Source organism: Amblyomma americanum, chromosome 8, assembly GCF_052857255.1.
Source record: "Amblyomma americanum isolate KBUSLIRL-KWMA chromosome 8, ASM5285725v1, whole genome shotgun sequence".
In the NCBI taxonomy this organism is placed as follows: domain Eukaryota; kingdom Metazoa; phylum Arthropoda; class Arachnida; order Ixodida; family Ixodidae; genus Amblyomma; species Amblyomma americanum.
Genome location: NC_135504.1, coordinates 46139510 through 46283688, shown reverse-complemented (window position 1 = coordinate 46283688; position 144179 = coordinate 46139510). Strand labels below are relative to the sequence as shown.

General features: G+C 47.5%; 1 protein-coding gene and 1 long non-coding RNA gene across 2 annotated transcripts; one reads left to right on the top strand and one right to left on the bottom strand.

The window, feature by feature from the left end:
• Positions 1-57519: 57519 nt before the first annotated feature.
• On the bottom strand, positions 57520-116690 carry LOC144100297 (uncharacterized). The gene is made up of 4 exons (XR_013307605.1): positions 116646-116690; positions 75685-75793; positions 72670-72778; positions 57520-57757 (listed from the first exon to the last, which is right to left on the bottom strand). It is a non-coding gene; the product is annotated as an uncharacterized LOC144100297 (long non-coding RNA).
• Positions 65953-66647, top strand: LOC144100296 (uncharacterized). Its single transcript, XM_077633282.1, has one exon. It carries the CDS (start codon positions 66087-66089, stop codon positions 66636-66638), a length of 552 nt encoding a protein of 183 aa, XP_077489408.1. The 5' UTR covers positions 65953-66086; the 3' UTR covers positions 66639-66647.
• Positions 116691-144179: the final 27489 nt, after the last annotated feature.

Genomic DNA, 144179 nt, shown 5'->3' with positions numbered 1-144179 from the left:
GATTGTTTCGGTTGGCAACCTTTCACTGGGGGAAAGAGATGAGGGGGCGCAAAAGAATAAGAAGTAGAGCAATGTGGTCGGTACCTACCACGACAAACAATGACAAGCGCACTGAAAGTGGTAGGCCATCGCTGCAGTAGACTTCACACCTTGAGGGCTGCCGAACACTGCGACCTGAGTAGAAGAGATCTGCAGTCCTCTGTAACTGATACGAGGAAGACAGGCAGCGCAGACGTTGTAGTGTGTGGAAAGGCTGCTTGTCTTTGCGGCAGATAATGTTGATGACAACGTAACACATCCAGACTTCTTTCCAGAACTATCAAGCTGGAGGATATGCTGTGCCAGCTAATGGGCAGCTGCAAGCACTCTATTCAACAAATCCAACATCTGCAGTGCATTCTGTGCAGCTGGCATGTGCACGCTGAAAAGCAGCACACGCATGGCCTTCATGATTGGCTTCAGCATTGCAGTCACTTGCTCGTCTGTGATTTGGGCCGGTTCATGACCTACTCTCCGACCAGCACTAGGCTCAACACACTGAATACGCGTGCGCGGTGACTGTTCTATCACTGAAAGTGTGGAGTGCTTCGGTAGCAATGGCCAAGTCACATGCCTTTCCCGGTCTTGGACCGGAGTTGGGCCTAGTGCTTGATTAGCAATAGGCTCAGAACTCTGGGTGCGGAATACCTGCTTGGTCACTGCGGGTGTGTGTTGCTCAGGCAGGGATGGCCAAGGCTCGTCTGGGACAACCGTGCCTGCTTCGCCAGTCAAAGGGTTCCCGTTTCTTAAAATAAAATGCTGAGAGGGAGAGGAAGCTGCTGAAATTCTTGTACGATCCTTTCCAATGCTCACTACACATTTAGAAGGCCTTTGACGAGGATGACGACGTTGTCGCACCTCATCGGTGGCTTCTCTGTGCCTGGAATTGTCTCTTGACATTTGAGTATCCCTCGTTCCCTTCTCAGGCGAGGGCAATTGTTTGAGGCAGCGGCACACTTAAGGACTCTTACCCGACAAGCATCGCCACTATGCGGCTGAGTACACCTTGGTCACACGATGGAGAAATTGTGCACCCTACTCACGTGTCCTATCTTCATGCATTTCCGACACTGAAGTAGGTTCGCGACGAAAGGCCTAATCAGGTGCCGAAAGTGCACAACAACCTTCACGTACGTTGGTATACAGTCTCCTTGGAAGCTCCACTTAATGTAATTGGTCCTCCCAAGCCGCTGAGCTTGCAGTATGGCTACACCGTCGGTAGCTGATTTGGTCAAAATGGGCCGATCAGAGTCGCGGATGGAAACGTCGACGTCGTAAATTTTGCCAGCCATTGTAGCCCTGCCTAGAAGAACATCGGAACGAACGCTGATGCCGCCGAGCGTTTTGATGGTGCTCAAACTCAAGTGCGTTCCGGTCCATGACATCAAGGGTGACGACATTCCTAAAACAATCCACCCTCACATCTTGGATTGCTCCCGGGACTCGCGCCTTCAGGAACGCAGACGTGGCTTGCCTGTTGATGTGGTTCAGATTGTCCGTGAGAATCTCTGGCACAAACAAGACAGTATTTGCCGGTGCTCCTCGCTTCATAGTGATCGTGGACGTACTCGACGGTTACGGGTACTCGCCCTTGTGCAGTCTTCGTTTGGCCTTCTTGCTTAGTGTTTTGATGAAGCCTTCATCAGCCGAAGAGTCGTCACTGGTGGCCGATTACACTACGGTGGCCTGGCTGCTTGCGTCATTCGTTAGACCAAGACGTTTCCTCTGGTCGCCAGCGGCTGACCCACCGGTCTGAAGTCCAACACCGTCCACTTCCATCACCGTCACCAAAAAAGAGACAGTGGTTTCATTATAATGTCGTAAATCAGGAAAAACCCAAGAGGTGAAGGGACGGCATTCTGGTTTAAAAAGCACTTCATAGAATTTTAGTATTTATTGCTGACTCGCTGCGTTAGTAGTGGTGAATTAAATGCGGCCTAGACTCTCATTATATATTGGTGGAAATATTCTAGCTTAGGGCCTCAACCGAGAAAACATGTTGCAATGTCTCAGTCTTTGTGCAAAGCGGGAATGTGTCTTCGAATATTATTATCAGGGTCTGAACTTCCGTAGTGAATCGAAGTTACAGTACCCCAAGACCGCAAAAGCTGCCTCTGGTGAGACGCTTAGAAAAAATATGCTGCTGAGAGCCAGCTTTTAAGTAAAAAAGTTTTTGTTCTGTACTCAGTCAGTGCTGTTTAAACTGCATCACACACGTTTGAAAGAACTGCTAGAACAGCGTGTCTTCAAAATTTTGGATCATTAATTTCTACTGTATTGTCTCGGAGAATGGCAAGCTGATAGTTTTGAGTATGTATCTTTATTAGGTGATTGAGCACTCAGCAAGAGACTTAATGGGCAGCGATTTTTTATATCTGCGTGCGTCTTCTGTAGAGTCAATATTTCAGGTGATATCATTGCACTGCAAAAGCCAGCAGCGTCCACATACTGATTCGAGCCAATGCCCCGACCTCTGTATTAATTCAGATGGTATTGTTTTGATTATTGATGGGAAACAATCAGCGAAAAGATTGGGTAAAAGAAACGCTTGTTTTGTTATACTTATGTTTGCGAACATCAGTAAGTTTCCTCATCACTTATGGAGATGACGTCAATTTACCAGCGTCATAGAGCTATATGAGTGATCACTATGAGCAGCAGAAGTGATGACGGTGATTCCCCTTGTATTGTATCGAATGTTTTAGACAGCTCTGGTTATTTTACCCTATGGCATGCTGTTACGAAATTACCAAGGAATGTAGGGGGAACGTGGCAAGCATAATAACAACTGTGATTGGAATTATAATTTATTTCACCTAATAAGTAATGAAACTGAATTGACCTACATGAAGCGGCACCTTTACGCGGGCGCGTGCTTAGCTACATTGGCTTATCGGGAAGACGAGAACTCGGTTTGCTTTTTTTGAAGAATTAATATATTGTTAGCAACATAAAGGAATGCTACAGCAACTACGAGAGGATGGCTGATTTCGCAGTTTGGTTTATTGAGAGGTACAAACTGAAGGTAGTACAGGCCTAAGCGCCCACTGTAGACCATAATGACCAGTCCTGGTGAACGTCCCCCGCCCCCCGCCCCTCCAATTCGGATTATGTTTGATTATCTTTCTGATGGTTCAGTGTACTTCACGTGCAATATTTATTTTTTGTTGTAATCTCTCTCGGGTGTTATTTTTCAGGAGATTCATGGTATTAACTCACTTTGTACGTGCTCGTGCCGGTAATTGTAAATTCCTCTATATCGTCTCTTTGTTGCATAAACTTTGTTTTGCTTTTGAACCTTTGGCTCTGACTCCTCTGGCTTGCGACCGGCAAAAGTTGTACACCAAGCGACCGCCACCTTTGCACCTATCGTGTATGTGGCTGCGACTGCTGATGATAGGCGCCTGCCCCCTAGGAAAGAATGAGGAGTAAGAAGGAGTAGCTGAGTGGACGCCATGTTGGCATGAGTGACTGAATACGTTAGACGCGGCTGGCAAGCCTTCATTCTTCGATATTTGCTGTGTCGAATCCCGGAAGGCTATTGTGAGCTCTGTTATTAACCCCTGCTGGAAATACGCCGGAAAAACGCCAACGAACACTCTAGGAAGGCTACCAAGAGCTCCGCCAGAGACCCCTCCAGACGAGGAACGCCCTTCTGGCACCAGCCGCCTGACTCCCGATAGACCGCGTCATTTTCACGCGAACTGCGCAGAAGCCTTTGCACACCCGGCTGGGGATCGAAGCTGTTCAACTCATCGATTCGGCCTCTGGAACTCTCCTCGCGTTCAGGCAATCTCACGAGCGGCTCTAAGTTTGCAACGACGGCTTGCAATCTCTGAAAGAAAAGCTAGAGCCATTTCTTTCGGAAGAAGAGATGGGTGAAAAATTTATATCAGTTTTGAAGTGAAAGACTCTGCCGCCGAAACATTGGCTCTACTCTCGCATCACACCGATGGCCTTAAGGCGCCACCTCCTCTTGTGTATGTTCCTTGCGATGGTACCAACGCTGCTTTTGAGCTCTTCACTGCAGGCAATGAGCCTTCTGCGATCAGTAGTACTGGACGACGAGGACGCCTTGGTTCCTGGCTCACAAAGTTGAACCTGCTCCGCTCTGAGGGCAGCGTGTCCCACTGGAAAGGCTTTTAGGACATGTACAACCACGCCGTTCACTTTAACGTGCACCTAAGAAACATCGATCTCTTCATTATTTGAAGGCTCTGCTCAGAGGAACGGTGGCGCGAGCGATCGAAGCCATTCAAGATTCGGAAACCTTTTACGGCGATGCCATCAGTATATTGACGACCCTCATCGGAAATCAACAGATTATTATTCAGCAGTTTTTGGCTAACCTCCGGACTCTCATGCCCATCAAGTCACCTGGCAGCGTGGTTGCGTTTCGCAGTCCCCTTGACTACGTCAGCACCGCTATCAGAGGGCTGCATGCGCTAGGTGTACGGGAGCTACCTTGCTCTACCATGCTTGTAGAGATTCTGGTGTAAGTAATAACGAATGAACTCGTGATAGACTAATACAGACGGCGAAACGCCGAGCCAAACGCCCTTGAACAGCATTCGGCAGATGCGGAGCTGCAAGGTTTGCTGGGGCACCTCCGCATCGAGGTGGAAGCTCGGGAGAAAGCTGGGTCCATTGATGGCGGGCAATCTAGTGGCGAAGAGGAGGGTCGCGGCTCACTTTTCGTGGCCGCCAGGAGCGGAACAATGAAGCACGCGCCTTTCGTTGCAGCTCCTTGCCTTCGGCTTCTGCTCTACACAGCGCCGCGTCTACCCAAGGCTGCGATTGTTTCTTCTGCTTTTCGATGATGCACTCGACAGAGGCCTGCACTTGAGCACGAGTCTGCCGGAGCGGAGACGTATCTTGACAGTTCTAGCTGATGCTTTAGGTGCACAATTTTAAGGCATCGATCTACACTGCCGTCGTAATGTTCGCTGTTTGGAGTGCGAAGCCAAAAGTGCGACCTCCATCTGCAACTATGCTGACCGCTCACGTGAATGCGCCACCACTGTGCAAAGCATAAACTTTGACGCTGCGGCTAATGGTGTGACGACAAGTTACATAGATAGACAAGTACAGCTGCTACCATTTTGGGCATGGTTGCTGACTGACAGCCAGTCAATGTACATCAGAGGTATCTAGGAAAACGGTAGCCTACAAACTTTCATCGAACCGCCATCTCGTGGATGTTGGGACTGCTACCCGTGAAGACTTTAGATTTGACAATCAAAGCTTTGTGGGCAGCTACAGGACCGGCGCCAAGCTAGCTTAGTTTGGCGCGCTTCCATCTGCAAAACCAATAGACAAGATCAAGCCCGAAACCGAAGCCGTCGAGGTTTCGTTCATTCGCGACGCGCTGGCTGAAGCTCCTATTTCACACGTGCTCGTTAAACAGTTCATTGATGGAAAGAAATTATTTCTGATACTAAGGTTTTGCCAGGAATGAATGGCGGCAAAGAAATCGATTTGCTCATCGGGCGGGGCAAATTTCCGAGTTTTCTTTTAGTGAAGACTGCTGCCACGAGCAGACAAACAGCCTCGCAGCCATTTATACAAGGCTTGAATGGACTTTTCAAGGCCCTGTCCAATAAATTTGAAATATTTTGTAGCAAGTTATGACAGTGTGCGCGCTTCAAACGAACTGTGTTGATGCGCACGTGTCGACCACACTGCAGTGTTTCCGGAAGCTGGGCAACATTGGTATACGTGACCCTCCAACAAACGCTTGCGAAGACAGCGCAGTTTCTGAAAACGTCGCCGAGAAGATCAAAATTCCAAATAAGCGGTGTGAAGTCGCGCTTCCTGGAACAATGTGAATGTTAACATCGCGAACAACCGTTCGGTGGCGCTCAGATGACTACACTGTCTGGTTCAACGACTTGGTGGCAGTTGTGACTTGCTTCAGTAGTACGACGCAGCAGTGAGGCAATATAAATTGAATAGGCATGCGGAAAACTTCCGCGCGAGCAACCCCTCCATGGGAAGATTTATTCCATGCCTCAAAAAGCTGTAAATTGGGAATCCTGTGCCACAACAGGGCGGCGCATCGTTGTCGACGGGTAGTCAAACGCATATGGTTTCTGATCGCTGACTGACCACCTGGCGAAAAACGGCCCAACCTCAATAACGACATGGTGACGCTGCTCGTCAGCTTCCGACTGCATCCGATAGGCCTCACCGGGGATGTGCAAGAAGCCTTTCTTCAGATCGCCATTCAACGCCTTGACAGAGATGCTCTATGCTTCCTATGGTTTCAGCACACGCCACTGCCCGGCAGTTCGTTACTTGTAATTCTGGAGTATACAGAATGACGCGGGCTCCTTCCGGGTCGACTGCAAGGCCGTTTCGGTTAAGTGATACTTTACAGCATCATTTTAAGGCGAAATCCTTTCTTGGGCTATGAGTGGCATGGAAGGAAGTTTTAGACGGAAGCTGTAGACGCAGGTAATATAGATGAGAGCTGTCCGCTTGGAATGTCAATCATAAGTTGTGTGATAAATGAAACAAAAATGGAAAAGTTGATTAAGCAACAGTTCTTAAGTAAGCAATCTGTAATGAAATAAACCAGAAATTAAAAATAAAAACAGGAACTAAAAATAAATAAATAAATATAAAAAGTAAAAAACAAAGATTATAAAAAATGGAGGACGCTTAAGCTTTCTTTAAGAGTGGGACGCGACAGCTTGATGCAGCGTTGCCAAGGAGTCCCATGGAATGTCATCACCCGTTCGGCGTGACACGTTGCCCGTTGGACAATTTAAGGAAACGAAATGACACCCGTCTCTCTTATCTCGGTGGACACCTGAACCGCCCCGTAAGGGAAGGAAAATATTCCGGGAGGGGGGGGGGCATTTTTATTGACCTAAAGTGTGGTGAGGCGAAAGCCTTTAACGCGGTGTCGGTGCTTAGGTCGCTTTCGTTCGTTAGCGCGTGCACGCTTGGTTGCTGAAGACACAGGACAGCGTTTAGGTGGCATCTTTTCTGATCGGCGTTCAGGAGCCGTTTGGCAAGATTGCCTGGGGAGCGCTCCTTTCGAACAATAGAGGCGCGATTCAGTGACGTCGTATGCATGCGCAGTAGGCTGAAGTGTAGATGAATTAGTCTGCTTACGTGGAGGAATGAAAAGCATGTGTTTTCAAGAAAGGAAAGCACGCAGTAGCTCTCAGATCTCGACATGAATGTGGACACTTCAACCGCGCCTTAAAGCATGCAACTGAAGGTGCATATGTCATTGGTCCGAACCATTACCGCAAGGTAGCCTCGAACTTGACCAAAACATATAAGGTACATACAAAAAGAAATGCTAAGACTCAGAATGCAGTGCGACGAACGGTTACTCAAGATTTTGGTGCCGGATAGAATAGGAATAACCCAGGCAGCACAGGGCATGGACCCGATATTGGGAATCTCATTGCAAAGGTAGGTCCTACAAAGGACCAACGTCGCCACTGTGATCCAAATATAGGCAGTGCCACTGTCCCACAAGTTCAATGATGACCCTACCTGTCCTATGTGTCCCCAACATAGGCAATTCCACTATCTGACGGTACGAATAATGGCCATACTTCACCTCTGTTCCCCCAATACCGGCTGTGCCGCTGTGTTACAATGCCAACAATGGCCTCTGCTGACCACTACTTCCCCCATGTTGGGCGTGCTACTCAGTTACATTTCCAATATTGGCCCTAGTTATCCACTGTGTCACCAATATTATGACTGCTGCTCCGTTACACAGTAAACAATGTTCCTTGTTTTGCAATGTTTCTCCATGATTGGCAAGGCCATTTTAACAAGCTGGAGAAAATCGGCCATTGTTTTCCTCTAATCCTCCAACATATAGGTTGTTTGACGTAACATTAACCATGGTTTTTAAAATTAAGTATCGAATCTAAGCTACCTGAAAACAACGACCTACTATTTCTCGTCATTTGTGTCTGCTCACAGAAGTTTTTAAGTTCCGGTGAATAGGTTAGTTAGCTGAGGTGATTTATGCAAAATCTAAAATTTTCTCTTCAGTGTGACGTGCTTTCCGTCAAGTTGTACACGTGGTTAAGAAAGACGGAATCATTTTTTTTTTGTAGCAACGCCCCCTATGTGTCATTTTTCAGTTTCTTAAAATAAGCAAAATATAAAACAGTCACGTGACTGTGGTCATGCATTACCATATTGAACGAACGGGCGTAATTTGAACAAACCCTACGTGCGCTTCAACCACGCTCAACTGAGCGGCCGCTGCTCAGTTCGCCGGGCTGCAAAATGACAAAAGCAAAAAAGGACGCTACTTTGAAATGTGCGACCTGACTGCTTTCTTTACATTTTTTGTTTTGTCTCTGTGATGTCTCAGTAAAAGCCCCGTCTGAAATGGCTGTCTGTGACCTGCCTATCACATATACAGCAGATCACGCCACGAGCATTCGATGTTCAAGAAGAATGTGCTAATTAGGCTATTTTAGGACTATGTTGAGAGCGGCGCCACCACTTCGAGGCGGTGATCGTGCGCGGATCTTTCATTCAGAACGCGCTTGGCAGTGCTACAGTACGGTAACCTAAATGCAAAATGGCGTGTTTTTTTTTCATATTTAGCGGGCTTTAGATAAATAGATAAAGAGGAGGAGGGAAAGGCAGGGATGTTAACTAGAAAGGGGTTCCGGTTGGCTACCCTGCACTGGGGAAGAGGGATTAGGGGACTAAAAGGAGGAAGAGAGAAGGGAAAAAAGGCATAACACACACACACGCACAACTCTGTCACAATTTGTCACTCAATCCAGTCGCTCTCAAGTAGGCAAAGAGTGCCTTGTATGCCTTGAGGGCAGTAGACTGCTGTGGCCACGGACCGAGGATCTTTTGCTCTGTGAGTGGGCGAGGATCGAGGCGGTCCAGGGCACACAGTGTATGTCTAGCACTCGCAAATGCAGGGTACTCAGAGAGAAGATGAGCGATGGTCTTCTCACAACCACAGCTCTCACAGGCAGGGCTGTCGGCCATCCCCATCCAGAAAGCATAGTAATTGGTAAATGCAACACCGATCCATAAACGGCATAACAGTGTTGCGTCGCGACATTCTAAGTTACGTGGAAGACGAAGGCGCAGTTCAGGGCCCAGTGCCTTGAGACGGAGGTTGCAAAACTCTACCGTGTTCCACGCTTAAAGTGTGAGCTCCAGCGCCAAAGGGCGAAGCCCACACGCAGCGCCAGGTCTCGATATTGGGATCCTCACTGGAAGTCCGTCGTTGTGAGCAGAACGCGCAGCCGCATCGGCCTGGTGATTACCTTTAATACCACAGTGTCCTGGCAGCCATTGAAAAATGATGTCATGACCTTTGGAAACGGTGCCGTGGTACAGTAGACGGATCTCAGCAACAAGTTGCTCCTGCGACCCGCGGCGTAGCGCAGCTTGCAGGGCTTGAAGGGCTGCTTTAGAGTCGGTAAAAATCGTCCAATCATGTGGAGGTTCTTGACTGATGAACTCTACCGCAGCCCGTAAGGCTGCGAGTTCCGCACCAGTTGAAGATGTTGGATAGGTCGTCTTCACTTTCATTAAGATGGATCTGGCCGGTATCACCACCGACCCCACAGAACTGGTCGAGTGAACTGATCCACCTGTGTAAATATGTATGCGGTGACTGTGGTAAGAATGCAGGTGATTCAATGTCAGTTGTTTGAGAGCGGGCAGTGATACACCAGCTTTCTTTGTAATGCCAGGAATATAGCGGTGAACCCGAGGTTCATGAAGACTCCATAAGGGTGAGCTCGGTCTTGACGCAGGGGTGAACTCGATGTAAGATATACGCGATGGGCTTCAATGACTTTGGCGAATGCAGTAAGCGGCCTAATTATTGGGAGTGTTGCGAGGTGATGACAGGGAACCCGTGTGAGGTGCCGAATATGTGTTCTCATGGTGTCAACATCAATGTATGTAGTAACAGAATGTACCCGGGCAACAAGAACAGTTGCTGCTGTTGATGCACATTTAGGCAGTCCAAGGTAGATACGGAGAGCTTGCGCTTGCACAATTTGATGAGTCCTGATATTTGTTTTTCTAATGGCACTGAATATCGGAAGACTGTACCGCATGTAGCCCAGAAATAGGGAACGGTACAGTTGTAGCATCGAGCGCACTGATGCGCCCCAGGACTTTCCCCCGAGGAAGGAGAGGACGTGGACAATTGAAATTAGTCTCTCAAGTCGTAGATATGTGGACTCCACGAGAGGTTCCTGTCGATGACAACACCAAGGAATCTGTGGCTTCTCTCATAGGGAATGGCTTCACCATTGATGCGAATGGTGTAACATGACATTATTTTGCACGTGAACGCCACAAGTGAACACTTTTCGGTCGAAATGTTTAGGCCATGCAAGCAAAGATAAGATGTCAATATTGATGCCGCTTTTTGAAGTCTTGCACGAACTTGAGGACGGGTCACCCCTGATGCCCAATTACAGATGTCGTCTGCATATACCGAGATCTGAGCAGATTGTGGCAATACGTCGACCAGGCCGATAAGAGCAAGGTTCAAGAGAACTGGGCTCAGCATTCCACCCTGAGGAACTCCGCGCGAATCTCGGTGTAAGGACGTTGGTCCGTCCGCAGTCAGGACAAAAAACGACCTCTCTGATAAATAGCTGCGTATCCAGCTGAAAGTGCGGCCTCCGATCTCAGCAGCTTCCATTGCGTCTAAAATGGCCTGATGCGTTACGTTGTCGTACGCCCCCTTGATATCCAAAAACAATGCTATGGTCAATCTTTTCAAACTTTTGCTGTGGTGCATCCACGCTACAAGGTCAACCACGTTGTCGATAGAAGAGCGGCCCCGTCGGAACCCAGACATGAAGGTTGGATAAATCTGATATCGCTCCAAGTACTTTTCCACGCGTGAGGGCAGCATTCTTTCCATGACTTTGCAGACGACTCGTCTTCCAATCATGAGGAAGTATGCCAGCAGTCCATGACTTGTTATAAGTGTCCAAAAGAGCCCGTCGAGCTTCTTGGCCATGGTTGGTAAGTGCGGAGTACGTCACACCATCGGGAACTGGTGATGATGACCTTCTACAACAAGCCAGCGCAGCATCAAGTTCTTCCTTGGAGAAGAGTGCATCCATCCGAGAATCCCGTGAGGGTGGAACAGTGTTGCAGTGCAGCGTTGCGCCTGGATTCGGAGGGCCTGTTATTCTTGCGCAGAAATCTTTGGCTACCTCAACCACACTGCGCTTTTGGTGGAGCGCTATGGATTTGAATGGGTAGCGCTGTTGAGGGTACGTGCGAAGACCCCGAATTACACTCCAAACGCGTAACAAAGGCTTCCCTGGATCAAGTGTTTGGCAAAATGTCCTCCACCCTTGTGTTTGCAGTGCCTGAATTCTGCGCTGAATCTTCTTCTGTATGCGCCTAGCATCTTTTAGGTCTAGGCGCGACTTTGTGCGTCGGTATCTGGGCTCTGCCCTGCGCCGTTGTGATCGATATCGCTGCAATTCGAAGTCAAAATTGTCGTAGTTAGCGACAGGGTTAAAGGGGCAGGTGGCGTGTTCCATGGCCTCCTTAATTTTTTGTCCAAGACCAGTAGAGAAGCCGTCTGCGCAAGCAGCCTACACAAGTAATTTAAAAACTGTCTAGTCAATGCGCTGCCTACACGTGGTTGGGGAAAATGTGGAAGGACCGGTAATAATCAGATAGGTTGGGATATGGTCGCTGCCATGGGTTTCTATATCCGAAAACCACCGGACGCTGTTGTTAACGCACTTTGAAACGAAAGTCAAGTCCAAGCAGCTGCTATCAGTCACCCCTCGTATATAGGTCGGGCTTCCGTCATTCAGGCACTGGAGGTCATGGTCAGAGGCGAAGGACACAAGCTGTCTTCGCCTAACGTCCATCCTAACGCCTCCCCACATGGTCTGATGAGCATTGAAGTCACCCATAATAGCCCACAGAGCAGGTGTAGCTGCCATCAAGCCACTCAACCTTCTGGCGTCGAAACGACTTGATAGCGCCAAGTACACCGCCAGTAGCGTAAACATCAGGTCTCGGCTCTTCACTGTCAGGCAAACGTACTGATTGTCTTCGTTCGGAGGAATCGAATGTTGCACATATGTAAGTTCACGTCGAATGTAGACGATGACTTTGCTGGATTTGTTGCACGTGGGTGATGAAAATGATTCGTAACCGGATATTCGCAAAATTGCCGGGGTCTTCGGTTCACAAATCACAATGGGGAAGTGATTCTCGTAGGCGTAGTGCCGTAAATCGGAAATCCGGGACTGGAGCCCACGAGCATTCGATTGGAAAATGAAAGCTTGCTTGAGTTTCTTTTGAAAGAGACAGGTCCGAAGGAGCCATGATGCCGTCTACTGTAGAGCCGTAAGAACTGGATGTAGCGCGTTCAGCACTTGGAGTGCGCTTTTTGCTGCTGGCGTGCGTAGGCTGGAAAGTAGAACACGCATGGCATTCATTAGTGACGTTATCACTGCAATCACTTGCATATCTGGGCCATGGCCTTGATCGTGCCTGTGGGCTGGATCAGTCGTAGGCGCTGCACACTGCCCTGAGTGCGCCAACATCCCTGACGCAGTAGGCGTAGAAGGCTTTGGCAGTGGTGGCCAAGTTGCATCTGAAGCAGCAGCTCCAGCTTCACCAAGCGCCAGGCTCCCTTGATTTTGTACGGTTTTTGGTGGAGGCGGACAAGCTGCAGTTGGGTTTGGGGCATTATTGTCAAATGTGACTGCTTTTTTGACGACCTTCGGCGGCGCGAACGACGTCGCCGCACCTTTGCGGCGGCTTGTTTGTGCGTAGAATGGTCTCGCACCATTTGCTTTAGTACCGCCCGCTCGGTATTTAGACGGGGGCAGTCTTTCGAGGAAGAGTCATGAGGGCAGTGGCAGTTGGCGCACTTCAAGGTAGTCCCGCGGCAAACATCACCGCTGTGTGACTCGGAGTATCACAGGCACACGATGGAGTTAATGCAGACGCCGCTCACGTGGCCGATCCTCATGCACTTCTTGCATTGAAGTGGCTTAGGTACAAAAGGTCGAACTGGATGACGAAAGTGCCCAACCTTCACGTATGATGGTATGCAGTCTCCCTTGAAGGTCAGCTTGATGCATGTAGATCTTCCTAACCGCTGAACTTGAATGATGGAAATGCTGTCGGTTTTCGGCTTGATCAACATGGGTAAATCTGCGTCACTGATGGTGACGTCGACGTTGTAGATTACGCCAGCCGTAGTGCCGCTGTCCTGGAGAATAAGGGGGCGTACACTGACGTTGCCGAGTTTTGTGATTGCGGTTAAGTTCTCTAGTGAACTTCGCTCCACCACATCAATGACAATGACGTTTATGAACGGGTTCATTCTGACATCTTTTATGCCTCCCGATACAAGGCTCTTCAGATAAATAGAGATGGCTTGCCTGTTCAGTAGGTTCAAGTTTTCCGTTGAGTTCAACGGCACAAACAAGGCTGTATGCGCTGAGGAACTTCGCGCCGTGATGATCGTTGGCGCTCTTGATGAGGACACCGCTGACGTGCTCGATGAGGACGATTCGGCGTGTTCCGCAGTCTGCGCTTGGCCTTCTTGCCAACGACCGGTATGAAACCGTTGTCTGCCGAGGACGAGGAGTCTTCACTTGGCACCGAGTACACAACAGCGTCCTGGCTGCTCGAGTCACTCTGGCGGTGCAGGCGCTTCCTCTGGGCGGCTGCTGCCGACCGACCGGGTTCCAATAAAGGCACAGCAGCCTCCACTTCCATCGCCGCGGCAAAAAGGTAGCGGCGCCACTCTGATTATAGCACAAATTACCAAAAAAACTGCACAGACGTGAAGGCAGCGTTCTGAAACCGAACAACTTCATCTTCTTCGTCTTCTTCGCGGGGTTTAAATGCTGGAGAAAGGACCACGTCGAACATACCTTGCTACAAAATACCGGATTGGTTCTTCCTCTATACAACTTAAGAAAACGCATGTGGCCCTAAATTGAATATTAAGTTTTTTATAATTAATCTAAGCTAATTATTTAGGTTTAATTTAAAAAGTTCTCTGAGCAGTACCACACGGCGGACAACAATACGTCGTTGGTTTGGCCTGCCTACTGCACATTTATGAATGCTCTTTTATTATAACGTGAAGCACCCATTCCGATAAAATAGATGGTGTGTTTAAAGCGAGATTTAGGTTTTATCAAAAATGAACAGTGGTCATGATCACTTGCTGTACATAAACTGCGTGAAAAGGCAGGTGACGAGAAAGAAAAGAGGTATAAATTACATTGAAAAAACAAAAACAGAAAACGCATCTGCCTTCTCAAGCCGTAAAGCTAATGTGGCTAGCTTTTTATAGTTAAAAATTGTTTTTGTCATCTTACTCTGCGTTCGAGTATTTTGTACTTATGGCTCTTGCATACGTTTTTGCTTATAAACATCGCCTTTATTTAATAAAAGCATCGAAAGATGTTACCACTCGCAACTGCACTCGTTTCTGTTTGGCTTTTCTTGGCTACCTCAAACGCGTGCGGGCAGGCCGCATGGCCGTTGCTGAGACCGACCTGTCTACCTTGTGCATAAAATGTAAACGATTCTTCTCTCTGCTGCAAATCATATTATTGATAAATTGTGTTGCTTGGACGTGTGTTATCCTACATTGATTGTCTCATGTGTCATATATGAAACACTCGCGCACATATTGTGCATGCTATTTTCAGTTATTGTTGCACATTTTTTGTATTTTCATAGAAACACTTTTATCAACATCTTGAACCAAAGAGGCTACAGCACACAAGCACAAACATTACGCTAGTATTTGGAGCCTTTTTTGCTGAAATCAATCACCAAGCTCTAAGTATTTTGCTTCAAAAATTTCCGGCGCCGAACTTGAGACTCGTTCTTCATTCTTGCTGTTCCTTTTGCACTCAGGCAGTAGTAGACACCTTCACGTCATCTCTGTTTCCCTCTTATCGTCTCGTCAACTGCCTATGACGCATCCCCAAAGCATTCCGGAATCCTGTCGCTCGTTTCCTCTCCTCCCCGTTCCTTTAAATCTCATAGTGGCCTTTTGTCCGGACCCAGCGCTTCTCTACACCTGTACATGCCGATATCCGTGCCTGCTCACGGGCGGTCGCGCGCTCGTCGAAAGCGGGGTCCGGTTTGCAACAATCGGTGGACTGCGGCGCTCTCGGGGAAGTATTTTTTCATGGCTTGAAGCTCTTTGAAGCCCCCCCCCCCTTGTTTTCTTCGCGGTTTAAGTTGTCCTTTCAGCGCCCCTCCCCCGCCTCCCTAAGTTTCTTTTTTTCACGCTTGAAATTATTTCCTTGGGCACGAGAAGGGAAACGAGCCAGCACCAAAGAGCATGAAGGTGCATGTTCTTTTTAGACGCCCGACGCTGCCGTTTCTCATGCTGCAACAGAATTCTTCAAAAAAAAAAGAAGAGAATGAGCCTCTCTCCTCGCTGTTTCCTCTTCTCTCCGGCACCCACTATGGCGAAGCGCGATCCACTGCAATGCCGCAGCTACGACTAGACTTGCTTGGCCTGTGGAGGGCGTGGCTGCGAATATAGCCACACAACTAGTGCGCCGAGAAAGCATGCAGAGCGTACTCGAGGTGATGCTGTTCATGCTCTGCGCAAGCGAAACTCGACACCTGATACGTTATGAGAACTCTGACGTAACTCAGTGGCCTGGCCTGCAAGATCATATTTGTGAGTATTACTATCCTTTTGTCTATAAATTCGCTCGAAAAAGAATGTTTCTGGGTGTAATTCCTGCTTTGAATATGCGCCGAATATCTTTTTTCCCGGCAGCAAAAGACATTGCGACCAAGCGCTAGATAGACTTCTAGCTGTGTGCCAATTCTGCGAACTGTCTACCTTGACGGCATGCGCAAACGAATGCAACCGCAATGGTGACAACTATTTTTAATCGTTTGGGGAATGGACTCACCGAACGCTGACCACCTTTTCAATCAGCGGGTTGAGGTGTCATATGTGGCCCGACACATGCGGTGTTCATGAAGACGTCGTTGTTGTTGTCCACACACTATGGCACATGCCCACATATGGGGATTGGCCAAGAATTGGGGGCACAGAGAGTTTTTGAGGTAAATAATTCCTGGACGAAAATAAAATGAATGGTAAGGACGGAAGAAGTAAACAGAAAGGAACAACGAAATGAGATCGGGACTGATGTTTATGGCCAAGTAGTTAAATGATAATTGTAAGAATAGAAATAGTATTGAAAAAATTAAAAAAAATTAACAAGGTAGTTGTCTTGATTTCATTTAAAAAATTTGCATGGCAGTAAAAACAGACTTGTGCCTCTACCCATGTATGGTGCCTCCAAACGACAATACGACTGGGCTGCTCAAACAAAGGCCAAGCTGTTGTAGAGGTTTCTCCAAAAACCGTCTTCGCATCATGGTGTACAGGTGACAAAACAACAAAAAATGGTCTATGGTTTCGTGCTCACCACAAAACACGCAGACGGGATTAAGCGCCAACCAAGACTTGTGCAAATAAAAATTTAAGGGTGGGATCCGGCAGCGGAGCCTTGATAGGGATACCTCAACTTGCCGTGAATGACATGATTGACTGCTCCACGAATACCTCAGGTGCAGGTAATCATCAGATCCTAAAAGAGATGCAGTTGTCATTCTTAACAAATTTTGTCGCCGGAACATCACTGCTGTAACCTACGCTGTAGCCGGAACGATAGGTAGCATGGGGCCATTGAGGGACACCTTTGCCAGGCAGTCCGCAACTTCACTGGCTGTCACACCGCTATGATCTGGCACCCATATCATGTGAACAAGGCTCAAATGCGGGGGGAGTAAGGAATGGAAGGTGTTTAGAATTGGTGAATCTACAGCCGAAGCAAGGAACGAACACAAAGAGAGTCTGTAATGACAGCCACTGAAGAGAAAGCTGACTCTAGTTTGCGAAGAGCAAGCACCACCACCAGAAACTACGCTTGGAAATTTGGGGTGTCGTCGGGAAGCCGCACAGAAAAAGACCAATCTAGAAGCGGGCAATATATTCCCACCCCTGCCTTTTCATTACATTGGGAGGCGTCAGTAGCTATCGTTAAGCTAATAGGTAGGCTTTGTAAATGGTCTTCTAATAATCCATTTAAAATGCGGCGTGGCAAATGCTTAGCGTTTTTCGGGAAAATGTCAGCACAGACAATTTCTACAGAGTATATCCACTGTTTTTTGTCGGAAGGATGTTATACAAAAGAAAATTTAAGGGTTCAAGCAAATTTTGTACCATAACTACATGCGGGATATGAAATCTAGGCCAGTGGACTCCAAGAAAGGAAGTCGGCTGGAAACAAAAAATAGACAAGGAGTGATTTAAATCTTATTCATATATCCTTAGGTATGTCTGAACAGTTAGGAATTGAAATCTAGATGATAAAGGAGGAATACGGGCTTCAAGATAAATCACGGTATTGACCACACAATTGGGGAGGCCAAGGCACAACCGAAGCGCTTCCCGCTCCAAAAGAACGAGCGGGCGAATTTTGTAAGCAGCCGTACGAGGAAACAGCACAGATCCAAATTCTAAAATTGGTCGGTCATACAAAACATATACCAGCAAAAGTGCAACCCTCCGCATTCCAGACCGGGGATTACTTAATCTACGAACATGCCCACAGCACGAGCCCCTTTCGCTGCGACATGGTCAATGTGGGAGCGCAGCGCCATGTGAGGCTGTCATCATAAATGACACCAAAATACTTTAATGTCTTAACTTGAGGAATATTTTGTCGCTGGTAACTGACAGATAGATGAACAAGATCTTTCGTTTGAAAAACAAGTACAGCGCACTTGTCTACATTAAAGGTGAGACGTAAGTCACACAACCAACTTTCAAGCAAATTCAGGTACGATTGCAGGCGCACATAGAGAGATTGAATGTCAGCTGCAGCAGTGAAAAGTGCAATGTCGTCCTCATAGACTGACGTGCGAATGTCTTGATGGCTGGGAATGAAGCTAATTAGAATATTAAAGAGCACAGGCGACAATACTGCCCCTTGTGGAACATCTCTAGATTGTTTATATCTTCCAGAATTCACACCATTTCGTATACAAAAAAACTGCCTCTTTTCAAGGAACGCAGATATCCACGCAAGTAAGTATTTAGGAAACTGCAGAGTATATAATCTTTGCAAAAGTATGTAGTGTTTTACGCTATCATAAGCTTTGGCTACATCTAATGTTACCAACGCAGCATGCATTTTTTGGTGCCGTGCAAGACGAAGGCGACTCTCAAGATCGGTGTGAGCATTACATATGCAACATTTTTGACGGAAATCAATTTGACAGGGACTAAGGTTATTATTACGGTCTACAAACTTCGAAACACGTAGGAGTATTGGTTGGTAACAACTTTATTCAAAAGTCCTGCAGAGCTGTCGCCGACGGGGCCTTAGGTCCCCCACGTGGGGACGTCGAGGTGTTGCCTCGCCGTCGCCTCGCTGGCCTGCTGGACGGCCCAGAGTTTGTCACCGAGACTGGGGCGGCCCACCGCGGCGGGAGGGTTCCGGAGTTAGCACCATCAGGGTTTTTGCTACAGTCCCAGAGCATGTGTGGTAAAGTTTCTATAGCAGTGTGGCAGACCTTGATTATATTTGTCGGGTATGTTCCTGAGCAGAGTCTGTGGTATTGTGCCGGGTTGGGGTACGTGAGCGTCTGCAGTTGTCTGAGGGCCACCGCGGGCGCCCTGTCCAGCTTGTCGTTGGGCGGAGGGAAGGTTCGGCGGGCCAGACAGAGGGCCTTGGTAATTTCGTGGTAGGTAGTCAAACAGTCTTTGGTGTTGTCCCATGGACGACGGTGCCGGCGCGGTTCGCGAACTCGCGCGCCTTGGCCTGCGCCGTCTCGTTTAGGTTGCGATATGTGTCCGATACTTCTCCCATGTGCGCCGGGAAGCACTGGATTCTGGTTTGAAAAGCTTCCTCCCACTGGACTTTTCGATTGCTCAGGATTCGGGCCGCTGTCTTTGAGATCCATCCTTTGGCGAAGTTTTTGACCGTTTGTCGCGAGTCGCAGAGAACTGTGGTGCACGTCGGGTCCGTGAGGGCGAGGGCCACCGCCGCTTCCTCCGCTTCATCTGCGCGTTCGCACGCTACACTTGCCGTTATGCGCGTTTCGCCACTCGAATCGACGACCGCAACCGCGAATTGCGAGCGTTCTGCGTATTCCGCGGCGCCAACGTACCTTGTCCCCGTTTCGTCTCCGTGGCTGTGTAGGAGAGCTCTGGCCCTGGCCACTCTTCTTCCCCGGTTGTGTTCTGTGTGGACGTTCTTTGGAATAGGGCCGACTCTTAGGGTTTGTCTGATTGCGTCCGGAACAGCAACTTTCTCGCCTTGTTGTGCATGGTAACGGATGCCGACACTTTCAATGATGTGGCGTCCTGCTCTCGTGCCCGCTAATCTTTCTAGTTGTGAAATGCGCTTCGCCTCGGCGATTTCGGTAAGCGTGTTGTGAAGCCCGAGCTGGAGCAAGCGTTGCGTGCTGGTGGACTGGGGTAGACCCAGTGCTATCTTGTACACCCTGCAGTTGAGGACGTTGATCTTGACTTCTTCTCTCTTGTACCAGTTGTGGAATGCCGCGACGTGCGCAATATGGCTCATGACTAAAGAGTGTATGAGTCGTGTGATACTCGCCTCCCTCATTCCGTTTTTTCTGCTGGTGACCCTCTTGAGGATTCGCTTGGCGTTAGCTGTCTTGTGCTGTAATTTAGTGATCGTTTCGCCGTTGACGCCGTTGGCTTCGATTATCATGCCAAGGACCCTAATTCTGTGCACTATCTGGATGGTTGCTCCGTTGCTCGTGAGTATTCTGATCTCTTCGTATTCCCGTCGGGTCATTGCCGCATTCCGACCACACCCGGATGGTCTGACACTCTGCGTAGGGCGGTACAGTAGGAGTTCCGACTTTGTAGGCAAACATCGTAATCCCGTACCCACAAGGTATTCCTCTATTTCTCGATTGCTAGTTGCAGTGCCGTTTCGATGTGACCGTCGCTGCCTTCGTGCACCCAGAGTGTTATGTCGTCGGCGTATATGGTGTGCCGGACGTCTTCGAGTTATTGTAGCTTTTCTGCTAGCCCGATCATGACGAGGTTGAAGAGCATGGGCGAGATGACGGAGCCCTGCGGGGTGCCGGTGCTTCCCGGCGTTTGCTCTTCTAGCTGAATATCTCCTGCCACTAAGAAAGCTCTCATGTCCGTCAAAAAATCTACGTAGGAGTATGACCCTTCCAATTAACTTAACCACGTTTGATGTCATTGAAATGGGTCTAATATTATCCAGAGAATAGCCACCCCCATTGATTTTCGGAAAAGAGATCACTTTTGCGATTTTCCACTCAGGAGGAATCCATGCATGTTTGATTGAAAAACTAACCAGCTGCAATAAGGATGTAGGGGACTCCTCAAAGAGGGTTCTTAACATTTTTGATGTTACCCTATCAGGGCAAGGAACAGCAGTTGGTAACCTTAGCACTTTCGAGGAAAGCTCGGGAAGGGTAATAGGGGGGCATGCTGAAACTGGTCAACTGACGCCACAAACTCGGAGCGCAAAGGAAGTAGAGAGGCGAAACGCTGCTCTAATCCTTTGGCAATTGTCTCGACTGTTTTTTTTTTGCTTCTTGCGGGGTCAAAACACATGAGGGTGAAGACGTCGGTCGTTTATCGTTTGTGCAAGGTGGAACTTCTTCTTCTTGTTCGTCTTCGTCCTCTTAAGGCACCGCACATGCGCACACGGGGGGATTGGCCAAGATGTAGTGGCATAAACAAGAAAATTTCCATAGAAGATTACGACCAACTTTTAGCACCAAGCGTAAATATTGAAAAATGTATCAATAAAAATGACAGAATATTTAAAGTGTAATAACAGACAACATTTTGGTGAAAATTGAAGCGCCCGAAAAATTTCTAAAGAATTGGCAAATAAACCTACCAGTTGCAATTATGTAATCATGAAGAATCCCACAAATTGAACCCAATGCAAATCCTTTGGCGCTTGCACCCATCGATAATAACACTGGCAGAGATAACGGGAGAGCTAACCTGGAGAGAGGAACCACCAGGTGAATGTTCCTCTGAAGTGTGTACTGTGGACAGTAGAGGAGAAAATGGTCTACAGATTCAACTTCCCCGCACGGGTCACATAGGTTTGTTGGAGTCAACCCACACGTGCATAGATACAAATTCCAACTGGGAATCCTACACCGCAACGGCGTCATTGACACATCACGTAGCCTGGTTTTACACGAACGGACGTTCCAATTATAGGCTAAGTGCTGATAATCAGTGGCATTTAGTAACGAATAACGTAACCTGGCTGATATGTGTTGGAACCACTGATACCGGGCAATCGCCAGGAGGCTGAAATTCGGGACAGGATGTGTCACTGACCCATCAAGAGCCGACCTTGCTAAGTAATCAGCCACCACATTTGAATAATTACCTGCATGGCCAGGGACCCAGACAAAACGGACCTCCTTCAAAGTGCATGGACGAAAAAATCGCTGGAAACGGTTCAGAAAATATTTTTGTGATGTTTCAAAAGAGACTAAAACTGACAATCAGCAAGAATAATAACGTGAGACACATGACATGGAATTTTGTGCAGGGCCAATCGAAGAGCCAAAAATTCTACAAAGAATATAGGAATATAATCAGGGGTGCAGACAGAAATGCTCCATGCCAGATCCTGCAAAAAAATGCCAACTGCAGCTTTTTGGAAGCTGACGGAGGCATCGGCAGAAAGCACCGTATGACAGGTGTATTCATGTATGTGACCATAGAAAAGGCCGTTTAAAATGTTTGCCAGCATGTGTTTCGCATGAGATGGGAAGATGTGGTCAAAATGGAATTTCACTGCTGCCGGCGTGTCAACAACCCACTGCAAAGTACTGAGATTAACGCCAATCGGTGTTAAAAGGTTCTCCGTTAACATAATTTGTGGCATTTGATACCGTGGCCAATGATGAGAGAAGAATAAGGCCGACTGAGACACAAAAATAGGGGTACTGACATTAGTAACCGGGTCCAACAACCTGAGGAAACTTCGCACCGTGGGTACTTGAAAGCGGGAAATTAGATCAGGGATACGGGCTTCCAGATAAAGCAGGGCGTTTGAAACTGAATTTTGGAGACCAAAGCAGAAACGTAGAGCGCGCCTTTCCAGTAACATTAAGGGTTTAATCGTGTAATTTGCACTGCTCCATACAAAAATGTCCTATGACCGGCTATAGAATTTTGGCCCAAATAGCTATAGACCTTTGCTATTTCTGTCTATAGCTGTATATACAGGCTGATATATTTTTCTATAGAGAGCTAAAAACTTTTGTATGGTGCCAAAGCTATAGCTTTAGTGGCATAGATTTTTCAATAGCTAGCAATAAGCACCTCTGTAGGTGCTTATAGACGTTCATAAAAGGCCATAGACGGACATAGCTTTTTCCACAGACGCCCATAGGACGTTTTTGTATGGGGCCAGAGAACAGAATGCAACCAAAATCAAGTATAGGTCTTACATAGGCTTTGTATAGTAACAATAATGTAGCACGACGCATCCCAAACATTTTATTGGCGATTCTTGTCAGCCGTCCTAGAGCGCGTTCTCCTTTAGGCACATTGTTCTTTATTTTAAGGCTCCAGTCTGTCTGAATGACAAGTAACACCTAGATATTTAACGGATTCCACTTGTGGAATCTGGTTAGAGCTATGGACTAATGAAATGGGCAAAGGCGTATCTGGAGGAAATACCAAAACGCCGCATTTGACAACATTCAGGGTTATATTAATACCATGCAACCATACTCCAAGAGCATCCAATTATTCCTGCAGAATCTGCTAAACAGTGGACTTGGCAGCACTTCCAAAAACAGTCACGTCAAAATGACTTGCCTTTGCTTCATGCAGCTGCTCTTCATTGCCTGTTTATGGTCGCCCGGCTCCTACGCATGCCGCGCTACTGTCCCGAAGGCTGGAACTTTGCGGTCCAGGAATCCTGCCGCCATCGCAGAAGCACAGTGCCAGCCACGCCGCCCCGCACCGGCCCAGGATCTACCGAACGACCAACGTTCCTGCCCCGCAGCGCCACTCCCAGAATCACCGAACAGCTTGTCTTTCGTGCTCCCAGGAATATCAGCATCCCGATATACATCGCCATCACCATGTATAAAGCCCCCCGGAATCAACGCGCCCTTCAGTGGACTCGGCTGCACTTCCAAAGACAGTCACGTCAAAATGACTTGTCGTTACTTCATGAAGCTGCTCTTCCTTGCCTGTTCATGGTCGCCCGGTTCCTACGCATGCCGCGCTACTGTCCCGGAGGCTGGAACTTTACGGTCCTGGAATCCTGCCGCCATCGCAGAAGCACAGTGCCAGCCACGCCGCCCCGCACCGGCCCAGGATCTACCGAACGACCAACGTTCCTGTCCCGCAGCGCCACCCCCGGAATCACCGAACAGCTTGCCTTTCGTGCTGCCAGGACTATCAACAACCCAATCTACATCGCCATCACCTTGTATAAAGCCCCCCTGAATCAACGTCCCCTTCAGTTGACTTGGCAGCACTTCCAAAGGCAGACACGTAAAAATGACTTTCCTTTACTTCATGCAACTGCTCTTCCTTGCCTGTTCATGGTCGCCCAGTTCCTACGCATGCCGCGGTGCTGTCCCGAAAGCTGAAACTTCGCGGTCCTTTAATCCTGCCGCCGTCGCGGAAGCACAGTGCCAGCCACGCTGCCCCGCACCGGCCCAGGATCTACCGAACGACCAACGTTCCTGTCTCGCAGGGCCACCCCCTTAAATCACCGAACAGCTTGCCTTTCGTGCTCCCAGGACTATCAACATCCCAGTCTACATCGCCATCGCCATGTATAAAGCCCCCCTGAATCAACGTCCCCTTCAGTGGAGTCGGCAGCACTTCAAAAGACAGTCACGTCAAAATGACTTGCCTTTACTTCATGCAGGTAAACAATCCTTACCCTCTTTTTGCTCAGCGTACACGTTACGCTGGTTTGATAGTGCTGCCGAGTCCGCTTTGTTGTATTGCCATTGCAAGTGACTGCGCACATGTCATTTTCCACCTTCTATTGCTATGTGGGGACATCGGAACTAAATCCTGGACCTAGACCTAACACCCGCTAAGGCAACACAGATTCGCACAATGAATTGCTTAAGACATTGAACGAGTTAAAAATTGGGCAAACAACCCTTCTAAACGAGATGAAATCACTTCATGCAAGACTGGCTCAGCAAGAGAAAGCGTTTAAGGGGATAAAATCAAGACTAACAAAAATTGAAGAAAAACCCGCCTCACTTGACCCCCTTCAAGCCCAAGTTAACGACGTCCGGTGTCGCGCCCAAGAAAGCGCAAACAAACTGTCAGACCTTGTTCATAGGCTAGACGACAGTGAGGACAGGACCCGTCGTTCCAATTTAGTATTCTTTGGTGTGAAAAATACTGACCGCGAAGCCTGGGCCGAATCCGAGAAACTCATAATCGATATTTGCAAATCCGAGCTAAATCTCGCAATCCAACCTATGGGCATAGAACGTGCCTACAGGCTTGGTAATTTCAGTTCTGACAAGAACAGGCCCATTATTAAGTTCGCACACTTCAAAACCAAGGAACTCGTTCTTTCAAACGCCAAACACTTTAGGGGTACTAGTCACAGCGTTTCAGAAGACTACTCCCGTAACACTCGTATTGCCCGTACAAATCTCATAGTTTACGCTACATGTCAACAAAAAAATGACCATCCGACACGACAGGATGGTAATCGGAACCACCACGTACACATTCGATCGCGCATCGCAATCAGTGTTACCTCGAACACCATAGCTATCGTCTAAACACACCAAAAAAGGCACTCCCAACTCGCTCTCAGTCCTTTACACTAACATTAGAAGCCTCCTGCCTAAACGCGATGCTCTATCTAGCCTAATCAATACCACAGAAAGCAACGTAGTCGTACTAACAGAAACATGGTTGAATGAGAACATAACGGATAGCGAAGTATAGACCGCATTCCACAACTGTCATGTCTTCAGCTGCGACCGCGTAGGTAAACGAGGCGGTGACGTCCTAATTGCAACGTACAGCAGCCTGAAATTTCATGTTAAGCCACTTGACTCTCCCATTGGAATATTATTCATCCGTTCTAAAGCCTCATTTCCGCCGACACTAATCTGCGCTTGCTATCGTGCTCCAGACAGTGATGCTTCGTTCATTCCTTCCTTCCACAACGCCCTTCATATGATAACTTCTTAACTTCCACACACTTGCCGTTTTGTCCTAGGTGACTTGAACTTTCCCGAAATTAATTGCAAGAACCCATATGACACGACTAATTCTTGTGCGCGCGATTTGTTGAATACTTGTCACACTTTTGGTCTGACCCAACTGGTCACCAGCCCAACAAGGCAGAACGCTCAATCATTTAACATATTAGACCTTATACTAACGTCCAATACAGAAAACTTGATATCACTCTAGAATCTGCCGGGTATCAGCGACCTCTCATTAATACATACTCCGTTTCTTAACCGCTTACCGCACCCCAATGAAATAACTAAAGAAATCACACTTTATGACAAAGGAGACTAGGAAAGCATCAACAGTGAAATTGATGCGTTACAAACCTAGTTTTTACCGATTTTCATGATCGCACTCCTGAAAATATTTGGCTACTGTTCAAAAACAAAATGCATGCTCTGATTAAAAAAATTATACCTACCATCACCGTAACTGAACGCCATGGATCACCTTGAAGTTTCAATTCCGTGCTAAAATGCATGAATAACAAAAAGAAAAGACTTTTCCGAACCGCCAAAAAAACCAACAAATTAAAACGTGGCAAAATTATTACGAAGCAGAAAGGTCCTATAATCTACAAGTATACAAAACTAAACACTCATTTTTTTCTTCTTCTCTACCCGACATGATTCGTACAAACCCACGTCAATTCTGGAAGTGTATCAATCCTAACCCCATCAGAAATGTAACACCGTGTGAAGATGATAATAATCCAATTGAATATCATGACGTTGCGGAAGTTTTGAATTTATCATTCAGCTCAGATTTCACTCACGAACCGGATAACAAATTACCCGATTCCCCTTCCTTTAACTTTCCACCTATGGCGGACTTGAGCTTCGAACCTGATGGTATTGTCCAATTAATCGACTCTTTGAAATGAACCTCTTCAGCTGATGATGACGGAATTAATACTAAAGTGTTAACAAATACAAAACATGCCACTAGCACCATATTGTCTCAAATCTTTCAGCAATTCCTTTCATCAGCCATCATACCCCATGACTGGAAAGTAGTCAAGGTCATGCCAGTCCCCAAAATAGGGCCTTCATCTTCTCGCCATAATAATAGACCAATATCTATCACATGTATCGCTTCTAATCTAAAGGAACATGTAATTTTCCCTCAAATTATAAAATTTCTATTGTCCGTCAACTTTTTCCATCCTAACCAGCGTGGTTTTCTAAAAGGTTTATCTTGTGAAACACAATTAGCCCTGTTTATTAAATACCTTAGCTCTAGCATTGACCTTAACATTCCTATTGGCGCCCTTTTCCTCGATTTTGAAAAAGCTTTTGACAAAGCTCCTCACAAGCGACTATTCCTAATGCTTTCACGTCTCAATCTTAACGAACATGTTTTTAATTGGATATATGCAGCTTTCTCACTAATCGACCGCAGTTTGTTTTTGTTAATAAATGTTCATCTTCTTATTCCTCTGTTATATCTGGGGTACCTCAGGGCACCATCTTGGGCCCCCTTCTTTTTCTCATATATATTAATGATTTGCCTAGTAACATATGTTCTAACATTCGCATATTCGCTGAAGATTGCTTTATCTACCGGACTATTACTGACAGCAATGACATTTTGCTTCTGCAGTCTTACATTCAGCACGTACTTACCTGGTGTAATACTGGCTAATGTCCTTAAATGTGAAAAAAACATCTCTGCTATCATTCCACCAACGTCTTTCACAACCATATTCAAGATATCTAATCGGGAATGCCGAAATCGCTTCAGTATTAACTTACAAGTATTTAGGCATCCATTTGACACCTTATCTAAATTGGTCTCTTCATGTATCTCAGATTACTAACGAGGCAAACCTCGTCGTTGGTTACTTTCGACGAACTTGCTTACTTGCTTACTTAACGCTTATCCGTCCCAAATTTGAATATGCATGCGAGATCTGGGACCCTCACCAAATTAACCTTTCCACTACTCTCGAATCTGTACATAATCGCTCAGCTCGTTTCATTTTCTCAGCCTATTCTTATCATGTAAATGTAACTGAACTAAAACGCAATGCTCATCTCACATCTTTAGCGAATCGCCGAAAATTTCCATATTGTGTCTGTTTCATAAATTCTATCATCATCTACATCTCAACTCCATTATCAGCAACACACATCGCATTTTCAATCGCACAAAACCACGGGAAGGCAGTCTACCCTCCCCCTGCCTGCATTTCTGCGCATCTGTCATCATTTCTCGTTCATAAAGCAAGGGACTGGAATGACCTACAAAACGCCATCGTCGATCAAATCGACTCATCGTCATTCAGATCGTCCATAGAAGAAATGTACTGCTGAAATTCCACCCTCTCATGTAATACCCCTTCAATGGGGCTTTGAGGTACTAATAAATAAAATAAAATAAATAATAAAGGGAATGGGTATCCCTGGCCGAGGCGAAAAAGCTATGTCATCTGCACACACAAAAACTGTTTTATCAGGACGATAGCGGATGCCACTAACCAAAATATTAGAAAGCAGCGGGGATAACACCGATCCTTGCGGCACACATCTTGATTGATATGTATTAGCACATAGGGTTTCCTCTGTGCAGTAAAAGTATCTGTCCTTCAGAAATTCAGATGTCAACTCATAAATGTAGGTTGGAGGATGTAACTGAGCATATCTGTCAAGTAGTAAGAGTATGTTCGACACTGTCATAGGCCTTTGCTACATCAAGAGTCACCAAGGCTGAAACTTCCCTTCTGCGTAGCGAAAGCCGAATTCTGCTCTCTAGATGTTCATGCGTGGATCATATAAAGCATCCACGACGAAAACCAATCTGGCGCTGAGCTGAGACCTTTGACGTCATGAACATATTTTGTGAGGCGACCGTGTACTATTCTTTCTATTTATCTGACTAAATTGGAAGTTAGCGCAATTGGCTGAATATTATCTAAGGCGTATACTTTACCTGCATCTTTCATCAGTAACATAATTTTCGCTGTGTTCCAAACGCTTGGTATCCATGCATTTTGCAACGAAGCATTGTCGATATCTAAAAGGTCGTTAGTAAAATCCTGGGCTGAAATTTTTGATCATACCAACAGTGACACCATCTTCTCCAGGAGCTGCAGGATGCAACATTGCGAGTTCTGAGAAAAGTTTTGATGCGTCAACATCGGAGTAATCCGAAGAGGGTGATATTGTGCACAAAGGGATGTTTCCCTGCGTCTGGAAACGTAACGCAAATTCCTGACCAATATGCTCCTGGGTTTCCTGAGCCTTTTGTGTTGATAACACTGTTGAACTAGTGAGGAGGGGGACTGAAGAACGCTTGTTACGTTCCATGATTCTGTACAGGGCCTCCCGATTACGAGGATTTGAAAGATATGTGTTTAAATTTTGGTTATACTCCTCCTGGGCTTTTGCAATTGTTCTTTTGAAAGATGCAGAGAAGAATTTGTAATTTAAGCAATTAGCTGGCCTCTGGTTGCAGGGTAGCCTTTTTCAGGCCGCTTTTCTGCGACGATAGGCCTTCTCACATTCTTCTGTCCACCAAGGAGACGGCTTTTGATTAGAGGCTGCTGAGGGCACAGTGAATATTGAGTGTTCTACTGCATTTCGCAAAAATAAAACCGTCTGTTGCGCTCTGTCATCCCGGATTGTGCTAACTATAGAGGGAATTGAGGCGGACAACAGGTTTTTATAAATATTGTGGTTGACAATTTTATGGGTTACAAAACTAGTTTTGAGAGGAGATAACCGGATATTGAAAGTTATAGGAAAGTGGTCACTAGATGTTCCCGAATCCTATGTAGGCCTATCAGTCACCTCTAGCCTACCTGCTGATAAAGTTCAGTCAACGGCTCAGCGAGAAACCCTTCGCATTAAGGTTATTTCTCTGGAATTGCAGCAGCGTACAGCATTTGCATACAGCCACGACTAGAGAAGCTGGCCGCAGGAATCACTACGAGTTCCCCACTACGGTAAGAGTTAAAATCTCCTGCGATGACTGTACAGCTTGTGCCAGTCACCATGCTGTCTAAACAGTCTGTCCTTCGTACACCTAAAGGAAAATAGACAGTAGCAATTGTAATATTGGCACAATGCGGAAATGAAATCTTTATCGCTAAAAGCTTGCAGTCAGAGAGAAGTTTCTTAGAGATAGATGCCCGATGACATAAATGTTTAGAAAGCATGGTTACCAATCCACCTCCGCTGCCAAAATTTCGATCTGACCTAAAAACTCGAAAGTTTCTTATTGCAAATGATTTATTAGGTGGTAACCACGTTTCTTGTAAAAGCACAATATCAGATTTATGTTTGTGAATAAGAATTTCTGGATCTGGAAGAGAAGACAATACGCAGCGGAAATTCCATTGCAACACTGGTACCTGCGATTACTTACCAATTGAAGGGACAGAAACCGCGTCTTTTAGGATATCAACATGGCGAAAAAGTTTGGGTGGGCCTTTTTTAGCTTTCACCTGTGGAGAACTAGGTTTAGATGGTGACGAGGAAGCACGGCGCTGCTGCGTAGGGCACGACATTTCGGCATCTGTTGTGCAGACATCAGTGCGACATGCACTGCTAGGAACAGAGATTTTAGCTGGGACCTGGGGAGCATCAGGAGGTAACGTTGAGCGGATAGCACTAGCTGCATAAGCTGAAACAGATGCAGACGTTGCTGCCAGAGCGGATGTTGATGGCAACACAGATTTAACCGCTAAAATTGAGCCAATGCCTCAGAAAAAGTGTTTAGCATTCGTTCAACCACATTATTAGGAGCTTTTTCTACTGTGGTCACAAATGAGGCAGTAAAGTTGGATTCGATGTCCCCAACAGAAGCGCGCACACGACTAGCATATGAGCCTTTTCCTGTTAAGAACAGCTTAAGCATCGGCTCTTGAGCACCGCTTCTCTTTGATTATTTCTAACAAACTACGCTCTTCACTAAGTTTTGCGCAGTCGGCACCATCAGCTGAGTGGATCTTGCTGCAGAGGCAACATTGAGGCTGCTCTCAGGTGCAGGTATCAGCAGAATGATTTTCTCCACATAAACGGCGGCGGGTCTCCGACTTGCATGCTTTGCCGCTATACCCGAACCGCCAGCAGTTGGTGCATTGAAGAGAACGGGGTTCCAGAGTGTCCACACGGTATACAATCGGCCAGATTTTTAATTCAGCAGGGCAGGAAGAGCTAGAAAAAGTTGTTATTACTGACTCAGTTGCAACACGTGAGCCATTTACCTGTCTACTACAGCGGTAGACTTAAACGACCTCAACTCAACTTCTGCATCCTGAAATTCTTATAGAATTTCTTGCGGGGACGATGCTGGGTCAACACCACTTACGATACCCTTGACACATGCATGCTGTTCAGGAATGAATGCTTTCACCGGCAGTGAGCTGAAAATTTTGCACTGAAGCAAGTCTGCAACACAAGCGTTGTCTGAGAACTTGCACACAATGCCTCTACGGCCAAATTGACGCACTTCAGAGATCTGCAGATAGAGTTCTGTCAATGATCTTAGCTCCGGCTGTATTAGTTTGGTGGTCTTCGTTTTGATCGCACCCTCACGAATTGGGAAGAGAGCCACGGGAATTGCATCAATGCCATTTTTTCGAAGGACTCAAGAGGCAGGCTTTGGGCTGCCAAACCTCCACCTGGGAAGGTCGACGACATCTCTCAGTAAAACGCACCCTCAGGTTCATATGAACTGTGTCTTAACCTACGCCTTGTCCAAAACTCCCCAACGTAGTACGGGCTCACCAATGGTGAACGAGCCGGAACCACCAGGAGAAGCAGAGAGCAGCAGCAGCCAGCAAGGACACGTCACCGAACACCCACAGGACGCACGAAGATGGGAGTCAGACGTATAATTCTTCTTTCACTGCAACAAGCCTTGCCAGAATATGTGCAACAGTTCCAGACGACTGTAACGTTGAGTTGATGTTTTGGTCACGTGATCCACTAAAAAAGTGTAATATAAACGCTGACTTAGTTTTAATTCACTACGATATTTAATCCAGCCTCGTTCATGACCTAGAATGACAAGAAATGATTTTGTCGGTGATTATATTGCAGTTTTGCTAGTAGATCGCGTGATCGAAACATCAACTTGATGTCACAGTCTTTGATCGGTCGACGAAACCAAAACAGCGTAAAGGAGATCTTCAGTTGTATAATATTTAGCGGTTGTATACGAATCCAACAGAGTGTTTCATATATATATATATATATATATATATATATATATATATATATATATATATATATATATATATATATATATATATATATATATATATATATATATATATATATATATGATTGTCTAACGCATCGTTTGAAAGAAGAAAACATGCAAGCAAAAATTTGGTATCTGTAGTATTTTAAGATTAGAAATCGGCCATTCAGTGCAAGGCAAATAAGTTCGATTTCAGAATTTGCTATTAATGTGGCGATAGTTCTTAAGCATCATTAACAAATAATTTTATAGAAATGTTTTGCGACTATCTTCTCGCGTACTGTGTGCCGAAAAATTCAATGTGTTAATAATATTCACCTTTTCCTGCTATGATAAATCTTATGCTGATAATGACAGTGTAAATCTCTTTACAGCTTCGACGTATTGCGAGGACATCGTGCAAAAGCTGGATGAGGATTGTGCTTCAGGACATTGAAAAGTTCTTTTGCAATATAAGTGTCATGTACAGTTCCGATACGACTGAGCAGTACAATGGAGGACAGCGCCACGAATCATTTTATGGGTGTCTTAGCCATGCCACATCAGCCTGCCAAGATGCGTAGCCAAACCTGAATAATCAGAACAGAAGCAAACTTTATAATTAATGGTGCTTCAATAAAATAATTTCGGTAGATTTGCTTGAATCACTTAATTGTTGTCAAGTGATACACTGAATCAAAACAGATTCCAGTATTACACGAAAGTTTAAAGAGTTACAACAAATCCCACATTACAATGCAAAAAGTCCCATGGTATTAAGAAACGCAAACAGGACATCTAATTGCATGCGATAATTCGCCACTGGTGTTGTTTAATTTGCCATGTTGGAAATGCCTGCAAGCAACCACGTTTTGCCAATTACTGCAAAGCCACTATTCGTGCATACTGGGCCATGCACTGGCAGTGGAAGTGACATTGTTGACAATGGGAGTGGCTGAAAATCAGCCCAATCTTGGCGGGAATGATGGGCCAGGGTTTATGACGTTGGCTAGGGTTTATGCCCTACTCTGCGCTACCGCAGTTCCACCCATTTGTGGTGAGTCGTGAGGCTTGTGCTTTTCGAGTGAACCACGGGTCTGCTGGACGGGCCATAGTTGAGTGTCTTTGCCTGGAGACTGCACTGCTCTTTGAAGTTTAGACGGGTATGCACCTGAGGCAGCTTTGATCGGGAACCTGGCATAGTCCCACATGATGTGCCATTTATCCGCCGGACCCGCTGCAGGAGCACTGTCCACACCACTCGGATAGAGTTCTGGTTGAAGCAAGTGTAGCACTGCCGGGGCGAGGAGTTGCCCGGTCTGTATCTGCCTTAAGATGAAGGGCTCCTCCCGTATGAGTGCCGGGTGGGGAGGCGGCATTGTTCGTCGGCCTAGGCGGTAACACTTTGTAACTTCGCCATAACTGGTCCACACTCGGTCTCTGCTTTCGAACCAGCACACGGAACGATCACTCCCGGCGGCGCGGAAGGTAAGCACTCGCGTCGCCGAATGGGCCGACTCGTTGTGGTTTGGTGAGGATGCACACTCTCCCGCGTGCGCCGGAAACCACTTGATGCGGATGGTGCTGACGCGGTATTAGAGCGGGAGCTTGCCGATGAGGGCGGCCGTCGGCACGCACACTCGCTCCTTGGGAAAGTTGCGCACGGCGTTCCTCGAGTTGCTGAGCACGGTACGACAGTCGGCCTTGGAGATCACCAGAGCAATGGCAACCTCCTCGGTGTCTGTGGTGTCCGTGCACCGCACGCTCGCTGCCGTTGCTTTGGTGCCGGTAGCCGCCGCAACGACCACTGCCGCGAAGCCTTCTCGCGTGTATTCCGCTGCGTCCACGTTCCGGGCGTGCGGGTCTTGGGCGTGTTGCTCGTTGAGGGCCTTGGCCCGCGCCTGCCACCGTTCTTGGTTGTACTTGTGTTGCACATTCTTAGGGATGAGGTCCACGTAGATATGCGCCCGCGCCTCTGCGCTGATCTCCGCGCTGACGGTTGCCGACTGGGACCTCGGGGGTTGTGACCCAAGGACGTCAGTATAATGCGGCCCATCTTTGTGGTAGGGAGGAGCTCCATCTTGACTTGACGAGTGTATTCGGGAATACTGCAACCACATTGATGTCAAGCAGTTTCGACATCGCTTGGATTTCATGTGCACTTCTAATATTTGTTTCTCAAGCCAGCGTCGCCACTTCAGCTGACGTGGTTTTGCGCCACTCCTGTGGTTCCATCATTCAACTTATGAGAAGGATTTTTTTCTTATCGAGTAATTTTAGTAATCGGTGTGACAAGTCTTGAGACCGGGAATGACCTAATACCGGGCAAGGTCATGGCCGTAAGAATGAGTCATTAAAAATTTTCGTCTTAATGTTTCCGACGAGTTGTGCCCACAACTACTTCAACTACTGTCAGTACTACGACGCCGACACCTTTTGGACCGAGCGAGCTGTATACGCTGGCGCGTAATTAGAAGCAAAATCAAGCAAAATGTACTGAAAATTAAAAATGAAAGTAAAATATGGACAGGAAAAGGCTTTCGCATTTTCGCTCTTAAGCAGACTTAGTCTAATCCTCTAATTGTTCAACATGTTAGAGCTTCTTTACAAAAGTCAGTGGCTCTGCTCTTCTACGTTGATCACGTCGTCGCTAGTGTTTCGACTTCAAAGGAAGCCTTTAAATACGAAGAAGAAAACAGTATCCGCAGTAGTGTTGTTATTAAGCTTCAAAAGTGGGCTACGAATTATCCTGCACTGCAACAGCAAGTCAACAAAGGTGTGTGACTACATTCATTATCGCCACGTACGACGGTGCTCGGCCTTCTCTGGAACACCGCTTCGGACCGGCTTCAGCTAAATACTGACACAGTGGTACAGTTGCACAATTACAAGGTAAACACGATGTAGTACGTTTTACAGATTACAGCACGCCTTTTTGACCCCTTGGGGTGCTTATTCCTATTCTTAATTAGGATAAAGAGGAGCTTATGTCTGTAGCATCACGAGAAGTTTGGGATAAATGGTGCACAGTTTTTAAGAATTGCACACGTTCTGGCGCCTTAGAGGCGAATTGACACCGGTTTTGGGCCACACTCTCATCTACCTGATGCATCTCTTTGCCGACGCAAGTTCCAGTGCATATGATGCTGTCGCATTCCTTCGGACAGTAGAGGCGTGTGGTGCTGTGTGCATCCAGCTTCTGCTATCGAAGAGTAGGGTCACCCCAATCAAATGGCCGGCCCTACCAAGTTTACAACTGGTTGCTTCAGTAGCGGCAGCTCATCTAGAGAAGTTATTATGGGAGACGCTGGAGAGAAGGTGCGGGCACCTCGAAGAATATTTATGAACCGACTTTTCATGGCGCTTTGTTGAATAAGGGGTGCTGCTGCCAAGTGTAAACATCTTGTAGGCAACTGAATCACCGAAATACAGAGTAAGTGCGACAGATGATTGGAGCTACTCTCCTGGTCATCAAAGCCAAGCGGATCTTTTAAGCAGAGCAACATGCTCCAAGGATCTCCTAGATAAATAATTCTGGCGGAAAGGCCCTGAATGGCTGTCACGTTCTCCCGGCACTTGGTCAGGAAAAGGTGCCTAGGATGCCCTGATGACATCGCCATTATGTCTCAGCTGAAGCGCGACATGATGACTCTCGTGAGCATGACGAGGGACCCAATTTTTCTACCTAATCAGTTGAGCACTTGGAGCAGAACTATTCGAGTAACAGCGTTGATAGCGCGCTACATCCATAACTGCCGTTCAATGGGCACTCGGCGTACCGGTGCCCTTGCTGCGCAAAAACTATGAGAGGCCGTGATCGTCTGGGTACAAGCACGTGCAGACCGACGTTTTTGCTGCGGAGCTGTTCAAGCTGACGAAGGGAAGAACTCTTCTCTCGTCTTCGAGAATACGCGACCTTCACCCTTTAATAAATAGCGGCGGTGTGCTCAAGATGAGGACCCGGCTTCAAAATTCTGCAGCGACGTCCAGAGAAAAGCCGCCTGTGTTGCTTCCTGGTGCTCTCATGTCAAGATGGCTTGTGCTGTTGCAGGCCCATCGCAACGTTTTGCATGGCGGGGTCAGCGACACTGAACCGCACTGCAAGCTAGGTTTGGGGCGACGCGAGCCCATCGGTGTGATAAAAGAGTTCTTGCAAAGTACGTGCTGTCTGCGCGGTGATGTCTGAAAGCAGGTACTGCACCGCCGCGGTGGGTCAGTGGCTAGCGTGCTCGGCTAGTGATCCGGAGTACCCAGAGTACCGGAAAACGAGTTTTTTTTTCCTGCAGCACCTCTTCATGTGAAAGGCTGCATAACACTACCTTTCGAAGACCCGGGTGTTGATTTTGCTGTACCAATTTTCGCGAAAGGCAGGCGTAGGGGGAAAGTGTACGTCACCTTGTTCACTTGTGCCGCCGTGAGAGCTATTCATCTTCAGCTTGTCCTCGACCGTACCTGCGAGTCCGTCCTCTTGGCGTTCACGAGAATTTGTTCTTGGCGGGGCAACCCCGCATATCGTCTGTTCCGATAACACGGCGACGTTAAAAATGCTAAGGACCGAGCAACGCTTCACAGTTCTGTTAGACAGCAACAGGTGAAACACTAATGTTCTAGTCATAGTATAACATGGAAGTTCATTGCCGAGAGAGCTCCCTGGGGGAAAAAGTGTGGTGAACGACTGCTCAGAATCATTAAGATTTGCCTGCGGAAGTCTCTTCGGCAAGGATAGTTTGATATGCGGCAGCTTGGCGCAATATTATCTGAAACTGAAGCTGTTGTTAATTCAAAGCCAATCACATTCATTTACTCCTGTCATAATGAGCCAGGGGTGTTAACTACATCACATTTCTCTCTGGAATGCCGTCACCAGGCCACACCAGCAATAATGAGCCGAAACAAGCTGATTTTCTAAATCTGTGGGCTCACAGGCAGCGGCAAATGGCTAATTTCTGAAAACGGTGGCAACACGTGTACCTTCTTTCTTTTCACAGTTTGCATGTTCGCAAAGTGCACAACGACCACTACCTCAAGGCTGACGATGTTGTGATTCTTCATAACGAGGATGCGCCAAACCTTTTTTAGCGGAGCGATGTTATCTCGGAGTTCTTCAAGAGTAAGTGTTTGACAGTGCGCAAATATCCCGATTTCGCCAATCGCAAAGATTGGAGCTAGTTATGCCTTTGCAACGCCTATAGCCACTACATGTTGTCACCTCGGGTTCCGGAGTGTATTGAAGGTTGACCCCTGGCGATTAGGAAAGAAAGAAAGAAGAGGAAGACGGAGTGGTTTAATGGACATCATATTGGCATGAGTGATTAAATCAGACGCGGCTTGCGTGTCTTCTTTCTATAGTTCCTACGCTAAGTCCAGGACATCGCCTTTGAGACCGAGACCGCTGCCCCAACATGCTCTAAGGGTCTTTGCGAGTGCAACAGACAAGTGCGGGAAACGGTGACATATTCTGGCGTCCGCGGCAGGACGTTTGGGGCTATTTTTTGTCCGAGATGTTTGCCGTTAGGCATATTGTGTAAGGATAGAGGGGATATGGAAGCGAGATAGAAGAAGGATTGTAAACAAGCCTCTCTTAAAAAAAGGCAAAAGTTTTCAGTAAAACGATTATCAAGTGTCCACTTGAGATAGTAGCCTTCAAAATCTCAACGCAGGCCTACCTTCCTTAGCGAGCGTCCTCTCACGGAGGCTGTAGCCGGGCAAGTCCACAACAAGCATTTTGCGTCCAACAGTTCAGGCGCAGCACCTCAACGGGAACACTTGTCAGTCACTATTAAATGCTTGTCACTCCACCGATGACACACAGAGGGAGTAACAGCCGCTCCTGCCCGATTCCGGCACGCGGATACCTCGTCCTCCCTGGTGATACTACGGGAGAGAGGACACGAACACGGTGGATTAGAGAGCGTGTTCGCTGGCGCAAAGCTTGTTTCTCGGAAACATCGAACAGGAACGAACCTTGGGGGAGAGGTGAAGATGGCATAATGTCTGATGTGTCAAAATGTGTCATTGTACCTACATGAATATTATGCGGGTCGTGAGCATGACCGCAAATCCAGAGTATACACACAGGACAAGGGTATTTTGTGCACATTTGGTGAATGAATTGTGTAATTTGGAATGCGCGCCTGAAAGCCTGAAGCTGGTTCAAATCGGCAAAAAGTCAATGTAAATATGAACAAAATCGAAAGTGGGTACGAGTGGAAGGGAAGCATTTGCATTTGCATTATGCATCACTTGAAGGTCCAAGGCAAAAGGGATGTAAGTATCCGCGCTATAAACAGCGCGGGAGTTAAGATGAGGATGGGAGGGACTGTAGACTTCGGCAACTCTCTGTAGTACTGTTTGCCATGCATCGGTGTGTATTTTCCACCCTGCAGGTAGATGCGCGGCTGATATCGAAGCAGAGGAGCGATTGTCTGTGAGTTGGCAGTATGACCATGTATGAAGATTATGTAAGCGATGAAGGTGAAGCGATATCTTGCGCGCTCTGTTTGCGTCACGCTGGTCGATGAGTTCAGTGAACGCATTAAGTTGAGCGCACTCTTGCATAATAGGAATATGTACGACGACAGATACGTTATGGCGCGCATAGCCTCCCGATTGATTGTTTCAAGGGGAGTCCCACTGTCACAAGGATGTGGCTATGAAATTGGGTCTGGTACCCTATCCGCGGCTGGAGGATGGAGCGCACAAACTGACGAGAAGTATTAGGACTCGCTCCGCCACAGCGCATAGCTCTGCGACGAAGCAGACCAAGAGAAGCTTGAGCCGATTTACGGGTCGCGTTCGACACATGGCCCCAGTTTAAGATGTATGATGTAGAAGACCTAGACCACGTGCACTTTCTAGTTGAGGAATTTAACATTTATCTACCGTGAAGGTGCTTTGTAAGTACAGAGAATGGAAAAAGAGTCTGGAGGAGTTTACGAACAGGTCGCGACTAGTGCTTAGCAACAAACCGATATTGTGTGGTGCCACGCTGAAGCAGTTGGAGAGGTTCGAGAGAAGGTACGGTTTGCTTTGAAGAGCTCGGTCTCCAAATATGAGCTTGAAGGAGCTATTGATATTGGCACCCAGAAGGGATGACCGCAGTCGAACTGCGAATATGACTGGACGAGTACACAGGGGCACACGAAGAAAGAGAGAGAGAAAGGCAGCGTGGCTAGAGAAGCTGCTGAGAGAAAAAGACAGAATGCAAAAGAAGCCAATGAGAGAGACAGAACAAACGAGAAGAGAGAACGTTAAAAAGATGAGACGACAAGAAGCAGCGAAGCTAGCCTTGAAGCGAGAAGAAGTCGAAGGAGAGAAAGCATCCTAATGACGAAGCTTGCTGAAGTTTGGTGCGTGAGGAACGTCTGTGAGCCAGTGGAGTTTCGATCTGCGGAGGACGGGTGGAAGAGTAAAGAGATTGATTCTCTAGCAACCACAGTAGGGGCCGTAGCTTCTTCGTAGTAGTTTGGTTGCGGAACAGCCAATTCCTGCAACTGAAATTACAAAGAGAGAAGACCAGACCGGAGTGACGCTTCCTCAGGCATATGAAAGTATAGCTATTACCAAGGTAGTGGGCACACGGGAATGCCAAAGTCACATTTCACTCAGAGTGTACTTTAAGGGAGTCGCCTGAAGATGACAAAAGAAGTTGGAGCTCCAGCGTCAAATTAGTCTGGTGCACGCTTCAATTCTGGAGTAGTGACCGTGAGAAGGAGCGATTTAACGTCACAGAGCATGCAATCTTTGACGCACCTGTAGCTGAGGAGAACATGCTCAATGAAATATCGGAAGATTTTCGCGAGAACCCTCGAGCAGCGAGGAGGATATTTCCGCTAAGCAAGGCTACTGTGCAATGGAAGGAAAAGAAGCTGGTTGAAAAAAGTCTTTTCTACGACTGCACTAGAAGTGCCCCAACTGAAGGAAGGAATTCAGGAAGGAGTAATGAGCAGAAGTGAGAATGTATCTCCAGCCTGTACTGAGCCGTGCTATCTGCAAGATATGTGAGGAAAGGTTCGAGAGGAGAAAGGGGAAAGGAAGAAAACAGCAGACCAAGGATGATGCTCAGCCCACGAAGACCGGAAAGGCACTGAACTATTGGCTTCATCGTGAGAACCCACCTCGGATGATGCATGTGGAAGCAAGGCGAACTCCACCGATGCAGGTGAAGTCTGCCAGAGCACGCCTCGGAGAAGGGTCGGAAAGAAAGTAGGAGGAAAGAGAACCAACATTGAAGACATATAATTCGTTTGCTGCTCGCTAACGGATGCTTCAGGCCGCCCTGCATCTATGCGCAGCCAGCAAAATGTATCAGTACTTGATTATAAGCGTTTTGATGAAAGAATTGCAATGTATGATTGGGGTTCTCATATTGACAGTGCGTCCCCGCGGACTTATATGACAGTTTTGTCGAGGTGTTTTGTTCACACAAAGCCGATTCTTCACGCATGGTGATAGGCAACGAAATTTAGAGAATAAGTGGATGTCACCCGTAATACTGGAAGCCATTAAAGAGAAAGATCTGCTCTGGGCTCGACCAAGACGTGCCCCAAACTGTTCTGAACTACGACTTCAGTATAAACGTGAACGAAACCGTGTTAATGCCATGACCCGTCTGGCCAAGTGCCACCACTTTAGGTCTCAGTTTAACGACGCTTGTTTTAACAGCAAGAAAACATGGTTATTAGTAAATAATCTGAAAGAAGTGAAAGCTGCTATTTATAAAGTTACATATTTTATCTCTCAATTCCGTAAAGATGGACAGAGCATTGCGAATGAATTTAACAGACTTTTTTCTCTGGTCTCTGTTGCATTTCGAACCCCGCTTACGGACTCTCCTATGCCTCCCAGTATTATGGAATCTGCTTTGCTTCCTGATGTTACCGAAAATGATTTAAGGTGTATACTTTTGATTCTTAAACGTAGCGAATCTCCTGGTCATGACAGCCTCACGGTTCCTGAAATGTGCAGAAATTTCGAAGCGATTAATGGCGGCCTACTAGTTATCCTTAACAGTATCATTTCCAGTGGTATAATACCAACTTCAATGAAAACTGCTAAAGTTATATCTTTGTACAAGGGTGGCTCCAGAAACATCAGGAGTAATTAGCGACCTATCTCGATTCTGCCATGCATTGGCCAAATTTTCGAAAAGCATCTACTACTTACCATGACGAATTTTTTGAATACGCACAGTGTTCTATGACCTTGTCAGTATGGCTACATACCAGGCAAGAGGAACAACAGATCTTCTTGAAGAATTCTTTGACGTACTACATTCAGCTTTTGATCAAAATAAACTCATGCGCTCTCTTTTTTTTTGACGTAAGCACTGCTTTCGATAGCATCTGCCGGGTTATTTTGCTTGACAAGCTTTCTGCAGTAGGATTTCAATGTTCGTTTTTACAATTCCTTACTAACTTTTTACACGATAGGTGCCAATATGTGTCGATTTCAAGCTTCCATGGCGATTTCACGGCAAGTACCTCCGGAGTCCCACAAGGTTCTATATTGAGTCCTTTGTTATTCAATCTATACGTTCATTATCTTGCTAACAATGCGCCTGTTCAATTGTTCTAGTATGTTGACGACACTGTTATTGTTGCACGCGCAAAGAAATACACTGATGCTGTAACAGCATTACAGATGGCAGCTATTAAAGCAATGCACTGGCTTATGTCTAACCTTATCAATGCTAATACCTCTAAAACGCAACTAATATGTTGTCATAACCCATTAAAACAGTTTGAGTTAAGTCATTCTGTTTATTTGCATAATTCCTCTTGTTTCATTGTAACCGTGTATCAGTAAAATATGCGCATTCGGTCAAATATTTTGGCCTGATCTTCGATAGTAATCTCTATTGGAACTCGCACCTTTCTGTTGTTTTCCAAAGACTTCGAGCTGTATCATGTGTCCTGTATAATATTAGACATTTTATGCCTTTTCCGGCCGTAAATGTGTACTTAATGTACTTAGATACGAAATCACTGTTTATGGTCATTGCACGGTTCGCTGGCAGCATAGGGTGAAATCGCTTCTGCGTTCACTTCCAAAGGATATCGCCTACGACCTGCTCATTGGTAATAACATTGACATTTTTAGGAGGCTAAAGCTTCCAAGTTTTAACGCTTTGTTAACAGAAACTATTGTGCTTAAACACTTCTGGTACAGTCAGTTGACCATTCCATATGTTCCTGCACGTGATTTAAAACCTAAATACTGTTACTGCATTCCTCGCTCCTCAACCTCGTACGGAAAGTGCACTCGTCAATACTATTTTCTTGCCTGTTTAAATAGCTTGCCACCTAGTGTGTTCCGCATGAAAACAAAATACACCCTTTAAAAAATTTGCGCTATGTCTCCGCGTTGCTTCCTGCCCCATAATTATTTCATCTAATGTTACTGTCTTAATTTCACATTACTGTCATCCCTTTTGATGTTGTAATAGTTATGCCTCTTTATTTGGCTCTCTGTGTTGTTAACGTTTTTTGCCGAGTTCGTTGCAAGATCGCTATTTTGCTTTGTTTTGCCAAAGCTCGCTGTCTGCCAGGCGCTGCCACTCAAGCCCTTTGAGGCTTTGGTAGGCCTGCTCTTCGGTGTACAAGAATTGACAAAAATAAATGTACTATCTATCTGTCTATCTGTCTATTTGTGTAACCTCTACAACATTATTTGTTTGCTGTTATTTAACATCTCTGTACATGCCATTTATCAAGTGTGCTGTGTGATCAAGCCTTGACGTGATCGTTGCGATCGCGCTATTTTTGTTTCTTTGTGGACAATGCATTTTTTGATTGCGAAAATACAGAAAACGAAAACTGCCATTTTTTTGTGTGCGTGTTGATCGCACAAAAATTTCCTTTCCTGCCAGGCTGTGTCATCTTCACCAGGAAGCCTGAAGGACAGCAGCACTGCACAAGTTCTCACTGGACAGGTTAGCACTGTGACCAGTTTTCACGCATTCATAGCTTATAAGCTGTGCTAAACACAGTGCACTATATGCTGCATAAGATGACTGTATTGCTGGAGCATAAGATATCACACTTAGGAAAACAACTGTTTGTCTTTATGTTGTGCTTTCACGCCGCTATACGTCGAGACTTCACTTGGATGTGCCGGAAGTGGTCTGGATGCAGTAGCTCTACCGAGATAGGCGAGTATATTTTCGAAGTTAAAACAACAGTTCTTTAAAGTAGTTTCTTTTGGCCTGTGAATAATGCAAGGTACATAATGCGCACTGCCACATCAAGAAAAGAAAACCTCAGAAAATATGCCAAAGTAGTAGCTGCATTAACACGCAGACATAAATTTCAATGTAAGTTGCTGTATTGGCAAATGAAACAGCAGTCTGTTGTCCCTGATTGTTGATGTTTGTTGTTTGTGCTGCTAATATGCCTTTGAATACCGACATGAGTGTTTTATTGTGAATGTCATTTACACACGGAGGATACTAGGGGCGCGAGAAAGAAATTGACGACAGTTTTCTGTGTGCAAATCTTTCAGCAAGATTAGAGTGGTCACACTTTCCAGTTCACTCTCTAGAGTACCTGACACCAGAAGAATGAAAAATAATATGTAGTGTTCAATATTTTTATGACCATCCTTATCAAGGAAGCAGCACAAGCATGCCTAGCAGCTGCTGGCAGTAATAGTGTGGCAACACAGACAACATGGTAACCTCAGTCAGTTGGTAAGTGGTCAATGAGAAAGCTAAAGTGTTGCAAAAATGTATTTTGCATTTAAAATACAACTTACAATGAAAGAAAGGTTAGAACCTGCTTAAAACGATAAGTGGATTTGTCCCCTGCTAACTATAAGTAATTTTGTCAGCTACACAGGTGAGCCTTGGGGTGAACTCTCTGGTTTCTGCAAAAGTGCAGACAGAGAAGGCTACCACAATAGAAGCCGGAATACAGGCCAACCAAGGAGCTAAGGCGCCTATAGTTCAGAGAGCAAACCCAGCCGCAGCCGCATCTGATCCGCTACCACCTCTGTCAGCAAGTTTCAAACCTCCTCGTAGCTCAACACCCATCCCAAAGGAAGTGGATGAGTCCCACTGCACTGAAGATGACCAGTACCAGCTAACTGCAGAAAAAAAACGTCAGCTATGTGCTATCATCTAATTACAGCTTCCACAGGTATTCATACCACTGCTATGAATGCACCGCATCGTTTAAAGGGAACCTTAAATTAATTTGATGGTCATATTTCAATGCAAAAAAAAATTGTAGAGGTGGTGTTTGCGAGTGTTTCAGTCAAGTTTGATAGCTCTGCGATGAACCTGTAATTTAGAAAGGATTTTTGAAAAAAGCACAGCCATAGCTGTTGCGTTGCTGTTTTGTTTCGCACAAATATTTGACCAAGCTGTTAATTCTCTTAAGAATCTTCAGCTTGGCTTTAAAAAAATATTTGGACACCCCTAGTCTGTAGTTACTTTGGTAGGGCAATTTATCTTTCCTGTTGTTGAAATTAGGAAAAAATTGCATGTCATGTCTGCAAGTTCAAAGCAGCTTTATTTAGAACACCTTTTTAGTGCCACGTATTGATGCAAACATTTACTGCTGCCACTTACTGGCACAAAAGTCACATTTGCATGCTATCAATCGTCGATATGTGTGATCTTTCTTTTCAGTGACCATCAAGGAGTGGGTCAGGAACTGAGTGAGGCTAGCCTTCACAAGGAACTAAAGTTCCTTGTGTTTGAGGGCTGCTTCCTGTCACCTGCACGGTGTGCAGCAGAACAAGAAGTGTTTAGTTAAACGTGGGGGCGAGCCTTCTCACTGTGAAGGGAAAATGCTCACTGCAGCACTTATTTATCTGGAAGAGCCAACCACTGATCCCAGACAAAGCAACAGGCAACATCCTCCTGGGTGAAGGCATCTTGATTTCTGGCTCCGGGGTCGCCTCTGTGATTCGTTTCCCGCAATCCATCGCAGTACAAGGCATCACGCAGAGGACCTCTTACAACTATCAGAGTGCATACTAGCTCCCTGCTATAAATGAGGTTTGACAATAATGATGTCTCACAGAAAATAAGTGAATTTACGTGTCATTCACGTCTACACCTTCATGAACCTTTCATAATGAGACCTGGAAAAAGGCAGAGCAATGCCACAGGTGCAGAAGATACGTTGCCATGGGCTTTGACTTTAGACATAACTGCATCCTGTATTATTGAAGTGATCGGCATTTTTGGACTAAAAATTGTCCAGAAAGTGTTCCGAGAGAAAATTCAAAGGTAATGAAGTACCTGAAGAAACACCGAGAGCTGAAACTATACCTCATGCTAATGTGCTTTCCGGCATACACAGTACTGTGAAGTGTATAACATGTAAAGTGTACATAATCTTCTTTTAGGCTTTTCAGCAAAAGCAGGCAGAACTTGCCAGTAGCCTTGTCAGCATGGAAGTAGACCATGCAGGAGATCGGCGGTGCGACTCTCCAGGTTACAGCGCTAAGTGTATGACCTACAATGTGCTGGCTGTACAGAAAGGAGCAATCCTGCACACTGCACAAGTTCAAGTTGGTGAGGTAAGCATGGTGGGTGTGGCATAATTATTTTGTTACCATTTTTTTAGTGCTTTAACTACTGTTTACTTGCGCAGTCTCCAGAAGTACCCAATAGTGCCTCGATGTAAAAACAAGGCCTTATCAAGTGCTTGGCTGCAGTGGAAGAGATGGGACTCTGCATTTGTTCGCTGACTACAGGTAGCATTCAAAGTTCTTGTACTCGGTTGGATGCATGTTACACAACAGACAAGACAATGCAACTAAGACAAATGTGCTTCGCCACACTGTTGCCAATACTTACAATTAGCGCACCGACTGCTGTCTGTCTTTATTCAAGTAACATATATACTAGTATCAGGTTGCTGGTTGCATTTCTCATGAAGTGTTAGTCACAAAGCACTAAAATACTACATCCAGATTGCTGGCCATAGTGATGACAAATAAAAATAGTGGCAAGGAGGCAAACAGTGTGCGAAGCACAGCATGACGCTCCTTTGCTTTGCACACTATGAAGTGACTAGCACTTACATGAGTGGCGGCTCAATCGCTGAACGGTTGCATTTGAAGAAAGTGGCCGGAAAAACAAAAAAAAACATGATTTAGTAGAGTGGAAGGTTGGGCCAGTTGATACATGTTGGCTAAAATAAAATTATCGGAAAGAACACAGACACCGCAAGGGACGTAATTTTTCACTGCTCCTTACTGTGTGTGCTTTTTCCGCTGGTTTATATAAATGGTGCAACTTTCCACTCTAATGACATGAATGTTTGCACTGAGGTTGCAATATGAACATTACAAACTTCTAAGCCACTCAACTCTGCTCTTCTAACACTGTCAAACAACCAAATCACAGGAATTTATTTTTTCTTAGACCGGCACCCTGCTATAAGGCGGTACAGCAAAGGTTGGCGCAAAGGCTATATTTTTAGTCAATTCGCCACCTTCTGTGGACCAGGCGACTTCATGTGCTGTGATAGGCTCAGCTGATATCGGCCCTACAGTGGCGACGAACGTTTTGGAGCGTACCAAAAGCCCGCTCGTAACGCGCTCCAATTGTCACAGCCGGAGTTTCTTCTGAAGTAGGAGGAGGACCCTACATTAGAGGTCTGTCGGAGGAATCTGAGGCAAACCTAGCCTGGGAACGGACAGACCGCCCTTACCTTTCATCTAGCGAAAGGCGTTCTTTTCCGATCATACCAATTGTGTTCCGACCAATTGATCGAGCAAGCAGTGGTACCGAAGGGCTTGCGCACACACGTCCTCACGTTGGCACATGAGAGTGCACTCTCCGGCCATCATGGCATAAGAAAAATTACAGCTACGGTACTCAGAGATTTTTATGGGCCCGAAGTCCAGGCTGACATCAAAATATTTGTCAGGTCTAGTGATGCGTGCCAACGCACCATGTCAAAGGGGAAGCTGAGAATCGCTCCACTGGGCCGAACACCTCTCACTTCTACCTCACTTAAGCGATTGGTGGTCGACATTATTGGGCGTTCATCCCCATCGTCGTGTAAAGGGAAGCGCTACCCGAAGGACATCAAAAGGCAAAGGGAACCGTACTTTTCTCTGTGGAAAAACCTTCAGGATCCAAACCGACCATCAGTCGCTGAAGTGTTAGTCCCAGGCTAATTATTTAAACAGCCGCGTGTTGCGCGATGGAGCCTCATGCTCCAAAAGTGTTTCTTCCTACTTTAGCATAGTAAGGGATCCACAAATTCTGGCGCTGATTATCTGAGCCTGCTGTGAACTTGGAGGTGTTACTTTATGCACAATACCAGTGTAATATTATGCATCAGGTCTTTGACGCTTTTCGCCCGCCTGCTTTGTTGACCGCTTTGCTCACTTCTTTTGCATGTATGCTGCGTGTCAAGCGCACTTGGAGTGAACCGTGGGCCAGTGTGACCCAGCGGGTGATGCGTGCTGTATGTGTGTGATAATGTCGTGTGCCTTGTGTGGTGGAATGGCTCCAGCATGTCAGCTACTCATCAACCATCAAGTGTGTGCTGCCATTCTTATAAATTCTTTCCCCTGGAGAAAGCTCTTCGCGTGGTGGCTTCTGTAAGGTACCGGTGCCACACTGTAGCTGGCGAAGGTACTCGTGTCGAGAAGAAGAGGAGAAGTGAGACGTGGCTTAGAGCGCGTGCTGGGGCAGAACAGGAGGAACGCGGTCGGCGACGGACGTGGACGAGAGCTGCTGGCTCCCCGAGTTCCCAGGCTTGGGCCTCAGCCGCAGAAGTCCGGGCTACCAGACCTAAACAAGCTGCCGTCGACAACCTCAGCCAGCAGACCCAGGTGCCGCTGCTTCCTGCTTTTCCTCTGGCCAGCAGCCTTTGAACGCGGGCCACCTCCATCGCCCCGCTGCTACCCCGGGCTACTTGACCTGGCGGCCGTGCCTGTGTGCTATTGGCGAGGCGGATTCCTACGGCAGTGTTGAAGCCTGCCGTAGAGACCGCCATCCCTCCGACGCTTCTATCAGGGCATCGACGGGAGCCCACTGACTGCGCTGACACCCCGCCACGCAATATCTCCCGACACACCATCCACCAAGCTCATACGTAAAACACTGAAACTGAATCTTTCGCAGAACATTGCATGCTGAGTGAACCTTTTTTTCCTCAATCTACTGTTTGTCTTCCACGACTGTCGTTTTAGTTTGTTTGCTTTCCTGTTCATGTATTTATTAAGTTACGCGTTTCTTGTGTGGTCGACAACGACAGCTGGAAATATTAGTAAACTTTCCGTATTACAAAAAAAGAGCTTTACGCCTAGCCTAGCTATGTCGTTTGTAGAAATTCTGTTTACTAAAAAATAATGATGCCATAACAAGCTTAGCAAGGCTAACGGAAAACTTTCCTATTTATAGTGTTCGCCATCCCAAAGTGTGGTCGTCGCCAAATGCAGAACCAATTATGGACATCAATTGCTTAAATTTCTACTTCCCACACTTCTAAATCACGTAATAAAAGAATCTAACATTGACATATCTGGTATATCACCAAACGAACTGCGCGAAATGATTGTATAATGATGCCATACACTGATTTTTTTTCTGGTGCTTTCCTCTTCGTTTGATGTTGCTTAACTCATGTATGTGTTTTGTCCAAGTGTACTTCCTTAGCCGCACGCGTCTGTGCTGCCCGTGTGGTAGGGGGTCAGGGCTCCTCAAGCTTTCTCACAGCTTCTACCTGCCCTCCTCGTATCTTTTATTGTTGCGGAGTAAATTTGATTTGATGTGTTCGTGAATCATCACCCCTCAAGGCTTAAATTAGTTTTCTTTCCACATGCCGCCAGGTCTATTTCTTCTCCCATTAATCTTGTGGTAATCTGAACCTGCAGTCTTTCATTTCAGAGTCACGAACATCATTAAGGAATTAGAAGAGAAGTTCATTTAGGATATCGTGTCTTGCACTTCTCTTCGACGTGTCCTCGTCGCCATCCACGTCGCTCCCGGTCTCCGCCCCGAGTGTCTTCAAATGGCTCGCGAAAGAACGTGCATCTTCACTAAAGTTCTGACGCGCGTTCAAGTACTTTTCAACTTTTGTGCTTATCAGTTCATTGTCGAAATGCTTCAATGCAAGCGCTTGGAAAGATTTGTATGTGGCAGTGCTAGCCCCCTCCTCATACCTCCATGCAAAATCCTGAGCCACCGCTACCATTTAGCTCCGTGCCATCCCAAACATTTCTTTTTCCTACCATCCTCCCATGTTCACCGCCTGTTCTAAATTTGCACAAGGTCCGTGATTTTGGGATCCGTGTCGTCTCCTATGAACATCAGAATCATACCGCCCAACATTAGTGCACTAGCTCCTAACTTTCAGTAGCGAGAATTCTATAATTGCGGTAGCGACATGTTGGCCCTTTCTCCTCGGGTGCAAGGATGAATGTCTGTCACCACAACTTAAGCAAACTCCCACCGCCGCTACCACTTCTGACATTCCTGCCTGTCGGGGGTCGCTCACACAATGTACAGGTCTTGCTGAAGCGAGGAGAATTGAGCCAACAAGGCGGTAACCCGGAAAAACATTATTTATTCCTCTCTGCCTGAAGTCGAAACTGGTGGTCCGCTCACCGCTGGCTTTTAGAAGAGCTGGTTGTCGGTCCGGCAGGTCGGGGCTGCACTCCGCTCGTCTTGCGTCGGAGGGCCGCGGCTTCTTCGGCTCTACCGTGGTCTGCCTCTCTTCCCAGCGTCTCGGCTGGTAGTGCTGTGACTGGTCGAGGCCTCAGGATTCTTGGCCGTCTCAGACGGCGGTCAGTTTTCTGCGGTCCCTGAGGTCCGGCTTCCCTGAGTGTAGATCAGCGCGATATTGCGTCCGTTCGCCTCGCCCCTCTCTGCTGGACTTTTTTTTTTTCGTTGTTTCTTCTGCCTCCGCCGCGTCTCTCCTGGAATTCCCTTCCTCTCTCTCGGGCAATCCTCGCCCAATGGTTTTTCGCCGTCGCTGCTCATGGAGCTGACCAAGTGCACCCGCCAGATTTCTAGGAACCCGCGGCCGTTACGATGGGAAGGCCAATGGCCTCGTTGGAGATATATCGAAGGGGATCAGGTGTCCCTCAGAGGGCAACGCTTCCCTGAAGTCAGTGTCTCGCCTTCTCTGCCGGCAGCCCGTCTGGTGCCAGCTGCCAGCCTCCCCCGCCACCTCGAGCCGTTACGTCGTCGGTCGTGTCCACTACCAGTAAGGCAGCCTGTCGGCCTGCACTCACAAGTGCACAAACGTGACCGTCTATGTTGATAAATTTGACGACAGGGAAAATATATTTGGCACTAGTCGGCGGAGTGAGTTTTTTTCAGCAATGCCTGCGCCTCCCGTATGCAGACCTTAACACCCAGCAGATACAGCAAGGCAGTTGGCAATCAAAGAAAGGTGGAATGCTCAGGAGTGACCGCTGGCAAGAGGCAGTACATGGGCAGTGGCCGAGACAGCGGGTAAAATAAAGCTGTTTGAGAACCTGCAGTAATGTGCCTACACTTTAAAAACAGCTAAGAGGTGCAAGTTAGTCCCACTCTGAAATAAGAAATGCGACGCAATGAAAGTGTAGTTACATTAGGCTGCAAATTCAAATCTATTTTCCAGCTCAACAAGCAGAGGAACAAAAGTTGCAGTCTGATCAGGGCTACGCCTGCATTACCTTTGCTACAATGCATGTGTGCTGTGTCCGGTTCTGTTGTCATGCATACACAACAAGTGGTGTCAATAAACAAACCATTATAGACTCTTACGTAGCTTCATTATAAGCACTCACATGGCAACAATGGTCTATCTACATTGTCTACTTAAACTTCTCCTGTTTTGCCTCCTCAGCAAGAGCGTCTGTGTATTATTTTAGCACCTTCTATTCAGTGGTGCGAAACGTTACATGCGAGGTCGAGCAGACGGACATAACAAATGGCAGAGGAGTTGAAATGAGCACAGGCGTTTAATGCATACACTAAGACAACCAAGTATACTCGCAAAAAACTGTTTTACACAAAGAGAACAAACATGGACACTATAAGCATATGTGAGAGTGGACAGGAGCCCGAACAAAGGAGGGAGGCTACTAACTTGTGATCAAATGCTTGGGTGGCTTTTATGTCCGTGCAGCACTAGCACATTCATCAGGTATACGTCGCTATGTACCAAACCACAGGCCAGGTCTCTTAGACGCTATGTACCAAACCACAGGCCAGGTCTCTTAGAACAGTTTATAAAAGCATGTCATCAAACTTTTTTGTTGAGTGAACAATAAAATGAAGAAATGGGCCATAAGGCATCATCTTTCTTACTGTACTATGCTGCCTGCGGGAAACTCACTTGGTGTGCCGGTGCTGTCAATGTTGTTTCTACAAAATTATATCAAATCATTAACACAGAGAAGCATATGCCGATACAGACCTCGCCCAGAGTGGCATATTTATTGGTGTAGCGCTTAGGCTTGCCTCCTTTCTAGTGCTTTGTTACCTAGGCATGTCTTTTTAACATAGATTTGAAACTGCTTCCTAATGAGTATTATAACGATTATGGTTAGTTTCAGAACTTTGTTGCCTGCTCGTCTGCAAGTTCCGCGACAAACACGCAATATCTTGGAACGATTTATAGGAATGAAATGCCTTTTCTTGAACACTAACACAAAACAGAAGCCTGACGAAGTAAATCACTTGATTTCGAGCTCGTTAAATACCATGTCATGTTTGGCCATCATAAACGTAAAGGTCATTGGCACGCATCACTATTCGCAGGGGGCCAGACACACGGGACCAAGGGGTCAGCATACCGCGAAGGGGAGGGAGCTAAATGGACGGGGTGGCTCAGGATTTTGCATGGAGGTATGAGGAGGGGGCTAGCGCTCGGATTAAAGGGGAGGGTGCCTGAAGCCTATGCAGCTTAGAGAGGGGAAGTGGCGATGAATCCGGGCGACGACGCAAGCGGGCAGCACTACCCTGTTGCCTCTTCCTAGCCTGCCTTAAATACACTTTTTGAAGAGGTGGTACGCGACGAAGCGGTTTTGCCTGAAAATAACAAGCGTTACAGCGAGTCACTAATCCGCACAACTGTCATTAGACATTTCCGCTCTGCTATAGTTGACCTTGTTGAAGCACTGCCTACTTGTTCACATCGTCGTCATGCGTTGCATTGTCTTCGTTTTCCTCTGCCAGAGGTATGTACACAGCCCGTAGTACTTGCCGCGTGCAGCATACGCTTTCGAAGACGGGGTGGCCTTTCCTGCAAGTAAGAATGCAGAAGCGTTCAGCAGTTTCCACGAATTCCATAAGCCTGCAACTGTGTGAGAAGAATGTTGTGATTGAGGGAGTCGAAAGCCTTACAGTAATCAATAAATATTGCAAGTGTAAGCATCTGTTTTTAAATATTTTCTGGGATAATTTCTTTCACAGTCAACAGAACTGGCTCCGTTGATCTGTCTTTCCGAAAGCCAAACTGTGAATTTGTGACAACGTTTCTATCTTCGTGGAACTTATTTATGCGACAGAAAATTATCTTTTGTATGCCATTTGAAAAATTTGGAAGCTCTGATATCAGTCGATGATAGTTGGCGGAGTTTTTGGGCACCGCCTTTGAAGATCACAGAAACTGCGCAACGTTTCCATCTGGTGGACGGCAGGCAGCCAAATAATTTCATTTTTATTTCGCACCATTAACACTTCGTAGTCATCTATTATCTGACTGAGATCCGGCAGATTATCGCATTTCTTTCTCGACGTGATATGAATCGCAGCACCACCACCTCGTTTATTGGCATGGTTTAGGAAAAAAGTTTTGATAGCTATCTATATTGAGCATTCTGCAGCCATGTGAATGCCTGGTTTCAGGTAGCAGTAAAATGTCAACTTTGTAAGAAAACTGGTCCACCAGGAGAGCAATTTCATCTTCTTTACCGTGACAGATCGTGCATTCATATGAAAAGCTGGTTGGCAAGATGAGTATTGAAAATTGACTTCACAAGGTAAAGAAAGCTCTTGATAATCCATTCTGTACATCAGGTTATAAATTACGTGGTATCACCGTTCACAGCTGCATTCTGCGCGTTCCCTGAAACAATCTTGTCCACGTCACGCTCGTTTGCTACCTGTATGGCTGGAGTGCCGTCTGCCTGCCTCGCGAAAATCCTCCCGTTGATTGACCAAACAGATTTCCAACCATTTTCATGTTTTTCTTGACTGCCATAACAAGGAGTCTTTTCAGTGTGGCACATAAATGGTCATTAACATAAACGGGGGCCGAGTCCGAAAGACCGAGGTCATTGTTGGCGAGTCGCATTCTTTTGTCTTTTTGGAAAACATTGCCGCGTTTCGTCCGTGACCGGAACTCAACGACAATGTTCGTTTTTTCGGGCTTTCGTGTGGGAACGCGATGACATACTTCAAGGTCACTTTCTGCGATAGGTTCACTTATGGCTGTTCCGAGTTTGGCTAATATATCAGTGACTGATTCCTCCTCTGTCTTTTTCACGCCCTGTATTTCGATGTTGTTTTTCCTAGAATACTGTTCCGACTGAACAAGCCTACCTTCAACATCATGCATCCTAGTGCGAAGTGGCTCATTTTCGGTGGCAAGTCGAGCGCTAACAGCCATCTCGTCACTCAGTTTCTTGTTGATTTCCTCAATTCTTGTATGGGCATATACAAGACTGTCGGTCAGGGACCTTTGCTCATTCCGAATCTCACGAATTACATTGCGCAAGTCTCTCTCCATTGCCTCCCGAAGTGTTTTATGCTCTGGCTTTATTTCTTCCTTCAGTCTTGTCAACTCGGCTCTCATTTCTTCCTTCAACTTAGCCAAACCCTTAGCCATGTTCGTAGTGGTCAATCTGCAGCGGCGAACAATTACCGCATGCAGACCATAGACATGAAACAACAGTATATACTTTACCTATACAAAGTAAAAAAAAATTCAAAACTGTCAGCAGCGACGAACCATAGAAATTGAAATTTTCAAATGTGTGAGCAAATGGCTCTCTAAACAAACATTCGGTTAAAGCAGAAAATCTTTAGGGGTGGCACTGCAAGGCTCCGTCGCTACTGCCAAGTGAGCCCGGCCGAGCTTTCAAGGCTCCTTTTGTACTCCCCGGCTATGATGCGGTGTGACGCAGACGCAGCTCTCGGGTGAATCTGACTAGCACACCTTTTGTAAGCTGAGCCGAACTGAATATATTTTTAATGTATTAATTGTATGTTTTGGTGTATTTTTAATGTAGTGTACAGTATTATGTATGTTTAAGCATATTTTTAATGTGTTTCTTGTATATATTTAGTGTATTTTTAATGTATTTAGTGTGTATGTTTCATATATTTTGTAATGCATTTATTGTGTATTTTTAGTATATTTTTAATGTAAAATAAATATACTAAGCTGACAAAAACTTGCATTTTCATGGATTTGTAAGAATTTTTGAGAATAGTACTCCTAGCATACTTCGAAAGCATTCGTGTGGCAATTTAAGCATAGGAACAAAAAGTGGAAAATTAATACGAAATTAATACAATGTATTCGAAATGCATTTTTTAGCACAGCCTTTGTTCGCTAAGGGTCCCCACAGGTAATGCACAAGAACGAAGAAAATGATCATTTGCAAACCACAGAAGTAGTTGCAGCTAGTTCCAAAAAAGAGAGTTTGATTATGGAACAGACCTTTCGTGCAACTGAAATTAAATTGAAGGCCTGACCGGAGCTACGCCCTGCCAGGAAAGAGTTAATGTAGCTGCTACCAGGGTAGTAAGCACGAGGGGTCCAACCTGACTCTTCAGTCCTAAGAATGTCTCGCGATGGCGAAGAAGGAGGTTGGTCATCCATCGAGAACTGCACATCTAAGAGCTGCAGTCATGACCGAGAGTTTGAGCCGTCAAGTGGCACTGGGTACGAAAGCTTCGACGTATCTATAAGTGAGGAGAGCAGTCGCTGAAAAACCGGAAACCGTTCCGAGTGAACCCGCCAGCAGCGAGGAGGCCTTTGCCGATGAGGAGAGCCAGGAAAACATGGTCTCTGAGAAAGGCGACGCTGCACTGGAAGGAATGGAGCACGACGTTTTTGAAACTCACGAACTGAAAGAAGAAACTGAAGAAGCAGTATTGAGTCGAAATGAGGAGAACGAGTCTCCACAAGCTAATGAGCCGTGATCGGAGAGGGCACCTCGAGGTAAGGAAAGAAAGAGAAAAAGAACACATCTCATCGAAGGTAGAGTTCATTGCTCGAAGCAAAAAAAAAAAAGGAGCTGAACCGTAGAATTGATCGCGAGATTTCAATTCGGAAGAACAAATTGAAAATGAGCTGGACTTGTCCCGAAGAAGAGTTTGAAAAAAAGTAAAAAGAAAGAGAATCAAGGCGAAGAACTCTGATGCAGGTCAAGTCGAACAGGACGAGCCTCCTAGAAAGATCAAGAATAAATTAAAAATAAAGAACTAAGTTGAAGATATATCAATCAAGAGCAACTAGACTCATGAGAGCCGCATCAAGGTGAAGAAATTGAAACCAAATTGAAGTGAGGAGAAAGATCGAGCAAACGAACAGCCGATGCAGCAAATACACGAAGGAAAAGGCAGTGTCATTGTAGGACCAATGCAACTAATGGCAGAGAAATATTTGCAGCAGATAAGCTTTACTCGCCTGTAAACCAAGCGGCTTCCAGGATGAAGGGCATACGAAGAACTGGAGGCGAAAGCGGAAACAGACCTACGCACCTTGAGAAGAAAAAAGGGACGAAAACTGGGGCCGACATGAGTGAACTGGCAACAATTTTGTTTGCAACAGATGCGCTGGTCACTTGAAAAGAGGGACTCAAAAGTGTGGGCAGGAACACAGGTAGGAAATCGAACAGGGACACGGACTCAGAGCCGCGTTCTGAAGAGAACGTTGCCTAATAAGAGAAAAAAGAGTAGAACCAGCGGACGAAGGAAAAGCAGCAGTCCAGTTAGAAAGAGAACTAGGAGCGCTGTCAAAAGCTCGAACTAGGCAAGTATGTTCCGGGCACTCTGTGTAAGCCTATCGCCGAAGTAAAAGAGCAAGCGTGCCCTGTATTTGTGTGCTCTCTGGTTACTTGCGCGTATTATTACCGTGCGGCGGGGATGTGGGCTGTTCTAAGTGTGCCATGAAAACTTTCATGTGCCATGTATATAGTTCTGAATGTACAAAGGCTTGTACTTTGCATTCGTAAATTGCCATTGCTGCATGAGAACCTCATTGTATTGATCTATGTATCTTGGCATGCGTCGTTAAAGTTTGTGAGCGCATGCATGTGCGCACGAGTTTCGTGGGTTGTGAATAATGTTACATAGTATTCTTAAACGGAGGGACAGTGCCACAAAAATCGGCGCTCACTTGGGAAGCCCGCGCAGCGCGAAATGAATGTTACCCGCGCGCGACATCGACGGTTATAAAATGTGGAGAAATCTTCACTTATTTCCCACGAAGAGCGACGAGCGCGTAGCTTTGAGCGTACTAAGTGGTGCCCTCTGCACTTCAATAGCGTGCTGGCGGCGCCGGGTCGAAAAAAAAAACGACTCAATCTTTCTAGAAGCCTCAATCTTTCTCAATCTTTCTTCACGCCTGACCAATGGCGATGAGCGCATGGCGCGAGGGTGACAGATCTGTTCTTAGTCGGTACTGTGTATATGTGCGCGCCTGCCTTGGCGCGAAGAAACGAACAAGCGCGGTGCGCCCTATCTATAGGAAAGGCGCGTAGGGCTGTCAGCCCGTGCCACCGTTCAAGCTTCGGACAAGCAGGCCCGCATGGCTACCGGGTCAGCACCACTCGCCCAACTACGCACATGCGAGAGAACGTGCTCCAGTCTTCAGGACGGCCCCGTCGTGGTCCTCACGTCGTCCGACTGACGTAGTGCCCGGTGAACAAATTGTGTCCTGTGTTGCTTGCCTCTCGCACGCTTTAGTGCACTTCAGGCACAAGGCATTCGTTGAATATATTGTAGTCGGTTTTTGGGTTACTTTGCACGTGTTGCATTGCTTTTGAGAGCACTTTGTATGTATTCCTACGAGTGATTAGAAATAGGTCTGAATCGTTTATTTTATACATAAGTTTCTTTTGTTTAACATTTGGCTTCATGCAATTCTCAGGCTTACGACCAACGAGAGCCTGGCAACAAACGACCACCCCCTTAGTCACTAGGTAGCGTGTTCCTGGTTGAGTTTTTCACGCTGAGTCAAGTTTATCTCATTATGGACTGGAACAGCTACCCTTACATGCTCTAAAGTGCTGACTTTACGTACTTCGAAACGGGCGTCGAAAAGGTGAATGCACCTCCATGTTCCTGGTGCTGGCTGGGTGCCCCTCTCGACCCGAGGGAAAAAATTTCAAGCCGTGAAGGAAAGGGATTAGGGCGCTGAAGAGGCAACTTAAATCGTTAAGAAAAGTTCGGGGAACCTGAATGAGTTTCTAGTCGTGAAGGAAAGTCGAGAGCTCCGCGTTCCTCCGAATTTTGTAAACTAGACCTCGCTTCCTGCGCGTGCGCAAGTGCCCGTGCGCTGGCGTCGATATCCAGCACTGGCAGATATCGGCGCCTCGGCGAGGTTGGCTGGCGTCTCCTGCAGTTAGCATGCGCTAACAGGTTTCGGCGCACACCAGAGCGCACACCAGAGCGCCAACGCTGGGAGCCTACGGCCAGGAAGCATCCTTGGAGTTCGTGGTTAAAGATGTATGGAAGCGCCCACAAGTGTGCACAGGTGACTTTTCTGGTGTCCGTGACAGAAAACGTGGCGCTTTGCAAGCACAGAGGATGGTGAAAGAGTCGAAAGGATTTTACGAAGTGGTCGCAAACGAGTGTTAGCAACAGATCGATAACGTGGTATCGCGCAGTTAAGTGGTTAGTAGAGGTAGAAGTGCACACAGGTGACAAAGCTAACAAGGAAAAACATTCATTTTAGTTGCGACAATTTTTGGCGATTTTAACTTAATGTAGAATAACATTTGTTCGACCAGCGTAGTAGAAAGAATGAGTCAAATTTATTTTATGGTAAGAAACATTTATTACAGATTTCAACTTTTTATCTGATGATTAGGAACCGGAAAAAATTTCAGTTCTGAATACACCATCTTTCTGAAGGAGTAGAATTCTTGTAGCTGGCATAAGCTAATTTATTCGTGATAATACAGACGAATCGTCTTTTTTAGCGTTGATACTCTTCACAACAATGCGGCCAGTTATTGTCAGGGTTTATTTGATAACCAACAAAATCTTCCGGCGTTGCTGGACACCTGTTGAAGGGTTAAAAACGTGTTCAAATTGTGAGTTTTTTTTAATGGCAGTTGGGTTTTTTGGGAGCTTATGACTCGAAGCACTAAAGATTTTCTCCCTGCAGTAAGTATGCTTTCTTAATGATTTCTGTAGCCATACACTAAACCATATTTTCATCAGTGACTCTGTGTCACCTGAAAACTTTATCTGAACCTTGCTGCTCCCAGCGACTGCAGCACTAAATGCATTCATGGGTGCGTTGAAAACCCTCGTTTAGAAATCTTTGCTATGCGGTTGTTCTACTATGATTGTCTGCCGAAGGCCGACTTTGCCACTACTGGCGTAACTCATCAGCAAATTTTGCCCAAAAAAACGAAAAAAAAACCATTGTCTACATGCATAATTAGGCCAAATGGGAACGAAGTGTGATAGCAGTTTGCTTTTCAATTTGGTTGCGATGTTTAGATGCAGTGCTGACGGATTGAAGATTTTCGGACAAGGATATTGGGTAAATATTAATATATGAGGAATTGCTCATTGCATACACTGATAAATCCTTGGGATTCTTCTCACACCTCCTGGCGCAGTGGTGTAGTGGTGAAGCGAGGCGCCATCGCCCTTCTATGACAAACGTGCTGTCATCGGTGGTACATCGGCAGCGACCCAGTATGCTTTTTCCGAGTGGCCTTTCACGTTAATTGGTCTGCTGCCTGACACGGCGGGCGGGCTGCTCTCCTGTCCACCGGGTGGTGGGCAATTTACCCAGGTATATGATTACATACCCTGCCCACCGCACCTGACCACCGCACCCGCCCACCGGGTGGTGAGCAGGTTGCCCACCACCCGACGGGCGTGTGAGAAGCCTGCCCCAAAACAGGCTTCTGACAGACAGACATGCAAATATAGAAAGGCTAAATGCGGGGAATGGCCACCATGAGATCTAGCTCACTAAAAAGGAAATTTATAATTCTGCAGGTATAAGTTGCGTTTATATGGGGTACTTAAGGCCACCACAGCAGTGCAGGCACGCGGAAAGAATTTTTTGCGTTAAAAGTAGCTTCTCAACTTATTGAGCTTTTAAAACTACTAATATACCTAATGCTTGATGCCTAACGCCAGAAACACAGCAATAGTTTTCAGACAATTGGCGTGCGGTGAATGTGCATCTTCTATGAGTCACACTGCTCAATTGTAAATGACCCATACGGCGCGCCGTCGCGCTCTTAGAGCAGATGTGACGCCGTATACTTTGTTGTCGGTGATATGTGCGGCAGGACTCACGGGTTTTATTGGACAGCGCGTTTCTATGCAGCCTACGTACCGCTTGCTCCCTCTATTCAAATAGCCCTAGTTTGGTTGTTTTTGCCTCCCGCCCACCTGCAGCACGCGGGACGCGTTTTGAGGTATTAAACAGCACCTTCAGACACATGCACGTGTGGCTGCATGCGCACTAGATGAACTGTGGCGCTGGTGCAGATACCGCATATACGAATTTCGTTGAACGTACAGCCCTGTCGTAAAAAAACGGCTTTGTAATAGTAGACGTCCATGTGCCTCGTGGTAAGTATCCTGCAAGTAATAAATTATGCCTTTTAAGCGCCACCACTTGGACTGACGATAAAAAGAAAGCGGCGCGTTCATCATGCGTAGAGTGGAACGTCTAGATTACTCGGACAAAGCCGAAGTCCTGATTAAGGATTGCCAGGCTTGCTGACTCGCCGATCATCGCTTTGCGTGCCTTATTTGACGTATCGCCTCTGCAAGCCAACGCTTTGTCTTCTCCACACTGCAACTTGCGGGAGCATTACAATCTAACGCCGAGGCAGCCCCACACACAGAATTCGTGGCTGCTGATTCAAGTCCCTGAAAAGGATAAACTCTCGCAGGGTTACCGACATCAGGGCCCGGCAAGACCATTTTCTGGTTAGCGGCATGATACAGCGTACGTGTACTGTACCTTTCAAATCATATTTGCGTTGGTGATATGCGATCAGTGCTCCAAACAGAAAGATTTTTCACTGAAAAATCGTGAGTTGTGTGTCTCTCAAGATGCAGCATGAATATGAATATCACAGGGTGGCCGAAGACACCCTGTCATATACCTTGAGCAAAGATTTATATCTTACTCGTCCTTTAAAGTTGTTACAAAGGCAGAATATTTACAATCTTAACTAATGCATTGCTGGGTGCGGCTCATTATCCCCAAAGCTCAATTGGCGTTCGCAATCCAAAGATAATAACACTGCAGTTTGGATTTTGGATGGTTTATCACCTGTTGTTTTGTTCGAATTCTTTTGTTTCCACTTCTCCTTCTTACAGCTCCCCCGCAGGTTTCATCCTTTTGGCCACCTGCGAGCGCATCTGAAGCTCCTAGGCACGCTGGATCAAGTTTTGTTTCTTTTAGAGAGAAAGCTCTACACTTCCTATACAAAGTTCAAGGTCACGTGGCTATGAAATGTGACATTCAGACCAGGAGGTGTGGGGGCTAGGCTATGCGGTCATGCCCATGACTCGCCACGCCTCGCCACAGCTGCGCGCGCTGAGCCCACGTAGCAATTTTTTTTGCTTTTTGTGACTGGTGTTTTCTTCTTTTACGAGAGTCATTTGCCATTTTGCTTTGTTAATAAAGTTATTCCGCACCCTCCCTAGCACCCTAATTGTGGAATGTTTGCTCGACTCTACTCGGAGTGCCTTAAATGTCATATTTAATTAGGCAGTTATAGTTGTAGGGCTGGACAACGGTTGCTTTGCCACAACATCCATTCTTGAGCCTTGTAGAGGTGGATTTAGAGTGCTCAGCGCGTCGGCTACTGATCCGGAGTACCCGGGTAACCGGCCGGGGCGGCCGCCTTTCGATGGAGGCGAAATGCGAAAGGTGCCAATGTTCTATGCGATGTCAGTGCACGTCAAAGATCCTCAGGTAGTTGAAATCATTCCGGAGCCTTCCACTACGGCACCCCGTTCTTCCTTTCTTCTCTCAGTCCCTCCTTTATCACTTGCCTTAGGATGCGGTTCAGTTGTCCGCGAGATGCAAGACAGATAGTGCGCCATTTCCTTTACCCTAAAGCCAATTTATAATTTTTTCAAAATTTTATTTTCGATGCCGCGAACTCAACATCTCTGGCCGCCAAAGAAAATTTTCGTCCCCAGTTTCGAAGAGCCTGCAAGATTTACAGGCGTTGTAAGTAACCGACAACAGTGCTCAAAAGCACGCCCAGTTAACAAAAAACATCCGACGAAAGTGTACCTTGTATTAAGTGCCGTCTCGAGCATATTGCTTTCTTTAGGTGAGTGCTGCTTCATAGGAAATTTTCAGAAGCGATCGCTTATTATGACCCTGGTACCTTACAGTCCTAGCACACCTCACGGATTCTGAATTTGTGAAGGTTTTTTTGTCAACAGCCCACTAAGACAACTGTGAGTGTTTAACTCTGCATTCAATTCATAAAATAGTATTCAAAATTCATTGCATAACTACCATAGTGTAATTTCATGATAGCGTTAAGGTGCTAGTGTCGCAGAAAATCCGGCATCGCTGTCGGCGTGGTTCATCTTGAGCGAAAAGTGCACGAAAAAACCCAGAGAAGCAACCTAGAAGGCAGGCGGGCCATCTTGGTCACGTGACCTTGCAGCGTCATCACAACCGGCCCACCGAATTGTTAGCGGACTGATTACTGTTGCGGGTAGCAGCTCAATTAACGAGTGGTCGCAGGGGATATGCAGCCAGCGTCGCAAAATGCCCAACGGTGGGAGGACCTGTCGTCGCAGGGCAGTGGCTTATCGTTTACCCGCTCCACCAATGCCTCGCGAGTAGTATGAGGGGTCCGAGGGATCTATGATTGTAAAGTAGGGAATGAGCAATTCAGAATATATGAAAATTAACCGAGTACACTATCGCGTCATACCCTTAAGGCAGAGTTTATGTGTCTTCTCCAAATTTTGTCTTTCCCAAATCCATACCCCGGAGGAAAAACGCTAAGGCGCCCGTGTGCTGTGCGATGTCAGTGCACGTTAAAGATCCCCAGGTGGTCGAAATTATTCCGGAGCCCTCCACTACGGCACCTCTTCCTTCCTTTCTGCTTTCACTCCCTCCTTTATCCCTTCCCTTACGGCGCGGTTCAGGTGTCCAACGATATATGAGACAGATATTGCGCCATTTCCTTTCCCCCAAAACCAATTAAATTAAAAAAATCCATACCCAAATATATACATTAAGTATACTGATAAATACACTCAGTATTTTAGAAGCCTTACTGGTTCCCCTAGGCTTTTCTGGTTTTTTTTTACGGTACTTGCGCAACTAAAAACGCTTTTTTTGGCAGTAGCGACGACGCACGGAAAACAACGCCTAACGCTCCGTTTGCCCGGTTCCGCAGGTCGTTCCCGCCCCTTTGCATCGACAGTTTCTAGCCGACTGAGCATTCCCCCGCTTGGACGCGCTGCCCTTTACCGGACAACCGGCACCAGGGGACGTAATCATCACCGACGAGGGGCGTCTGCTATCACCAGCAGCAGTGACGTACCGCGACCCGGCTATAAAACCGCTATCGCTGGCTACCCTCATCATTTGGCAGTAGCGACGACGCACGGAAAACAACGCCTAACGCTCCGTTTGCCCGGTTCCGCAGGTCGTTCCCGCCCCTTTGCATCGACAGTTTCTAGCCGACTGAGCATTCCCTCGCTTGGACGCGCTGCCCTTTACCGGACAACCGGCACCAGGGGACGTAATCATCACCGACGAGGGGCGTCTGCTATCACCAGCAGCAGTGACGTACCGCGACCCGGCTATAAAACCGCTATCGCTGGCTACCCTCATCATTTGGCAGTAGCAACGACGCACGGAAAACAACGCCTAACGCTCCGTTTGCCCGGTTCCGCAGGTCGTTCCCGCCCCTTTGCATCGACAGTTTCTAGCCGACTGAGCATTCCCCCGCTTGGACGCGCTGCCCTTTACCGGACAACCGGCACCAGGGGACGTAATCATCACCGACGAGGGGCGTCTGCTATCACCAACAGCAGTGACGTACCGCGACCCGGCTATAAAACCGCTATCGCTGACTACCCTCATCATTTGGCAGTAGCGACGACGCACGGAAAACAACGCCTAACGCTCCGTTTGCCCGGTTCCGCAGGTTAGTTCTTGGCATTTACACATCGAAATTTTTTGCATTTCTTGTCCGTCGCCGCTGCTGCCAACTGGTGTGTGCCCTGTTGTTCTGAAAATGTCAAAAGACGCGGCAAAAGTAAAGGATGAAATGCGAGCCGATCTGTCAAAGTTGAAAGAAGAGATAAAGCAGGAACTGAAAGCGTCACGAGAATCTGTCGAACGAAACCTACGCAATGAAATCCGAATAGTTCGCAATGAGCAAACTGAGATGATTAAGAGCATTGACCACGCGCATGCTGAAATTGAGGACCTAAAAAGGGAACTAAAAAATGAAAAGGAAAAGAACGCAAAGTTGGAGCAAATAACCAACGAATTGAGCGTGGCGTGTGCTGCTCTGGAAAAACAGACAAAGGAGCTCGAGAGAAAGCTTAATCATGCGGAACAGTATTCACGAAGGTCGAACATTGAAATTAAAGGTGTCCTGAAGCAAGACGAGGAAAATGTTCTTAATCTTGTTACAAACCTTGGAGATGCTATTCATGAACCTATCACTGAGTCGGACGTAGCATGTTGCCATCGAGTGCCCACTCGTGACCCTAATAATTCAAACACTGTTGTTCAATTTAAATCCCGTGTAAAACGGGACGCAGTGCTGGAAAAGGCGAAAAAGGTACGTCTGACAAATGAGGACATCAGTGTAGATTGTTCTTTGCCAACTTCACCACCGATTTATGTAAATGAACACTTGACACCAGACAACAAAAGGCTTCTGGGCGCTGCGATTGCGAGAAAGAAGGAGGTCTCGTGGAAACATGTGTGGACGAGGAACGGCACTATTCTAGCCCGCCAAACTGACGATTCTTCGGTGGTTCACATTTACACACAAGCAGACTTATCGAAGATGAATTAGGGACGCCGTAAAGCAGCACACGTGAAAATGGCTCTTCTAACATTGCCAATGGAGGAATCGCCACTTTTCACACCTTCACAGCTCAACGCATATTTTTCGCAAAACAAAGACAAATGCTGCCAAATCATGCATTTGAATATGCAATCGGCCGTAAACAAAGCTGACCAACTAACATACTTTTTATGCAGCTTAACCTGTCCCTTTGATGTCATTCTATTAACGGAAACATGGTATCGCTCAGACGTTGACGTCATCCATCTTCCCGGGTACAGATCATTTTTTCTTAATCGTACTACGAAGCGGGGCGGAGGCGTAGCAATGTTGATCAAAGAAAACTATTCCTGTGACATTTTATCTGATCACTGCTTAACTGACGACGACATAGAAATGCTGGCAGTTAGGTGCGGCGGTCAAGCTTTTTGCGTTGTTTATCGTCCCCCACATGGCAATATAGCCAATTTTTTTGGCAGCTTCGAACACGAGTTATCTTTTCTTTCTGAAAACTTCTTGGCGTGCATCGGGGGTGATTTCAACATAGATATGAGCACAAGCAGTTCAGTGCAAGAGCGCATGTTAGTCACCATACAAACAGCTGGCTTCCAAAATAAAATCCGCGGACCTACACGTGTTACCTCACATTCTTCTTCTTCTTTGGATTTACTAATCACCAATCGCCAGGATGCGTCATTTGTCGGTCGTATTGCGATAGACATTAGCGACCATCTTCCTATCTTCGTCCGTCTTCAAAAAGAACCTTTCGCCAAGACAGCCTTGAAAGTCCGTCGACAGCTGCTTTCCCAAAACCGCCTTGACCATTTCAGGAACAGTATTTCACTTGTGAACTGGAATCCTGTTTTCCAGCGCACAACACCCGATGAATCATACAGTGAGCGCCTTCGGCTCTTTCTCCCAATTTATGATGAGTGTTTCCCTATCGTTGAGATAAAACCTTCAAAAAAAGCACGAAAGCCATGGATGACTGCTCGCCTGGTACGACTGGTAAAAAAGAAACATAAGCTCTTCGCGACTTTCATAAAAAGTAGAGCCCCCGCAGTGTTAGCCACTTATAAGTCGCTAAGGAACCGCTTAAATAGCGAAATTAAATCATCCAGGACTGCCTACTATAATTATTTGTTTCATGCGCATCTCTCCGACCGCCCGAAAGAAAAGTGGAGACGCCTAAATGTTCTGCTAAATCGAAATAACCAACATCAGGACCTCGCGAGTCTAGTTATGCATGGCAAGGAAATAGCTGGGCCGTCCCTTGCAAATGCCTTCAACCAATATTTCACTGAAGTTGGAAGCAGTCAGTACAATCCAGGTATGTCTCGATTTTTGGGCGACAGGCTAAACGAATCGATGTTTCTTGAACCAACCGACGAAGCTGAGGTTTACTCAGTGTGCAAAAGTTTAAAGAACACGATAAGTCTTGACCCAAGTAATATTCAAAGTTTACCTGTAAAATACGTACTACCTTTGATCGTGCCATGCCTCACACATATTTACAATACCGCGCTTCGCACAGGACGTTTTCCCGCGGCCATGCAGGTGGCCAAAGTTGTGGTTATTTATAAAAAAGGTGATAAAAACGTTCTAGGAAATTACAGGCCAATATCTGTACTACCTTTTTTCTCCAAGGGGCTAGAGCGAATAATGCATCGACGATACTACAATTTCCTACAGAAGCACTGTGTAATAGCCAACTGTCAGTATGGATTCACCAAGCATAGATCAACTGAGCATGCTCTGCTTGATCAAAAAAAAATACATATTAAATAACTTCGAAGCTCAACACCTCACCTTAGGCGTCTTTGTAGACTTTAGCAAAGCATTCGATACACTGAATCACGAAACTCTGTTTAAAAAACTCGACCACTACGGTATACGTGGCCACGCCCTCTGTCTCATTCAATCGTATTTCAGTGCTCGTCGCCAGTATGTCGCTTTAAATCACTGCTCTTCGGACTTGTTAGCAATCACAAACGGCGTGCCCCAGGGCAGCCTTCTGGGGCCACTCCTATTCAACATATATATTAATGACGTATGCAACATCAGTAATTTAGTTAAATACATCATATATGCTGACGACACCAGTCTATTTTTGTCCTCACCTGACATTAAAGAACTAACTAGCAGCGCAAATACAGTTTTGTCATCATTATCTGAGTGGTCATCTTTGAACTCATTAAAAATAAACAAACTAAAAACTAAAGCTTTATTGTTCCATCCGAAGGGGCAGCATATAGGCAGTGTGCCACCACTCTATTTCGACAACGCCCCCATTGAGTACGTGGAAACCTTCACATTACTCGGAGTGGTATTTACTGCTACTATGTCGTGGGACGCCCACGTAAGCAAAGTGTGCCTATCCCTTTCCAGATATATTGGGATAATTTCGCGGAATAAACATATTCTACCCGCCAAAACCAAGCTTAATCTGTACTATGCGTTCTTTTATTCTTATGTATCGTATTGCTTCCTTGTATGGGGACAAACCACAGCATCTAACATCCAGAAGCTTCTAGTACTGCAAAAAAGAATACTTCGCGTAATTGCTAATGTACCGTATGATACTCCGACACGTCCTATCTACCAGCAATACAGAATGATACCCGTAACAAGAATGTTCGATTACAGGTTTTCATTGTTCTATAAAAAAATAATAGCCGAAGACGACGCATTTTTTTCCGGCATTGTGACACTTACACCACATCGGACACCGTATGTGACACGACAGCGTATGATCTATTCATTACCACGATGCAGAACAAACTATGGCTTTTCCACACTAAAATACATTCTTCCGAAATACTTGAACACGCCATTTTACGACACGTTACACAGCATGTCTGTCTCGGCTATTCGAAATGTGTTTTCAAGCTAGGTGCCACAGTATGTGTACCCATGTATAGAACTCTATTGCACTGAACTGTAAATTTTGTGTAAAACCTTTATTCTGTTGTGCGGAAATACTACTTGTCCATGCTAATAAAAAAAAAAGTTTCCTTTCATGCATGTATTTGAAAAAAAAAGAAAAGTTTCTTTTTATGCACGTATTCAAAAAAAAATATTTCCTTTTGAACATGTATTTTACACGCCTCGTCTTTCCATGTACCTTTGCGTTGTTACAAGTTTATGTAACCATCACAGTCGCTACCAAACTGCCTCTTTGTAGGGGTGGCGAGGCTTGTCAAGCGGTCGTAATGACTGCTCTTTTCTTGCCACCCTCAGTTTTGTAAAAGAAGCTGAAATAAAGTGATTGATTGATTGATATTTATTTTCGAATATAAATATGAGACATGCAAGCAGTCATGTGCGAAAAACTTAAATTTTCCCGCAGGAAATTTCGACCCAGCCATATTCAACCCTGTAATATTGAATTTCGTTTGGTAATTATAGTTCCTGGATTTACTGCGTTCATCAGGATGACCATGTTCTCCATTGACTGCAAACATTAGCCAATAGAACACTTTCGGAGAAATGGGAGCAGCTAATATTCCTCAAACAATAATATTTCTGGAGCACACCTCTTTTATTTTTGTTTAACCGGCTCAACAGTTGGTGGAATTATGCAGTAACAGCAGCGAGAGATTTTTTGGCTGCATCGAACTTTTTTTTCTGGAGAAAAAACAGATCAGATCTCGTATTTCGCAGTAGCAATGAAGTTGTCGTCGTGCAAAACTACCGTTTTTCTCCGTGAAAAAATTCCCCGATTCGGCGAGAGGGTCATGACGTCATCAGCACGGCTTAAATTGAAAACTGCAGGTGTACAATGTTCGAGTACTATCTATTACATTATAATGTAAGATTATACTATGCCTACCAACTCTTCCGCCTTAATCCACCCACTAAATCTAATTACTGCACTTTAAGACCAAGTAATCAAGAGGAATCCACAATAATTCGCTTTTACACAATAATCATCGCACCAATGCTCACTAATACAACTTAATTTTTTTTTTGGTGGGAACACTTCTGTAATCCGGGGGTCTTTTCGATTATCTGGCGTGGGCCGTCTACGAAATGCTATCGCAATTTCTTCTTTAAGATGTGATTATCGAGGTCCCAATTTTTATAATTCAGATCTGGGAAATACATATATACAGGCCGGTTACCGCTGGGTAACGCGAGATTTAGCGGCAGCTGTTTATGAAATACGATATGTTATGGGAGCATATCAGAGCAATTTTGAATAACTAAAAACAGTGCCGCGACAACGGACAAGAAAGAAGGACAAGCGTTCATTGAAACCGAACTGAACTGAACTGAATGTTTATTGAAAAAAACCACTGAAGGTCTTGAAAAAACAACTGAAGGTTTATTGAAAAAACACAAGTATTGTTTTTCGGTGCGTTAGCACTTAGGAGACAAATGGTCTAGATATTTTCTTTTCTGCAAAAACACATAAACACGAAATTCCTTTCCGCCGCATAGTTACGGAGCGTGCCACCTGGCAACACTCGGTATCAAGTTTTTGCAAAAGCACCTGAACACTCTTGCGATTGATGATCCGGTTCCTGTATCAAAATCGGTCGCCATGGTGTTGCGTATTTGCAACGCTGTAACCCGAGTTAGAGTGGGATGTTCAGCACCGGTGTACAGGAATTGTTCTATTCGCTTCCACAGGATAAGCTTCTACAGTGTGTTAAGCAACGCATAACTATTCACAATGATGAATAGAGATTAATTTTTGCATTGTGAAATATTTGTGCAAGTTATTTTCGAAATATTGACGTTTTACCTGCAATCAACTTTTGTCGAGTGGGAAGGAAATTAGTATGGTCAAAAAGTTGGGTTGTGCATAGGATCGAAAGTAGTGCCGGTGCTAATCCATGTGGACAGGGCGATTAAATCTAAGTTAGGTGAATGAGTAAAATAAGTTTTTAGGGATGTTGATTATTATTTAATATCTGTTGAGGTTGAGTAGTTTAAGCGGCGCGTGGAAAAAAATTTTGAGGGTCTTTTATAGTTGAGGGAAAGGTTTAAAATTTCCTTTCGAAGTCCCGGAAAACAAGGAGCTACAGTTGTTGAACATAAGTTTGGTTATGAACCATGATCACGTCTGCTGGTCTTTCCAGCAGCACTCAGAGAGGCCATTGCTTAGTTATCTCTCAGCTCATTCGAAAACTAGTTAAATGTGGATTAGGCGTTGCATGTTTGTGGTCAGCACTTTCAAAATCCTGTGTGCATGAAATGCAAAATAGTTTTCATCAGCGGGTTCCCAGATTTAAATTGGCAGCTTTTTCGGAAGAGGCAATCTTGGTCGGATGTATTAGTATTTTGAAGAAACTTTAGTCTACAATAACTGCCATCCATCAGAGTAGTCCGGTGCGAATAGGCATGCGGTTATCCCAATCGTTCATCGGTTATCCCATGGATGAAAGAATGTAGGCACCATATATAGTGTTCAAGTTTTGCTGTCAGCCCCGAAAAAAACTAGTAAAAATATTTTCCATCGTTTATAGTTGACCAAAGGCCATAGACCAAAAAACAACCGGCAGTAGGTCAAGTTTTTGCCATGTGCTGAAAGGGTAGTGTATGACGTTGAATTTTCTTTCGGTAAGAGATATATCGGGCCGACCAGAATTTTTGTAAACACCTGTCTTCACCAGCATAATACGTAGTTAAAAGGTCCCCCGTCGTATAACTTTGCCTTACACTACAGCGATTGCCCCTTGAATTAAATTCCTGATTCCCGAGGTAAGAAATTGTACACATCTGTTTTCAACGAAAACAAAGTTATTATCAGGCATAGGGACCAAATAACAAGAGAAATATGTGAGGATTATTACATCCACGCGAATAATGACACGTGGGTAAGCACAGCTTCAGTGCTCCTTCATGGCTGTGAGGTTGAGCATCTTGATTCTCATAATCACTAGTGTTTACGGACATGCATGCGTCCTGGTTGTGTTGGTGAGCGCCTTAATACCTGTATTTTTCAATAAACCTTCCACTATTAGTCAGCGTTTTTTTTTCCTATCTCTTTTCTGTCGTCGCACCCCTTGTTTTAATTCTTCAATGATGCAACTCGCCGAGTGGTGCGTTCTTAAGAGAACGACTCAACTTCTCCCAAGTTTTAGGGCTCTGTTTACAGTTCTACACACACTCGTTTTTCGCTTAGTTCTGCTCTCGCGATCGCCACTCCAGAAGCGGAGCGCCGCCGATTATCCTCTCCTCGCGCGGCGCGTTTCGCACCAGATGCCGTAGATGGAGCGTGCTTTATTAATCCGCTCTCGCCAGACCCCGCCTCCTTCTTCCACGGTTATCATGTTGCGGATGGCTACCTAGGTACGCCTTAGTACACTCTCGTCATGCCCTCCTTCCACGGAACCCTCTTTCTTCTTCTAGGATATATACCATCCAGTTGGCTCCCATGGCAATCACGTGCCAGTAACGCATTCTCACGCTCTCGTCACACCCTCTTCCTTCCACGGTAATGATCCTCTACTTGATGATTTCTCCGCTTCCGCGACACCATCCTCCTTCCACGGGAACAAAATTCCGGACGGTCACCGTTATTATCACCCTCTCGTCATGCCGACGATGCGATCGCAGTAAAACTTCCCTCCATGGTAACACTCCTCGTCCATCCAGACTAACAGCCCTCCAAGTGTTTTCTTACGCTCTCGTCATAACCTCCTCTTCAGAGTAACCATCCTCCGGGTGCGGATACATCCATCCTCCCAATACCCTGTTTCCACGGTAAACACACCCACCCGTCATGCATTACTCTGCTCACGTTACCGCTTCCTCCTTGCACGGTAACCACGCTTCCAGTGGTTTTCATGTAGTGCAACCCCGGTTGCTCCGAAAACTACGAAAAACAACGACATCCTAATTTGACGCGAAACCGAGGAACGGGAACTTGACAGCTGTAACTGTAAAAGTCACAAGCATGGACAAAATATATGTAAGTGCTCAGAAGAAAGTGCATTTCTAGTTGCGCTGCACAAATTCCGATGTTCGCGATTGTCGTGAGATGATCCGGCGGGAGTTTTTTCGTTGGTTTTAGTTTCCTTAATTGTTCTCAGTCGCATTTGTACGATACCTCATGGTCTTTAAAAAACCTAGACTTAAAGAATTGAACTATTTATTGAAATTAAACTGCGCGCAATAAGCAAGGGAATTTCAAACACAAGATTATTGAGTGGAAGCTATTTTTTCTCGATTAAGGAATGGAGAAGTTCCCCATAAAGCACCAGTATATTATGCAGGCGCAGATGCCTTAGTTCAATGAAGCTTAGTTGACAAGTGGCTACCTAGTGCTTAGCAGATTATCGTAAATAAGAGCCATTCATACTGCACTAACATTACTTTCAGAACAAAAGTATTGCTCCAGCGTGCTTTGTCACGTCCTTCTAAAAGCCACTGCTATATCCGGTAATTGATTTCTCCTAACGGCACTGTGTTATTATTACATCGAAACAGATTGCTCAGCTCTAGGTCTGCCTGATAGTTATTTAGTGCTCGCTGGCACGTGGTAAACACTAAACGAAGCCCTTTTTGAGAATGTTTCGGTTTAGGATTTTATTTTCTCCTTGAGACTGAGAGCATGGGAGTAGATACAATTAAGCTAAAAGGGCGTGAAGTTATGTGCAGTCGACCAATTCCTTAACAGTATCGCGTGACCATCGACCCACCGGTTTGTCAGCGCCTTATAACGGCGCGGAGAGGCGAAAGAAGCAAGAATAAGCCAATTTGATTTCATCATCATCATCATCATCAACCTTATTACACCCACTACAGGGCAAAGGCTTCTCCCATGTCTCTCCAATTAACCCTGTCTTTTGCCAGCGTCATCCTCTCTTTGCCTGCAAACTTCTTAATCTCATCCGCCCACCTAATCTTCTGTCATCCCCTGCTACGCTTACTTTCTCTTAGAATCCACTCCGTTACCCTTAAATACCAGCGGTTATCTTGCCTTCGCATTACATGCCCTGCCTAAGCCCATTTCTTCCTCTTGATATCGACAAGGAAGTCTTTAACCCGCGTTTGTTCCCTCACCCACTCTGCCCGCTTCCGGTCTCTTAACGTTACACCTATCATTTTTCTTTCCATGGCTCGCTGCGTTGTCCTTAACTTAAGCCGAACCTTTTTCGTTAGCCTCTACGTTTCTGCCCCGTAAGTGACTACCGGTAAGATACAGCTGTTGTACACTTTTCTCTTGAGGTATATTGGTAAACTGCTATTCATGATCTGAGAGAGCCTGCCGTATGCGCTCCACCCCGTTCTTATCCTTCTAGTTATATCCCTCTAATAATCCAGATCAGTGGTCACTACCTGCCCTAAGTAGACGGGTTCCTTTACCACTTCCAGCACTTCGCTGCCGATTGTGAACTATCGTTTCCTTGCTAGACTGTTGTACACTACATTGATTTTCTGCATGTTAATTTTTAGACCCACTGCTCTGCTCTGCCTGTCTAACTGATTGATCGTGATTTGCAGTTGACCTCTTGAGTGACTCAGCAAGGCAATTTCATCAGCGAATTGCAGCTTATTTAAATATTCTGCATTAACTCTTATTCCCAACTGTTCCCAATTCAGGCCTCGGAATACCTCCTGTAAAGAGGCGGTGAACAGCATTGGCGAGATAGTGTCTCCTCTCCTGACGCCCTTTCTTATTAGAATTTTATCGCTGACTTTGTGGAGCATTATGGTAGATTTTCAGTTGTTATATATATTTTCCTGTATTTTCACATAAGGCGCTTGATTTATATGCACTTCAATTCGTTTTTTTCGCCCTCCCTAGGCGTTATAAGGGGATGACAAGCCGGAGGCTCAGTTATCGAGCGATACTCTTAAAGAATTTGCCGGAAGCGCTACCGTTCCAGTCACCACTTGGTGAAAAATGGTGGCAAACAACTTCTGCAGAGAGTTAAATGCAACTGAACGAAACTGTTAAAGAATCTCACCCTCTGACTATCACGGAGCGGCTCTTTAAATCACAGGTGACAAACGTGCAAGGCTGCATGAAGAGAGCACCTGTAGCGCTCAACTTGTGTCCATCAAAGTTACACTTGTCTGAAAAGGAAACATTCAGGCGTGAACCCCATCTGCAGTGAGCGAAATAGAGCTGATATACAATATATGGAAAGATAAAAACTGTTCAGTCGGATTTTTTGCGGAGCTTTGTACAACTTTCTCATTAAGCTCTTTGGATATCTTCGTTGCTTGCGAAGTTGGTAAATTAATCTCGACTAATTATGCAATTGAGCACATTAAAAAAATTGTGACATGCTCCAGACCTAAGTCAGCAAAACGAACTTAGTCACGTCGTCTTATAGTGCATCGGCGTATTTTTAAACCAAGGGTAAATTTAGGTGGGACGCCCTGTATATAGGGTGCATTCAGAACAGAACAGAACGAGATCTCATGAGCATTTGTGTTTTCTTGTGAAGTTTCTATATTTAATGGGCAAATCTGTCTCTAAACAAGGAAATCGAGCTTAGTTTTGCATGAATCACAGTTTTTTGTGATAAAAATCGTATACCATGCTAGGTGGTAACGGCCAATTTTGCGACTTTGCAAACCGCTATTAGAAACCCTGCAGAAAGGAAAAGAAAATTTTGTGTACCCACACTATTTTTCCGGTAAATGCATGCAAGCTTTCCTGTTGTAAGATATGCAAAAATATCTTTCTTTCCTGTAATTTTGCAGAAAAAGTTGCAAAAATTGCTGAAAAACTAAGGCATCCCAATAAGGACAGTTTTTACGTCAATAACGGGACAAGAAATATTCAGAATCTCACGATAAATTTTTTCTAAGCAGTGCTCTATTCCGTAAACTATTGCTTTAATAAATCTGTGCTTCTAGACCAGGCAGATAATATTTAATTGGGAGTTGAAGTCATCAAGAATTCGAAAAATCTGAACTTTGACAGTGGTTTTAAAAAACTCTCTTCGATTTTTATTATAATTTCCTGATACACATTAAGTACCTGGTAGTTCTTGATGCTGAGGAAAGTGTTCCATTATATTGTCAAAACTATAAAAATAAAGGCCTAGGCCCAGCACAGACAATTTTTCCTTCCTTTGCTTTTTCTTTATATTGTTTGTTAATAAAAGCAACGGTCACGAATTCGACTTCGAACTTAGCGCTTGTGTTGCTGTTTTAGTTGGTAGAACGGCGCCTGCCAGAAGTTACCTTGAAGGGAATTTTTTTCTTGTAAGAATTTTTTTTAATTATTCCACACCACAATACGTTTAGTGCTTCAGGGGGCTCCTATACGTCTGGCTAATGAGATTCCGAATTTTGCGTTCTTTCTGAAGTATTTGATGAGGGGGTTATTATACCCTGGACGCCAAATCTGTTGACAAATGTATTCTGCACTCAATCATTTCAATTTCAATGTCTTAGGCGGAGCTCGAACTTCTCGAAATAGAGGTCTTTTTTAGGGCACATGACTCCACTTCTGTAAACTGTAATACCAAATAAAGGGGAACCGTTCATGTCGCTATCCCCACAAGGAGCGGTCCCGCACAAGACGGTAAATTAGTACAGAACTGACTCTACTCCGAAACAGTAGTGCAGCCCACCTACGCTTTGCCTAGAGAAGATTGTACATCTTTCCATTCTATATATGGGACCATTGTGTAGTTTCTCAGGCCTCTTCCGTCAGGTCGTAAAAGTCAGTACGCTGACTGCGCCGGACATCCTGACTGCTGATATCATTTAGTCTGACTCTGAGCGCCCCTACGGAGCCACCGACTCTTTATAAACTTTCATTTCCAACCAAGATCAAGGTGTATAGCGTTTGTTCACTAGCACACCATCACCGTTACATGCACTTCTGTGCTCTGTGGCTGGAAGCGTGAGTTCGGTGGTAAAAATGTCGTGCAGAATAGCGTATTGAACGTCTGGCACTTGTGCTGTTGCGGTACAGTGCTTCTACCAAATCTGCGAACCACGAGAAACATAATGAGGTAGCAGTAATGAGAGCAGCATGTGGAATCTTATTTCTAACCAGCCGGCCGTGATGGATGGATCGCTGCTCAAGAGAAGATGGAATTATCCAAGTTACCAGAAATTTGGACGTAATTCAGTACTCGACTCCGAAGATATTTATTCAGTTTCGTAGAGATGACGGTCGATGGGCCGCCAGTGGTGGCGTCAGTGGGGGTGAAGCCATAGCTTTCCCTCGGTCGCGTACTGGCGCTACTTCATCGTTTTTGGCATGCGTACGCTAGGCACACGGTTCGCTACAAAATTTTCTCGACAATAAATTGGGCATTTTGTAGAATGTTTATGCATTAAAATTTGTCCCGGTATTTCCTTCGCTTCAAAAACTACAACTAAATATAACATGCCGATTACACCGGTATGAAATTCGAAAAAGCAGTTTTCTTTTAGATTCTGACCAGAAACTCAGCCTCAGTGCTCAAGAAAACCCTGCCTCTACAGAATGGCTTCCTGAAAAACGGTACAAAATATCCTCTAGTAAAATATTGTTTTTCTCCTTCCGGTGTTTTTAAAGTATGCATTTTGGTTTTATAATTATTACCAATTTCTATTTCTCAACTAACGTATCGCGTTCTCTTGTAAACGAAGCATTATTAATTTCAGGAACACAACTGTTCCTGTACCGTTGATTTTAAGAATAAGATATCTTAGAAACCCACCTAGAAGGTGAACTTCGTCTTTATACTGTAAGCTTGCAAAAATATTTAAAGAAACTACTGGGCGAGTGATTATTTGCGAAAGCATAATTATTGTTACGCAGAGGACCACCTTATTTCAGCATGAAATTGAAAAAAAACGCTTATCTTCTGCAGCAAAATTGTTGAATGCTTTTTTGTATTTTCTATTTTTTGCGCAGTATAGGAGGTGATTCTTTGTTTTCGTGGAGCAAAAACGTTTGCCTTTTCAAATATGCTAAGGTTTGTAGCAGTCTAGGAAAGCTTAGAGCATACTCTTCCTGCAGAACATACCATTTTCAAATGTTACCTCCAGTCGGATCACTCTCGCAAATGCCGAAAGTGATACAAGGCACAGGAAAGCAAACAGCACGTTAGGCGTCACAGGATTCCAAAATGGGGCCTGTAAGAAAATTTTCAAAACAGGTGTCAGCCCGTACATTTGCAAGCAGGTGCCACCAAACGGACGCTTTTTATATTACATGGCTTTCAGCCATAGAACATCTAGCGTAGATTAGTTGATATATCGACACCCTACAAAACCTTAATTTTTTAATTGCAGTGAAGTAGTCTTCTAGTAAATGAATAAATATCAAGCTTTGTCTCCAGGCTCACTCCTGGTGGTAGCGATGGATCGGCCCGCTGTTGTTCTTGTTGCCTTCATGATATGGCACAATAATTCCGGAGCTGAGAGCCGATTATTGCCCTCATCTTCCTCTCAGAGCATGTACACACTTGAATGCAACCGGACAGTTATATCTAGAGGTCTTCAACTCGGAATAAATCCATACAAAAGTTTTTCAAACAAACATTAAGCAGTTCTTGACATATACAGTAAAAGCTTTGCACTGCGGGTGTTTCTACATTCTCAAACATGCAGGAGTGTCTTATTATACAGTATTTGTTAACTTGAGGCGCGGTGAAATATATGCATACATAAATAATGCTATTATTATCGTGGTGCCATGTAGTGGGCCTGATAGAAGCCTTTATCTATCGTCAGAGTACTAGGGTAGTGAGAAATCTGGGCAGGCGTTTGTTCGGGATGCGTGGTTGGCATAATAGTCGGCATAGGCGGGGCTTCTGGAATACGCCGGGCAAGCTGGCTAACGGGTAGCGGCATGACGGGCGTACGCCCGGTTAGATTGCTGGCTCTCAATCAATTTGCTCTGTTTCTCATTCTGGTTCTTCTTTATGATTCAAAGACGTGGCAATTGTCACCGGAGTTGCGCCCCCTCAGAGACGGTGATGAACGGCGACGAAATATGGATAAAGGCGCTTTATCAGAAAACAAAGAGATTAACTGAAGTTTATTACAGAACTTACACCATTTACAGCAAGGTAGGATAAAAATAAAAGATTAATTTTGGCAGCTATAGGCATAGCCGAAAAAGTATATCTCAAGCCATAGCTTAGAACAACCGACTGGCCTTCCGGACTCAGATTTAAAGCATCGAGGTCCACCAGTCATTCCAAACACATCGAACTGCACCAAGCGTCAATAACATTATTCCAATGCTTCATGCAACGCCGCATTCAACTTTATAAATATTAATAACTCATTCACAAGACATATATATGGAAGCGAAAAGAGCGTCAAGTTAGTTACAACATACTAACTTCATAGTGACCTCAGGAACCTCGACTGGCAAGCCAAATCTTGGGTGCTGTCCTACAACCTTCCTCGTGCAAACGAAACCCTCTCTTAGGAACAAATGGAAACAAGCACGAGAGCACCAAATTTCACTTTCGCCCCGCGTCGCTGACGCTCCACCATCGCGCCCGGCCTTCTCAACGCTAAGTATATTAGGGAAAATTGGCAGCGTCGTTTCCATGCGTCCTGCCCGGTAACTGTCGCTCTGTTTACCGCGATAAGCAGCCGCCGTCTCGACTCTTCCATTTTCCTGAAAATACACCAAGTCGGTGACCTCTGCAACTGCAAGCGAAGTTCGCACTAAGGCAAAACCTCCCGCGTTGTCCGCGACGCGACTTTGCCACCTTGAGGAGTCGTTCCGCAAGTCTGCACAAAGGAAATGTCTGCAGTCAATCCGCTACGCTTATCATTCAAGCGGCCGCCCGAATGCTTTCCTGTCGGTGGCCTCTTAGGTACGAAAACTGCGGCCAGACGCTTTCGCCTGGACAGTCTGTCAGAAGCGATCTCGCTTGCATACACCGCCCTTTGCACGCCCTTCTTTAGATGTTTGAAAACGCTCCACAACCCCGCGGAATAAAATCCAGACTAATGGAGGTTGTACGCTGAGGATCGAAGTTTTGGCGCTGTAAACTTGAACGCCTTGTCAAGCGCTAGCACCTACCGGCATCCTTACAAGTTGTTTGCACTACAGCAAAAAAAAGCGACACACGCTATGCCCATTGAAGCACGTCCAATAGGACACACTTAAAACACGGTTGCCCGCATGCCGACAACCAACGCTGATATAATAGCGCATGAGCTCGACCGTTCGGTGTTCCACATATTACTGTCCGCAGAGTTAGCTTTGCTTGTTCACTGGCCGGAGCACCTTTGGCCTTCCCCGTCCGCCTCTCTGCCCCTGTGCATGTCCGAGATTGCGGCGTAACTTGGCACACGACGCACTAGCGAGTTTTAGAACACAGACCGAGCTAGCGAACGGTAGTGCCAAACATTCCAGTCCTAGCAGCTTTAGGAGTCATACACACCCCAGATAGCAAAAATGTGCAAAATATTGTCTGACGCTTTACCCAAGGATGCCGTCTTTATTGCTATTGCTGACATATCGAAGCTTTGCGGGACTCGAACCCACTACCTTTAAGAGATTCGAACCCACGATCATTGTGGGACTCTAACCCACGAACTTCACGGGACTGGAACCCAGAGTCTGTGGACTGGAACCCACATTTTTTTTTATTGTTATCATGAATGCGGTCATCACCACTCGCATCACTACTACGATCATCGTCACTATCCCCGACTTTCATTATCGTCATCATCGCAATCTGCATCCCTATCGCTGCCATCATCATCGCTATCACCATCATTGTCATCATCACTATCTGTAGCACAATCACTATGAGTAGCGGTCATTATCGCTATCACTACCATCAATATCACCACCACTATCTATCTCGAGCACTAACTCTCACTATCAGTAGCTATCATTATTACTACCAATCACTATTTTACGATGTATTTACTGTCAGTACTATCATTACATACATGTTGCTTATCAACAGATGTTTAATCGACTTCTACATTTCATCTTAATTACCATAAAACTTAAGAATGACAGTTCGGGTGGGCACCTTTGCAGACAATTTCGAATTACAGCTTCCGTCTACAGCTTCCGTCCACTCCACTCATGAGCCTTAAACGTCTCTGGTTCAGATTTCTCGTGGTTGGATGAGTCGCTCGTTTCATACGACGCAGCGCCCGATTGGGCGAAGCCCCTCTTATGCGCTACGAGAGAGGGTGCTGCAAGGGTCCTGGAACCTAAAGTGACTTTACTGGAATCGGTGGCGCCCATTAGTTACTGCGCCTGGGTGAACGCAGTCCACGTGTTAAGATAGTGCCAGTCAGTGAACTGGCTTAAGAACGGCGGGGCCGTTCCGTTGCTGCTTTGCATTGAGACGCAAGCGGCATCTTTCGGGTGCTGACAGTGAAGCAGTGAAGCGGTGACGGTGCCAAGGAGCTCTGACGCACCGCCCATCGGCTTCTTAAAAGCTGCATAATTAGTTCACGCTGGCTCGCGCCTCGCATCGTCTGCAATGGGCCTGGCTGCTCCCATCCGCGTGTCGCTACTGATGTTCACTCTTGGATTTCGACTATGTATTGCAAAGTTCGCGAGCGCTCTGCGCCTACAGGGTACGACAGAGCAGGATGCGGGAGGTTTAGCTTTTGGGTGAAGATCTCGGCCTAAACTGAAAGCCCTGCTTACCGCTATTCTACATGGCAAAATTGGATAAACTCGACATGCTGTTTGCCCCATCGTAGTTTGGCTTGAAGAAAAATTTTCACATGGGTAATATCCATTGTGTGCAGTATATTTGCAGGTGCGCTTCTTCATGCAAGCAGCAGCAGTTAAAGAACCCCGAACTACGAGATTTCAATCTTGAACGATAGAGTATGGTATTCCCTCACAATATGCCCCCCCCCCCCCCTCCGAAAGTTTGCTCAGCTAGGAAGTCACGATGAACTTTCTTGCGGTGTTTAAATCTGAAAGGCCGGGCTGAATTATAACGTTGTTTAGTATACCGTCATCTTTGAAAGAAAACACCGAACTCTAAGAGCATGCTAATAAGAGGGTGACAAAAAATGTTTCTCTCAAAAATTTCAAAAAGTGCTATTCGGACAAGAAGGTGATAGATTTCGGACATGCTTCATCCGGTTTTCTGCTTCCGCCGGCCATGCTCTTTCGCGCGCGGATTTGGATAAAGTAAGACATGAGTGAATGCTCTAAAATAATGACGTTATACGAACAACATGGCTAATATATGCGTATTTGTAGACATCTGGAGAAGGGTCACTAAGACGACTTCGCGGTAAATGAATTTTCTGCTACTGAAACTTATAGAATTTCTAAATATGCAGACCCATTTCAATTGCGATTTTTTTTATTTTGCTAGTAATCCTCTCTTATTTTCTAGAGCCCTCGCCTCTTTAAAAATTCAAGAGAGAAATAACTGTGGAATGTCATTTACTACAATTTCTTTACCTAAAGCGTCGGCCTTTGAAACCAGTCTATTTTCTTGAAAGCACATCTGATGTGCACGTGAGCAGCTGTTTGCTGACGTGTGTTTAACGCGCCCGGGTAGGTTGTGGTTATAAACGGTACTAAACCCGCTTGTTCCAGCAATCAAAAAAGATGAAGGTGGAAACTGGGGTTGTGCTGCATAAAGCGACACCGATGACACACAGGTTAGCTTGTATCGCTAGAATATCAGCTCCTAATTACAAAAACAACACTTTTCTGGAAAAGAAAGGCTCTTTTGAGGTAGAAAAGAACCAGCAGTAAAATGCAACCATCACCTCCACAGGACAATCTCGCCAGTGCAAGTGTGACACTGAAATCGCAAAAAAGAAACCAAAGACCTCTGAGGCTTTCAAACATGCATGAAGGTTACGTGTTTGCTCGATATTCAAGTGCATAAGTCTGTTTTGAAACCACTAGAGTACTTTCATCACACGAAGAAGACAAAAAAACACAACCTGAATGTTGGAACTCAAATACATCCTATGCGTTCTCCGTGCCTGCATGGTTTGGTTAAGCGCCTCAAGTTAGAAAGAGGAGCAGCAGAGACCTCCAATTGCCTTTTGAAGCGCTCCTCGAACGAAGTCCGTGAAACAGCACGCAACTGCGACAAGAAGAAAACCACTGTTCAATGTACCTAGACGATATTAAACGCACCGCTCGACATGTTCCCATCGTCAACGAACTAAGATGCTGGGCTGTATGACCATGCCGAGGAGGACTATAATTACAGAATTTAAATACGTCCGCAAGTACCAGTCTCTATACTTCAGCCCTGACGGTGCCTCGACGATAACAGTGACGCTGCCGACTCAACGGAGCGAACATATTCTTTCCAGGACTGTCTACTCAGTTCGCAAAAGCGCCGCACGCTGTGTGGGGTTTAGGTCGGTTAATGCAGGCCGCGGTTCTTTACGAGAACTTTGCTGTCGCTGTTGAAGAGACGACGGCTGTTAGAGGCCTTCAACGCTCGGCTGGCAGTAATTTTCATTTTTACTGCATCCAACATGAAAAATGAAAAATGCGGAGTCCTCGTTTTCATTTCCACCGCTTTACGTCACTCCTCTCTATTTCGTCCTCAGAGAGTCCCGGGTTTGATTCGTAGTTGTGGGAAAACGTTTTTCAAGTTCGAATCAGAATATTTTTGCAATACATGCACGTTTCACTGCCGCACAAGCGGCAACACAGCCACAAAACGCCGAACTGTCGTATTTTATTAACAAAAAAATTCTACAGAGTTGTCCTCAGTGTCATATTGAATACATTTTTCTACGCACGCCAGCCGGCGTCTGCTGAAGCTCAAACCGCCGCCCCACGGCCTAGGCCACAATTGCCTAGGTATGCTTCCCGGAGCGCAGGTGCATGGTATCTGCAAACTGGCCCCGCTGAATCTTTCTAAATTTGTCGGCCTGCGTCCCCCAATGGTTTGCGCTTGGAGAGCCATGCTGAAGCGACGGCCTGATTCCAGCTGGGCCGGCAACCCACGTGACTCTATGCAAATGTGTTGGTCTGCGTCCCCCCATGGTTCGCACATGGAGAGCCGTGCTGAAGCGGCGGCCTGTTTCCAGCCGGGCCGGCGACCCCGGTGAATCTATGCAAATGTGTTTGCCTCCGTCCCCCCATCGTTCGCGCTTGGAGAGCCGTGCTGAAGTGGCGGCCTGTTTCCAGCCGCGCCGGCGACCCTGGTGAATCTATGCAAAAGTGTTGGTTTTCGTCCCACCATGGTTCGCGCTTGGAGAGCCGTGCTGAAGCGGCGGCCTGTTTCCAGCCGGGCCGGCGACCGCGGTGAATCTATGCAAATGTATTGGCCTGCGTACCCCTATGGTTCGCGCTTGGAGAGCCGTTCTGAAGCGGTGGCCTGTCTCCGGCCGGGCCTGCGGCTATCGCGGCTGACAGCGGTTGAAGGTGACGCCGGTGATGTGCGTGTCTAATGGCTCTTGCGTAATCTTCCTCGATGAATGCGTCCGTTATGATCGGGATACTGGCCGGGACTTCAGTGCTCTCTTGATCAACTCCGATCACGACGCGAGCCTGGCTGGCTGCTTTGAAAGATTGAAAACTACCAAGGATAACTTGTCGCGTCCTATATCGAGCGTTGGCGGCAGCGAGCCGTCGAAACGTCGAAGGATAGGCGGGTCAGGTGTGTGCAGAATCATGCTGGTTCTAGAGTTGGTTGGTCGAAGGGGGTCTGAATACACTGCACCGGATCAGAGCGTCCCCGAGTACCTTGCGGACTTGCGGATACGTTGGTTCACAGCGATCAAAGGGCAGGCATCGTCCTTGGACTCCAAGATTTGGCTGTACTGGCCGATGACCTGTCGCAGCGTGCGTACGCAGTCAACCTTCCGCACACGACATTAGTGGCCAGTTAACGAAGAGTGGGCAGCGCAAATTATCGTCATTATGACGAGAAAATCCCAGACATGAGCTGAAGGTGTCTGGTGTCCACAAAGTTACTCGCAAGAGGACTTCCGACTTCCGATCACGAGCCGCCGAATTGTGATCTGCGCGCATGATCCCAACATGCTGGTGCATGACATCTTCTTAGTGAGCGGCGCTGCCGCAGTACGCTACAGGCACAGAGGAAGAATATTTATGAGTGGAAACTCCTCTGTCTGCGGCGACCAGAAAAAGGTCACAAGCCCGCGGCGCCACTATCATGCTGGCGGCCTGGAAAGAAACTATTGCCATTTCGGTTGCCAAGGCAACCGGTCGAACGTGTTGCTCCCGTTCGGCCGCGCGCCTCTGACTTCTATTGAGGGCAAACTCGTGCGCTTCTTTACCGCTGGTAGCCCGAAGAGGAACTGGTGCTACGCTTCCACCATTTGAGCACAGTAAAAAAAAACGCGTTCTTTTTTATGACCGCTATAAGATGATCTGTAGCTTCTGGTTGTAGGCAGAGCTATTGTTTGACACTCGCGCGATGACTTTGATTGGATGGGTATAAGCGCTGCTGGAATTCGTCGAAGGTAAACATGCCTTCATGTTCGTGGAGTATGTGACCACGCTGAGTTTCATCTGCTGGAGGAGAACGCGGGCGTCGTGCGGCGCAGCGTATGACCATACGTCAGCCGAGAAGGTAACAAGCGGCAACAACTCCTCACCTTGCTCACCTTCTCCCTGCAAGACTTGTAACCGCTGTTGCAATTTCGAACAAAAGACCTGCGTCCCATCTTAGTCTTGTAAATTCCGAAGGAGGCCGCACTGCGCGTAGCCGCGCTGTTAGTATCACGGCCCTCGAACGGGCACCGACAAGAGCTGCTTTTGTTTGACTTAAGGGTGCAGAAATACAACTTCCCGGCGTGCCCGCTGAAGCAAACACCCGTGTCGTCTGCTTGTCGTCTACTTTGAGCGAGCGCCGGAGCAGTCTGCCCTGGCGCTTCATTTTTTTTCGCTGCGGCTTCTACGACGCGCCGCATGGCACCGCCACTGCATGCGGCCCCATCGGCGCATACAGTTGTGGCTTTATCTGGTCGCCTGAGCTCGCTCGCGGTGAAGGGAGTTTCACCTCCTATATAGACGCTTTACAGCGCCGCATCATCGGGGCTGCCATCTTTTATCACCAGAGCCCGCCGCCATTGCCCGCCGCCATTACACGCCTCCTGACTGCTCGGCGCGCGCCTCAACGCGACGGCTGCCGCGTCTGATCGTTCGGTTCCTAGATGCAGTGTTTCCGATGATACGGTTGTAAAAGAGTGGGAAGACGACACTAGGGTTTGTCCAAAGATTCGAAGGACATGTGAGCACCCAAATTTGTTCACTTGAGGCGTGAAAACGTTGTCGGGCTTCATGTCGCAGAGTCAGCCAACGGATGAATCGCCTCATTCTTGTCTTTTCATCCGCAGGCGGCCTTGCCGAATGTTTTTATTGCTTTTATCTAAAACGGCGAAGTTTATTGCTCCTGTGGCTGTGCAGGAAGTTGTAGTATCGTGTACATACATGGAGACAACACTCTAAAACGCTCACATTCTCATCGTATGCATTTTTTGCAACCTGTTTACGGTGCTTAAAAAACCAAAAAATATTTTCTACTGGTTTGTTAAACACTTAAAGGCGCCAAAAATAGACACACAAATATTAATTATCATGGTAGCAGTGCCATGCACCAAGCAACCTTCACGAGTTGGCGTGCAATCGTTTCAAAGGATTCCGCGATATAATTGTTATAACGCGCGTACGGCAACGCGTTCACACTACATGAAGTTCATAATTATGTCAGCCTGAATCATGTTTTGTGGTGCGCACCACACTCGATATGCGGACATGAAAAGGCTCGAGGTCTCGTTGGTGGTAAGTAATCAGCTTCACTGTGGGCGCTGGCCAGCGGATCCACTTTTGGTTACTGTGTCGCATGGAACGCCAGGAAGTGACAGCAGCGCACTGCAGCCGCAACGCAAATGCTTTGTGCCGAATATGGTCCACGAAAGCTCTCTACTTTGAGCGAATTTCAACAGTAGCACCAAGACGGCATACAATACAAGGACGGTAATGCGTTTTCCGTTCGCACGGCTTTGCAGTCCACAATCTATAGTAGCGGCATGTAGCAGCATAAGTCGACCTTCTTTCTGCACCTAATTCGGCCTCTGGCGCTGCTGTGACAATAATTTCCACACACCTTAACTTACCAGCAATAGGCTCTCGCTACACACGCAGGCCCAACTGCACAGCAAATTAAACCAAGAATTCACGGTTTCAGTGTCCGAACAGCTTGTTCATGTGCAATGTTGTGCACATACCCTCACAAATTTTTCAAGATCGTAACCTTCCTTTCTATATTTGCTATCTAGCGCTGGCGAACGTGTTTGTAGCTTTCGCAATTTCGGAAAGGGTGCATGGCGAACGGCCGCGAACAGGGGCAGTACATCCTTGTGCAGTTTGGTTCTGTCAAGTTCGCAAACGATCGCGTCCCGCACCTTTAACTCTGTCGCAATTCTTGCAATCCACAACACAGCACGTATTTCCTCTGCCTTTCCCCATCTTCGCAGAAATAACACATCGGCAGCCACCCGCGATATTTCCACTGCTGCGTCGAGACGTACACGCGTGACGCCGGCGACTTACGAGGCCCGTAATGGCACCGTGTTCCGAGCGCGTCCGTGGCGCCATCTGGTCTCAAACGGAAGAACTTCGCGCTGTAAACGGTCTATAGCCTTGCTCCGTGGCTACAGGCAATCTTTCCCCTCTTGCGAGGAAGCCGTGAGGGAGAGGAGCGGTGTGGTAGTGGCGCGCAAGGTGGCGTGCAGGGCGACGTGCAGGGAGACGTGCAGGGAGACGTCAAGGAAAGTTCGTTGGCAAAGCGTAAACGACGCCAGGCAGAGCTGCCTGTAAAAGAATCAGACTTCAGGCGGTTGGCCAAGGTTGATTTGTGGTGGCGGTTAGCTCGAAGGCAGACGCACTAGATGCGGGGCATCCGAATGTGAGTGCAAGGAGAAACGCGTTGGGCAGAAGATCCAGAGCGGCGACAAAGGGTATCGGAAAGCGTGCTGGAGGCAGGTAACATGCCGGGCCCGTGCGACAAAAGCGCGGAGAAAGCAGCCTGTGGTGGGCCGGCCGCCAAATGTGATTGGTGTCCGGCAGACAGCGATCGGGAAGGTGCTGCCCAGACGGGTATACTGCAGTGCATGCAAGCGAGAGGCAGGCAGGAACATTCGTCACCGGTGGAAGGGAGCCTATGATGCAAGGTGGGAGAGAAGACATGGCGATCGCCGCCACTGACTCTGAATGCGAGTTCGGCTCAAGGGCCTTGTGAAAATGTTCTCCGTCAGTTGAGTGAGACGTAATGTGTTCGTGTGCTTCGGCACACGAGCTCAAGAAGGAGTGGGCGTGTCGTGCGCCTCCTAAACGTTGGGAGCGGCGGTATGCGAACGCCTCGGGGCCCATGAGTAGGCGTGGGATGATGAGAGGTCAGGAGTGGCTGGATGGGTGCCGAATGTTTAATCACAACTGGTGCAGTCGTTACCTGCGGCTTACAGCGGTATCGAAAACGAAGGGAAATCGGAACAGTGCAAGACTTTTGGTATGTTGCTGTACTGCCCATGAAGAGGTCATCCGCCGCCGAGGATAGCGGCACATCCGAAGCGCGGGGGTTGCTCGAGAAATTGGAGGGTTGCGAGCAGTAGCGAGCCCCTGAATCGAAGTGCGCGTAGGATGAGTAGCGACAGCGAGACCAGGGTGAATGGTCTGCCCTGCGGTGTGCCGCATAGTGCGGAGACAGGTATAAGACGCCAGCCGGATTGGCTCGCAGGACTGGAATGGCCGAAGGCAGCTTGTCGATCTCAGGGCTGAGCGCAGGCGATGGAGGCCAGTAGCCAGTCTAAGCGATCCTCGGTGGCTGACCGAATGATGAGGTGGGAGCGAAGGAAAAACTGAACGACACGTAAGTCGCCCATGGACCAGTGACGCAAGACCTGATGTCTACACACTAATGATCCAGCGCAACCGCTCAGGAAGGCATTGCAGGAACACTTTCTGCAGCAGCGATGTGTCCGCACGCGGAGAACGGTGAGCAGCCAAGTGCATAATACGACGCAGGAGCTCCGTGGGCTTGTGGGCACCGAATTATTTCACCTGAAGCAGGTGTTGCAGACGACGCTGTTCTAAATGAGAAGTGTGCCGCATGAGCGCCGCTCGTTGATAGTCGTAAGGGTGGTCTGCAGGCGGGGAGCACAAACCATCTAGGATAACAGTAGCGGTGACAGGAGGGACAGCACCGATAACATGATCGTAAATGTCCCTCTGAGACGTGATACCACGTAGGCGAAATTTAGACTCGATTGTAAAGAACCACAGTTCTGAGTCGGAGGGCCGGAATTCGGCCAGCTCAAATGATGGTGGCGGCTGAGACGACAGAAGCTTCAAAGCAGTAGAGGAAGCGCTTGCAATGGCTTAGAGGCTATGCGCAAGGCGTCAAAAGGAGCTGGGGAGTCGAGCTTAGTGCATCGGTAAGGGTAGGGTGATGAAGGCCCACGCCGGTAGCAGGGCCGAGGCAGATAGAAGTCTGGAGTCACCCGTTTGTTGAAGGAGAGTCCCAGACGCAAGGCGAAGGTTTGTCGTGTCCAAAAATTTACCCGAGGAGGGAGCGCAGCCGCCCGAGTGCAGAAAAGGTGCAACGGTGGCATCTAATCGAAAATTAAAATGAAAATTGATTTTGAGGAAAGGAAACGGCGCATTATCTGTCTCACATATCTGCGGGCACCTGAACCGCGCCGTAAGGGAAGGGATAAAGGAGAGAGTGAAAGAAGAAATAATAATATAATAATTGGTTTGGGGGGAAAGGAAATGGCGCAGTATCTGTCTCATATATCGTTGGACACCTGAACCGCGCCGTAAGGGAAGGGATAAGGGAGGGAGTGAATGAAGAAAGGAAGAAGAGGTGCCGTAGTGGAGGGCTTCGGAATAATTTCGACCACCTGGGGATCTTTAACGTGCCCTGACATCGCACAGCGCACGGGCGCCTTAGCGTTTTTCCTCCATAAAAACGCAGCCGCCGCGGTCGGGTTCGAACCCGGGAACTCCGGATCAGTAGTCGAGCGCCCTAACCACTGAGCCACCGCAAAGAAGAAAGGAAGAAAGAGGCGCCGTGTGAAGGGCTCCGGAATAATTTCGATCACCTCGGGATCTTTACCGTGCACTGACATCACACAGTACACGGGGCGCCTGAGCGTTTCGCCTCCATCAAAACGCGGCCGCCACTCTCGGGTTCGAACCCGGGTACTCCCGATCAGTAGCCGAGGACCCTAACTACTGAGCAACCGCGGCGGTACATCGGATCGCGCTGAAATGAATTGTAATTTGGTTTTTGAGGAAAGGAAATGGCTCAGTAACTGTCTCAAATATGTCGGCGGACATCGGAATTTGGTTTTTGAGGAAAGGAAATGGCGCAGTTACTGTCTCTCATATGTTGGTGGCCATCAGAACCGCGCCGTAAGGAAAGGGAGGTAGGTGGAAGTGAAAGAAGGGAGAAAGAGATGCTGTAGTGGAGGTCTCCGGTGTATTTCCGAACAACCGGGGGTCTTTAACGTGCACTGACATTGCGCGGCACGAGCGTCTTTTGCGTTTCGCCTCCACCGAAACGCAGCTATAACCCCCTAAAGTTTCATTAAAATATTTTCACCACCACCAAACTTTTCTTTAGTTGAGAAAGAAGAAATTTGGTTTTCAGGAAAGGAATTGATGCAGTAATTGTTTCAGATATCTCCGACACCCGAAGCGCGCCCTAATGAAAAGGATCAAGAAGGGAGTGAAAGAGGAAAGCAAGAAAAAATTGCCCTAGTTTAGGCCTTTCGTCTTTGCCCATATCGTAGATGTGTAAGTTGAAAAAAATTGTTTTTGAGGAAAATATATGGCGCAGTAATGACCCCTGAACCACGCTGTAAAGGAACGGATGAAGATGAAAGAAGAAATAGAGGAAGAAGTGCCATAGTGGAGGGTTCCGGAATAAATTCATCCACCTGGTGTTCTAACGTACACTGATATCGTTCACGACTCTTGCGCGTTTTCGTTCCGCCGCCATGGAAACGAGGGATTCTTCGGTGGGCGTTCGAAGCGAGCGGACGTGTTTTTTTGCTCTCTGCTCCTTCGGACGCTGGGCCTAAGGCTTCGCGGCGTTGCGGGGTCTCCCCATGGAGGCCACAGACACTGTGAACGAGCGAAGGCCTGTGTTTGGCGGAGACAATCAGCAACGCAGGGCAGGCCGCTCTCGCTCACGATCACGGAGACGAACGCCGTCCAGAGGAAGGTCGTCCAGCACCATTCGGCGAATGCAAGTTGAGATCGCTGATCTGCGGGACACGGTGAGGTGCCTGACGGCGGCGCTCATCACCACCTCAGAGAACCTTGAGTCCGTCATCGGGACCTTGGACGTGTCGCCGGCGGACCCACGCGTTCTAGCCTTGCGGGACGCCATGGCGCTCGCTCACCAGACGCAGAACTCCATGGCGGCTCCCTCCCCGCCATTTCTGGCCACCCCTGCGCTTCCTGCCGCCATTGCTGCTCCTGGGGAACCGGCTGTGATGCCCTCTCCCCCTGATGCTGCTGCTGCGGGCTCACCGCGGACACCTGCAGACGAGGAGAGCATGTGCCCCCCAATGGACGAGTCTACTCTCCGGAAACGGCGACGCTCAACGGGGTCCGAGGAGGAGAGGGACTCGGAAACCAAAAGGGACACTCGCTCTCCGTTTTGCGGCGCCGACACCCCCGGCGTTCATCACCATATTCAAGCGCAGGCTCGCGGTCCGCCCCTGCCGTCCCCGGCCGCTCCAGTGTGCCAAGTGCGCCAGCCTGGGGCATGCCACTGAGGTGTGTCGGGCTCCTGCCCGATGCACGCGCTGCGGCGGGCCACACGAGCCTGGTACCTGCGCGAGCAAGCCCCGCTGCATTAACTGCGGGGGGCGGCACGCAGCCATTGACCCAGCGTGCCCGCACTGGCAGCGAGAGCGTCACGTGGCCACTTTAATGGCCACATCCATGGCCCCGATGTCCAGGCGGGTTGTCCGAGCCGTCGTCCAAACTGAGACAGCGGCCCCAGCCCAGCAACATCAGCAGACGCCGCGCGCTCTTTCTTATGCGCAGGTCGTCAGGGGAACACCCCAGCAGCAGCAGCAGCAGCAGCAGCAGTAGACACAGAAGCAACGGCAGCGCCGGCAGCGGCAGCGGCGATCCGGTTGCCCGGCGTCCCGTACAGCGCGGCCCGAGCCTGCGGCCGCTTCTCACGGCCAGCCCCCTGACGCACGGGACGCGGAGATCGCGCGCCTAAAGCTGGCGTTGCGCGCCCTCAGCGCACTTTTCCCGGAGGGCACCGATGGACACCGGGCTTGCTTAGAAGCAGCGGGTGCTCCCGCACAGATAAGCCAGCATGATGGCTAGCCGCCGGACTCCCTCCCGCATACCATCCATCCTGCAGTGGAACGTGCGCTCACTTGCGGCGCGGTACGCCGAAATGCGAGTTCGCATCGCACAGGAATCGCCGGAAGTTATCGCGCTGCAGGAGACGTACGTACGTTCACATGACGGGGAGCCCCAGATGCGGCTACCTGGCTACATTGGCTACCACTCAGCCACCACGTGCGAGGAACCCACCTGTGCTGCAGTGCCCTGTTGTGTCACATCTCATCGCCCCGGGAAATCAAGGTGCGCGATATACGTGCGGCAGGACGTCCAGCACACCCTCGTCGGCTCGGCGGCGGCGACATCTGACGCCCAGGAGTGCGTGGTGGTGACAGTGCGCGTCGGTGGTGTTGACACGTCGGTGGCCAGTGTTTATGTGCGTCCAGCTGTCGCGTGGAACGCGCTGTGTTTTCGTGCTGTGTCTTCGTGCTGTGCCCCGCGCCAAATCATCTGTGGTGATTTTAACGCCCACCATAGTGCGTGGGGCAGTGCGCGCCACTCCGCGCGGGGAGACGACCTGCACGACGCAGCAACGCAGCTGGGACTCACCCCCTTGAACACCGGCGAGCCCACCTTTCGACGACGCGGAACAACCGGCTCCTGCATCGACGTTGCCTTCGCATCCAGGGGCATCGAGGCGACATGGCGCCGATCACCATCTCTCTGGGGCTCGGATCATTACTCCATCCTAATTGAACCCACTGCGATGGAGGCGCGCCCCAAACGTGCCTACTCCATTACCAACTGGAGTGCGTTCAGGCGGGCGGTCGACGAGGCGGCGGCCACTGGCGCAGATTTCTTTTCAAGTCTAGTCCGAAGCGCTCTCGCAGCCACCCAACGAGCAGAGGTAAGGGCAGGGCAGCCCACACCTGATATGAAGCTGCTCAATCTGCGCGAGAAGAGAGATCGCGCAGAGCGACGGGCGCGACGGACTGACAGAGCCGCCGACTGGACTGTCTACAACCGCTTGGACGCAGCAGCGCGCCGCCACGCCAACAAGCTATACCGCCGGCAGTGGGCTTCACTATGCCAAAGGATGGAGGAAGATGTCAGCTCGCGGAGGCTGTTTGACACCCTGCGGCGCATCACCGAACCACAGGCAAACCGCCAACCGCTGGCCGCCCTCGCAATCTCCAGCGGGCTCAGCTTTGTAGAATTGGCAGAGCGGTTTGCCGATCGGTTCGCGCCGCCCAGCCCCGCAAACGCCGCTAACATAGCTGCTCCTGAGAGCCCCAGAAGCGACGCCAGTCCCTCGCCCGTCGCCTCGGAAGGTCCATGGGATGCGCCGTTCACCGCGGCGGAATTGAACAATGCGCTGCAGCGCTGCCGCCGCCGCTCGGCACCCGGACCGGACGGGGTGACATACCAAATGCTGCGAAACCTGGATGCGCAGCAACGACAGATCCTCCTGCAGCAGATCAACCTGGTGTGGGAACGCGGGGAGCTACCGGAGGATTGGCGAACCGCGGTCGTTTGTCCCATCCGAAAGGCAGGGCGCCCACCTACGGAGCTGAGCGGATACCGGCCAGTGGCATTAACATCGGCGGCAGGTAAGCTCATGGAGCATATGGCGTTGCAGCGTCTGAACGAGCGGGCTGCGGAGGCTGATTTGTTTGACGAGCGGCAGACGGGTTTCCGTGGGATGCGGTGCACGGCTGATTCTATATCGGACGTTGTTACAGCGCTGGAGCATGCCAGGGCGGCAGGCCAGGTTGCGCTGCTGCTGCTGCTGGACGTCTCGGGCGCTTTTGACAACGTTCACCGCGCACCAATTCTCGCGGTGCTTGAGAGGGCCGGTGTGAGCGGGCGCCTTTTGCGATACGTTCATGGCTTCCTGAGCGGGCGCACCATGCGCGTACGAGTAGGGGGTAAGCTCTCCAAGCCTCGCCCAGTCGACATGGGCGTGCCGCAGGGCTCTGTCCTATCACCATTTCTGTTTAATGTGACCATGTCGGTGGTGCCGGTCTCCCTCCCCACGAGCGGGCGACACCATGTGTACATGTCCATATATGCAGACGACATAGCTCTGTGGTGCCGGGGACCACCGGGCGAGGCGTTCCGCGTGCGGGGGTGCCTTCAGGGAGCCCTGACCGCAATCGATGCCAGCTTGCGCGGCCTTGGTCTGTCGCTGAGCGCGGACAAATCGGTGGCCATGGCCTGCGTTTCGCGCTCGCGCGCGCACCTTGCGCCACTGTCACTGGACGGGACTCCGATTCCTTGGCGTAAATCGGTGCGGTACCTTGGCCTGGACATCGACTGGCGCCTTTCCTTCCGCCCCGCGGCGACCAAGGCCTGCCTGCAGATGAAGAGGATCACCGCCGCCGTGCACAAGCTCACCGCTCGAGGCCAGGGCATCTCCCAGCAAGCCGCGCTGCGTCTATACAATGCCGCAGCTTTGGGGGCGGTGCTCTATGCGCTGCCGCTCGTCACGGTGCGCAAGCCATGCTGGAAGAAGCTCGAGCTTCAGCACCGCAAGTCCCTGCGCGTGTGCCTAGGCCTGCCCAAGCAGCGCGCAGGGCACTGAATCACATCGACCGGCTTCACCGCGCACCGGACGGCGGCTCGCTGCTGCAGCGTATGTGCTCGCACCCGCGCTCACGAATGGGCGCGGCGCTGCTCGAGTATGAGCAATTGACCCAAGGCCCACCCCCCTACGGCTCCTGCGCGCCCTGGCCTGCTGCCTCGGAGGTACAGCGAGAGATCGTCGGCATCGCGGGAAAGCGGAGCACACCCCTCTGCGCTGTGCAGCAGCTGGCCAGAGCCGTCATACACGAGGAGCTCCAGGACCATCTCCTCGTGTACACCGACGGCTCAGTGGCCCGCGACAGCTGCTCCCTTGCTGCGGCGGCCACCATCCCCGCCCTGCGACTGCACAGCCAGCAACACGCAACCTTCTTGGGCTCCTCCACCACGGCGGAGTTGATGGGGATCCGGCTCGGGCTGGACCTGCTGCTCACCCTCGGCCCTCCGCCGCCCAGGAGTGCTCTGCTGTGCGACTCCCGCGCCGCCCTCAGCCGCCTGCAATCTAACGGCCGCGGTACCCCACTAGTGCGGGAAATTCGCTCGCGCATCGAGCGCCTCGCGCAGAGAGGTTGTACCGTGCGTGCACAGTGGGTGCCCGGTCACTGCGGCATCGCCGGCAACGAAGAAGCTGACGACCTCGCGACCGCTGCACACCAACTACCTGCCAGCGATCTGCCCCTTGCGCTGGAGGACGTGCGTGCGGCCATTCACGACCATCTCCGAAAGCAGCACCCCGACCCACGCATCGCGGGAGGTGAGCGCATCGACAGCGTCACCGGCTGTCGCGCACTTACACGGTCGCAACGTGCAATGATCCTCCGCGCGCGCATTGGCTGCGTGTGGCCCGGGGAACGACGGGTGCGTCACGGAATCGCGACGAGTGATGTGTGTGACGGATGCGGTGCAGTGGAAACACTAGAACATCTGCTCCTTCGCTGCTCCGCGTTCGCCGATGCTCGTCGCGATATGCTCGCGGCCTATAGGGGGCAGGGCATACTACCAGACTCCATCAAGACGCTATTGTGGCCGCAGGGCAGTGCGCGCACTCGTGAGCGAACTTTGGTGAGCCTCTGTGCATTCCTCGAACACACGGGCTTGACGTCCCGTCTGTTCTCCGTCAGGTAGTTACGCGCAGTGACCGAACGCTCCGCGAGTTCTACCTTGAACGATTAATAACTGGACGCCCCACTCCAGTTGTAACCTACACAGTGCTGTGCGCGTGTGTGATTTAATTCCTCTAAAATGAACTAATCACGCGCACAACCTGGACACATTACTTATTGTGTAAATAGTTTGTACATATTACTTCTCCCCCTATCCTCTATTCCTGTCCCCTCACCTCTTTCATTTCATTTCTCCATTCTGCCTGCTGTCCTTTATTTCCGCTGCCCCAGCTCAGGTGCTTCAGTATCGATGGCAGATGCCGGGGCTAGCAAAAATCTTTTCCTTCCTTTTTACTATTATTTTTAATAAAACCACTACCACCACCACCACCACCATGGAAACGAAGCCGCCGCGGCTGTGTTATAACCGGGGAACTCCAACTTGCAGCTGAGTAGCCGAGTGTTCTAACCATTCCGCCACCGTTGCGCGGTTTATACGTGTATGCCGTAAGAAATTACCGCCAGACGTCCTGCAGCTATTGAACCCCGAGCAGCGGGAGGGTGCGTTTCGTAGCTCTGACGTGGACGTCCAGCTTCGGGTCGTTGGCAGGGCGATAGAAGTGGCTGACCGCAAAAGACTTAAGGCAATCTGAACAGGCTGCATCCCGACATACACACAGCACACTTTTGTGGACAAACCAAAGTTTTATTGTGAATACGCTGCCAGCCCCCTACGCCCAAAGCTCCGCGTGTGGACGTAAAGACTCTTAGATAGTCAAGGAAGTAAATGAGCACAACTGGCTCTCTGGGTCAGTGGAGACCTCAGTTACGTTTTGGGCTACGTGGCGGTATTGACAGATGTGCGCTTAATCGTTCGGTGTTTTCAACATTGCAGCAGAAATGCGGCACTGACCAATAGTCCCCAACCGTTCATTGGGTTCATTGGCATTGGCGTGGACAGCGATGTACACTGTTGTTCTTAATGATAAAATAAAGCGCATAACGGGCTCACTGGATGATGAATGAAAACCTCAATCACGCTTTGAGGTACGTGGAGGTGGTGTCCGCCTGCCAAAACTGTGCTTTACCACAATTTTTAGTGCGTAGCAATGCTTGACCGCCAGCCATTTCTTTTCTCTGAGGCAGAAAGCTTGGAACACGCTTAAGCTATCCTTTAGAGCACCTATCGAAGTATTGCCGCTTTTTTACTCAGGGCTTCTAAACTAACGCAACAAACGAACCGCACTCAGTGGTGAGAGCGGTGCGGTGAACCCTTGCCCTGCTGCGCATTATCTCACGCGTTTCTGCGAACAGAAAGCTCATTCAGTAAAACTGAGATTTGGGCGAGTTGGTAAGCATTCATGGTGGGTGAACAGCGCAACAAAGGCGGGACAAAGGCAAGACAGCGCTTGTTTTGTCTTTGTCCCGCCTTTGTTTCGCTGTTCACCCACCATGAACAGAAAGCTGAAAGCAGCAACAGAGTTGAAGGGAGACAACACGAAGCTACAACCCTCCAGCAAGTGAGACACGGCAGAGAAATGAACCCTCCGAGAAGCCCGCAGCAGCCAGGTGTCAAACTCAAGAGGCCGCGCCAACTCCCACCTCCGTTCGAAGAAGCGGCACGGAAAAGCTGCACACAACCCGAAGTACGGAGCAGGTCACCATCCTTCTCACCCCATACCTTACAGTCCACGCTTGAATATGAGGTGAGCTGGGATCCGCGATCTCCTTCCTTAGTTCATGAGAATACAAACTAAAAGCACAGCTGGGAAAGCAGACCAAAAGAAATCCATCAGCAGAGTGAGGAAATCGATAGCCTAGGCAAGCACATCCAATCGCTGCTACAAAGAACCCCCACACAAAGAAAATTAAAATTCCTCAAGATATCCCCCTTCCAAACCAGTAACAGTCCTTTCGAACCCACCCATCCAACGCACAACTGCCAAGCACAGAGAAAAAGAAAAGAATTTCACCTCCGTGGACATCACAACACTAGGAACCCTGATCAACGCGACCAATATTCTAGAACAGAAAATTGAACAGAAATTCGAAGCTATGGCCAAAGACAACAGCACATGGGCCAATAATATCAGTAACGGAATGGTAGCGCTCGAGCAGAGGTCTAGTGCCCACGACGTCATCATTGCTCAGCTATAGAGCAAATGGAGCAATTGCTTCCCCTCACACAAATAAAGTTCAAACCAATCTCCCCAAACCAGTTGAACATGCAACTGTTGTCTATAAAATTAGAGACTGCTTTATTTTCTTCTCTAGAATTGATTCCACAAAACAACTCATAGCGTTCATGTATAGTGCCATCTTTTCGGGATAACTTGAGCTATTTATGTTAGTTGCTGTGGCAGCCGCTAGATGGCAATACATGACGAAAAATACGTTGTCACAAGTCGTCTGTACATTCTACTGTGAGTGAATGTGGCGATATGGACGTCCATGTCAAACAGCGTGTAAACATAAAACTCTGCGTGAAGCTTGGCAAGACAGCCACGCAGACGTATGAGCTCCTTCGTAACGATTACGGCAGCGAGACATTATTGCGGGTGCGTGTTTTCGAGCTTCATAAGAGGGTCGTTTGGGCAGAACGTCGGTGGAAGACGACACAAGGCAGGGCGCCCTTCAACCTCACGGAATGAAAACAACGTGGCTCGGATCAGGGAAATCGTACAGCAAGACCGCACGATTACAGGCTGCATACTATCAGATGCTCTCGAGATTAGTAAGACAACATGCCACCAAATTTTGTCCGAGAACTTCGGGAAACGTTAGCAGAATGCCAGACTTGTACCGCACTCCCTCACACAGGACGTGCAGGACACGCGGGCATCAGTGAGCGCTGATTTGCTCTCCGAGGCAGACAAGGATGCGGAATTCGCCGACAGCATCATTGCTGAACACAAAACGTGGTGGTTTCAATACAATCCTCAAACAAAGAGGCCGAGCACCGAATTGAGGTCCACAAGCTCTCCGGCATTGAGAAAGGTGCGGCGAAAACAAAGACTTTGCTGATAGCTTTTTTTGATGTCAGAGGTGTCATACACCACGAGTTCGTCCCACAAGGGCAGACGGTGAATGAGGAGTTTTATATCCGCATGCTCCAACACGTGCGTGATGCTATGCGACGCCGTCGCCCTGACTTGTGGGCATCTGGACAATAACGCCTTCTCCACGATAACGCACGGCCGCGCACTGCTCTCAGCGTGACAAAACTTCTTGTCAAGCACAGCATTACTGTACTTCTCCATCCGCCATACTCGCCTGACCTCTCCGCATGCGATTTTTTCCTGTTTCTTTGTGTGAAGAGAGCCCTAAAATGTCGCTGGATGGGGAGCGTAGCAGCCATTCAAGACGCCACGACAAAGGAGATGACAGCCCTGTATAAAGAAGGGCTTTCCAACTGTTTCCAAGATCTTTAAAAAGCGTTCGAAGCTGTGTATAGGCTGCAAGAGAGACTATTTTGCAAAGGGGTGCTGCACAAACGTTTTAAATGTTAAACGCATTTTTTTAATGAACTCAGTCTCGGTACTTTACGGACAAAGGTTGTATTAGCAACCCACAAGGAACTTAGAATGTGCAGGGGAATTGCAGAGGAAGCGGCTCGAAGCGAAGCAATTTGCAACTCTACATTTAATCTCTCCCCGGCACAAAAGTCCGCGCAGTCACCGCACTAAAGAAGACCTAAACCCCTGTTAAATTAGTCAACAGACCACACCTCCCGACAAACACATTTACACAGCGGGTAGGCACCCTAGTTCAGAGAGCCTACACCGCTAGCGACTACCCGATACAAGCCGAAGACATAGGTTGCCGCCTAATAGAACCCTTTTGTGGAGTTCCTTGACCATTCCGCGAACTGGTTGGTTTTGAGTTCGCAAAGAAGGCCGCACCATTCGGCTCGGAAGTCGCCAACAAAAGAACCCTAACCAGATAGAGCTGTTGACATATGTGCGTTGTCAAGGGGTTGCCGAGGCTTCGGGAATGAAGGATATACGGCTGGATAGGAGCCGAGTGACCATGAAACCCATTATTCCCGTAACGACTGTCTTCTCTTTCAATGGGATCTGGGAACAACTTGAGTGATCGTCTTGTCGGCATATGTTTGTCGCGTGTGCGAGGGAGAAAGCAGGTGACAATGTTAGGAAAGTAGTAACGGCTGTGCCGTGATTACCATGGGAAAGGGTGGTCGCGTTTGTGCCGTTTGTGTATTGGAGTGCAACCGCTCTTTTCCCAAACGTTTAATCAGTACTCATTCCCCATTCTGTGATTAGTTGGCTGAAACCTCTTTTTCTTTTCCCTAACCACTGATTGGTGAGGTGTGTCGCTTGTAATCTTATTGTTTGCTGTCTCCGCTAAGGGCGGAGTTAGGGGGCTTAAAATCAAGCGCTCTGGGTTGAAAGGGAGCTGAATCAGTCTGATGAACGGTTAAGTCATGTAAATAGTTTTGTCCTTGCTTTCTTTCTTCTTGTTAGATTTATGTTGCAAATATATAGCTAACGTTCGCCTTTATTCGAGTAACGTGAATGTTTGCGAGTTAGAACCAGCGGGTCAGCAAGAAACCCCGGTTTCGTCAACAACAAGGTATTTCCTCTCATCGTCACATGAAGCGGATTGCAACTGGCGCAGTCTGAAGAGGGCAAACTCAACTGGCGCAGTCGACCGGATCGCGACGTCTTTCTACTCTAGGCATTGGACGGAAGGTGAGAACAAGACGGTGGACAAGCTGTTCGTCCTAAAGAAGAAAACGTGAAGCCGCTTCGAAAGACGACGTCGAGAGCTTCAGGATCACTAGTCCTGGTCGAGTGGACGTCAGAGGCTCAAGTCAGCGAGAAGCTAAAGGAGCCGGGCAACGACAAGCCATCGAGGATTCGAGTCAGCGAGCTCCTTAAAAGGGTCAGGCGCCCACATCGAAAAGGTTCAGAAAAGAACCAGGCGACCAAGTCAAGCCAGTCAAATGAGGCAGAAGTCAGCGAGTTGCTGAGAGATCCAGGGCTCAAGCCGTCCGCATCGAGGGGCCTGTCGTCATCACTGTCGCCGCCACTTTTTTGATGCCGTGGCTCATGCCGTACGTGCATAAAGTGAGCCACGGCATCAAAAAAGTGGCGGCCAGGTAGGGAGTGAGTGTGGCGTTTTCTGCCCCTTGCAAGCTTTCGGGTCTGCGCTCGCGCATTTGTCGAGGCAGGGAAAGGAACTACGTTTGTACAACGCAGCACGAGAACCGCTTCACTTCGTGTGTCGCTCAGGTCGTGTACAAGTTCCCCCTCACATGCGAAAGAGTATACATAGGCCAAACAGGTCGATGTATTAATGACCGGTTGCGTGAGCACCACTCCTCACGGGGGTCCGATGACGGGGCCAACTTGCCTCGCCATTGGAATGAATGTGGGTGTTATCCACTGTTCAGCAACGTAACGATTCTTGGTAGAGGCAGGGGTGAGCAAGAGCGAGAAATCTTGGAGGCTTACCATATCAGTTTGTCAGGCCAAGATTGCATTAGCACAACTTCGGTGCGCTTACTCGAAAAGGAATTTGCTTTTTTAGGCCGGTCATGGTACAGGTGTATCTTGTGTGCCCTATGCGCTGTTAGTTGTGATACGGCTGTTGCGCATGCTCTGCTGGCCTTGCTGGGACAATATTTTTGTCTAATAAATCTCAGCTGACAGTACAGTCGTTGTGGCGTGTACACTTCTTCTCTTGTCCCTTGTCTTTTGTGACTGTTTTTTTTTCAAGTAGCACGAAGAGCAGTGCGTCTCAACTCCGGCTACAGTGGGACCTGCGGAAACGACCACGGGGCCCGAAGAACTGATGGGTTCATCCAGTCATCCGTGTTTATGAGCAGCTAGTATTTGTGCTTCCCATGCCAATATTCAAGTGTGACCTGTTTTAGTTGTCTCTGTGGTAAATCCACCTTCATCCTGAAGCCGATTCTAGAAACAAGCCCACAAGGTTCATGCCAGGTCTATATTAGAGATCGTGGTCTTGATGCGGGTGTAAAGAGAGCTGGGGTATTTGCGCGTTCGGCATAAATAGTTTTTCAAAAGGATGTCGCCGGTCAATTAGCCAGGATTGTGCGGGGAGTCGATGACAGGTGCACCTTATTTATTCGCACTGCCAAAAAATGAGCTAATCCGTAATCTAGACGCATAATCTAGATAGTGACTACACTCTCTTGATCGAATGCCATGTGCAGCCGCGGACGCACATTTCAGCAATCCTAGGCAATTCAGAAGGTCGAGCTCTAGCACTTTGTAGAGCTTGTGTGCTCGTTGTTTAAATGAGCCCAAGTACTGCGGTTCTGTGCCGAAGACTCACATCAATAATGCATTCGTTGTACAACTCGATCAACGACCGCAGCGACACTGCATACTTTTCCCAGAGAAAGGCGTGAGCGTGAACAATTGCTTTCCGTCTCTTAATCCCGTACGTTATGAGGGGACTTTTACCAGCAATAACGCTACGAAACCAACGCCTTCTTTTGTGGGCATTGCTTTGATAATTATACAACCGGTGCCGAACCCACGACTCCCATATGCAGCGTGCAGTACCATCGTTCGCGACATATAGAGATCGCGAATGTGGAACACACACGCCGCATATGTGGTTGTTATTTATTCCACGTTATATTATACTATCGTCAAGCTATTAAACTGTTTAACTAATAAGTCGTCATTTGTCAACACCACCAATCCAAAAAAAAACATGGAGGCATTACCCTCTGCTTTTCTTGCTCTTGTAGGCTGTTGGCATGCTAATATGTACGTGATAACGATATCTTGATGACCTTATCGTTGTCTGCTCAATAGCTTAAGGTAAGTAAAAGGGTGCTAGTCATCTGCCGCACTCACCATTCCATCGCCTTCTCGGCTGTTTTTGATGTAAAAGAGGACGTACATTAACCGCCGCTTTGAACTTCGGGGGCAGCAGTGAACAATGTCAAAGTAAGGTTACGGACAGCACAAATACCCTAACAGTAAACGATATTAAAACCACTAACATATCTTAATAAGTGGATCACACTACGTGACATACTGAGATAGTGGGCACAATTATCATTTGGGGCATGCGGTTTGTTTGCTCTTCTTTCTTATATTTCCTAATAAGTAATATCTACCCACAAAGAATAAACTCTTTCTATCTTTCAAATTTCCAGACAATAACACTCCAAATAAACAAATAATAACAGTGACATTTTTGTAAACTTCCGCTTGTTTCGGCTGCTGTTGGGTTTCTTAAAGCCTCTGTTTTCAGTAAGCGCCTTTGTTTTTGCTCTCATTTTCTGCACCCGCTAGTTGTTTCACTATGTTCCGTGGCGGAGAAAATGCGCAATGTGAATCATTCAACGCGGTGCATAGAAACGTTAGTTCTATTAGGTGGTAGAACGATGAATGAATGGGAAAATGGAATTCACTGTAGGGTGACATTAGTTTGCCCAATTCCACTACTAAATGCATATAAAAAGCAGTTGAATTCCGGCGAAGCGTTACAGAGCGTGTGTGTTCTTCCCATCTGCCCATACGTCACTTTTTACGATACGCATCCTCTGTTCCAGGGACTTCTCACCGATTATGAACTTCAGCTTTCATTCCCTCCACACGCCTGCTCACGACGTCAATCTTCGCTAGACAGGAGAGAGTTGGTGCAGAACCGCTAGCAAGATGAGCACGCTAAAAGTAATTTGGAGCCACTGATTGGCATTATCTATTCAGCTAGCATTTTCAGGTTGAGATACCATGATGGTTTGGCATTGAATACAGCGACCAGAGGTGCCGGTTTCAAATGAGAACGAGTCTATTCCCAGGACTTGCCAAGTCGTGATTCGCCAACAATCGCTACAAGTGGCGAGGAGGCACAAAATATAAGTACTTCGAAACAGAGTTGCCATAAAGAGGTCGGGATGGCCCGTTGAAAAAGACGGTACGCACGACCGATACGTTCACATGTTCATCGATTTTAGGGCGCAGCTTTTAATGACAATTTTTTGCGCAGAGTAATCCTTTGGTGTTGATATTTTATAGGAAAGAGCGACATGAGGAAGAATGAGCAGCAGGGGTAAATTCGAGAAAGGTTAGAGACGTGCGGGCCGAGAAAGAGTAATTCGTATGATTTTGGTCAGCAGTCCAATCCATCCCTTTTCAGTGGGAGCTGGCGGTAAGCCGCGGGGGGGGGGGGGGGGGGGGGAGGGGGTGCTTCGCGCATCCGCATATGTGAGGCTGTGTTCCGGATGTACCACTGTTAATATTTGGAAAATAAGGGTCGAATCCATCATTGGTGATACTATTGTCATGCTCGCCAGAATAGTCATTGGCAGGACCCAATTGGGCTAGCCGCCGAGGAACAAGCCGATCGGTGGCGTAGCCACCCCGAGGAACGGAGGAGGGCGCAGACCTCCAAGAAACTGAGTGGCACCGGCGATGACACGTAGAGGGCGAAACTTCAACTTCAACAGTATCGGTTGAGGTCAGTGACTGGAAAACACCCCCGGCATCGAGGGCGTTGGAAGCATTATCGCGAAGTAGCCACCGCTGCCTAAGCCCTGCCGCCGCCTCGCACCGTTTCCTTGGCTAAGCCATTACCTGGTTTGGACAGTTTCATTCATTGCTTTCGAATGTGTTTATTTTACTCTGGAGGTGCATATTTTCGCGTATTGACTGCATTCCACGGAGACGTGTGGTGAAGAGGGAAAAGTCTGTTACCTAAATCTTGGTAGCGTTTTGATTCAACTGATAAATATATTCCTTCAGCAGGCGAGAAACGCAGCGCCAAGAGCAAAAAAAAAAGTCGAGCTATATCAATGTAAAAACAACAGTCGTTTCGCTTGCGGCCTATCTAACTATTGATTTCAGGATTTGTTTTGTTACAACGCAATTCGCGCAAAGGGCAGAAAGTGCGCAAACCCAACCTTTATACACAAGCCAATTCACAGTATGTATTGCTTCATCTCTGGATCACTTCTCATGTCGCATTAACAATAAGTTTTTGTTTTTCGGGGGCCTGAAGTTCTGTCGCGACAAGTGTTTTTGATCCCTGTTGTGTGACCAAAGTCCCGAATACAAGGAATGCCTTGGCTGTTTTTTTCTTAAATAATGCACCAAAAGGCTTTTGTGTCGGTGTGTTGCAAAATGCCTGAACAGGAAAGATGAGAATTCTAACTGTTATTCAAAACGGTAAGGGTAATTGCATTCTCGAGAGGCGTTTTCATATATGTTGTCATTTTTAGGGCCATGCCATTTAGAGACGAGGTATGCACTATAATCAGTCTTAACCTCGGCTTAAAAACAGAGAGGCAGGCTTTTTCAGTTCCGCTGTAATTTTGTCGGTAATGGTTCTGCCCCCAATGCTGAGACTGGCGTTTCGTGCCCGAACCCTTGATTGTAACTCCTGCAGTATATCCGGGGAGAGAGTGATCCAGCGGACGTCAAGAAACGATGCTTGTTGTGCACTCCCGTGAAGTGTGCATTTGAATTCAATGATGTACATCGTTTTAACAACCCTCTGCGTTGAACAAAGACATCGTTGAATGCCATCATTCTCTCCCAACTCTCGAGCGCTTTCACAAGTGTGCTTTCGTGAGCGCATGGTAACAACAAAGTGCCCGTATGTACAACTGATTTTAATGAGAGAAATGGGTATTCTTTATGCACAAGACCTGAGCGTCATGAGTGGCACACAAAGAAACGAAAAGAAAACGTATTGATATCAGCAAATATAAGCAGATCCACACTAGAAAACATAGTCATCGCGATAGCGCAAGGAGCTCAACTTTTTTCACCCACAGCAACAATGACACATTGCTCATACGCCTTTCGGCACCAACAAACTTGATTTCAAAAGCTTCTGCGATCTCTCTTTCTACTTTGGTTTTGAATGTGAAATGAATGTGGTTCTTTCGAACTGACGCTTGCATTCTTTTGCAGCGATGACAACGCGTCACCAGCTTTCCTGAATGCGTGACGGAGCTACAGCTGTTAGCATGGTCACTTAACCTTTTATGCAAGGGCTTGTTTGGCTAAGATACATCATACCCAAGGATAGTGAAATTCAATAAACAACACCTGTGTCGCATTCGGCGTGTTTTTTCTCGTGGTGGATGGTGCAGCGTGGTCTGAGTGTCTTACCATGTTCATTTCCTTTTGCGCATATACCCGATAATTTTTCGGTGGTCGTGAAAACCATAGGGACATAGTGCCTGCCAGCAATCTTTATGAGATCATGCGACACTCATTTTACATAAGGGATAACAGCCACACGAGGGTTCTTCCTGGAACCATCTGAGTCTTTTTTGTTTTTTGCCTTCAATGTTTTTAGAACTTTGTCTGAAATCGAGGCTAGGAGGATGTCGGGTGCCCGTTATTTTTCAACCTCGCAATCTGTTGGTTAGGTCCTTGCTCTACCTTGCGCATGAATGGCTTTCTGATGTTCTGAGTCATACACTCGTGCGCGATGAATCGTTGCCTTATATTGAGTGTCCTGAATCATATCTCAAAATTGCCTTCTCTCCTTTAGTCTTGCAGAACCAACACGTGTGATCTCCGCCCTTATGAATTTGGAGGTCTAAAAGTATAAATACCGATTGTTCCGGCAGTCCGAAGGTGAAATTTAATCCCTTAAATCCCGTTTCTGAGAGATTGTTAACCAAGCTTTGGTTGACTATACTGTATGCTTCACCGGGAAAAGAGCACAACACCGTCTACATAGCGCAAACCAGCGAGCACCCCGAAGGCTTCCAACTGATGATTCAATGCCGTGTTTCCGTTTTCCATGTATAGGTCTGACAGTACTGGCGCCAAAGAGGAGGCAATGCAGATTCCAGTGCTTTTCGCGAAAAAGCTGCTTTCGAATTCGACAGAAATTCCAAGAACAACAGAAGCAAGTCTAAAAAAGCACACATAATGGCGTCACATTCATTATAAAATTTTGTTGGTCAAGAGCACTCGATAGCTTCCCTACGGTGGCAAAGGCAGAAAGTTTTGGGATGTTGTAATACATATCCTGAATGTCGACGGAGAGGCAACTCACGGCATGGGCTTCTTTTAAGAATTCTGCTACATTTTTCGATCCCGGAGATCTGTACGGGTCGTTTACGTTCAAAGTAACGGGATGCTGTTGCAGGTATTGTGCCAAAGGCCTTTTTTATGTCCCTTTGTCTACCGCAATAAATCGCAAGGAATTGACCGCTTTATGCGTCCTCACTGTGTAGAATAGTTGGTAACTGCTACAAACGTTCTACAGCACTGACACACATATCATACACAAGCACTGTTATGAATAACCAGCCAGCCGCCAACTGCTCCTTTGCCTTGTATCTGCGTTCATTATTGCGGTGCAGTACATGACTTGCAGCTGTTGCTGGTACGTGCTTGCGGCCTCTTGAAACCACAATAATAATCTCTGCGTTGCTGACTTCGGACGAATTGCATTCTCGAGAGAGGTTTTCATATATGTTACCATTTTTAGTGTTATGTCATTCCGAAACGAGGTGTGCACTACAATAATTTTTAATATCGGCTTAAAAACAGACACACAGGCTTTTTTCAGTTGCGCTGTATTCATCGGTAACGGTTCTTTTCGGCAATGTTGAGAATGGCATTTCATGCCCAAACACTTGATGGTAACTCCTGCAGTATATTAGGGGAGAGCGTGATCCAGCGAACGTCAAGAAACGATACTTGTGCACTCCCGTGAAGTGCGCATTGGAATTCAACTGCGTACATAGCTTTAGCAACCCTGTGCGTGAAACAATGACATTCTCCAATGCTATCAATCTCTCCCAACTCTCGAGAGCTTTCACAAGTGTGCTTTCGTGAGAGCATGGTGACAAATATTACACTCTTGCACTCACTCGAGGAGACACGATGCCGCTCCTGGAGCTCAGAAACAAAGCATTTCTTTCATCTGGGAAGTGATTTTTACATTTAGTGCAGAGTTTAGCGCCCCAAAAGCGACACGCGCTTTTTTTCTAAGTGATGTGCGTCACAACCATCTACCCTTACGATTTATGTGCAGAGCCCCGAAACTACAGGTCTTAAAACCCTACAATGCTTCTTCATGAAAACGACCGATGGTTCATTGAAGAATTATTCGAGCACTTAGCAGTTATCTCATGGATATCTAAGATAAGGCATTGGATTCTCCTGTTCGAACGCGGACATTATAATAGAAATTGAAGAACACTGGCGCAAGGAATGGCGAACTAGCCCTTTTATACTTTAGGTGTAGTAGAGAGCAGCAGTTTATGGCGGTTAGGTGGTAAAGACGCCAAAGTCGCGGATAAACAGAGTCTAGCACTGTTTGCTGCTTAAATTCGAAATATAAGCTCAGTTTCTATCTTGTCCGCTGTTGCAAAAGCTGCTGTGTAGCCGATAGACAGGAAGAAAACGAAAACTTCATGCCGAGCTTCGTTGTAGTAATCTCTGAATCTCCATTTTCCTTTACTCGTCTCTCCTCTTGCAGTATGCGTATGTTCCTGTGTGTTGGAGCGTGATAGTGTCGTAAGGAATGCCATTTTTGTGCTTTAGTCGCGAGACTATCATTCCACATAAACAGTCGCATTTCAATTCTCAGCGAGTAAACCTCCATTGTGAAAAAAGCTATCGTCAACATGCAGCAAAACTCTTGAAAGAAGTTAGGACGGCGCTAAACCGACAAAGACAAAGAGGCACGAACACAACAGGTGGTAAAGACGCCAAAGTCGCGGATAAACAGAGTCTAGCACTGTTTGCTGCTTAAATTCGAAATATAAGCTTCTTCCAAGATATGAACCAACTAGCCCAAATCAAAGTACTTCTTCAGCAAAACTCATTCAGCGTCCACAGAACAGCGTGAATGATTTGAAGTCGAAGCCGACGTACTGGCTTGAAATAAGTAAATTTGACCTGCCACTCAGCCGCCATCCTCAAGCGCCCTTATCCCAACATGCACCCGCCTCCTCCTTTCAAAATACCTAATCCCATTTCCCCCACTCCACACCCCGGAAATGTTGACCATCCTGGTCATGGTATAGAGCGTAAAGATCCCTGCGCCATCGAAATTATTCCAGAGCCCTCCACAAACCTCTTCCTTGCTCCATTCTTTTACTTATTCCTATTTACCTTCCATCACGCCACAGCTGAGACCCGTCCCGATTACTGAAGCAGTAACTTCTCCGTTTTCATTAACAAAAAAGTAATTTCCTCCAATCAGAAGCCCAAGCAGCAGCACTACAAAACGTTTGAGGGAATACACATTGGAAAACTCACTGGATGGTTCATGAATATGCAAGCGACATGCAAAATAACTATACACGGTATTCAACTTAAAGTTTTGCTCGTATGTTTTAAAAAATAAATCTTCTGTTAAAATAACACTTTTTTCGGCATAGCATTCTCATTGCTTCAGTAGAATAGAATACAGCTAAAACGAGACAACTAGCGGAATGGAGAAATTTTCAGTAGTATTTAAGGCTCCTTAATCATTGAGAAATAAGTAGTCGACCGTAATTAATGTCCATATCAGTTTTTAGAATTTCGAACACCCTGTTAGCTTCGGCGCTATGCATGACCCAACCAATTCTGCCTATTTTTTAAGAGTTACGTGCACAGGAGAGATTGCTTTGTTCACAAGCTGTTCGAAAGCGCATGTGTTATGGCGCGATGTAGACATAGTTTGTTGTGCCACAGCATCGCGGCTAACCGCCCTTTCATAATTCTAAAAACTTATGACGATATTAATTACAATTAGCTGCACGCCACTCTTACGGTGTAAAATTGTTTAAAATCTTAGGCGAAACCCCCCGTATATCGAAAATATGTATCTGGCAGTTCAGTTTTAGCGCCTTTTTTTCGGAAATTTTGAAATTAGAAACAGTAACATAAATTTCATTAAGACGATATCCGTGTAGATTTCACTTTTCTGATTTAAATGCAAGGCATTTTCTATCCCTAAAGCCATCCCTCTGATTCTCTGGCCAGGTCATCGACACTGCAGCAACTAGGATCATGCTGCGGACTAGAACGCTCACACTCGTATAACGATCTGACATTGATGCATTCAGTTGAACTCCCTAGGCTCTAAACGAAGTCAGTGGCATTAGCAAGTATTTTACATGCGACTCCTGTACAAGCGTTCTCTCCAACCACTGTTCATGCCGACTACGCGCCCATCAACAGTGGAGCTCGTAATACTCGAAATTAAATACAGTTCGAAGGACTGATTTCATTTTGTGTGTTCACCTTCAAGGGAAAGCAGGCTGAAGACATTAAGAGTACAAGAAGCTACGGCGCTTTTCTTCACGAACTAAGGGGGTGCCGAAAGCGTGACGATCTGAAACATGTTGGGAGCAGTATTAATTACTTATGTGTTGATATTCTAGAAGAGTTTCCGGAATGAATATCACCAACCGGTACTCAGAAAAAATGTTAAGCTAAATACTCTGTCAACTAAAATACAGAAATAAGTTGAACTATAAGCTAGGTTACCTGGAAGCAAATAGCTAGAAAAATTATTAGATGAACAATTGGATTCTGCCCTTTTCTAAGACACCGACTAAATAAAACAGACTGCAGTCCCAGGAAATATATATTGAGCACTCTGGAAAAACTTTCTTTAAAAAAAAGCCGGAAATAAACTGTTTTTCGTACAAAATCACACTTAGAACAAACAGGGGTGTTTGAAAAGTCGATTCTATGAAATTTATTTAAAAAGTGGAGCTTTTAACACCGTTAAGCTAACTCTGGACGCAAATGCACGTATTTATCCTGGTTGGCCTAGGTTCTGCTTTGCTGTGCCGTCGGCACGTCTGGCGCCGACATCATCATCATCATCATCATCATCATCATCATCAGCCTTACTACACCCACTGCAGGGCAAAGGCCTCTCCCATGTCTCTCCAATTAACCCTATCCTTTGCCAGCTGCATCCACCCTTTGCCTGCAAACTTCTTAATTTCATCCGCCCACCTCACCTTCTGCCGCCCCTTGCTACGCTTACTTTCTCTTGGAATCCACCAACATTAAGCTCTGATCAATGTTAAGCTCATCTGGTCGTTTCGCGCCGTATATGGAAGTTGCTGAAGACGAAAATGTGGAATGCACAGATCCAGAGTGTGTTGCTGTTTAACAGGAGGCGTGATCGGCTGCGGCGATAAATAGAGCTCTCGTGCAGTGGCCAACTAAACTGGCTGTTCGTATGGCTGCTAACTACGAACCGAGTCGCGGGAAAATTTCCATTTCTGCACCCTTTACGTAAAAGAATGCCAAAGGACTCTTGGTTTTGTTTGACTTTGTGAAATGGTGCTTTCCTGTTAAAACAGGGAATGCCTCTCAGTAGGGCATTGAACATTAGCTTTGGGAGAATTGTGTAACTTTTAAGTTTAAAGTGCGTCGTTATGAAAACAACGTCTTTTAAATCTTTTTTAAGGAGCTGCATACCCTCTTTGAATGGTATTTAGTGACAGACTGCGCTGAAGAAAACCAATATATTCAGCCGGTGCCAAAATCTTTTTATTACCAGTCATTCATCAAAATTAGCCTCAGAATTTATGTGAGAGACTATACTTTAACCTTTGCGTACGGCTAAAGCAATTCTGGGGATATGCTGGTCCAGTCTGGTTTGTGCAACAGGCCCGGAGGCACACGTTTAATGTGCCGTTGTAGCGCTCCACCATTTGTCCGGGTGGTCTGTAGGACACAGTGCTTCGATCTTTTATGCCCCAATGCTTCAGGAGGCCTCGCCACACTGTGCTCGCAAAAGATTTCCAGTTGTCATTGGATATTGCACGAGTTCCGTGCCGGCAAAGAACTTCAGCCATGCTGTCCAGAATAATTTGCTCAACGGCGCACGCAGAGGTAAGAGATCAATAAACTTTAAAAACTTATCAATGACAACAAGGAGATACTTGTGGTGTCGTGACGAAGGGGGCAGTGGTACGATTATGTGCACACTGAGTTCTTTCATTGAAAAAGCGGCCTACTGGCTGCTCATAAGGCGTTCAGGCTTCTGCCGAGGGGCCTTTTTACGTTGGCACACCTCGAAACATAGCGCATGCATGGACACATCAGCTCGCATACCCAGCCAGAAAATGCGGCTCGATAAGCGGTAGTGTTTTGAAGAATCCAGCATGGCCACTTGTCGGATGATCATGAAGCTACCGCTGATGGTTCCGATGCCAAGGCACATTCTGTTGCCCCTGTAATGAACGAGCAATCCACTGGCGTCCAGCGCTGTCCCCTCTGCCAGGTATCTTGCAAGAGACGTTGGTCTGGGTCCCTATTAGGAAGCCCTCTGCCCTGCAAAACGTCCTTAAGGGCTGACAGTAGGGGGTCTTTTTTCTGACTATCAATCAGCCGTTGCACGTCATTTAGAACAGAAATCTCTCCTCGTGCAGAGAGCACCGCTATTGTCTCAAAGGTGTTCTGGTGCTAGCTTTCTGTAGTAGCATTGGGGAACAGCGTTCGATGTAAGATATGGCTTGGAATGTCAGGCCGTTGAAGATGTGCCCTGCTGAGAGCATCGTCGGGAATGTTTGGAAGCCCCCTTCAGTGCTTTATTTTGCAATTTAAACCTTGTAGCCCGAGCACTAAGCGCTTTACTCTTGGCAAAGCCAGATTAGTGCTGAACAATCATGCCAATGAGGAGTGGTCACAGTCTACCTAAAACTCCTTAACTCCAGATAGGGTCTGAACTTTTCAACGCCCCAAACCACTGCAAGACGCCTTCACTCTTGGACAGTGTAATGCTTCTGTGCCTCTGTTAGCACTTGACTTATGAGGGACACCGGTCGAAGCTGGATGTCGGGGCCTTCCTGTAGAAGCACGGCCACAATACCTGTTCCGCTCGGTCTCTCGGTTTGCTCTTGTTACGTCTAAAGTACTTTGGTGGTAACACCAGCAATTATGACTTGCCTGGTGAGCAGAGCAAACCGAATCTATTTACCTTGTCTTCGATGGCATCGACGGCCTCTTGCAGCGTGTTCTCAATGCGACCATCGCTGCCTCCCGGAACCCACGGCGTGATGTCGGCGGCGTAGATGGTGTGCCGGACCCCTTCGACTTGAGAGAGTCGCTTGGCCACCCCGATCATAACGAGGTTGAATAACAACGGCGTGATGACCGAGCCCTGGGGGGTCTCGACACTACCGAGCTTTTCCGGTTGGACCCGTAGATCACCGGCGCATAGCTCTGTAGTCCGCCCCGTCAGAAAGTTCTTTCTGAAATTGTAAGTTCGTGCGCCAATGTTGAGTCTGGACACCTGGGATAGGATCGCAGAGTGCTACACTTTGTCGAAGGCGCTATGCAGGTTCAGCTCTAGGGTGGCCTTGTTGTCTTTCGGTAGGGTGTCAGCGTCAATGGCATCTTTCTTCAGCAGATTCATCGCGTCTTCGGTGCCGAAGGAACGCCGAAACCCGATGATCGTGGTGGGATAAAGTCCCGACTCCTCCAGGTAGTCCTGCCACCTACACATGGGGACGTGCTCGAACACGTAAATTGCCTACGCAGGACGTGAGCGAGCTTGGTCGTAGGTTGTCCGTGTTCGGCGGCTTGCTTGGTTTGGGGATGAGGATCGTTTTGGCAGTCTTCCACTGCTGGGTCAGTGGCCCCGTCCTCCAGCACTTGTAATAACCGGTAAGGTTCTTGATGGCTACATCGCTGAGGTTCTTAAGTGCTCTGTTCGAGACGTGATCCTGGTCGACCGCTGACCTGCTGTTTAATTTGTGCAGAGCCGCTCGCACTTCCTCGAGGCTGATGTCGCGGTCGAGCTTCTCGTTGGCTTGACCGCTGTACTAGGGATGCTTTTCCGTGGGAGTAACCGGGAGGTACTTGTTATCTATGCGTCTGATTACTTAGGGTTCCCCATTTTCCTTGACTGCTCTGTAAATAACCTTAGCGAGGCGGTCGCGTTGGTGGGATTTTGTTTGTCTCGTCGAGCAGATGCCGCATTAATTTCCAGGCATTAGGTTCAGTTCCTCGTCCCGGACAGATATCCGAAAAAACCCAAACCTTGAAAACCACTGGGCTCGACCAAGTTCAGCCAGCAGCCTGTCTGTCAGCGGCATTGGGGTAGGCAGGCACCTTGATACGTTAACTGAATGGGCGGAAGTCAATTGCGAGGCGATAGCCTCTAGACTTCTTCGCCACAAGCACAAGAGCACTGCTCCATTAGCTTGTGCTGCGGCTTTTCAGGCCTTGTTGGAGCACATTCTTAAAGCAGCTTTCAATTACTTTTTGGTGATTCGCATTCACTGGTCGCAGGCTGAGCTGGCAGCTGTCTCCGGTGTCAATGCGTTGTTCAGCAAGAGTGGTGCAGCCAAGGATCGTGGTAAAAACTGGCGTCAAGGTCTCTAGCTTCCTCTCCATGACTTTGGCCCTTGGTGACATTGTCCGAGTGGTTGTCATTTGTAAACACCTCATGATCCACACTGGCAGCAAAGGCGGCTTGCTCTGAAAAGATGCTGTCCAAACAGTAAGGATCTTCTTCAGGCAGGCTTTCTCTCCCCAACGCTATCTCAGCCTTGAAGAAGGGTACAGTGCATATTCGCGCCATCTCTTCTCTCCAGCCTGCTAGTGCCACATGTATGGAACTCCCGGTCACTGTAACAAAGCCCCTTGCCAATGCAATGTCCCTGCAGAGATCGGGTACACCCAAGAACGGGTTTCTGCGATAGCTGGCTGCCGACATAATCTTGCACCGGACTGTTTTGGTCGACTGGGACCAACCTGTTGCCAGACGGATTGTCCGCCTCTCTCGTTTTTGGCCCCAGTAGCCTCTGCAGCAGCCATTGCCTGCGGCCCCAGCAGACTAACATTGGAGCCAGTGGCCAGCAGTTCCTGGAATAAAGTTGATACAATCCGGACATCCAAGAGGGGCTCCCTCCAAATAGCTGCAGTTGTGCTTGAAGCACACTATCCTAGACGCACGCCGGTACAGCGTCTACTGGCGCCCGTTTCCCAGGCAAAGCGCTTGGCAGCGGTAGCAGACTGGTGCTTTGATTCGGCGGCAAGTCGCGCAGTCGTGAACAGCGTGTCCCATTCTTCCGCAGCGTTGGCACCGAGTCCGCCATGTGTATGCCCGCTTGGGCTGAGGCGAAGGCAAAAACGGGGGTAATGCAGGTAGCGGTCGCGTAGCTGAAGCGTGCAGCTAATCACTGTGGAACGACGGCTGGATGGCCGGACCACTGGTATGCGGGCAACGTTGGGACGGGCTGGTATACAGCCGTGGCTGCCGACTTATACGCGCTCTAGGGTGCAGCCTTCAGAGCAAGCTGCCGCACTAGAAGGCTTGTGTGGCCGAGGCTGGCCTGTAGGACTTGACCTATAGGCCAAGAAGTACAGGCGACTTCCTTCCACAGACAACCAAGTGTCCAGAGACTTGGAAAATAGATAATCCCTGGCCACTTGGTTGCCCAGGGAAGGAGGTGGCCTGTACGTCAGTCGTCGCCAAACCCTCTCCATTAGGCTGTCGGTCGCCTTCGCCACCTCCGCAAGGTTAGCGAACTGCACGCCGTCCACCAGCTCCAACAGCCGTGGGTGCATTTTTCGGAGGATACAGGCCACATTTTCAGAAGTTGGTACGTCGCCGCTGATCCGCTATTAATAAGCCCGTATGGTGTGCATAAATTCTTTCAAATTTTCTTCCGCTCGCTGTGTCCTGCTCCCTATCCCCTTCTTCAGGTGGCGTTTGGCATCGATGGAGGCGAAATCCGTGCTGAATGCGAGCACAAATCTTCCGGAGTGGCGAACAGTCCCGCGAAATAGCTCCACACCTTTGCACTACCATCTACTGCGGCCGGCACAATCTGAGTGAGTCTTGTATGTGGTGGTGCCGGTTCTCCGGGCGTTCAAAGAATTCTTCGAGTGTCTGGAGATCGTTAAAGCACGCCAATCTCGGCAGTTGCGAGATAATCCGTGGCACAGCATTACTGGGAGGATGTACAGCATCCATAGCCTTCACAGCCACCTCAGCCTCCTGTGAACCGCAGACGCCGGAGGGCACATGTGCCGCCATTAGACCCTCCCGAACCACCGTTGCAACGTTCTCCCGCTGCAGCGCGGATCCGACCATCTGGCTCACTAAGAGCTGCATTATACCCTCGGGAAATGTTATGGAGTTCACGTCGCGGTTGATTCCCCGACAAGCCCCCACTTGCGGTGCTCTGGCCTTGATGCACCCAAACAACTTCAAAGCACACGGGCTCTCACGCCAACAGTCTTTATTCCACTCGTCTCCTTTCTTCCTGCCGCGACTGCTTATCCTGATAATGACGATGATCATGGCTTGGCGACCCACTAGCACCCTCTCATGACGTCGCCCAGAACTAGACCCTCCGCGGCCACACCGTCCTAACACGACGTCTGGCGGGTGGGGCATCATAGCGTCCAGTGTGGCTGTCACTTCCTTGTAATTCAGCAGGACAAAACGATGAAAACCCGTTTTTTTCTCGAATCGTAGAGCTGTTCGTAAAAGTAACACTAAAATAACACATCGTGCCAAGTTTTGTGCTCGATGTCGACATTCATAGAGATATGTCAAGCAAACTCTTGTTAACGTGTTTGATGAACCAGTTTGTTTGTTGGTGGTAAGATATGTAGTTTTGAAGTAGGCGGTGCGGCTTAAGCTTAACATCTCGGGCATAAGATGACCCGCCGAGCGCCTCAGTTCGAAGTCGTTCATATGGTCGGCCTCAAAGCGTACTGTGACTGCTAGGAGCACGAGTTCTAACTACCTTCGCTCAACACACGTTTTGATGCTTTAGTTGTGTCTTGCTGCTTATCCCGGGAGGTTACCCGGGAGGCGACAAAAAGGGGAACAAATTAGCACCAGGAAACGTCACCCCCTTTTCACTCTATTACTAAGAGCAGGAGGAATTTCGACAGAATTCATAGACATTCATCCTTAAGAAAGGTACCATATCTCGCCTTCTAAAAAAATTTCCATATGGCCGTTTGCCGGTGACAATATATCTGAAAAGGTCGACTGGCAATGCCTTACGCATTTTTGTGTGGCAATGTATGACATTTTTCAGGTATTTTCGATCGCATTCAGACGCCATTTTCGAGCATCTGCTCACGCAGTGCCTACAGGGTTTTACCGCTACAACACTGCGGACAGATTAATCTTATTGCCATTCGCTGGCGAAGTTGACACCAGTGGACGTCCAAATTTTCTCAAAACTTCTGCGCCTTTGCACGAGTTCTGTATGTTTTCCTGCTGAATAAGGCTTATCATTTCCTCGCAATGCCAAGCAATAAAAAATACTTTTTCTTTGTTTAGAAAACAGTGATATTTATTAAATTTATGAAGACAACTCCTCATGTTTTTAATAGCTCTCATAATTTTAAAATCACTTACGTTTACGACGGTTGGCAGTTTCTTACTAAACAGGTTTGGTCTCAAGGTCTATTAATCTATTTAAATGAATTTTCACAACTCTTCCCGGAAACACCCGGTATCTAGCTGGCGTTCCTGCAAAGCTGATCCGTAATTTAGGACAGACGTTTTGATGCATGAAGCGGAGTTCTGCGTCTATAGAGTATCGGCAGTTGCGGTCAACAAAAAGCAGGTGGCAATATGAACTTTTCGGTCGGCTAAAAACTCTAGTAGACGAAACATTGCCATAAGGCGTCTGGTTGTGATCCAGAAACACCGAAATAAATTTTGAGAAATTCCAAAAAGTTATCACCCTTCTTGTTGTCAAGTAACAAATTTTACCAACACTGGATGTCTTGCGGTAACAACGATTTTGAGACGCGCGCCGTTAGACCCAGACTTCAACAACAATAGGCGCATTAGGTGTCAGGAGATCGTCTCTGTGCCACTGGGGCTGGAGAGTAGCGCTCGTGAAAGTTGCGAACAGGAGGTTGTGTGATGTCTGAGTGGCAGACAGACGTGCGCCAGCAAACATTCACTTGTGCACTCACCAAATGTGCATTTTTCCCATCACTAATATAGCAGTGCCAGAACCGGTTCTTACTACGGCTGAACGCCTCCTGTTGTACATTTATAGCACAAACGACGGTGGGCTAGGCTACACAGCAAGTGCAGTGTGTCCATCAAAATATTTACATATTTCTCCTTGTGGCGAAGCAGAATAAAAAAGAGATTTGGAGAAGGAATGGGAACGCTAACCACACAGTGCAGTATCATGATGCTGCGAACTGAGTAATATTGTGACTTTGTAGCATCGAGAGAAATACTCTGGCTTTTCAGCCGGATTCTTGACAACTCAACGGGCCCGGTACCGAATGCGCAAAATATTTTCCGAAGCTACGAAATTCAAAGGTACCTATTCATTCAGTGCTGCCAGAAAGAAGAATATTGTACATTTTCTGGGAGCTGTGGAGGGAATAGGGAAACTAATAATACACATATCTGTCTTGTTCAGAACTGAAGGAATGCCGGCTAAATTCATTAAAGAGCACTGTTATCACTCTGTACAACCGAGCGTTCATGTCTGCAGAGAAATGCTCTCAATCAGCACACTATTATTCCTGTGTTCATAGATGTGTTATGTATAAGCGTTAACCCCAAAGATTACCTGCAGACCTACTGCACACCAGAAATCTTCGTCGAGAATACAATGGTTTAATGGGAAGCCTAATGCAGCTCAAAGTTTGCCAGCACATTGGCACCGCCGATAGAACATATGTTGAATTATATTAAATGTGCCTAGCTGCGATGCAGTGAGGCAGCTGTGAAGGCATCACAGTACTGACACCAGATTGTATTAAACAAATACAATATTATTTTTTAAATAAGAAAGTATTGCGTGTAAACGTAATACTCTCGCGTGGCGCATTGTTTGCACATTACGGATAGCGAAAAAAAGTAGTTTTATATTTACTGTTGTGCGTATGGACCCTCTAATACTTTTTGAGCCATTATATAGCTTCTCACTTAAGCTGAAGCCCGCCAGCAATCGGGCAAAACGCACCCATGGTACTGTAATTTCACAAGGCACCAGCTGGTTAACTGGAGACGGAAAGTTCTTCGGCAGTGTAACAAAAACGCCTAAAATAAATTAGAAGTTACTCACCATAATTCAGCAAGCCGCACAGTTAAGGTGTGCAGTGTGTACCAGTGTTGCTGAAGAAGTGAGGGTAACATCAAGCGTACAACCTTTTTATATATAAAGAAGGTGACGTTTAATGCAGTGAATCTAGCGCGGAATCTGCGCACATGTCTTGTCGCGTGGTAATGACGCGCGAACCATGTGAACAAAGCAGCAGCGGCTTCTGTTGCCTTTACGTGTTCATCAAGCGAAGGCAGTTTCAGAATACACTTTATCACGGATTCCCGGCTGTCAACCAAAACATATTTCAGTAGCAAAGTGCTCAACAACAATAAAACAATGGTTGTTGCCTGTGACCTCGTTTATCACTCACGGTTGTCATACTGCATTAGTATCAAACGGGGACGTTAATTTCATTGCTGAATGCAGCAAGCGGCAGAGAGAGGGTAGACATTCTGGCAACGCACATCCGATGGCATGGGATATTGTCACGGACTAAGGAGTCGTGGAGACAGCAGCAACGGAGACCACAAATATGAAGTCGGTTTTTTAATCACTGAGGCAGGCATACCCCGAGTGCTCTGCCCAGGTCTACAGGCCTATCCGAGTTCAGGAGAGAATGTTCAGATGACGAATAGTGGGACGGCGAAGGGGAACAAAGGGAAGAACTAGTCGAAGGAAATGAAGGGACGCCTTGCAGACAAGAAGGGTGACGGAGAAGATAAATAAAATGCTGTCTAGCAGAGAAATGACAGAAAAAAGAAAACAAGAAAGGTGGACTACGCAGTAATAACACAGGAGAGAGAGAGAGAATTGCGGGACACTGCTCCTGAGAGATATATCGAAAGATCGGAATCTCAAGCACAGAAAACGATGCCGACCGTCGCTCGCTATCGGAGCCGCGAAGACCTGCGACCACGTGCGGTGGCCGAGTCGGTTCAGTGTATCTCTTGCCCGCCGAGCAGCTGCAGCTCGGAACTGAATGCTCGGCGAGAAGATGTTTCAAGATTCCCTCTCCAGGAGGCCTAAGGAACAAACTAACAAAGTGAAAAACTAATCCGTGTGGATATTGAGCAGCTGTCCTCCTTACCGCTATCCTATGTGTGTCGCGGAGGACTGTCGTAAATCTCGCCAGGCTCGCCATCAAGATGGTAAAGGTTCTGATCGCCGTCGAGCGGCAAGCCAATTGGTGGCGTAGCCTGATCGAGGAATGGATGCTGGTGTAGACCTCGCAGAAGCTGAGAGTGGCGGCGGCGACATTGGTAGAGGGCAAACCTTCAAATTTGGAAACTGTTGTGTTGGATGGCGTTCGCGCTAGAACGAGACCTCAAGAAGCGTTAGCGCTTACCATCTACTGCTGCCACACCCTACGGGCCGTTCATGCCGACTGTGGAACTAAGCGGTCACCAAGTTTTGGCATATTGAGAGTGTTAGCTTTTACTATTTACGATTCTCAAGGACGCGTCTGCCTGCAGTGAAGGTCAAATTGACCAAAACAATAACAACGTGACCAGAAACTGGGAGATTTCCCTCATGTCCTCCTCACCTGTCCTGCCTTCCCACAACCTCCATCCCCCACCACGGCGGAATCATACTGGGAGACTCCCCTGGCCAGCTCCGCTGCTGCTGACCAGCGCCGGATAATTACCGACGGCCTGAAGCGGATAGCCCTCCAAGGGATGTCCTTTGCCCTGTAAAGGTGGCCCCCTAAGGGTTGCCTCGTGCCATGTTAAGGGGTTTTCCCCCCTCGGTATTTGGCAATAAATGTTTCCACCACGATCACCACTGTATCACAAAGCACCAGTGGGCGCGTAGCGCCTTAATCGATACCTACGCCTTCGATTCGTTATACCTAATGCTTCAGGCAGGAATTTACATAATAAAATAAACGATTCTTGAGGCAAAATGATGAATTTTGCATCACAGTATTCAGAAAATTGGCGAACGCTAGAGAGCCGGTGATTCATCTTAACTAGTTGGCTGGACAACTAATTTACAATAACAAACTTTTTAACTATCACAATTAGGCGTCAAGTGGCAACTAGAGATTTGTGGCCGGCCGTTAGTAACCGCCATATAAGTTGTTGGAATTTCGAAAACACTATTACCTCCGCCGCTTTGGCTGTACAAACTTTGGCTCCATCGTGCGAAACTCCACGCGCCTTCGAAAGCATGCAGGTAAAGCAACCCCTCCAATGCACATACTAGTCGAAAAGGCTAAATTTTGTGTCGCAGCGCCAAGGGTAATCGCGTTTTCAAAATTATAATAACTCAAACAAATATTACTAGCAGCCGGCTAAAAATCTCTAATTGCAGCTAGGCACCTGACTCTAATTGTTAAAAAGTTAATTATTGGAACTTCTTAGCCAGTTTACTAGTTAATATGATTCACCGGTTTTCTGGTGCCCGCCAGCCTTTGCACTTCCATGCCGTCAAGCCCAAATTTTTACCGCAAGAACCAATTTTTGAAAATTACCTAAAGGCTTCTCTGAAACATCGTGTATATGTGCTTGTATAGCGGCTTTCGAAGACAGACGCCGCCGGGACCACCATTTGCATCAAATTTCGGGGTCATCCGTTTGACGCAGAATGTTCGAAGTGGTGTCAAATCACTTGCATATCCTGACGATAAAAGAAAATAATGAAGATTCCGCCCAAAATATGTGCGGGATTCGCAACGACGACCTTTCCACCCCCCAAAGCATGCATTCCGAGGACCTTCAGACGGCCTCTACGGGCGAACCGTTGTTCGCAGGCGGTTCTGGATGGTGTCAATGGATTAGTCGTGTTGAGATACACACGTTTATAGCTTTGATACCTGGTGTAAATATATATAATAACTAATATATATATATATATATATCAGCAGAAAAGGCAAATGAAGTGAGGGGCTCGTTTGACAATCATATTAAGGAAGCCAACAGTGAACGAAACGAAGGTGCATAGTGGAATGTTTCTATTTTTTAATATCTAGTGCAAATCAATTAGTTTTAAAGAAAATCATTACAAAGCAGCAGAAAAAACAACCATGCCGCAGGTGGGATCCGAACCCACGACCTCCGAATATCGCGTCCGGTGCTCTTACCAACTTAGCTACGGCGACGGCTGTCCAATCTGCAGCTCTCGTGGGTATTTATGTTTACTGGGTGTAAGCGAGCCTTGAGAGTGTTCACCAGCGCCACCCTCGACCATAGCGGCGGACGTAGCACGTCCTGTAATACCGCGAGCGTGACGTAGAACGTCGTCCTACGGGGAGGGCTGAAACTGTGCGAGAGCCCTCTTGTGCTACCTATGGCATCAAGACTGCCAGAACCGAGACCCCCGTTAAGCTATTAGCAGACAAGGCAAATGAAGTGAGGGGCTCGTTTGACAATCTTATTAAGGAAGCCAACAGTCAACGAAACGAAGGTGCATAGGGGAATGTTTCTATTTTTTAATATCTAGTGCCAATCAATTAGTTTTAAAGAAAATTATTATAAAGCAGCAGAAAAAACAACCATGCCGCCGGTGGGATCCGAACCCACGACCTCCGAATATCGCGACAGGTGCTCTTACCAACTGAGCTACGGCGACGGCTGTCCAATCTGCTGCTCTTATGGGTGTATATGTTTAATGGGTGTAAGCGAGCCTTGAGAGTGTTCACCAGCGCCACCCTCGTCCATAGACGTAGATGGCGTAGAACGTTAGATGACGTAGAACGTCATCTAACGGTATTACAGGGCGTGCTACGTCCACCGCTATGGATGAGGGTGGCGCTGGTGAACACTCTCAATGTTCGCTTACACGCTAAACATAAACACCCACGAAAGCAGAATATTGGGCAGCCGTCGCTATAGCCCTGTTGATAGAGCACCGGACGCGATATTCGAAGGTGGCGGGTTCGGATCACACCAGCGGCATGGTTGTTTTTTCTGCTGCTTTGTAAGTAGTTCTCTTTAAACCAATTGATTTGCACTACAAATTCAAAAAAAAGAGAAATATTCCTCTATGCACCTTTGTTTCGGTGACTGTGTTGGCTTCCTTCATATGTTTGTCATACGTCCCCACATTTCATTTGCCCTCTCTTTTCTATCTCGCTCTCTCTCTCTCTCTATATATATATATATATATATGAGAAAGTCCGTGCTGGAGAAAGTCCATGTTGAAGAAACTCCGTGTTGGAGAAACTTCGCGTTGGAGAAAGTCCGCGTTAGATAAACTCCGCGTTGGATATATATATATATATATATATATATATATATATATATATATATATATATATATATATATATATATATATATATATTTATATATATATATATATATATATATATATATATATATATATATATATATATATATATATATATTGGAGTCCTGCCCGATCCTGACAAACTCCGTGCTGTCGCTGACTTCCCTAAACCGACTTCTACAAAACAAGTGCGCCGATTTGTGTGTCTCTGCTCCTATTTTCGGCGATTTGTTCCCAATTACGCCTCCATCGTCGCGCCCCTGACGAAACTTCTTAATTGTCAGGCCGACCTGTCTACGTGGGACTCGGCCTGCGACGACGCTTTTGCTGCGCTCCGTCGTTTTCTCACCTCACCACCTATCCTCCGACACTACGACCCCAATGCCCCTACTGAAGTGCACACCGACGCAAGCGGAATCGGCCTCGGGGCGGTCCTTGCCCAGCGCAAGCCCGAATTTCCTGATACGTCGTTGCGTACGCCAGCCGTGCCCTCACCAAGGCTGAGTCGAACTACACCGTGACGGAAAAGGAGTGTCTCGCCGTAGTGTGGGCTCTAACAAAATTCCGCCCATACTTATATGGCCGCCCGTTCACCGTCGTCACCGATCATCACGCTTTGTGCTGGTTGGCTTCACTCAAAGATCCCTCAGGGCGCCTAGGCCGCTGGGCCCTCCGTCTTCAGGAATTGGATATCACCGTAGTTTACCGATCGGGTCGCAAGCACTCCGACGCCGACGCCTTGTCCCGCTCCCCACTGCCCTCTCCTGCGCCCTCTTCGCCAATATCTGCATCCCTACTCGCAGCGCTCACTACCATGGACATGCCCCATCAACAACGCCAAGATCCATGGTTTTCATCGTTGCTCGACGTACTTCGTGCACACTCTACGGCTTCCTTCCCTCGAGCACTTCGTCGCCAGGCTTCCCATTTTGCCCTTCGCGACGGTCTTCTGTACCGGCGCAACTATCGTCCAGATGGCCGCAAGTGGCTTCTCGTGATTCCCCGACATCTCCGCACTGAGATTTGTGAACACCACCATGCCGATCCTCAGAGCGCTCACGCTGGCTCGCTGAAAACGTGCGAGCGACTACGCCAGAGGTACTATTGGCGGGGCATGTACAACTTCGTTCGTCGCTACGTTCGCTCCTGCACGGCCTGCCAGCAGCGGAAGTCGACACCTCGCCCTTCGACTGCCCCGTTACAGCCAATACCGTGTCCGGCTCGCCCTTTTGATCGTGTGGGCATCGACCTATATGGGCCACTTCCCTTCACGACCGCTGGGAATCGCTGGATCATAGTCGCCGTGGACCACCTCACTCGGTATGCTGAGACGGCTGCCCTACGTGCGGCTACTGCTCGCGATGTAGCCTTATTCCTTCTTCATCACTTTGTCCTGCGTCACGGCGCTCCTCGCGAACTTCTCAGTGACCGCGGCCGTGTTTTCTTGTCTGAAGTTCTTCACGAGCTTCTCGCTGCGTGCCACACAGTCCACCGCACCACTACTGCTTACCACCCTCAAACCAACGGCCTCACCAAACGCTTCAACCGTGCTCTTGGGGACATGATCGCCATGTACATTGACTCCGACAGCTCCAATTGGAATCAGGTTCTTCCGTTCGTCACCTATGCATATAACACCGCCTCTCAAGCAACCACCGGCTTTTCACCATTCTTTATTTTATTCGGACGCGAACCTTCTTGTATGTTGGATACAATCCTTCCCTACAACCCCGACAGCTCGGAATATGCTTCCCTCTCTGACATCACCCGCCATGCTGAGCAGTGCCGCCAGTTGGCTCGCTCCTTCACCGCCGAACGTCAAGGTCTCCGTACCCATGCTTCCGATCAAGACACGCCCGCGGTTCACTTCTCCACTGGCTCACTGGTCTGGCTCTCTGTTCCGAATACGTCCAAATTTTCGGCCAAGCACATCGGCCCTTACCGAATCTTGGAGCGTACGTCACCGGTCAACTACATTATCGAACCGGTGACACCTTCTTCGGACCATCGCCGCCGTGGCCGCGACTTCGTTCACGTCAGCCGCTTGAAGCCGTATTATAGCCCCCTCGTAGTCTCTTCTCCTTGAGTCGCCAGGATGGCTCCCTCTTTCCGCCGGGGCACTTGGAATGAAGAAGATGAACCAGCCCCAAAGCCAACGACGACGAAGCGCTCGCGCCGCCGGTGGGATGCTCGTGCTGGATGGAACACTGCCGCTTGTGTCTGGTCTCTCGGCTCTCTGCCTCGTAGATTGCCTGTGCCAAGGTCTTCGTAGCCGGCGCTTCCATCGTGCCAATAAACCGCTCTACAACATATATATATATATATATATATATATATATATTTGTTGTGTGTGTGTGTGTGTGTGTGTGTGTGTGTGTGTGTGTGTGTGTGTGTGTGTGTGTGTGTGTGTGTGTGTGTGTGTGTGTGTGTGTGTGTGTGTGTGTGTGTGTGTGCGTGTGCGTGCGCGTGCGCGTGCGCGCGTGTGTGTGTGTGTGTGTATCGAACATTGAGGCATTGTTGGCAGAAAATTTTTGTTTCTGTGCTTTACAACGTGTTCATTTGACTATGGAGTAAACATTTGGCGCTTTGACTGCATTCGATAGAGATATGTGATGGCGGGGGCAAAGGCTGTTACATAAATTCTGCTGGTGTGTTTGACCGAAATGATAACTTCACTCCCTGAGCCGCTGAAAAGAGCAGCGTAAGAGTAAAAATATACATAGTGAATGCAGAAAACAACCATCGTTTCGATGGCAGCCTAGCGGAATAATGATAAAGCTGAAAAAAACATATTTGGCGCGAAGGGCAAAATGCCAGCATGACGTAGGGTATATACACCCTGCGGATCACATGTCTTTTTTTTTTCTCCAACGCTTTTTCTCTCCCAAGAAGAATTTTTTTCTTCTTTCTTAGAGGCCTCAAGTGCTGTCGCGGATAATAATTTCGACTCCTGCTGTTTCAAGGAAGCAAAAATTCAGACAATGGCTTGTTCATTACTTTTCAGCGACAGCGTATACGGCTCGTTCGATCGAAAAGCTGTCGGCGTATTCGGCACTGCGTTTCGGATATAATCGGGGCTGCGTACAAAAATCGCATCATGCCAAGCCTTCGCCGCACAATGTTCCGTATGGTATCATGCGATTCAGCGTTTCATGCAACATAAACTTACTAGGTATGTTAGAGCCGAGCTCGCGGCGAGGATTCGAACCGGTGACCTATGATCGGGAACTGCATAAAAACCTCGTATAATGATAATTCGTGGTTCTAGGGAATCATGATTGATTTGTCTTTGGTAGGACATGAAGAATTAATGAAGTAATTGTAATTAATTGACTAATTTTATGAAAAGAAATGAAAAATTTGAGGACGTTTAAGACTCGCCCTTTAAGAGTGAAACGCAACAGCGTCTTGCAACGCTCCCACAGAGTCCACTAGCGACGCCTTGCCCGTTAGACAAATCGGTCGGAGTCACTAGGAGGCCTTTCAAAACAGCCCATCCGCTGCCCGAAGAGATCATGAACGGGCTGCAGGGACGCTGCTCCCTGAATTCGTCGATATACGTCGCTGTAATGAATGAAACTTTACAGGAAAGCAAAAGCGCGCTAACTGTCTCACGTATCGGTGGACACCTCAACCATGCTTTAAAAGGCCTCTGAGGGACTCCGAGAGATTTATCTAACGGACAAAGTGTCGCGCCGAACGGGCGACGGCGTTGCGTGGACTCCCTGGCAGCATTGCAAAACGCTGTCGCGTTCCACTCTTAAAGCCGAAGCTTAAATGTTCTCTATTTTTTTCCAAATGTGCAGCTGTGTTGCAAAAAGTCAAGCGAAGAGGATAGAATTCTCACCTTTTTTAAAAACGATATAGGTGTGTCCATGACGGCGACTCTTACTAAAGCACTACACCGCTGACACAGACGTATGAGGCACAAGCGCTGTAATTGATGACCACCTATCCGCGCAGTGCTTCTGTTCTGTCTGTGCGTTCATTATTTCGGCGTAATGCATAGCCGTTGCTGACACTTGCTTGCGGTCCCATGAAACCACAGTAATAAACTCTGTGCAGCTAACAACTCCCTAATCGTAATCCCGAGAGAGGGCTTAAAGTTCGTGGAAATTTTTGGGCACTTGTTGTTTAGGATCGTGATGTACTCTGTGATCCTTTTTACCTTGACTTAGAGAGAAAGGCCAAGGTTTTTTCGTCTGTAGTATATTTTCATTGCTAGCAGTTCCTTTTTTCGGTATATTCTGTGAATGGTGTTTCGTGCCCAAACCCTTGATGTTTAATGCCGTGCAATATATTCGGCAAGAGCGTGATCGTGAGAGCGCCAAGAAACAATAACTGTTGTGCATTCCCTCGAAGGGAACATTGCAATTTATAATTTACATTGTGTTATTGACTCTGTGCGATGAAGAAATACGTTTGTGTATGCCAGCGTTCACCCAAACTCAACATATTGCAGAGATAAAGGGTTCTTCAAGCACATGGTAAGAAATAAAGCAATCCTTGGTAAGTGAATGGGGAGGGGGGCAGCCGACGCCACGCATGGAGCGCAAAGACGAAGTTCGTCGCTCATTTAAAAAGAGCCTGCTACATTTACTGTTAAGTTCAGCGCCTCAGAAGGACCGAATGGTTTTAGCGCTAAGCTTACTGCGTCACAACCGCATACCCTTACGCTCTATGCGGACAGCTTCGATACCGCAGGAGTAACAAATTTCAGAATACCTCGCCATGAAAACGATCGATGGTTGGTCGAACAACTATCCGAGGATTTATTATCCGCGTTGAGATGCCTAAGACAACCTGGTGATTTCTACTATTCAAAAGTGAGCAAATTGTGATAGCAATTGATGGAAGAACATATGGACAAGAGCTGCCCATCCAGCCGTTCTGAAAGTTAGGGACTGTAAATATCTTCTAAAGGAAACACAGCAGCTGATTAAGTCTTTTTCAGAGACTGCCAGTTTTGAGAGTTTCTTTCAGGATGCCGACGCCTGGTTTCTCTCGTATAATCTCAGCGCAAACCTCGGCCGAAGATCTAACACTGACTATTGCTTTAGCCAGAACATGTACTGACTTCCATCTTTTGCATACTTGGAGGGACCGTTCTGCGGGGGTGCACATGAGCCTAACATAAATGTCTTCGCGAACTGCCGTTTGAACTAAGCAAATCGTCATTTCCTATTACTACGGCTCTTTTCTGGCCAAGCTACTTTGTTTCTTTGTGATTGGGTTCAATCGTAGCATGAGAGGTACAGCTTTTCTGCTTGAGCATCAATCAGCAAAAAAGTGGAATTTTAAGCCTAAGGGTGTGAGCCTCCACTCTGGTGGAGCGCTGGCCGACAATCACCTAAGAGCGTCCACCGTTTACAGAACGACAAAATAGGTCTGAAGCCGAAGCCGATATCTCTGCTTAAAAGTAAGGATAGTCCACCTGCCACCTTGCCACTACATCAAACAGCGTTATCCCACCATGCACCCACCTAATGCTCAAATAGCTAATGCTATCACCCTTCTCCACAAAGCCGAAACATCCACCCACCAGGCAACCGTATAGCATATCAAACGTCCTCGTGATTTGGAAAAGTGGTCCCGAGCCGTCCGCAACACCTGGTGCTACCTTCGTGCTTTCATTTTTTGCTTATAACCTTTCCTCATGGCAAAGCTTAGGATATAACGAGTAGTGTGGCAGTTACAACGCCATTTAAAGTTTATAACTACAATTTTCACCAATGAGAAGCCGACGTAGAAGAACGAAAAGTGACTGTATATGAAAATTAAAAGACGCATTGTGCAGGTGGTTACTGTACACACAGAATACAGAAACAATAACTTTATTTGGCACAATATTATATTGGAGTCTGTCATTTTAACTCCTATATGCCTATATCCTCTAATATTTTGCATCAGAAAAACGCAAAATATAATTCTTTGAGGGGATATCTGCATACATTCCACGTTCCCGATTGAATTCCTTGGGGCATTTCAGCCAGAAATTTCTTCCTGTAATTCCCTGGGCCCGTCATCGATAATATTGCAACGGTCATTATCCTTGCAGCACCCAACGATGATACACACCTAATGATCTTTGTAGTGATTTTTTTAGGTCAACTTCCGTTCGATAAACGACGTCACTGGTCTTAGAAGTTGCACTACGTCTACCACCAAAACAATCGCTTCCTCTACCCATTCTTAATTCTAGATGCGCGCCCACCATAAGCCGAGAGTGTAGTCGGTAAAACAATACACAGACCGTGGGATTTGTTTGATTCAGTGTCTTTACCTGCGTTAAGAAGTACGCTTTAAAAAAAAACCAGCACAAAAAGCAACCACCATTTCTTCACGGACTAAGTGCGTGAGAACAGCATGCCTTTCTCTCTGATCAATTTTGCAAGCAGTATTATTAGCGCATATATCGACAATGCAGACGAGGCTCTGTAATAACCCCAATCGGTGCCAAGAAATATCAGGTGTAGTGGTATATCACATATTGAAAAAAATTCACCAAACTAGTACCTTGCTATTATAGAAAAGAATAAAGGGAAAATTTATTACAGAAAGAATGGACTGTGCCCGATCGTAGGAATCCCAACAGGCATTGCTGACAGCAGTCCCAAAAGGTACTTATTTAGTACTTCGATAAAAACTTTAAAAATGTCCTCGTTGCACCGAAACGAGTAACTCGCTTGCAAGCGGAGGGTAGTGCCGCAGACCGGATCAGACCTCGTGCACTGGATATCTATGAACCCGAACAAGGGCCGAGGAAGACTAGAGGTAGGTCATCGGGGCAGGAACTGCGAGCTTCGCACATCGCAAGGGCTGCCTTCAGCTGGTGGTGTAAGCATGCAACCACGCCGTTAGTTGAGTCATGGTACACGGTGCTGTGGATGTGACGCACGCCAAGTAGAGAAATTAGGGCACGAAACAAACCACACTGAAGCTGGCGGCCGCGATCTGTCATGATCGTTCTTGGGCAGCCGAAGCGTAAAGTGGATATGAGTGCAAATGCTGAAGTCACAATAGATGCCGTAATGCCAGATAACGGAAAGGCCTCTGGCCACTGGGTTTACTGGTGGACACACGTAAAAATACAGCGGAATCTTCATGACGAAAATGGTCAATAATGTCGATGTCGACATAGTTGAAGCGACAGCTGGGAGACCGAAATTGTTGGCGCGACTTCGTGTGGCACGTCGTTTTCGCACTCTGACAGTTTAAGCCCCCGCAATCTAAGCAACTTACGCATATCTCGATTGAAGCTTGGCCAGAGTAATCTGGACCACGATGGCTTTCGTTGCGGAACTCGGCCACATAAAACGGCCGAATGAAAAGACATTGATAATCATATGACCCGTCGTACACTATGCTGTCCGAGCAGAAGGGCAGAAGAACCTGTGAAAAGAACAGAGAGCAAGTGGCGGAATGGGTGGCTTCTAGCTCACTCTCTGATCTCTGGTCGGCAGCCATCGCTTCAAAGTCAAGCGTGCCTAATGCAAGAGCATCGAAGCGAGACAGCGCGTTGGTAGCGGTGTTCACGTGCCCTTCGATGTAACTGAGGTGCCGCATTTATCATCTCATGTATGACCTCTGATTCTTTTGAAATGCAAAGAACAAAAGCTTTTGCTTCGTCAGCAGACAAAAAACTATTTCTCGTAATACGGGGCAGCAGTGCCGATTGCTGAAGTCGGCGGCGGGCAGTTCACACTAGAACATATTAGACCGCGTTTATGCGTCCATAAGCTTCTGAAAGAAGAAACCCAGCGGGTACCAGCAGTGCTGCTGAAGCTGCGGCAGAACGGAGTTTACAGCTACGCCAAAGGCATCAGTGATGAGACCGAGTAGGGCTTCGGCCATAGTGCCCACGAGGTGAGCAGCGTGGGCAATGGTGTTCTTGGCGGCTTGGAAGGCTGTTTATGTGGCTGGAGTCCACTCGATAGGGGCGTGGGTACCTTGCGGGGAATTGAGATCGGTGAGGGGCAGGATTGTGCGGGGCATGTCGGGCAGGAAATGCCGTTTGAAATTAAGCTGGCGGTGGAACTTTTCGCTACCTCGAGGCCATAGTCGGCATTCTCTGCACTGTTTCGTGATGGCCAAGGAACTCGATATCGCTGATACCGAAAAGGCACTTGCCCGGTCTGATCACGAGGCCATGCTCTTCAAGTCGTGAAAAGTGCAGGCGCAAATCTACAGCGTGTTCTCCACACAGAGAACTTGCGACGAGCAGATCAGCGAGGTTAGGGAGCATAAAACACAGGCTAGGCTACGAGTGACTTCATTGATGAAACGTTGCAATAGTTCAGGAGCGTTCCGCATGCCAAAAAACTATCGAACATTCACGAACAGTCCAGCCTGCGCAACAATACCCGTGCCAGGTCACTCTTCAGGTTTCACTGGTGCCTGGTGGTAGGCTTGCGCGCGCTCGATCTTGGAAAAAGTGAACATGCTGTGCAGACCGGGAGCAAAGCAATGACTGTGAGGTAGGGGATATCGCGCTGCGACGCTGCGGGCGTTTTGGGCACGACGCAGATAGGAGGGCGCCAGTTGCCGGGTCCTGCTTCGGCACCATATGCAGTGCCGAAGGGCACCTGCTGGACGACGACCGAAAAATGCCGAATTCCAGTATATGATAGAATTCCCTGTGGGCAACGGTGAGGCTGTCGCCAGCACGATGGGTAGGTTGGCAATGCACTGGAGGCCATGAGTAATTATGTGTTGCGTAACGGCATTACGCATCGATAGCTCTAGGTTGCTTGGCCTCGGGTTGACAGCAACATCACCAATAAGCGCCGAAAAGACTCAAGATGGTAGTTGCGGAGTGGCTTGTCTAGTGCCTACGGCGGCGAGGATGCCATTCAAGCACAAGAGATTCATGGGGTTCAGAAATTGGCGAGATAGACCGTCAACAGCGAGACCGGAAGTGGCGAGAAACTTTGCTCCGAGAAAAGCAAACTGCACGTCCGCGATAATAAAAATTCAGTGGAAGGTGCGACGTAATCCCAAAGTGAGGTTTACTGTAAACTACGCTCTTCCACTAAAAGTAAATACGCTCTTACACTAACTAATCTAATCGATTCAGATGCGGGAGGTTTGTAAAAAAATTGAAAGCGAAATTATCAAATGTAAAATTATTTATTCGCGCATGCATTAACACAAAATCACCAATGCTGACGATTTTACATCGCACCATTTTTTCTGATCGCATGTGAATTTTCTTCCTCCCGGAAATATCTAATCTCTCAAAAGGTAAAGCGGAAATGTTGTTAGACGGCTCCGAAGGAATATATTGTCACGTGTGTGTGATGGGATCCCAACAAAGTGATAAAGGCTTCCAAATGTAGCTGTTTTTATGGCTGAACAGCGCCCTCAAAGAATAGAATGACTCCACGACGGCGCAGCAACAAGCTTGCTTGGCGGTCACCTGCCGCGCTTGCTCCACTTGAACTTGTCAGGAACCAGTTAGATGAGGCGGCAAAAGAACAACAAAATCTGAAACAAAGTCGAAACAGTTGCACGCGGCTGCGATCATTTGAGAAAAGTGGTCGCATCTCGTGTAACAAGCAAACTTTCAAGCCGAGTGCCGGCGGCTTTGCATGTGAACAAATAGTACAAAGGTTCCAGGCATTACTTGCTTCTAATAGAAAAGTGAGCTCGGTGATTTCAAACAAAAATAAAGAAATCCAAGCAAATAACACCTAGAAGAGGAAAATAAACACCTATAATGCAAACACAGTCTCCATTACCGTCCATAATAAGGCTTCAAACGTACATGTACAACTGGGTGGGGACGGTGCCGCTCAGATGCTGTCACGCCAATGGGACAATCTCGTATTCAAGCTCTCTGATTCGGCGATAAACTTGTAGCACTACCGGCGCAACAGCTTTCACTGACTCCTCAGCGGCGAATGGGCGTCAACAGTCTCGCAATTTCACTTTGATTTTATTCCATGTTGCGTCGGGATAGATTGTATACAGCGTGGAGCGATGGCGCGCTGTTTGTCCTTTATTCGTGGCCCGGCAAATCGTCGCGTTTGTTCAGCGCGTTGGAACTAGGCGGTGTCGACGATGTTGTTATCATGGGTGACGTTCGGAGCATGGCGTTGCGCTTTCTGGTTGCCTGCCTGCCGTGGACGAGCCCAAACGGATTAATCTTGCTGGCCTCATGCACAGCGATGTTCTACGCCAAGTCGACGCACGGAATGACGGCGTACCCAGCTTTCATTCGGCGTTCACATCAAACGCGACCACGTCAGCGATGGTTGTGTTCAGACACGTCGCAAGTCTGTTAGTGCTCGCATGCAATGCTGCGGTTCGCCGATGGCTATTGCGGTTCTAATTCACAACTGCTTCAGCTAATCTCGGATGGAATTGCTGTTCCCCTATCCCGAGTGAGAAATTCTGGGGCGTCTTGGTGCAAGACGACATGGTCGACAAAAGATTTCGCCACTTCCACCACCGTGCCAGTCGGCAGCGCTTTCGCTTGGCCGTAGCGGGTGAAGCAGTCGGCCGCCACGATGGCCCAGATGTTGCATGATGGTGATGTTTGGAAGGGGCCATGAGGACTCTTCTATTCCGTTGAAAGGCTTGTTCGGTGCAGGTATGGGCATCAGTGGTTTAGCTGCCCTGATTAGTGGCGTCTTTCGTCGTTTACGCTTACGGCATGTTTTCTACCTATCGTGCGACGTCGGCAGATAGTTGTTGCTATCAGTGCTTGTCTTGAAAACGGTGTAGGGTGCGGGTAAACCTGAGGGGCCCAGCTGCTGGTTCGTCGTGCGACGCCTACAGAATTTAATCCCGTAAGCTGTTCGGAATGACCCGAAGGTTCACGGTCTTTTTTACGGCGCAATTGATCTTAAGAAGGAATGCATTTTGCCAACAGAAAGATGAAAAAGACGTTTCAACTCTGCTTTAAGGTGTAGAAGGGTTGCTTTCGACGCACCGGACGAGACGCTGCTGGTCGCCGTCCATGAGTTGTTGTTTTGCCAAGTCACTGGGGCTTATCGGTGCAAAAAATCCACTCCCATCTCATCATCCGGCAGCTTGTCGCCAGGGCTCAAATTAGGCAGTCGGCATAAGTTGTGCTTGCAGCCAGATTTTGAGACGAAGGTGATTTCGACGTACTAGACACGCATGCTTTCTCGACCAAGGAGGCCGGATTGGTACTTCAAATTAGCTAGTATCGCACTGCGTGATGATCGCTGACAACTTTTAATGGGCGTCCGTACAGGTAGGAGCGGAATTTTGAAGTAGTCAAAATATTGGCGAGGTACTCCTTATTACTTGTAGAGTAGATAGCCTCAGCCTTGGACCTAGAAAGGCTAGCTTAGGCGGTGACTTTCTCCTGTGCTCCGCTTTTCTGAACGAGGAGGGTGCCGATGCCCACGCTGCTTGAGTCAATGAATTTCAGTGTCGCAGTGTTCACCAAAGTTCCCGAGTACCGCAGGGGATCGTAATCTATGCCTACGTTGCTTGCAGGCTTCAGGCTGAGGCGCTAATTTCACCTGTAACAATAATTTCGCCTAATTCGCCTGTAATAGACGCACTGTTCGTGGAAGCTGCGCACAGCTTTGGTATCGGCCGACGGCGGAAACTGTACAAACACAGCTGCGGATATGGGCGTGCACTATCCTTGGTTGCAGTGCAGCCTAAGAACAGCAGCTGTTCATAGGAAAATCGTCACTTCTCCGGATTGAAGGTTAGCCCAACGACTTTATGGCTGCCAGAACAGTTCGCAGACTTTTGAGGTGTTTATTACAGTTCGAGACGAGGATAACGATGTTATCAAAGTACACTAAACAAATCTGCTTACTTCGGCCAATAGTATATTCATAATTTGTTGTAAAGTAGCTCGCGCAGAGCAGGGTTCAAATGCAATCACCTTGAAGTCGATGCGCCCATTGCGTGTGATGGATAGGGCCTTCAGTTGGTTTTCTACATTTACTTTGATTCTCTAGTAGCCGATCTTTATATCCATCGAAGGGAAGTACTTGGCCGAGTACGCGTCAAGTGGGCAGATATCCTTGTTTGTTGTCCTTATCAAGCGGCGCTAATTGACGCAGAAACTAAGTGTGCTGTCTTTCTGCCTTAAGAGAACAACCGGTACCACCTAAGGGCTCTTCGATGGCTGGATGGCGTTGTCGCGAAGCATTTCTTGCACTGTATTCCAAAGATCTTGGCGTTATCGTGCTGACACATGAATGGGGCTTTGGCGGAGATGTAGGGCGTATTCGTAGTTTACAATGCAAGGCTTGTAAGCTCCAGGTTTGTCAGGAGTTGGACGACGACGACAGGAACTTGCCTTAGCTTTGAAGAATCCGTATCTGGTCTTGTCTTTTCTTGGGAAGTGCAGGGATGATGTTAAGGGTGTGCCAGTTCTGTTGCTGAATGAAATCTCCTAGGAATCAGTCGGAGGGAGAGACGACGTCTTGGATATCGGATACCTGGCGTAAGAAGGCAATCGTCACGCTTTTGCTCAGGTGTCGGCATTCTTCTCTGAAGGTTGTCGCCAGCGCATGACCTCATCGATTTTGCATACGGGCGATCCATCAAGCGATGGCCAGTTGTAGATCTAATGCAACGCGGTATGACTAGACAGCCTGTACAGCTCGTTCGGCCGAAAAGCCGTCGGCGTTGTATTAGTAGTTGTTGTAGTCGGCACTGCGCGCCAGAAATATTCGGCGCCTGCGTAAAAATCAGAGGTGCACGCTCAGTGTACATAAAAACACAGGGTACCGGCCGGGAATCAAACCAGGGTCTTTCGAGTTCGAGACGGGGACGCTGCCACTCAGCCACGGCGGTTCGTTTTTATTATTGCAGGGAAATAGTGCCGAAAAGAAAGGTCTAAACAGGTTTACGCCACAAAACACAAGGCCTTCATAATAATGCATGACCCCTCCTTTCAAAACATCAAAAGTCTGGGAGGCACACACATGCATCCAGATAGGGGAGCCAGCTAGGCGGCTCTTGCAGGGCAGCATGTACTCCCGGCACCAAAGCGCATTGTTCACGAAACAAAGATTTCGACTACCGTGGTGATTCGGCGTGGCGGTTCATCATGCGGCTCTTCCACACACTAAATAGTCCTGGCAACCTAAATAGATCATACTGAACAACACAATTTTTCTCCACAGGCAAAAAACGCATACTGTAGGGTGTGATGTCAATGTCCATCTTAATTGTTCGTTCTAATATATCCCAGCAGAACACAGCTTCAATCCACAGAATAAAGCAATGGTCAATTGTGTCCAGTGTACCGCACAGGCGGTAGTTCACCGACCATGGCTCAAGCATCTCCTGAACGTGAAGCCATGCCTTCGCAGGCAGCGTAGACGTCTGCAGTTTAAAGAATAATGTTTTCGTAGCAGAAGAAATGCACATTAGCCTAACACGTTTTAAAACACTGGTGTGAAGGAGCACCAGACACGTTTGCCGATACAGCGGTACAGGGAACAAATACTCTGTAAATTTCTGAGTTATCTGTCTTCTGGAGAGGCAATACAGGTAGTCTAAAGAAAAGCGCAGTCAGGAAATTGAAGGTTTCAGCAACTTCCTTAAGGGATCCCCGTAAAGGCCCCTCACGAGTGTGTCCAGTCGGTGCGAAGAGGACAGGCAAATGAGCACTGAGATGCCTAATAAGCACAGCTACTAAAAAAGGTGGTTGGACGTTTTAAAAAAGAAATAACGGGAAACAAGCTGATGGCAGGAATAAGTGAACAAGGCCGATTCCACCAAACTCTAGAGAAAGAAATAGGTTATCGCGATGCATAGGTTCCCATTGGGAACGCCATACAAATGTAGCAAATATTCCGTGCATCACATGCACTTTCTTCCTCGCATAGTGGAGAACCTGCAGCACATAGGCATGTTTTGCAAAAAAAAAAAAAATGTTGCAGACTTGAGCCCGAGCAAACACTCACAGTTCCGTACCCATCGAAGTCTGGGTTTGTCGCCTCATGGAGACTATCTGTGAACCCCACTAGGCGCCACTGTTTCGAATTTGGTGAAGAGGAACCCCTAGGTAGTGATGTATCCCGCAGTCCCAGCTTACGCCACCATAATGACTTGGCTTTGTACCCCAGTGACCCGACCAAAACCCTTTGGATTTGTTTAGATTAAGAGCCGCACCTGATACCTCCCAAAACTGTTCAGTCAAATGTAGGGCCTCAAGCACACAATTTTTGTCAGAACAAAAGAGGGCGACATCATCAGCATAGGCTGAACTCGTAATTTTTGATATTCCCGCTTTCGCACCTCGCGGCGACGTGCGGTGGTGGGCTTTCACGCGAAAACCTACCATACGACGTCACATCGTGCAAATGACGGTAGCAGATGGGGGTTATCATTGGTGGACAGCGCCAAATTCTTTCAGACATCACGCGCGTCCACTCTGCTCGCGCTGCTGCTGGGGGAGGTAGGGGAGGGGCGCAGTGAGTGGGGCCGGCGGTGGAGCGCCGCTGTTTTGGAGTGCCAGAGGAGAAGGAAAGGCGCGAAGACGCGGAAGTTCAAATTTTTTCTGCTTATAACTCAGCTTACACAAAACGCATTGAAATAATTCTTGCGGGGTGATAATTACGAACCATCGTCTTTTAGCATCCCAGACATCGCGCTCATTGAGACCCCCTTTCTCGGTATTTGAGGAAGCTGCGATAATGCATGTATCCCTTTTCTCATTTCCACACCTACGGCGATATCAGTCCAAATTAAGACAGGAAGCAGGGAGACCGGCGTTTTATGTTCAATGTCGGTGCACAGCAAAGGTCGCTGTTTGATGACCTGTCTATCTCCAAAACTCGTGATCGCCGACGAGATCGATACCAATCGACGAGGTAGGCAACTCCAGGAACGGAGGTTCGCGTAGACCTCGCAGAAATTGAGAGCGACAACGCGTAAAGGGCGGACCATCAACTTCTTGAAATTCAATCTCCGACGAGAATACATACAGAACCGTCACGCTAAAAGGAGAGCGTTAGCGAAAAGCAGCCACCGCTGCCGGCTCACTTCGAGTGTTTCCCTGACCCGCCACCGATTATAGCATCTTGTCCTCGTTTTGAGAAGATTGCTATTTCACTCTGAAGATGAATATTTGGTCCTCTTGTCTGCGTTCGATAAACCCATGTGGCGGAAAGGGCAGGGACTCTTACATAAATACTGTTGATGTGTTTAAGTCCACTGATACCTTTATTCAAGTGGGAGCTTAGAAAGCCACGGGCAAAATGCAAAACCTTCAACTTAGTCCCTGTAAAAAAGAATCACCGCCTCGACGGCAGCTTAACGAAATAATTATTTAGCTTAAGAAATGTTCGTCACAATACACATGCCAAAAAGCGCATACATACAGCGAAAACCTGCTTCGTACATAAACGCAGTGATTTCTCAATAACCCTTTATTTTTTCTTTAAAGCTTGTTCTCGCTGACGCACAAATTTTTTCGTTTCCATCCTTTTGAAATGCTGTCGCGTCAAATGGTTTTGGTTAACGCTTTGTGATGGAAACGAAGAACTTAAATAAATTTTGCCTGTTATGTTCTCGAGATATATTACACCAACAGGCTTTCGTCGCACTGTGTTGCAAAATGCCTGGACTGAAGCGTTTAGAATTCTCACTGTAATTTCAATCGATAACTGTAAGGCATTGTTGGGTTAGTCAAGTACTGCACTGCCTCCGCAGACGCATGAAAAATATAGTTCTGCGTCATCCGAACTGCAAAATGGATGCACACAGTTTCCACATCGCAGGTCTTTCTAAACCTATAATGCTTCTCCACAACTATCCGAGCACTTAGTGACATTTTCACGATTCTTTACGTAAGGCGCCATTTATAATCAAATTGGGAATTCCGTTAGGAATCGATGCACGAACATTGTCATAACAGCTGCTCTACAAAGAATTGAGAAAGTTAAGCGTAGTAAACTGCTCTAAAGGGCGTAGAGAAGCTGTTAGCCACTTTGAAAGAGTATTAGTGTTAGCGTGTAGGTAAGGACTTCAAAGCCTCATCCAAAGATGGTCCAACACTGCCTGTTGTTTAAAATCCAAACATGCGCTTGGTTTCTCCCGTGCGCGTAGTTGTATCCGTTGTACAGCGGGTAAATGTGAAACTAAAAACATCATTCCGAGCTTCCGTGTGGAAATTTTCGATCGATATTTTTAATTACTGCGCTCGCCTCTCGCTATGCTCGTTTGTTGCAGTCTGCTGGCGAGAAATCGTACCAAAAGGAGTGCTGTTTTTCTACATAGCAGTGAGAGCATCACTCCTAAACAACAGCGGGATTTTGAGCCACAGCGAGTCAGCCTCCATCCTGCAGACGCGTTGGTCAACATCCACCTGAATTCGTTCACCGCCCAATCAACGGCGTGAACGGCTTGAAACCTATGCTGAGATATCTATTTAAATGAAACAAAAGTCCATCTCCCATCCAGCCAGCACCCTCAGTCAGCGTTACACCAACAAGTACTCGCCTTGGGTCTCCTCCCAGTTCTTCCTTTCAAAGTATCTTATTCCATCAACCCATCTTCACAATGGAGAAACAACGACCTACCAGGCAATTATAGAGCACTCCAAATGTCCGCAGGCTGTGTGAATTATTGCAGAGGCCTGCATAGAAACTCTGTCTTGGTTTCTTATTTAGCTTTCTCTTGTATTCCTATCATCACGGCAGAGCATAGACATATCCCGATCACTCTGGCAGTTATGGCGCCGTTTACGACACGGGAAAAAAATTCCACTGTCAGTATCCACACAGCAGCAAGACAAACATTATATATATATATATATATATATATATATATATATATATATATATATATATATATATATATATATATATATATATATATATATATATATATTCGAAATTCTAGTCTCACCCATGTGCCGATATGCCGACCGTCATTAACTATCGCTGCCACGAATACCAGCTGCCCCGTGTGCCGTTGCAATCTGTTCTGTGTATATCTTGAAGCCTGAGAATCTGCAATGCGGAGTTGAATGCTCCACCTAAATTTTCTCTCCCGACAGCCGAAGAAACAAATTGACCAAGCGAAAAATTGCCAGTGCCTTAGCTGGCTATGCCAGGATATACGTAGAGAGAGGTACGTTTCCGTGGCTGAGCTTGTGGTCACTGTCTGTTTAGCAATGAGATACATATAGGCTCCATCTCGGCGGCTATGTGCGGCCTATTATACTCGGCAGTCTGGCGTCTCCGTTTGGCATGCCGTTCCTCTCTCTGCTCGGGCGTCTCCGCTCTGCTCTCTTCGCCTTTTTACTCTCCCTCTCTGTTTGCTGAGGAGCCAAGTACAGGCGACAACCTCATGATCGGAAGAGTTAAGCTTCTTTTATCTATACCGTGGTTTAGCAGCGGCTGGATCTCATTCTCTGCATCCATGTCAAACTTTGTGAAACAGCCGCCCATTATATCTCTGCCTTTTTTTTTACGCAATGCTACGCATGCGCCGTTCGATTCGGGTGATAGAGCGCCGTGCGGCGAGGCGGCGAAAAACTGTGCGACGCACCCGCTGCTCCTCTCCGGTTGCCATGGTAAAGGCGCATGCGCACAACTGTCCTCTTCCGGGCCCCGCAAAATGCTCGACTGGTAGCCCCAATGCTGTCTCGCTACAAAACTCGTTCACTGGGTTCTGAGTAGCTGCCTTCCTTACTGCTATGTGTGATGCTTAGGATATTGTCCCTCTCGGCATCGATGAAATACTCGTGATCGCCGCTCAGCGACATGCCAATTGAAGGAGTAGCCAACTCGAGAAACAGATGTTGGTGTAGACCTCGCAAAAGTTCAGAGTGGCGCCGCCGACTATGCGTAGAGGGCGAACCATTAAATTCTGAAAATTTAATCTCGGAAGTGGTTAGTGACAGGAGCCTCGAGCTCAAAAGAGAGCGTAGGAGCTTTAGCGCAAAGCATCCATCGCTGCCGACGCCCTGCCGCCGGCTCCCGTAAAGTGTTTCCCTGGCCCTTCACCGATTACAGCATCTTTTTCCTTTCCTTCTGAAGAATTCCATATCGCTCAGAATATGTATATTTTTTTTCATATTTACTGTGTTTGATAAATGCATGCGGACGAAAGGGCAGAGCACTTTACATAAATTGTGGTGTTGTGTTCGAGCCCAATGATATTTTTTTTTCATAGGCAGCTTACAACGCCAGGGGTAAAATGAAAAACCCGCAACTTATTTATTGTAAAACAAAACCGCCTCTTCGACGGTAGCCTAACAGAATAATCATTTCGCTGAAAGAATGTCGTTCTTCAAAATTCACTTGCAACAAAGGCCAAATAGAGAAAATATGCAGCGTATGTGCACACAGCGAATTATAAGCCTTTCTTTTTCTCGACATCACTTTTTCTTGCTTATGTGCAAGTTTTTTATTCTTTTTTGATGGCGCCAAATGGTGGCGCGACAATATTTTTTGGTTCCTGCTGTGTGATGGTGACCAAGAATGCAATCAATATTTTTGCTGCAATTTGTTTTTGATATAATGCACGAACATGCTTTCGTCTTGGTGCGTTTGAGAATGCCTGAACTGAAGAATTGAGAATGCTGACTTTCATTTCTAATGGTAAGGTCTGGTTGGGTTATTAAAGCACTACAGCTCTGACGCAGACACTTGACACAAATGGGCTTTGCCATCCGACCCGCATGATGCATGCGCATAGCTTCGATACCGGAGGTCTTACTAACCCTACAAGGCTTCAGTATGAAAGTGACTGATGGTAGGTCAAAGAAGTAGGCGAGCACATAGAAGCATCGTCTTAATACCTTACCCAAAGCAGTGATTTGCATTCAAAAGTGGACATTTTGACAGGAATCGATGCACCAACACTGTCACAAGAGCTTCTCTACAAGCAATTCTGTCTTAGATCTCCAGAACAGCTCTACTGAAAGCAAATTGCCATTATTGTAAATATGCGCTTACATGTAGTTGGAGGGATCCGCCAGCGGAAGCAGCGCGAAAAGGAGTGCGTAGGGTACTTTTCAATCTAACAGCCACCGGTACTTTCATAGCGCCAATGTTCAAATGGAGAGAACCACCAGCAGGAGTAGCACTAAAACGACTGCACAGAGCACTTTTTAATGTAGTAGCTACAGGTGCTTTTAGAAGACCAATGTTCAAGTCCTTTAATTTCGGTTCATCGACAAACGTCCGCGATGTCAAAATTGTTGAGAAGACATGTAGAGGAAGAAGCGGCAGGACAAATGATGAACAGCGGAAGGGCTCTGACAATATTGATGACGTCTTCCTAGCGGTGTTCACGCGTGTGTGTAATAATAATAATAAGAATTGTTTTTTTGGGGAAAGGAAATGGCGCAGTATCTGTCTCATATATCGTTGGACACCTGAACCACGCAGTAAGGGAAGGGATAAAGGAGAAAGGGAAAGATAAAAGGTTAGAGCCACCGCGGCGGGCTGAGCGTGTGTGTGCCACCGTTTTCGACTTTGCAAAGGCTGTTTGAAATTGCTCGCTCAAGGTAACATTCCAGACTTGTCGAAAAGGAAAATCTCAACTCTGTTGCGCTCGTCATTAAAAATACCAACAACCGTAATTGTTTCGGCCTTTGCGGCGTTAGCAGTCATACTGAGCAAAGCCCGGGCTGTCGTGTAGATGAAGCCGGCAAGGTTCCACGATCGAAGCAGCCTTTACAGAAAGTAGGGTAACGAATAGTGGGCCTGCATTGTGATAAAAAGAGTTGTGAACAAGCGGAATACAATGAACGGACGCAGTTGGCGACAAAGGGTTTCAATGAAGAGTTAAAAAAAACCGCTGTCCAGGAGAGCAAAGAGAGCGAATGAAAAAGACGAGAAGGGCTTCGTGTGGTGAAAATACACAAAAATGGGGAGAGCAGAAGGGAAGTTCTTCCATATGTATACATACACGAGGTCTGTTACAAATGTATTCGTCCTTTTGCCGAAGAAAAAACTGGCATAACTAGAGCGTTGGAAACCTAATCACGCTCAAAGTACTCTCCTTGGGACTCCACATACTTCTCCCAGCAGTGCCGCAATTGCAGGAAGCATTCCGAGAAGGCCAGTTTCTGAATAGAATTTATCTCTGCTGTCGTTGCAGCCATAATCTCCTTTTTTGTCTGAAATCGCGCTCTTTCCAATGGCTTTTTTATTTCGGGACAAAGCCAGAAGTGACAAGGGGCCATATCAGGAGAATAAAGAGCCTGTTGAACTACAGGAGTCTGGTTTTTCCCCAAAAAAGTTTGAATCAGGTACGAGGAATTTGCAGGAACATTGAGATGGATGCGTTTACTCCGGTATTTTGTGCTGCACAGCATCATGTAGGTATGTGATGCGCCACCAGCGCCCTCAGCTCTAGCGGCGGCCTGACGCTCGCTCAGGCGGGAGAAGCAAGGTGAAGAAAAGGAAGTGAGACGCGGGGCGCGGCGCGAACGGCACGAGGAGACGAGCTCGAGCAACGGAGCAGGCGAGGTCACGGCTGAACGGCTTCCTGAACCCGGGTGACCAGGCCTGGGGAAGCCGTCCTCGCCCAGTTCTGCTCAACCAGGAGCCTGCTGTCTCGTGTCTCCTGCCTGTCGCTCGCTGCCTCGGAGTGCGGGCGCCGTGCCGGGAACAGGCAGGTGCTGCCTGCCCGGAGATCCTGCCGGCCTTGCTGTGGGATCGTGCCTGCCGTCCCGTGGCTGGGACCCCCTGCCGTGAAAGGGTGCCTTCCTGGCCGTGCCCGGGTGCCCAGACCTGGGCGGCCGTCACCTTTCTGGTGCGTCGTCAGCGCCACCGGTGCTGGTGCTCCGCGCCCGGCTTCCGGCCGCAGGAAGAACAACCCTGCGGAGGTACCTGGCCCCGGCGCCTTTCCGGCGACGGGCCGCGGAACCTCACACCGGAGCCACTCCTCGACCCTCGGCCGCACAGCTCCATACTCATCAGTGACTGCTCTCCTATATTAAGTAAACCATTTTTGTTACATCTACGGACGTGCACGGTCTGGAACGACTTTTCTGGATCCTCCGGGGCCCCACCTCGGAGGACGCTCGAACCTGCTGGGGGCCTTTTCCCCTTACAAAATTTGGCGTCCGCTACGACAGGATCAGGCCGAGCAGCGTTTACCAGTTAACAGAGTTCATAAGACAGAATGAGTGCTGCAGATTTTCTCGCGGTAGGAGAGCGCCTGGGTTTGCAGGGACGCGAGTTGCGCGAGTGGGTAGAGGAGGAATTGAGCAGGGCACGAGAGGAGAGAGCTGCGGATCGGGAAGCCACAAAGCGGCGTTTGGAGCTCGAAGCACAGAACTTAGAGCGAGAAGCGCAGAATTTACAGCTTCGAGTAAACTATCAGAAAGAGAAAATCCTCCTCCTAATCCAAACGCTGAAAGTGCGGAGCGTAGTGCTTCAACCGTTTTTCCCATTAGCCCACATGGCCTGATACCAACGTTTATTGAGGCACGAGATGATTTGGACGCGTATTTGAAGCGTTTTGAACATGTCGCCACAGGGCAAGGGTGGCCGAAGGAGAAGTGGGCCACGGCTTTGAGCCTCTGTCTCGGCGGGGAAGCTCTTAGAGTCTTTGGTCGGCTATCTCCAGAGGACTCCATGGATTATGAGAAAGCGAAACTTGCCCTGCTACGAAGATTTCGTTTTACCGCTGAAGGCTATAGGGAGAGATTTCGGCAGAGCAAGCCTCACGATGACGAGACAGCCTCCCAGTACGCCACGAGGCTTTTCAGTTTCTTTGACCGCTGGGTAGAAATGCGGGGAGAAGGCCGCACCTTTGAGGTGGTGCGCGATATGATTGTTGCTGAGCAGTTTATAAGCAACTGCCACAATCGTTTAGTATTGTTTCTACGAGAAAGGGATTGTAAAAAGGTTGAAAAGATTGTTGAGGCCGCCGACCATTTCCTGGAGGCTCAGAGACAGAATAACCTTGCAACTTTCAAAGACCGGAGTGAGCAGAGTTCAGTGAAGCCTACAATCACGGTTCCTAATCCCAAGTCACAAATTCGATGTTTCATCTGCGAGAAGATCGGACACAGGTCTTCCGATTGCCGTTCGAAGCCGAAGGCCCCATATTGCACATTCTGCCGCAAGTCTGGACACGACTTACAATCATGCCGGCGCTGCAGTTCAAGTGACCGGGAGACATCCGCATGTTTCATGTCACCCCAAGGTTCTTGCCCTGATTCACAGCCGGGAAGAAAGCGTTTAGATGTCCAAGCGGCAGATCCTGTTCACAGACCCTCTCCACCGATTGCCAGCATGCCGGTGGTTCACGGGGAAGTGTTTGGACAAAGAGTGTCAGTGCTACGGGACACTGGAAGTAACAGCATCGTCGTACGCCAGGCCCTCGTGCCCGAGGCAGCTTATACTGGGAAAAGAGCGACATTGCTTTTGGCGGATGGTTCCACCATAGAAGCTCCTGAGGCGGAGGTGATCGTCACATCACCGTACTTTACGGGCAAGGCTATTGCAAGGTGCTTACCGACGCCTTTGTACGACGTGTTAATTGGCAATGTCCCGGGTGCACGTGTTCCTTTCTTGGAGAACTCAAATAATTGTTCATCAGTCTCGGCGGACCAGGGGACCAATTCTGCACCGGCTACGCAGGCCAACGCTCCTTGCACAGCTGTGGCGGCGAAAGCTTCGGAGACTATCTTGGATCTCTCTCAGAGCGCGGTCCACGTGTCTCGCCTGGCGTTCCGCAAGAAACAAGAAGAGGACACTAGCTTAGACCTGTGTCGGAAGAAACTGGGGACAACCTTTCCCGGCAAAGCCGAGTCCTCCCACACCTTCCATCTGGTTGACGGCGTATTGTTCCGGACGTATCAAGTGTGCCCTGGCAAAACGATTGAACAGGCGGTGGTTCCGAAGAGCTTGCGCCATCAGGTCCTTGTGCAGGCGCATGAGAGTGCTCTTGCCGGTCATCAGGGTGTACAGAAAACTACGGCGAGAGTACTGGGTGACTTCTACTGGCCAGGGGTACATGCCGACATCAAAAGGTTTGTGAAGTCATGCGACGCCTGTCAGCGGACTGTGCCGAAAGGAAAGCTGGGCAACGCTCCATTAGGACGTATGCCTATTATTTCCACACCTTTTGAGCGGGTGGCGGTGGACATCATTGGACCTTTGACTCCAACCTCATCTAGAGGGAACCGATACATCCTCACGTTGGTGGATTTTGCCACCAGGTATCCCGATGCGGTAGCCCTTCCTGCCATCGATTCAGCCACTGTGGCGGAAGGCCTTCTCGAGATGTTCTCCCGTATTGGGTTCCCACTGGAGGTCCTTTGTGATCGGGCTTCGTGTTTCACATCTGCACTTATGCGAGAAGTGAACGATTTGCTAGATATAAAACATTTAAGTTCGACACCA

Coding starts and splice junctions, on each gene's coding strand:
- LOC144100296 (XM_077633282.1), top strand. CDS start 66,087: ATGTCGTGGGACGCCCACGTAAGCAAAGTGTGCCTATCCCTTTCCAGA.